Below are 126469 nucleotides of genomic sequence, written 5' to 3'. Positions count from 1 at the left end.
AGAAAAGGAGTGGAGTTGAAGATGCTCTAGTGGCAACTTACAGAACGTTGCTATCAACAAGTTGGTAAGAATTCTTTCTTAGCCGTCATGGGACTTCTTTGTCTGCGTGGATCTATTTTAAACAGTTTTCCCCTTTCAGCACTCCCTGATAATAAGAAACTTATGTAAGCGCTCTTCTTTGAGGAGACTCTTGCTTTGGTCTGCTTATTTTGTCTTGAGAAAACCACAGGGCTCAGAGAACATACAAAAAGAGCTTATATACTCAAAAGGTGCAGCAGGCAGCTGAGACAAACTGCAAGGGCAGGATTAATGGGACTGTGAGCGTCATGGTTCAGCTGCTTGCAGATCAGTAATTGGCATCCTCCACCCAGCAAATTGATCTCTCCCTAAGTAGCACTGTGAAGTACTATGGAGAGCTATATTCATCACGGGGGTAGTTGAAAAAAAGAAAAAAAAAAAACCAACAAACCAAACCTTTCTTCCCTTTTCTTTGTGAGGGCAAGAACAATGTTCTCCCACATTGAGAGAGAGAGGGAATGGTTTGGCCTGCCCCACAAGCTGCTGGGCAGGAGGGTGTATCCCGAAAGGGCGGGTGGATCTGGGGGTGTGTTTGGTGCCCTGGCTGTGATAAAGGCGGCTGGCACACAGCTGGGGCTGCATCCTGTGCTGGGGGTGCTGAGCCTGCAGCACAGCAGGGAGAGGAGGTCTCCTGCTGTGTAACCTTTCTGCTGGTAAATCTGTGCCTGGTCTGTGCTGAAATGCTAGAGAACAGGCTTACTTTTCTTGTTGTTTCTAAAGGCTATATTCCATTTAGGAGTAGGGATAATATGCAGGACTGAATTTCACAGAGTAATTTCATGGCAATTTCCTAGCGTGCAAGGCTGAATCTGGTGTGACTTCCCTGCTAGAAAGGGAGTGTGGTCTGTGAAAGGATCTGGCTCTTGTTTAGAAGTTTGTTTAAGAAGTGTGCAAATAGCAGGTAAGCTGCCATCGGATGGCAACATGTTCAGTAGAGTCCTGCAGTTGTCCAAAATCACTCTAGTGTAATTAAAAGCACATCTAGAACAGCCTCCTGACAGGTTTTATAAGAAAGTCAGCTATCTTACAGTGAAACCAGGCTAACAAATATTATTGTAGAATGACCTCCTGCTTTCTATTATCCTTATAAATAAGCCTACTTAATTCTCATATGAGATAAATGTGTTTTATTCTCTCACTGTTACCATTTATGACAATGTTCTGAATTCAGGCAAATCCTTCTTTAACCAGGTTGGAATTACAGGGGGATGATGGGGGAGGGGAGTTAAGACTTAAAATTATGCAAAGACTCTTAATGTCCAAGTAGCAAGTATATATTTTAACTATTGCTTCTTCAGGAAATCAAGAGGTAGGTGTGCTTCTATATAATCGATCAGCCCAAGAGGGAAAATTTACTTCTGCCTTTTTCTTTCTTTATTTTTGGAACCAAAGTTGCTGCTTTGGATACTGTATCCAATCCACAGTAAGCGATACGTGTCAGCAGGATCCAAAAAGCTGGGTTGAAATGCTGCTGTGTATAGATGCTGAGACAAGGAATCAATAGGAAGAAGTAAATAAAAGTTGGTAGTGAGCCACCAAGGCCTCGCTTGTCAATCTTGATCTGAAAACAAACGCTGTATCCGGCATGGAGGGAGAAGTGCTAACCCTCATAATTGTAAAGTGAGTAAATCAGTGTTTTTCTTATTTCTGCTGATTGTTTTAGTAGTTACTTAGCAGCTTGGTATCATACTGTGATGATTACTGCTATTAAAAAAACTATGAGGATGTGCCAATCATAAGCTTGTTTCTGGACATTATAAATTTCACCCAATTTAGGCAAAATATTCTTTTTAACTTTGTTTCACCTCTTGTCCTAATTATCTAGGTTATGTTCTCATAAAACTTAGGAATTCTCTTGATAAGTAATTTAAAAATGATAACTTTGGGTATCCCACAAAAGATGTCTGGAGGGAAAATGTAGAACTTCACTCCCTTGAATGAGAAGGTAAGAGAGACTGAAGTACCAGTAATGGTGCAAAGCATGCTGCAATATTATTCTTAGAAATGGCAACATGCTGAAGCATTTTTGTGGTAAGTTTCAGTGTTTTGATTAGCTTCCTGTTCTTGTAATATCATGCATTAGAAAAAGTGTGTTCTTAAGGCTGGTCAAGAAACTATGATTAGTTTATCCATCTGAGTATTTGGTATAACCTACGTTCTACCGTGTACCACATACAGCGTTGCCCTCGTTTTGCAAATGCCCTTCCAACCCACTGGAGTGTGGCATGAAGTAAAGAAAAATGTTGCTGTATATGACTGCAAGATCATTCCTCCTTGGCCAAGTCCAAGTCAAAACAGCCATATCTTTAAATATGATGGCATACCTAAGAGAGCCAGTAATATTAATTTGCTACAGAAGTTTCCTCAAGAGCCTCCAGTTGTAATGAAGGCACTTGACTGGGTACATACATAAAGAATGTGAGGAAAAATGGAACTGAAGTATTGTCTGGCCAAAATGACAGGTAGGGTTTTGAGTTGGTCTCCTCTTGTGTAACACTGGCTTATGTGGCAAATGACTTCTTTGCCTTAGTCTTGGCATACTAAATTATGAGAGAAATGCTGGAGAAAAATAGGTTGATCTTAAATCAGTTGAATGAATGCCCTCTCTCAAATATTTTATCTAATAAATTGTTCAAGCTTTAGTGATGCTGCGCTCTATTTTTCCTAGAGCACACTTTCCTGTACAGAGAGTAATACCCATCCTAATGTAAGGCTAAAGTAGAGTGCAGAAGATAAGCTAGTTATTTGTTGGATTGCAGAGATTGAATGCATAGATTGGGTCTACTGATGTTACTTTTTATCCAGATGTGGATTATTTGTTTGTTTCCCTTAAAAGCTAATAATGATTTTTTTGTGTGTCTTGCTTTGTTAATGATGCCTATGGCTGGGCTTGTTATCAATTTTACCTTTGGCCTTGGATGGATTCCAATAATATTTCCCCGTCTTGTGTCCTAATGTTTTCAGCCTGTCTGCATTTAAATAGCTAAACAATGAAATGTAATTGTCCTCTCAAGCATGTGATGTTCTCTCGCTTATTTTACTGGATGCAGACAAGATCATCCCATGATAGAGTGCTCTTGAACAGGGCTGAACTAGGTTATGCTGTTTTGGATCAGGGTTGAGCCTGCAATATTCATGCTTTGTTTCCTCTGTTTGGTGTGGGGTTTTTTCTTTTTTCTTTTTTTTTTCTCCTTTAAACTCCCCCACACACACCCCAGCCTCTATCATTTCATCGCTGCTGGTCTAATGACTTCTCAGAGCAGGGCTGGGGAAGCAGTCGTGAGCTTCCCCAGCACCCAGCCTCTCACACAGGGGCACTGTTTAACATGAATCATTACTATGAGACCAAGGTTAATGTGTCTAGATTTAATAAATGGCTACTAAACAGAAGCATAAAGGTTTTTAAAGCATTTACTGCAGCCTTCAGACATGTTATTAATGAATGTTATCCTTATTGCCTCCTTTTTGTGGAGAAGGTGAACAGCTTTTATGTAACATTCATAAAACAGCTGCTGGAAGAACTAACGCTTCATAATCCTGATCACTACAGTACCATAGTATATTTATGGATATCACATTCTAAAAACTTCATCTTTTAACAGCTGTATTAGTTTTAGTTTTTAATGGCATTTTGGCAAATTATGTAGTTGAAACAGGCTTCATGAATTTATTTTTTCTGAGCCTACTGTAACTGGTGAGGCTTGTCATGCTTTCATGCTTGGCTTTATCCCAAAAGGATAAAGGGAATTCCCCCTCCCCATCCATGATAATCCTCTGTAGGGTTTTCTCTGGGTTTTTTTTTTTCTATCTCTCTTCCCCCTCCCCCCCTCGTGCCCTTTTTTCCTTTCATATCTCAATCCTGTTTGACAGAGTGACAAAAAAAAGTGCATTTTCAAACATAACCCTGCTAACAGTATTTTGCAAAGGAGCTATCTGAAACGATAAAGTTAAAAATGGTTTGTTTATACTGGGGGGAGAGAGCCATTATGGTTGGGGTTTTGTGTCCATCCCTTCTCCCTACTTTTCCACTGGGGAAACAAAAAATAGATCATGTACATCTGCTTTGAGTCAGTCACTTCTGTCTTCTGGTTTTCCAAGAATAGCCAAATGCTGCCATTGGTTCGCTAACTGTTGGGGAGAAAAACACTGTGGAGACTGTGGCATTAACGCAGCCTCTTGAAAACACCAGCCCAAATGCATGCTCATCGTGAGTCATGACTGAGTGCTTGGGTTATTTCATTCCTGCAATTCCTCTGCAGCAGAGACCCAGGCGGTGCTGCTGTTCCCGTCTCCTTTCCGCTGGAGTGGGGCAGTAACTTGGTTTCAGGACAGAACCTACGTGGGATCCTTCTGCCACGGCAGTGATGGTATCGTAGCGTGCCCCCAAAGCTACTGTTCCCCTAATGGGACTGGAGAGTCAGGTAATGTAATGAGGGGTCCTCAGCGTTACTCACTCATAGCATTTGGAGGGAGAGACCTCCCTCCCCTTTCCCCTGCTTGACAGCACCCTCAAAACTTCTCTGCTCTGTCCTCTCCCATCTGACACCTGACTTTTGGGATGTGCTTGTCTAAGGGAAAAGCTTGGACAGCTGGGATGTGATGAGAACTGGTGACTCCCTGTAAAAATAGGTGAATGTGGAAGTTGAGACCTAAATCTGAGAGAGACTCATGGTATACCCATGGCCTGCTCTCGTGTTCTCCTAATAAATCTAGGTGATTCTGGCTTTGTGTGTGCTGAAAGCAACAAACCAAACCCTGCGGTGGGGACAAGACACAAGGGGGTTTGTAAAATCATGTACTGACACTAAATGGAAGGACTCCAAAACCAGCAAGGTTGCTATCTTGCTTTATTTTTAAATAATTAAAGTATGGGATGGGACAATGTCCTCCTGCCCTGCCTCAAGGGGAGGACGCCGCACCTCGCCCCGAGGAAGGGGAAGGAAAAGCCCTTTGCGGTGGTTGTGCCTCCCTCCATTTTCTAGGAGTACCCTGACACGGCATAAGCCCCGACAGCCATCCTGGCCAGGCGGTAGGTGTGAACCCGCCTCGGTGACCGGGACACACATTTACCCTCGGTACTGCGGGCAGCCCTCGGCCTGCCGCCACCCCGCGGGTGGGCTTTGAGCCCCGATGGGGATTAGGGCCCGCGGCGGCAGCTCTCCCGCCCAGCACCGCGCCGCCCTCCTCCGCGCCGCCAGGGGGCGCCGGCGGCGCCTCTGCCCGCCTCGGCAAAGGCGGGGGAAGCGGGGAGGCCGCGCGCAGGCGCAGTAGCAGGCGCCCCCGCAGCGCTGTCCCTCCCTGGCGACAGAGCGCGGGGCGGGCGTCCCCTGCCGCAAGGGCTGCCGGTCTATCGGCGGCGCGGGGGCGGGCGGCCGGCCCGGGGCCCGGACATAAGATGGCGGCGGCGTTGCTGGGGAGGCGGCGGCGGCGGTTGCGGCCGTGCGGGCTATCGCGGAGCGCGGGCGGCGCGCGGCTCTGCCCGGGCTCGCAGGGCGGATAGAGCGGGGCCGGCTCGGCGGAGCGGGGCCGCCATGGGCTCCCAGGTGCTGCAGATCCTGCGCCAGGGCGTGTGGGCGGCGCTGAGCGGCGGCTGGTACCAGGACCCTCACCAGGGCGCTGGGGTCAATGCGCTGCACCTCTACCTGTGGCTCTTCTTGCTCGGCTTCCCCTTCACCCTCTACATGGTGAGCGCAGGCCGGCGCCCGGCGGAGCGGTGTCGGCGTGGGCCTCAGGGCAGGCGGGCCTTGTGGGGGGCCGCCCGCCTCAGCGGCGGCGGCGGGGAGGCCCGGGGGGGGGGGGGGGGGCGGGAAGGGCCGCGGGGCCGGGGCCGTCGCACGGGCGCCCCCTGCCCGCGGCGCTGCCTGCGCGCTGCCGGGCTGCCCCGGGAAGGGGCGCCCCGGGGCCCGCCTGCCCGCGGCTTTCTCCGGTCGAGAACCGCTGGGAGCGGTGGCCCGCGGGAGGCCCGGCAGCTGCGATCCGGGCGGCCTGGAATACGCCTGAGGCTGCGGCGTTTTGGAAGCACGGAGCTGTTACCGGGAAAGATGCGGGTGGGTGCGAGCGGGGCGCGGCAGGGCTTCAGTCGCTGGCACTTTGCCTGCCTTTTTCAGTTTAGTTTCCTTAAAAATTGGGCATGACTCTACTAGTTTCTGCTGCAGATCTACTGGTAGTCGAGGAAAGAACACAGTTTCTGTAGAAGTGGTCAGATCTAGCCAGGATTTCTGGCTGGCAGCTCTGTCATTTTCTCTTTTGACTTTTGAGACTGAGGGAGGGATGTGCTTCAAATAAATCTAGAAATTTATTTGGCCGTAGCGTAGCGTGTGCTGGCTGGTAGCGTACCTAGACTGTGTGTGTTATTGACAAAAAGTTACTTTGGTGTTTTTGTTTCTGTTCAGGCTTTAGTATACTTGGTTTGGGAGAATTCCTACTGAGTATATCTCTGTATCTGACACTTCAGTCAGAGCTGTGAAAATACTAACCTTTAAACCTGGAAACTTCCTTGACATTTGGACTTGGAAACAAATATAGGAGAGGTGTGATCACTTACGAGAGAGAGGAGGCAGTTTCCTGTTGACCAGTGCTTTTCTTTCTGTGTAAGTTGTGTGTTAATTATGAAATACTGATATTTCACTTCAGATTTCTCAGTAGAAAGGTGTGATCATACTGGGTGTGTTGTGACTAGTTTTGAGCTTATGAGGTAGAATGTAATTTTCCAGTCTGCCCTGTCCAGATGCTGTGACAACTTAAAGTAGAAACTGCATTGTGAAAAAGTGTGAGTTAGTGAGTGACACCTTGGAGACTCTACGTGAGTGCAGTTGCAGAGACTGAGTGCTCTGGAGTCAGGCATTTACTTTGTTAAAAAGCAATTTGTAGGATTGCAGTATGAGGCACTTCATACTAAGAAATAACTAATGTGAAAGAGATTACAACCCTGAATGGTTAGGTTTTTAATTTGTATTACCGTGTCTTGGAAAAGGTAGCTCCAAGGCTTTTTTGTTTGAAAACTTTAGACTGCTGGCAAGGAAACTGCAGGCTGAGACAAACTGCTTTTAAAACAAAAGTTAATGTGACAACAGCTAGATAAACTTTCAAATAAGCAGATCCTCTCTGTAAAAACTGTGAAGCTGTATCTATTCAGAGTCTCATTGAATATGGGAAGAGGAGATTCTTTTTTGGTCTCAAACGTAGGTTTTTTTGGGTTTTTTGGTTTTTTTTAAGAAGTACTGCTCTTGTGCTTTGACAGACTAGTCTATTCAATTAGTACTGCCTTGCTGAGAAAGCTGTTCATAAAGGTGTGGTGAGCTATATCCTGCATGTGCAGGGGGGCTGATCTGTATTGTACATAGGTCTTTTGACAACTGGTGAATCTGGACCAGTGTTTGAGTCTCCTGCTGCTCTTAAGGCAGCAGTTTAAGCTTCAGTTGCCCATGCTATGGGGTAAACTTCAGTGTTGATTGAACTTTTTTTTTTCTTTTCCTGTGCAAAGGGAAAAGACAGGCAAAAGCAAGCTGCTTCGGGTTTTGTTGAGGTCAGAGAAATTCTCTTGCTTCATAGCTCTGGACAAGTTAGAGATGCAACAACAAGTGCCAACTTCCCTGAGAATAAGTAGGGAGATTAGTCACAAGTTAAAACAGATTGAATCATATTTGGCTGTTTTCCCTCTTTCCACCCTCCTTAGTTTAAGTGTTGTCTAGACATAAACTAAACAGGCAGAATCATGATGGTCATCTTAGCTCTTTAGCATCTCTTAAGCTCTTTTTCAGAATAAAAAGCAGTAAATGTTACATTGCTGTCGGACATACATAAATAAGCAGAACTTGCTTAAAAAGTCTTAGGTAATTGTAATCTGAATTCTGAACATGGCTCACTGGTGTGTAGGAGGGAGTTTCTAAGCTAGCTTCAAATGACTTGTTGCTGGCAGACAACCCTGTGTGTTTAAAAAACAAGGTATATAGAAAGACCTAGAATGCTGGCAGGTTTTATATTACTTATAAAACTTCCTCACATAAGGAATTCCAAGATCATAGTGTTGCTTTGATGCACTGAGGCAGCAATAACTGTAGTTATTCCTCAGTTGTTTTGTAGCAACAAAGGCAAAAGGATCCCCTAAGAACTTTGCCTGTAGCACGCTCTCGAGGCTGAATGCATTTTACAGTAAGCTAATAACTTTTTTCAAATGTTGTTTAACACCCAACAGGAATGGAACACTTAATCTCTTTTGGATATGGTAATTTAGATGCACTTACTGCTTAAAGACTTGGTTTATTGTAGCCAAGGTTTCTAATCTTTAGTCTGTGTGTTCCTTCTATTGATCCTGTATTTTCAGAATGGAATCTGGTAATGGTTGTGGTCAGCAAGTAATACCATAAATCTGTGTGTTTCTTTGCATGTGCTTGCCAGTGCTGTTAGGGTCGATGAATTTAACGCCTGGTGCAAACCCAACTGAAGAAATCAGCGGTAGAATTCAGCTAGCCTTTCTTCCTTGGTCCCTCATCTGCCTTCTGAGCTTAAGTACAGGAAAGTGAGGCCTGTATCTTGTGTGAAGGAGAAGAGACAGACATATACATAAATGCATCTATATTACAGATCCAGTTACTTTTCTTTTTCTTATGTGTATTTATACGCTTAACCTGTCCTTGTCAGAAACGTGGCAAAAATAAAAGTGCAGATAATGAAGGAATTAGGGTGCAGAGGAAGAGAAATGTCTGCTTGAGTGGATCTGTGGCTTGGCAGCATGCATACAAAAATACTGCTTTCTAGACTAGTTAAATCTATCCTGTTTGGATATTTGTATTCAGTAACAGACTCAACTGTGTTTGTCGATCTGCGCATCTGTCATAAGAGCTGATCCTTGTTTTTCCTCTATTCCAAACCTCAAGTTGAGAGAAGAAAATACGCTACAATATGGAAAACTGTACAACTAGGTTGCACAATATAGTGGTAGAGCTGGAAAAAAATACCCTAAATGCAGAGGCCAATGTTAGGCATCAGTGTTTCAAGGGGGAGGGGAAAAGGGGAGGCTGCCAAAGCACTTCCCCTAGTCGGAATGCTGTTTCAGCCCCACCACCTGCACAGGAGGGGGTGAAGTCTTGGCTCTGGTGCTCAGGGAACTTTGCCAGTGACTGAAGAGAAGCCAGGGCTGTACCTTGCTTGGGGTGATGGGCTAGTATGTACCTACAGAACTTGTCTGTCAAAGTCAAGCTCATTTAGACAACAGTTCACTTAATAGGCACTTGATTTTCTGACTTGTGTACGTAGTTAAAGAAGTAGGTCATAGAAGTGTAGTTTCATGTGAAAGTCTTTTTCCAATGAAGTTTCTGAAATTGGTGCTGTTTCTTAAACTAGGAGTTTAAGTACTTGAAGTTGGATGTATGATGAGAATCTCTGGTATCCCACATGGCTGTAAGACACTTCTAGTTTCCTGGCTTCCCAAGTTTCCTTTGCACACCTTGAGGTTTCAGTCAAAAACTAGGTAACTTGTAACTGAACGTGCTTCCCGATAACAGTGGTTCTTAAGGGCTCTGGCTGTTCATAAACAAAAAGTGGTGACACAACTACATCTGCTGTTTCTTGATCTTTCCTCTTCTGCAGTATGAATGTTTCTATAAAATGCTGGCCTCAAAATGCTTGAACTTGAAAGCATTTTACAAGACAACTATTACTGCTTAATGAATGTTTGATTGATATCACTTTTACGTAAGGACTTGCAATCCAGTTTGGGTTGGGAGACTTTCCTATGAATGTTCTCAACAGGTAACACCTACACATCCCTTTTTGAAAAGAATCTGGAAATGTCATTGCATCTGTAGTGTGTAGCTAAAGCTAAATGTGATTAGGTAAGATCCATATGGTCTTTGTTTCTTCATAAGTGTGCAGCACAGCCTGTGATCAATGAAATTCCCTCTGGTTCCTGCCACTTATGTATTTGAAAAGTTGAATCAAGATACAGTGACCTTTGTAGTTCAAATGGGAATAATTTAGTCCTGTAACTAATGGTCTGAGGCTTCTTTTCTGTTGTAGGTTGACCACTGGAATCTAGGAGTGCTTAAAGCTTTTTCTACCCACTTTTTCACAAAAGGTGTGCTGTGGTACAACTGAGCTGACCTACAGGCAGCACCTTCCAGAAGAGACAGTCCCACTTCTCAGCTGTGCGTTTCTGCACTTCACCTTTGTCTACATGTATAGTATGGATTTCATAAGTTGTCCTGAAAGGTTTAAATTTGAAAAGTTCCTGAGGGAAAGGTGGTAGAAAATCAGTGCTCTCCCCCTCCATCTTAACTTCCCTTTAAGATTTAGGGAAATACTTTCAGCTGGGAGTTTATCTAATCATTGGGTTTGTTCAGCCATTAGATGACTGAAGTTTTCAACAGAATGTAATTAAAGCAGGCAGTTTTTGTATGGTCATGTCTAGCTCTTTCTTCTCTCCTACAAGAGCTTCAGTTGTGACTACTGCTGTTCAGTGTATGTTTTCTTTTGGTGGTAATGGAAGTGACTAGTGATGTGCAGTAAAATGGGATGTTCTCTGAAATGCTGTTGCAGCTACAGACTTGTAGCCAGCTGGTGTCTCCTAACAAGCTCTAACCTGAGGTTTTTAGTCTGTTGTGCCCGATAAAAATGCTTTAGTACTTGCAAAAAGAACTGAAATGAGATCTAGCTGCAAATCTGTAGGACTTAGATTTGTATTCCAATCTTGAAGATGGTATTGTATAGAATGTTCAGTTATGCTGGTGAGAGACTTGTCTTTCCTCAAATGTGTTAAAATGTCAAGCATAGTTTAAAATACTAATCTCACTTTAACTTGCCTTGGCTTGTGGAGAGAAGACCCCAAATGGAAGTTGAAGGCTTCTGAGTGGGGCAAAGAAAAATAGAGAAGGCCCCAGCAGTTTATATTGGGTTGCAGTCACTGTTCCTCTTGAGGCTGGAATGCAGGCGAGTTGCTGGTACCATGGGTAGCACTGCTGTGCCGCAGCATGAGACTTAATGTAAAGTATAATCAGACAGCAGAGGATGCCAGACATGCTAAAATTTCTTCTATTCCCAGACTGTATGCCCTATCCAGAGAGGAATAACCACTAATGAATGCAAAGAGTGAACAGTAGTGAGTTAATTTCTCTTATTTTTAGCTTTCTGCAATCCAGTGGAAACAGGATGTGAGGAAAAAGCACCCTTTCATTCTTTATTGGGTTTGCCGCAAGTTAAGTTACGTGAGGTGTTTTAGTTCTTTTCCCACTTGTTCTTAAAGCTTTCCTTTGCAGAACAGGATGTGTAGATTTTGCATTCCATGAGATAAACTGGATACACTGTGTGGCCTCACTGCTGATGGAGTGGAGGGGAGAAACTGAATAGCTCTCCAAATAGAAAAGCATGCCTTCTGTAGACTTACTCTAGCTTTTGTCACCTGGTAATGGCTTCTGAACACTAGGTGCTTGTAAATGAGAGGACTGTTGAAGTTGTGTTTGTGACTGAGTAGCAGACTACTTAGTAGGTGGAGGAAGCTCATCGGTTTTGCCAAAGTTAACGGGCTTGCCCTTGCCTACAGGAACCTATCTGCCTCTGAAGTTTTTGTAAGCAGAAGCACCAAATTTTTTTGAGGAAACCCTTGTAACATTGCTTCAGGGATTGTATGGATGCCACTAGCAGCATTGTGGCTCCTGGTTGCTTACTGATGCTGTTTTTAAATAGCTTTGTTTCCTCTTTCTCCTCCCAAGGTGGTGCTTGGTAATTGAATCTTCCTATCCATTAGGGTCCAGCTCAGCACGCAAAATATAAGTTAGGATATCTCAGCTTAGGTGTTGATGTGGTTTGGAGGAAAAGGTAGGTTAAACTTGATCTCTATAAGAAAAGAATCCTAATAAGTAACCTGCCTCAATTATTTATACTTGTTTTGCTTTAGAAATGTTGCATTGATTATTTGTTTTGGCTTACTGCCAGAAAGTGAGCAGCCAGATTAAGGATTGGTTTTGTTCTGAAGTCAACGCTCAATACAATATTTAGAAATGTTTATTCTTTTATCCTCTTTATTAATACAATATTTTGTATTTGGAGATCTCTTTAAACAGTGTTTTTGCTAAAGTCATGGCTTAAATTGTGAGACAAGCACTGCTAGTTCTTCTGCGACTAATAAGAGCTTCAATATGTGGAAATATTAATGTTGTAATCAGATCTCTTTTAAATGACTAAAACTAGCTTTATGTGTAGATAGAGGGCTCTCTATCTTATTCTCCAGTCATGTTCCCTTTTTGATTCTGCAAGATGTGCATGGGGCTTTGATCTCCATAAAGACTCTTCTCTTACAGTGGCCTGCATAGGGAGGGAGACTAGGTGTATGAAACAAACTAGAATTCTCCTTAGGCTAGGATGTCTAAAAAGACAGTTCACTTGTTCTTCTCATCTACTTAATTAATGTTCGTGCTGGGTAGCAAATGCTGTTTAATTCTGATTGTCATGTGCATGTGTGTGTATATATATTTATGGCTGTTCAAATTTTATATTGAACTACACCATCAGTGGGGTAAAGGATAGTGATGCAGCAAAATATTTGAGAACACAGACTCTTGTTCATTTTGTAAGGAAAGTGGTGTGTTTGCGGATGAAGACTAAGAGTTAATATCTCATTTTATTTAGTGACTGCCTAGGGAAATGGCAAAATTATAAATATGAATAAAAGGTGAATTAGAAGGGTGAAAGCCTTGAAGTGAAATATGAAGTTTAACTAGTGCTCTGAACACTTCTTTTAAATTAGGCCACACTTAATCAATATCTGTGGTTGAAGTGATTGATCTGTAAAAGCTTTATGGGCCTCAGCAAAAATTGCATGGGAAGTCTTAACTCAGTGGAATTTCAAAAGTTGAGTTCAGGACTGAGGTTTTTCATGTGGCTTCCGGCCACTTTTGACACAGCTGAAAAATTCTCTTCAGAACATCTGCATTGGCTGCTTTGCTGTGGGCATGTAATGGTCCAGCACAAATAATCTTTGCAGCATGTGGTCTTGCAGGTTATTGTGGACTACGGCTCAAATGTGTGAGCTGCAAATGCAAACAGCCTTTTTTTGTATGCAGGTAGGGAAAAATTGGGCTTTTGTAACTGATCAGTATCTTGTCGTGCAAGAGCAGGTGTTGGAAGCTGACAAGTGACATCAAAACATCTATGTTGGGTAGTTGAGCAGGTTTTCTCCCATCCACCATGCTGTGAAACATCAGTTTTTTCAAAATGGACTTGATGCTGTGTACTAGCCCTGAAGTAAGGTCATAGCCTGTGCTTGGTTTAGTTTTCAAGTTGGTTACAATCTTCCCATCTTTATTGATAACTAATCAAAAATATTGGGTGTGACATAAAAAAAATCAGGCTAGCTCTAGGTTTCCTAGTCTAGGTCTTACATTCCAGTAGTCTGGAAAAAGAGAACAAGAGTTTAATTTGGTTCTCAAACTCCAGTGATAGGTCTACTTAGCGTGCTGTAAAGTGCTTTGGTATGTTGTAATCCAACTGTCCCTTTCATCTGTCTTGTTAGACTTCTAACAATATCCATACAAAGTTTGACTGTAGGGGTGTGCGTTTAAACCTTCATCGGTCATTTGGTATGATCAATATTTTCTGTATGAAAGAAACTGTTAAACTTTAGATAGCTTTATGTATTCCTATGAATGTTTGACCTTGTGTTCATTAACTCTTTCTTACTCTCTTTTGAAAGGCCCTTCCTTCTTCCATGATGATAGTGGCTGTGTACTGCCCGGTGATAGCAGCTCTCTTTATCGTTTTGAAGATGGTGAATTACCGTTTGCACAGGGCACTGGATGAGGGAGAAATTGTGGAGAGGAATGCCAGTGAGCATATGGACAGAGGTGCAAAACCAGAACAAAGCAGTCTTTCAGCCAAGAGGAAAGACAGCAATGGGCCCAGGTAAGGTGTCTGCTGATGTTTGGATACTGCTTCAAATGATAGGCAGTCCTGTCTTCATCAGATGTGTAACTGGAATAGTGGTTGAAATAAACACCAAGGAATATGGATGCAGACCTCTGTAGTTCTGAAAGACTGTTTAAGTTTGGTCTTTAAAAGCAGACTTATTTATGTATTAGGTTTGAAATGATGGATTCAAGTTAATTTCCTGGTTTCTCCCCCAAAGGAGTTCTGGAACAATATTGAAAATGCTGGAAGCACTGAAACAATAGCATGGAAAATGTGTGCTGATTAGGCCACTAAATACTTAACCAGTACAAGTAATCTTATTTCAGTAGTAGACTTAGTTCCAAAAAATCTTGCTGTCAAAGACCACATACTACATGTAAAGTATTTTATCACTAAATGTCTGATTGGGTTTTGTTTTGCTTAGTTTTGCAAAAGCAGAAGTTAGCTATAATGCTTGACTCCAGTCAGTGTCTTACTTCAGGAGAACACGGTCCTGTGAACTTGGAAAGTCTGGAATTGCTCAGCTCAGTAATGAAGGTGATGATTCTGAAGTACTGTCAATAGGAGGTGATTCCTTTCCATGGATCTTCTTCTTTGCTGTCACCAACATAAAAAAAAAAAACCACAAGAGGCTTTCCTCCTCTGACTAGACTATTTGGAGAAAGAAGAGCAAAAGATGACTCATCAACAAGGCCAGCCTAACCAGTCTGATCAGACTGTGGATGTGTTACAAGCTCTATTATCAAAGCCTCTGCCTGGCTCCAGATAATTGGGGCCATCTTAAGAATTAGACTGCACTAAATAAATCAACCTTGAGTTGTTAACTTTTAAATAAGACCTTTCTCTTGTCTGTGAGTTTCTGGTACTAGTAGCCATGAATAGTTTTCAAAGTGAGGCAATTAGTGTGCCCATACTGACTCTTCAAAGGTTGTATGTGTTTTATTGAAGAGAAAAAAAAAAAAACCACAAAACCAAACCACCCCCCTGAAACTTTTAAATGGAGACACATGCTATAAGGAAATGCAGTTGAAAGAAGCCTCTTAAGTCTGTTTAATAGGATGCTTAAAGAAAGGAAGTGTTAAAGCCATGCTCTTCAAAATGCTCAGTCTAGAAGTAAAAGGACTTCATTGCACATATGGGGTAGCTTCTCATGAGATGGGTCTTAAATTCTTCTGTGTCTGCTGTCAGCTCAGGGAGTGTATTGTTAGCAAAAATAATGTCTTGGATTCCTTTAAAGTTGATATACAGTAACTTCTTGTATCAATCTTTTATTAACCTGACCCTTTTTCCATGTTGTCTTTGGTAACTGAACCTGCTGATTTTAATTGTGACTCCATTTAGATCACCATATACCTTACTGAAACTGTATTGAGCTATTTTGGCAGAGTGCTTGCCTAAATGTATATTAATGCTTATTCTGCTTAATAAAATTCATGAAAGTAAATAGTGGTCTGTTCTGTTTCAATGCAGCCTTGCTAACACATCTTAGCTGTGATCCTTAGATTTTTTTTTTTTAAGCCATGTAGCTTTTGCTTCCAAAACAGTAGCCAAGACTTGGCAAGCGACTTCTACTAGTATTGTGAATTACTTCTGGATGTTTCAGAAGTTCTGTTTTGTCTAAGCAGCACTTGACGTGGGACAAGTTACTACCTTATAAGCATTTGTGAGCTCAGAAGTAGAGGTTAGTTTGATGCTGTGTGTCCTGCTTGCCAACTAAAGTTTCATTAACTTTTATATGATCCTTGTTCCCACTTTCAGGTCTCTTAACTAGAACTGGGAACAAGGTCAATGCAGAAATTACGGAGTTACTTTTTGGTAAGTGGGATGTACAGTATATACTAATCTTTGCCTGGAAGCTTACAAGAACTCTGGGATAACATTCAAACCAGTAGAGGGGATGTAAAGTGAGTGTTTAATATTAAGCTGTCACCTTTTTAGTAAGTTAAATCAGAAAACTAATAAAAAACCTGTCTCTGAAGAAACTGTATGTAGAGGGGTTTTTTGGTTTGTTTTTTTTTAAACTCTGCTCCCCTAGCATAAGGTGGATGTAGGGAAGATCTAAGCAGATATACTACCTTAAATATTTGCATAATCAGAATATTAGTTTTGATAGCTTAGGCTATCAGCATGTGATACCAAATAAATAGATATATAGTATAGTGTGCAAAGCTGTCCTTGAGTTTTTATTCCCTCTCCCCCCAGGATCATTTTAGATATGAACATTAGTATTTTGGAAGGATTAAGCAATAGTTTGGTTTCTGTTCGAAAGTTATGTTCAGAATTCTGTTTAGCTTCTAAGAACTACTGTTCTTTCTTTCTGAAGATGTTCATTTGCAAAGTGGTACTTTCAGATATCTGACAAAAATTCTGTGCTGTTGTTTGTAGGTTTACATGAACAGCTTGCTTATCTTTGGTTCCCACTGTTTTGTGAATGGCATCAAACTCTGATGGGTTTTAACGGTTTCATAGAACTTTGGCATGCTTAAGCAAAGAACAACTTATTGTTTCCTGGGAAATGCTGTGTTTTTATTTCCTCATCCTCTTTATAAAGCTCAAATTCTCTAGTTAGTATTTTTGAAAGAAGCTAGTCTTAATTTAGAGATAGGAATCGGAATGGTCTTCTGTAGTTTCCAGAGCAGTTGCTGCTTTCATGCGTAAGGAGGTGATGTTAGTAATGCTCCTGTGAGGTTTCATGAAAACAAGTAATGGGGATACAGGCTCCTAATCTCACATAAAAGGTAGAAGGAACAGTGGAAGTGTAATCTTTGTTGGGTATCAGTGAACCCACATAGATACATTGAAACACTGAAGTCAGTTGTGCTTTTGGGGATATGGATACAGCTTGTTTCTTGTGTCACTGACTACCATGGTTCAAAGTACCATAAAGCATTAACCTGGTGACGCTCTTGTCCCCAATCTCTATCAGCATGGGTGAGCTGTAATCATGATGCTACATGAATTTCATATATACTTCTCCTGCAAAATAAAACTGACAATATTGCGTATTTGAGTTATGTACAGTCTACTTAAACAAGTATGAGCAAGAGAAAGGAAAAAAAAACGTAATCACTATAACTCTTGCTCTACCTTTGCAATTTCTTCTACTTGCAGTTTTTTTTTTGTGGCTGGCAGGCCTGTTCTTGGGCTTGGAGTTCTTTTGCCTTTTTGACTCTACAATTAGTGATTCAAGCTTTAAAGAAAGCTTCTCTTATTACTTGAAACTGTTGTGGTCTGGCATTTGCAGTACATGTTGTGGTCCTTCTGTGTTTTGAGAGCAGCCTTCTGACTAGTTATCATGCTATTTTAGTTGGAAATCAAGTACAGAAGGAGGTGTTCAAACAAAAAGAATAAAATTCTTCCTCTGCTTTGTCCTCAAATCAAAATTGCTCATTCCAAATTCTGTCTGGAAGTTCTAGTCCAAATATCAGATTTCTTTAGTCAGTCAGCCCAAGTCAGGTTTAAAACTTCTGAATTTATGTAGACTTAGAGCTTATTCAGACTTTTGGTTAGTCTCCAACATGCTGATGTAATATAGCTGCAGACAGTAATTTTAGATAGAACAGTTACTAATAATTAGAAATACTAGTTTTAATTTTTGTGCAGTCTCTGAATGCCTCTTCCATGGCAGTCTGTGTTGCAGGTACCTGGACATCATTTATTCAGTCTTCTCAATTTGTGTAGTAACTTCAGGTTTTTTGTTTGCAAACTGAAAAGCATAGGGTTTGCTCTAAGGTATGAATGCCACAAACTGTAAGAAAGGGATTGTAGAACTTAATAGCAGAAAGGAATGGCCACAAAAGGAATGGCCGCACCACTAGCAGAAAATTGCTCCTAAAGGATTCTACGTGCTGTTGTAGTCCAAATCCTTATACATACAATGATTAATCCTAAAGATCTGTACTTCCTGCTTGTTCCTGCAGACTTTGTTTGTTACTAGCTTTTGTTAATCCACTAGTTTGTGCAGGCTGTTGCAGAATATAGCAGCTGTGAGCAGAGTGGTGGTGTTGGGTTGTATTGTTGCTTATGCTGATATCTGTTAGTTCACTTGTAGATAAAATCGCCTCCTTCTCCCGCTCTGGCAAACTACCCAGTTCTATGCATGACAGCTTATTCACATTGACTTATTTTTCTACTTCATAGGACGTAATTTAATCATATGCAGTGTTTCTGAATGAACTATTCAGACAGGAAAGGAACTTCATCTTTTTGTGAAAGGTGTTCTTTGTTACGTCTTCAGTTGTCATCATAATGTATGCTGAACTTAAACATTAAGTGGTAATTTTTCAGTTTAGTCTTTAACGTCATGTTATGTCCTTGTGTGTTCTTAAAATGCTTACATAAGGAATACTTTGGCTAAAGCTGGTTGAAATTATTGAAGCTGAATTCTGTATATTTTTTTTTTCCTTCTTCTTTATCTGGTTCTGCCTTAACATAACTGATAATATCGGGTCAGAAGGGACTCTCTAAACGCCCATCAATAAAGCATGCTTATGTCTGGAGTTGGACCGTAATTGTTCTGCTAACTCATGGCTGGTTGTCTCTTAATTCAGCTTATTTTTACTGAAACAATATATTCCGAACTTTAAACCAGCGTTGTTTGGGGTTTTTTGTCATCTTGTTGATGTAGGAAGGTTCAGGGGCCTCTTATATGACCTAGAACGTTTCCGAAGGTTGTACCTTTACACCAGTCTGAGATGACAACAGCTTGAAATGACATGCTGCAGAATGAAGGATGTTTCAGGTCCGTTAGTCCACAGTTTGTAGCATCCTAGATTGATGTCCATATATTACAAAAATTATTAGGTGTTGGTCTTACTGCATGAGACTTTTCTATGAGACTAGCTGTCTATCAAGTAAGTCCTGCAGTGCTTCTGTCCATTTCTGTCCCCTTCTCTGGGAGGGCTTCATCTTCAGTTACTTTAGTCCAGCTGGAGAAGGGTTGTGTCTATGTTCTTTCTCCAGCAAAATGTTGGAGTGGACTTGTCACAGCTCTGAATCATTGTTGGGAAGCAGCTGTTTATCTTTGGGAAGGAGCAGAGAATGTCAGTGTCAAATTGCACTGCAGTTACTTCTGTTCAGAAGTCTCCTGGATCAAGATGGTTGAAGAGAACTGTGTTGGGAGAAGAAAAAAGATGCCTCAATTTCTCCCTCTTTGCAATTAACACACAGTGCTAGGTTGGATCCTTGAGTTGTAGTCCCCAACTCATTTCACACTCTGTTGTCCCAATGAACAGGTCCAACTTACTTTTGTTTCATAAATATCTCCTTCGGACAAGCTGAATTGTGTTGAATTACAATTTGGTGATGTTGATCTACAAAATGCTTTCAAACCAATACTTATTAATCCTGAGAGGGTGAAATCATTAGGACTTAATATATATAGTGTACCTCAAAATATTTCTTGGTAGGGCCTGTAAATTATCTGAAGGGAAGTTATTTTCTGGTAGAAAAAAGTGGCTTGCATCCCTGAGAGAGATACCATGGCCCCTGCCTTTCCTATAACTTTTACTGACAGTGTGTAGCTTTCTTGGTTAACCCATCCTTGCTTTTGCTTCTAGATCCAGTGTAAGGAAATGATCTGGAGTCCTTTCTCTGCTCTCTGAAAGAGTTCTATTTAGTACTTTTCCTATTGATTGACTTCTGGGTATTATAGTTGGACAGATGATCCAACAGTTACATGTGTGTATGTATAGACAGAGAGAATTTCAAATGTCAGCGTTTCAAAGTGTCTCATAGCTCCTAAGTCTTAATGGTGTGTGTTGGCTGGTGACAGTGGACTTTATCAAGGCAGCAGCTTCTGTGCCAGTGTATAGGGTGCTCCAGCTCTGACTGAGCTTCCTGTGTCAAATGGGCAGTATTCATCTGAGATACTGGGATATATTTGAGTCCCTGATATTTGAAAAGGGAAAAATTGTTTTGAATCTGCACTCAGCATAGACAGACCAACTTCTGTTTAACTGGGACGTTACTGTTCTTTTTTTTTTTTTTTTTTTTTTTTTTTTTTTCCTTCTCTTCTCTGTTTCTCTCAGTGACCCTGGTGGAGGGATTGAGATGTCAGAGTTCATACGAGAAGCAACTCCCCCTGTTGGCTGTAGTTCACGCAATTCTTATGCTGGGATAGATCCAAACAACCAGGTAAGAATTAAAGCTACTGCAGTTGTTGCTTTACTACTGATGGTTTTGCAATCTGTAGAGTAATCTTTGCTGACTTTTTTATTATTATTTTATGTTTTTTTCTATTGTATTAGGATAAACAACTTACCTTTCTGTATTTCTTACTGCTTTATTAGGGGGGCATTGCACTCTCCCAGCTGCTTGGCTCTTGCCCATCCCATCTTGTGTTTGTTTTAGGAATGGCTGGATTTTATAAGGCAACCTACTGTCCCATCAGAAAGTTATCCCTTTTGCTCAGTTAGCTTTCTTCTGATTTAGTAAATCAAAATGGCTCAGAGCATGGTCAGATAAGTACCAAGACCCACTGTGGTGGGCTTTTCTCTTCCATTTCGTATCAGTGAGCTGTTAGATAACTTAAGCTGTAACTTCACCCTTATGTTCTACTTTTGTTTTTCTCCCTTAATTTTGTTTGATCTGTTGTTTAGATGCTTAATTGGCAGTTGTGCTGAGTTTGAGGAGGCTTCTGTTAAGTCTTCTTAGAACGTGTCCACTGTTGATTCTCTTGCAATGCTAAATGGCTTTCTGAAAGTTATTTATTATTCCTGATAGTTAAGATTCTGCAGTAAAAAATGTTAATTTGCTGAAGTACAAACCAAGATAAGCTGGTAGAAATGGAAAGATTAAAACTGTTTATTTTTGGATGACCGCTGCAAAATCTTTGCTATTTTGATACTGCAACAGGGGTGAGAAGAAAGCAATAAATGGGGGCTGCTGTGCACCAGATGGAAGTGCTGAAGAACTTGGCTTTATTAGATTTTAATGCAACTTCATTATGCTCTAGTTGCCTTGTAATTTCACTAGGGAAGTTGTTCTATTTCCTTATGTCTGCTAGATTTATGAACTCAACTTCCATAGTGCTGCTTGTGCTGTTCCTTCTATTTGGCTTGTGATGTTTAGCCAGTTGTGGCATCTTTCTTTTAACAACACTTCATGGGAACAAGTAGCTTGACTAGCCAGACTGGAAGGTTATGTTGACAATTAGCAATGCAGCATCATATTAAAGATACAGAAGATATTTCTGAATGATGTGGAAATCCTTGGTGTGGTATTATAGTATCAAGTCCTTCTAATTAGCTTTCTGAGCAAGTAGTATATATTGTAGTGCAATGTTATGCTAATATTGGTGTTTTATCTGAATAATGCTCTGTTATGCAGCATAGGTACTCTAAGAGATTTTTTTTTCCTTTGGAGACAGAAGGTATTTGGTAGTGTTCAAAGGAATAGATAGTGATGGTCCATGTAGAAAGACAGAACTAGGCTGGGGATCATGTTTCTTTGACTGGTCTTTGGGGGGGGGGGAGCTATTCCAAACATAACAGTTTTAATATTAAAGCACGTGAAGAAGCTCTGTGTTCTTTCCTGTGTGCTTTAATGCTGACAATATAACACAGTTAAAGCTACTGTGAAAGGAATTATAGTGTTTAAAATGTGTCTATACTGATAAAATTAGTGGTCAGTAGTCCCCTGTGACTGAATTTGCAGCATGAAAAGGGTATGTGAGCAGTAAGCATCTGAGTTCTGTTCATTTTTTTTTTTTTGTGTGAAATAGCTTTCCCATGCTGATGTGTTTGCATTCAGCAAGGCATGTTACTGAGGTTGAAACATGGCAAAATGACTAACTAAAAGTGTGGGTGACAGCATAGTAAAGAAAATGCATTAAACAAGCTCCAGCTGCTTTTTTGCATTACACGTAGCAAAACCTTTGTTCTTCTGTAGTATGGTTGAATATAATCTGCACACATATTCAGATTACCTTAAATTTGCTGTGCTTACAGAGAAAAAATAGTAGAATTATGCTCTTTCCCCAGAGTAATTTGAACTAGGGATTTTTGAAAAACAGCATCATAATAAGTATATAGTGAAGTCAAATTGCCATCATTTGTGCGTATCTTGGGTTCAGATTTTCCCTTTTAGTGCTTTTCTCCTATCTTATTTCCGAATGGTTTAATTATTTGACACATGCATTTTTGTGTGCTGTTTGGAGTTCTACGAGAGAGGTGATATTGACAATATTCTTGAAGGAAGGAGTAAATTCTCCTTAGCACCTCTGCAAAATAATCTGCTAGAGATTACAGGATGTATGTAGTAAAAGCAGGCTGCAAACCTAAACAGCTAGCTAGTTTTCATAGGAGGAGGTACATGTCTGCTGGTTGGCCGTTGCACATGACTGAAAAGCAGATAGTATAAATTTGAAATATGATTGTAACTAATATCCAAGAATAGATCAAGGAATACTGCACAGTCTTTCACTAACCAGTTTACTTGCTTTGAGGTAACTGTAATCTGTGTACTAGGAAACTGTCTTCAAAAGAAAAATTGCATTTGCAGGAATGGAAGGGAGAAATAAGATACAATAAAATGATTAGGTTAAATTGATTTAAATTTATTCAGCTACCAGCTGGCAGCTGCCATATTCCCTGTTCATGCTGCTGCCACTTTCCGTGTACCAGTGCTTAGGTTCTTGTAGTTACCTGGTCATTGGATCAACTCTGACAGACCTGAAAACTAACCCTGGTAAAAATATGTATCTTTTCCAATGGGAGCAGTTTGATGTTTGCTATGTTGAATGGATAAGTTTTATATTAACATGTTGTTTTCTTTAAGCATTTTAGGCACCTGTGATCACTGTATTAAACATTCAGCTTTACAACAGCAGTTATTAGTGTACTACCACACTAGTAATTTGTTTCCACATTAAATATTTTCAAGGAAAATTCCTAGATTAGAAACTTTAAAATCAGCACAGTAAAATCTCCACGTACATTGGTTATAAAACAGAATAATGCAGTGATAAAGTTGGATGCATAATTAGATGCCTTGTCATCTATGTTTGCAGTAGAAACACTCTGAGTCAGAAAGGATTTTAGAGCACTGTGCTATTGAATGCTTTTGTGCTTTTCAAAATCTCTCTTACCTGTATAGGCAAATGTATGTATTGCAGTAATAGGAAACAACAGTTGGGTAATTTCTGAAAGTTTATAGCGCTTCCCCCCCCGCCCCTCCTGTTTCTAGGTTGGATCTGGGTTATCTCGTCTGGGAACAGCAGCAACCATCAAAGGTGAGATTTTTGACTACTACTTAAAATTACCTTGCAGTAGCACTTTAAATCACTAGTGTTTACTATGTTGTTTCCAAATACTGTCTATCTTGTTCATCTTCAAAACTTTTTTGTGAGCTAGGTAGGTATAGCATTTACTAATTGGAAGAAATCTTCTTTGGAGTTGCAAATTACGTGCCTAAAACACTAGGAGAGAATATCCTGGAATCCGTGCTCTGTTTTCCATGTAACAACAGGGGTTTTCTTTCTTTTGCTTATAAATGCAGAGCCAAGGGGTTGGTTGCTATCTTGTAAATTTATTAAGCCAAAAATAATACAAAAGAAAATGAGATGTGAATATTTGTCACCTTCCTGATCTTTCCTTGCCTTTTTTTATCTTTACAAGTATTTTGTTACAATCTACCCCTCATTTTTATTGGCAGCCATGCAAAAAGGAATATTCAAGTAGATATATCTTTAAGAAAAAAATCTTTATTTCTGTTGGGTTCTGTGTAAGATACTTTTCCAGTTCATCATGGAAGATCTGTGTAGTTGAATAAACTTTCTTATACACAAAACAAAGAAATAGAGTAGACAAGAGAAATCTTGTGTTACTTGTAATTATTATTATTTACCTTCAAATGAAAAAATAAAAGCAACAGTCTCTCATGACAGGTGAGAAATCTGCAGTGTATGTAGATGTATGTGTTAATGCTTTGAGCACTAGTACTCTTCTTTCTTAAAATTCACAGGAGATAGTGACACTGCCAAGACCTCTGATGATATCAGTTTAAGTCTTGGCCAGAGTTCTAGCCTATGTAAAGAAGGGAGTGAAGAACAAGGTAAAATTTCTTCTTCTGCATATTAAACATGGTATTTTGTTACCAAAGACCCTTTGCTTAACATGCTGAATAAATTAATGCAATTTGTTGATAGACTCTAAGAAAGGGTATCTTGAAGCTCTCTGTTTCTTTTCTTAATTACGCTAAGTTCCTGGGATACATAGCTTGAATACTTTTAACTTTATTCTTTGGCTGTGTGTTTCTTGCTCTGGCATCTTCCAGCAGGTAATAAATATTTACTGTCTCCTTACTGCTGAAAGATAGCTAGCTTGCACATATCTGGATGATCTCCCATACTGAAAGTGGCCTGGGATTCGTGGAATTCAATGTAGACTAATTTGCCCTACTTTCCAGTAGAGACAAATATTTTTTTTTTTTTAAAATCAGGCATGCTTTTCTGTACAGTAAATAATCCTGCATTTCTGGAGCTATAGACTGCTTCTAATATGTAAGCTATCGGTTTTGTAATTGTTTTTTCCTACTATGTAAGGAAACTGCTAGTTTGTACTCTTCAGCTGTCCAATTTTGTTTTGGATCTCATTTTTCATTTAGCTTCATTGCCAGGAAAAAATCTGCTCAGACTAAAACAGAGCATAAAACTGTAGGGAAGTCTTTTGTTTGCTGATTTTAAGTACCTGATGATTAGCAGGAAGCTAACCCTGGGAATACTATAGTTCATTTTGGCCCATCTAATCTGACTGATGGGTTCCTTTCAGTTATTACGTTGTGATTTAGTGCAGGAAGTATGTTTAAAATAGAGGATTCCAGGTGGCCATGCTGTTGTAATAGGCAGCAGGGTTCTACTACTTTCAGCTGAGTAACTGAACTGTGTGTGAAGTGTCTTTAAGTTACATGTATGCAAATACACTCTACAAAAATTTAGCAATTGTAGTAACTTGGCCTCCAGATCTTCTATTTTTAGTGGCAATGCCAAAAGGGAAAGTAGCCTGACTTTCAATACTGCCTGCAGGTGGATGTTTTTACGGGGGACTGCTTGTGATGGATAACAGAAGCAATTTTTCTGACCAAGAGCTAACAGCAAATCCTCATGATTTGCTTTAGCAGTACTAGTTTGAGGTAGTAAAACTTGGTAACTTTGTAGGGAGTTTCATTGTAGTACCAATAGACCTCTGCCAGTGCCTGCATCCTTGCTAACTGTGAGCTGGCTTGGAATCTGGTACAAAAGGTGATTTTTTCAAATTTCTTTTTTTTTTGGGGGGGGGGGTGTGACTTCAAAGTTAATGGAGTTTACTCTATTTTCTTTAATAATTTTAAAGGTTGTGAAACAGTTTGCTGCATGTAGGAAATAAAAGGCAGGATACCCTTTTATAATTAAGAAATCTTGGGGTACATAAAAATGTTAAGTCTGAGACACATGAGCAGTAGAGGAGGTGGGGGACTTGTCAGAATTGTGTTGTGTTTTACTAGCTGCTAAGATTAAGCAGGTGTTGATGTTTCTTTTTTATAAAACCTCTGTCAGGTTTTCCCAGATGGTAGGAAATCTTTTAAATGGTAATGTGATGCATAGTACTTGCAAATGGATTTGTCAGTTTACTTTATCTGATATAAACAAGCAGTTGTAAAGCAGATTGTATAACTTACATGAACATTCTACATGAATATCTTTAAATGTGTACTTAAACAGATTTGGCAACTGATCGGAAGCTTTTTCGTCTGGTGTCGAATGACTCGTTTGTCTCCATCCAACCTTCATTATCCTCTGGACAGGATTTGCCAAGAGACAACAGTGACAAAGTGTGCCTCTCGAACAACCAGCTTGTGGACCAGTCTAAAACCAGTGCATGTGACACAGAAGTAGCTTCGCTTGTAACTCTGCATTCTCACTCCTATAGGAAGGATCATAGACCACGAGGTGTACCAAGGACTTCTAGCTCTGCTGTCGCTTTTCCAGATGCTTCACTAAATGACTTCCCTCTCTATCAGCAAAGACGAGGACTAGATCCTGTCAGTGAGTTAGAAGCTTCCAAACCCCCTTCTGGATCCAGAGAGTCCTTGGCTGAGAACTCTTGCATTTCAGGAGTTTTTCAATTAGATGACATTCTGAAAAGTAGCAGCCCTCAACCATTGGCTAAGAGTGGGAAGAGCAAATCCTTGAAAGCAGACAAAAGTGTGGACAGTCTGAGAAGCCTGAGTACAAGAAGCAGTGGTTCAACAGAAAGCTACTGCAGTGGGACTGATCGTGACACTAACAGTACCATCAGTAGCTATAAAAGTGAACATACTAGCTCAACACATATAGAAAGTGTGTTGTCAGAACACGAGGAGGAGTCTCCTAGAGAAGAGAAAAAGGATGGTAAGAAAAGGGACTGCGGTGTTGACTCAGAGGATGACAGTAGTTCTACTACTGACAAAAGGACTAGTAGTGAAAGGACTGCTGTGGAAGTGAGCACTAACAGTGGTGGTCAAGAGGTAAAGGGTTCTAATGCGTCTGAAGAGATGCACAGTCAGAAAGGTCTTGGGGCCTCTGCTTCAGAAGAGGCCAATAAGAACCCGCATGCCAATGAATTGACTACACAAGCTGACAGGCCACCTGGGAAGGCTGCTGAACAAAGAGATGAGCTGAGTGAGAAACTAGCTGTGCTAGTAGATTCAAGATCTTCTAAAGAAACAAGTGGAAAACAAAAAGAAGGAGATGTTCGACCAAAATCTTCTAGTTTAATACATCGAACAGCCTCTACCCACAAGTCCAGCCGTAGAAGGACAGGAAAAAAGCGGGCTAGTAGTTTTGATTCAAGTCGGCACAGGGAATATGTTTCCTTCCGAGCTGTATCTGGTACTAAACCTCACAGTGCTGTGTTTTGTCACGATGAGGACTCCAGTGATCAAAGCGACTTGAGCAGGACATCAAGTATGCAGTCAGCTCACCAGTTCAGCAGTGATAGCTCTTCCAGCACCACCTCCCATTCATGCCAGTCTCCTGAGGGAAAGTACAGTGCTCTAAAGACCAAATATGTTTCTAAAGAACGTGGGGGCACAGACCCTGAAAATGCTCATAAAACTCATGTAAGCTCTGAAGGAATTAGCAAAAAACGGTCTACACGTCGGACTTCTAGCACAAACAGTGCCAAGAATCGTGCCAGAGTATTAAGCCTGGACAGTGGTACTGTAGCTTGTTTAAATGACCCAAATAGTTTAATGGCACCAGGTAACATAAAACAGTTAACCACTTCAAAATCTGATTTGGAAGCCAAAGAAGGAGAGGTGCTAGATGAGCTATCTCTGTTGGGAAGGGCTTCACACTTAGAGTCAGTCACTCGTTCTAGGAATAGCTTACCAAGCCAGGCTACGTTTCCTGAAGGGGAAGAGCAAGAATCAGCAAGTGGAGGTAAGTAAATGACCTGCCAGAAGTACCTTGCTGTATTGTGTTAGTGAGTCTGGTATCTATGACTGAAGTTACAGCTATACCTAAGCGTCTTCCTGTTTCTTCATTCTTGCCTAGTAAAACTGACAAAGCATTTCCTTCATAACATCTTGGAAGATCTACAGAAATGGGAGCTGAATTCAAACAAATGTTATGAAATCTGTGGGTAGAGGTGTTACGGGTTTGTAACTGGCGGTCTTTGTTAAGCAGAGCTGTATCTTAAAAATATTAATCATGATCAAATCAGGCCTGCTTCATTGTATTACTCAAACTTCAAATTATGTGTACTATTTAAAAAGTTAACAATGTAAGAAAGACTATTTTGTTTGAAAGATTGCTCAGTTTAGAAAACTTGGAAAATGGAAGTGATTGTTTGAAGTTACTGCTGCCTCTTAGGTGAACTCTCTGGCATGGCTTGAGGTGGTATCAAAAAAACCAAACAACCCCAACCCCCAAACCCTTACCATGTTGCCTTGAATTGTGCATTCTTAGATGGTCTAGTTACTAAGTTGAATTCTCCTAGGGATTTGATTTTTGCTTAGCCTTGCCATTGTTGGCTAGACAGTGTTGTTTACTTTGGGGATTGTGGGGGTTTTTTCTGTCCTCATAATGAGAACACAATAACTTTTCTGTGCTGGAGAGAGGAATGTAGTTTGCTCTTACTTTCTATAACTACTACTTTGCTGGGTATAATGTGAGTACTAAGCTTACCTGTAGTTGCTGGTATTAATATAGATTAAGAGGGGCATTTAAAAAAATATAATTGGAGCGCTTAATAGTTTTTTATCACTTACAATGATGTTTTAGTCTTTTTTTTTTTTTCTTGGTTAGCCATATTGACTGCCTTAACTAGAAGGCTTTTTGTGTCATGGAAGATAAGTGGGTTTAAAGTACATTTTTCAGAGCAGTATGGGATTGCTAATTACCTCAGTCTGACCTTTGGGATTGTTTGAGGGGAATACCTAACCAGATAATCTAGATCTTGTTAGCTAAGCACACAAATGCTTCATAAAATTGTACTTCAGATAAAGACATATTTTTAAGAAATTGTAACAAATTGACTGTTCTTGTTATTTAGTCTGCCAAAGCAAAGTATGGTGACTCCTCCATCTTAAAAGGTGAGACTTGCAACTCAAAATGAGAGGAGATATGACCAATAGTTCCCCATCCCTCCTGACACTGACATAAGAGCAAACTCTAAAAATCAGTACAATTAATTTTGGGAGGTAGGGAAAGTGTTACTGATTACTGATCAAATTTGACTGATTCACGATTAGTTCAGACATATTTAGATGCATATATATTTGTTACTAGGAATAACAGAAAGACAGGAAGTACCAGTATACGCAGAGCTATGCAGTAGCTTCGATGAAAGAGGTTGCTCTTTTAGTACTAACCCTGCAAGCTGAACACTTGACACACGTTCTTAGTGTGCCTTGTTAAAGTGACAGCTCCTCTTTATGTCTGAGGGTAATTTTACTAATAAAATATCTGCTTTATGTATTTACCATTTGGACTCTGTGCTCTCCTTAGCACAAGATTTAACTTCATTTTGGTTTGCGTTATTACAGCTTAAAACTCTTCTCTCCTTACATGCAAAGGAGAATTAATATACCTTACCTTACAGAACATGCCAGACTTTACATGCACTCACCAGTCATCAGTAGTGCGAAAGAATTGATGTGATGACTGTATATTGCCAAATATCTTTATTGCTCTTTAAAAGGAGTGAAATGGTGGGGAAGACCAACCCTAACACATTTAAAAGCAATCTTAAAGATCCAAATCTGTAGCAGCTAAAGCAGGGAAGTCTTGCTGTCATTCTTGCCAAACTATTTAGTTTCCACTTTCAATTTTGTTTAGATAATGGTAATTTTGAAGTTAGTGTTCTTAATAAATGGTGAGCACCCAAGTATTACTTACCCATGGGTTTCAGGCTGACTTCAAAAGCTATTTGGATTCAGGTTCATCATATGATTAGTAATGCTTGCTGTAGTTTATGGTTCCTATTACCAATAGAATAGGAAATATTCCCTTTATGATTCTAAGAAGTGATTGTCGTAGTAGAACAAAAATGTAACTTTTCTTTAGCATTACTTAAATATTTATACAGTTATGTCTAGCATCAAGCCAGTAACTATTTTGAATTTACCTGTTCATGACCAATCTGAATAATTCCTTCATGTTGTCCTTTGTTTCTACTGGTTTTTCTTTTGTGTGGTTTTTTGTTGGGTTTTTCTTCCCAAATTTATGGCTTATATTATGACTTTTGTAACAGCTGTATCTTTTAATCATTGCTTTCTTATTTCTTACCTGTGACTAATAATAATCAGAGAAAATGTTTTAATTTTTTAGATTCTAAGTTGCTTTATATTCAGTATTTCCCACTATTGAGTTGTCTTCAGCTTTTGGGAGTGTTTTTAAAGACATACATGTGTAATATAAATATGCATCATATGTATGTATTTGTGTAGAAATTATTTGAGAAAATTAAGAAGTTACTTTATATGTAGCAGATGAATTAAAGAATAAACTTGGTTCAGATTTTCATAAGATCCAACCAATGGATGGATGGGATTTCATCCAGACTTTTAGAAGTTGTCTGGTCGAACCTCCTGGTGAAAGGGTTATTTTATAATTTTATATAAATATTTTTAAATTTCTGTGATTGTTTATGATAACTCTTCAGAAACAAGTAATTAACAGATGCATGCTGGATAACCAAAAGACTGGTATTAATACCACATCTTCTTTTTCAGTGAGCAGCTTTCAGTTCATATTTTTCAAATATGTCTTAAATCAGTAATAATAACTTCATTTTATCTTTAGGGAGGGAACTAAAAAAGTACATTCTTGTTTGTGTAACTGCTAAAAAGTGTTTCATAATGGATATGGCCTTTAGTAATCTTTTACTAAGCAGGATGCTGTACAAACTTGTACATATTTTACTTCAGCAAATACAACTTAGCAGTTTCATTTCTATCTTATTATGCCAGGAAGTGGTGAATGACTCATTTCTTACATGATAACTTGTGCATTTGAATAGAAATTGCAGTTCATTAAAATGCAGACAAACAACATTTGAAAATTCTGTAATTAAATACATGTGGTGGATGTATAACAAAAAAGTGGAAGATGTCTTACAATAGTTGCTATCCTTGTTTAACTACTCAGCCTCCAAAAGTAGCTAGTGAATTGATGGGTTTTGGTTAGATGTAGTTGTTTAGATGTGTAAAAGTTTGCCTAGATGTCTAGTGATATTTTGGAAGTACCATCTTTGTTACTCTCCTGGCCTGGTTTCTGTCGGATATGTGATATTTCTGGATTGCTGTTTGCAAAGATTTCAAGAACCAACATGATGCCATGTATGATACAGTGATGTTTTACAAAACTTGAGCTGACCTGAAGTGTTCTCCCCCAGTTCTACATTAACTGTAAAAGATGCACACTTAAAGTCGCTACTCTTTCACAGCTTGCTGTAATTTAAGATTTACTTTAATTTCCTGAGTTGCATACCCTTTTGTAAATAAAACTGCATGCAATGTAATGCATTTTTCCTTCTTTGCGTTGCATAGTGATATTGAAGTAACAGCTCATAGTGTGTTCTTTTGTGTTTTGTGGTCTGCAGTGCATTGCTACAGGCAGGCAAAATAGGATTTTGTGAGCTTGGATTAGAATCTTGCAGTGCATATGGCATGCGGAAACCCATTCATCTTTTCAGTCTGCATGTATTTATACATATATGCTTAGCCTATCTGCCTGTAATCGTTAGACAGTATTCTCTCGAAAGTTAAAAGTACAGTTTGGTTCTCTGCTATGCAGCCAATGGTCATGTCAGCTGTTACCAGTATATCACTTTTTTCCTACTGTGCATATGTTGCATATGGTATACAGTCATTACTTATTTTGCCTGTGTTGTAGGGCTGTTCCATGCTTCTGATAGCTTTAGTTTGTGTTTTCTGCAGGTGGAATCAATACAGTTACAGAAGACGGGGCTTCTGGTCTGTTTTCTGGGAGTCTGTCAGTTCATATTCAAACTGCTAAGCCACACAGTTTTGCATGAGAAATCAAACTCTGAAGGAGTTTAGAAAATTGTAGAAACTGAAAAACATGTAATGTTACTGTAATCTGGTTGTGTGTATGTTAGCTGTCTCTATGCCTGGGTTTGGCAGGACCCTTCCTGTAACTGGATCAGATTAAGCAAATCAGCCAGTAGAAAGGGCTCTCTTCCATAGGAGTTTCTTTATTGGAACCAGAAGACTGTATTCCACTACTTGATTTTTAAACGTCAGCTAGCAGTGTCGTAATGTACACAGCATTTGGTTTAAGCATAACATAGAAATTTTACTGTTAGCCCTTCCCAGTGTCTGACTTTGCAAGTGTAACGTTGTTATGTCACAGCTTTTGTGTGTAAAGGTTGAGTTTTATAGAATTACCTCTGATTTTTTGATATCTTGTCATCTCAGTAGAGGTGAGATGTTGCAGTTAAATGCTTAAAAGATGTAAACAGCATTAGGAGTGGTGTGTGAGGCTGAAATGGAATTCTGCAGTTTTGGAACTTAACAATGAAATAACACGTGGAATGAATCTTACATCTACTAATTGTTAATCACTACCTACTAAAGCAAAACGCGGTTTTAGTATGTTGTGTAGGGACTCCGTCCTGCCTGTTTTGCCCCCTTTCTGATATTTACGGATAACGCAGGGACTGTCATTAGATGACATGACCAAAATAACTACCATCTTTCTAATACTTTGTGGTTCCATAAAGGTGGTGATGGGGAACAAACAAACAAAAACTTCAGGTTTTGTCCAACTCTCAGCAGCGGCTGCTGAGAGCCAGGAATGTCTGTAATTGCTTGGCAAACACCCTGAGTACTATTGGTCAGAGACCTCCTGTTGGTAGAAACATACTCTTTAGCATGTCATCTACAGAGTAGTAGATACTCTACCTAAAGTTCTGCAGGGCTGCATGAGGGAACTTCAGGATACTTGATGAGAAATGCATGCCACAGTATTACAGTATATACCAAAAGTTAAAAATAAAGCAAAATACACCACTTGTAACTGTTTACCTGGGAATATTATTTATAAAATTTGACCCTTGCTAAATTCTTTCAAGCGTCCCAAAGAAACCAGAAGTACTAGTTCTTTTAAAATACTTTGCATTGCTGTGGGAGTCACTTAAATGTCTTAGATTGGTAGTATTTGTGCAACTACTTCTTGCAATAATTTTGAATTGATTTGGAAAGAATGGTTCAATTTTGTTGATAGTAGCATGTGTTCATAAATTTGCCAAGTATTAATCTCAAACAGGAGCTGAATAAGAATTTTTGGTATAAATGAAGCTGTGTCTACTAACAAGTTTATAAGCCAATTTTTTTCATGCTCCTTTGTAGATGCACCTGGATTTATCATTATGCATACAGCCAGGAAAGTTCTGAGAGCTCTCTGAACTTTGTAATGGAAGTGCTCACATTGCTGTCAAATGTAGCTGAGATGTAATTCCAGGATATATCAAAGTTGGCTGCTAATTAACATTTGGTGTTACAGTTTACAGAAGCCCATTCAAAACAAACATTATTTCTGTGTGTGTGATATACTAATATACAATACCACTTATGCTGGAAAGGCTGTGTGTTCTAAAGATTTAAAGCATATTTTCCTTAAGGTGAATAAATCCAAAGTCAGAATTAAGTTTCATAAACATTAATGTAGGTTATGAACATTTGTTTGCTGTATGAACACGCTACTAGCTATTGATACCCAAATTCCTGGATAGAGACACTATATTGGGCAAGAGATCAGATTAGATCATAGCTTTAGCTCTTTGACTCCAAGTTGATCAACATAATATTCAAGAAGTCTGTGTGAGTAACACATAATGTTTTTCAAAGTGGAATAATTCAAGTGAGAAGTACAGTGAAGTAGAATAACTGAGACTCCTAGTTTTATCTTTGGTATTAGTATAGAAATTTGTCTATCAAGCTGGTCTGTGAAAATGATTGGTTCAGAATTCAAAACAGATGGTTTCATTGTCCTGATTATACCCTGCTTGACAGAGTTTTGCTTTTCACATTGTTGTAGTGACTGGTTCGACGTAATTGCAGATATTCCTCTGGCCTAATCTCAAACTTGTGTGTGGTTGGGTTTTTTTGTTGTGGTTTTTTTTTTTCATACATTCAACCACAACACTGAAGTCTTGGGCTTTACTTCCCTTGTTTCTCTTTCAATTTTTTTTTTTTTTGTGACAAGCTTTCCTTCCTAAATTGTGTGGGTGTCTTCCTCTGCCCTATTTTCTAGCAAAAGTTTGTATCTTAGAGATTTCCCTCTTCGTCATCGTTTCTCATTTGCTGCCCACATCTCTATTCTTCAGAAGTTGGCATTAGTGATATTTTTCACTGAATACCTACTGTAAGTTATAATACTATAAGCCAATATTTTGCTTTTTCATCAGAGAAGTATAAGAAATCCTTACAATTGTAGGTCTTTCAATGGTGCATAATCCATGGTGATTAATAACTGTATACTGAAGATATGGACTGAACGGACTCCTTTCTACTTGGGAATCTTACAAGTATGTTTTTTAAAATAGTCTTAGGGCACAAGAGAACAAACTACAAATGCCTCAGCTGCAAGGAAAGTGGTGGTGTTAATCCATGAATGCATGTGAGAAGTATGGCTTTTCTCAGGTTTTGAACACAAACGAGATACAGATACTCCATACAGAAGAGCTAAATTTTAGCTATTTGGTTTGGCAAAGTATGTTCAATGTTAAAAGACAAATTTCATTGCTGATGTGAATGCATGAGCCATAACCTGTTCATTTCAGCTCTCACTGTAGGGTTTGTCGTTATAGTTAGATCACAATTTCCCATTTGATAGGGAGAGAAACGGCATGTCCAGACATCACTCAGGTTCCATGCACACATTTAACCATGCTTAGCCTGACTAATATTCAAAACCATCTAGACTTCGTGATGGTTGTTGGGGTGTTTTTTTTCTTTCCTTACAAGAGTGAGGGGCACTGTGTTTCTGTTGTGTGTGGGCTTTTTGTTTTCTTTCCAGTCAGACTGAAGTTTGCAAGTTTTATCCTGAGAACTCTGTGGCTTTCCATGTGGATGGTTTACTTCTGTGTTACCTTCATACCATATCTTTTCAAGAATCTTCTTACTTGGGAAGAATTTATCTGTATTTCTGAGTTATCTGAGGCCTAGCAAAAATGAAATGAGACTTGTTGATGCAATAAAATTTGGAAATTCTGCTTTTTCATCTCATGCTCCTTCAGTTTCCATCTTCTAAGTTTGAGTTAGAAGCAGTGGTACATACATGCAGGGTGATGTTGTAAATGTTTTGGCTTGTACATGTGATTGTTCCTGTTCGAAAGAAAATATTTGCATTTTGTTTCTTAAACCTAGTTGTACAACAATTGCATAGCTCTAGTGTAAAACTTTGAGGAACTACAGAGGTTTACATCACAACCACTTGTGTACTACAGAAAGAGAAATTTTGGAAAGGCATAACCTGCAGACAGGACAATTCAACCTATGTTCAGATATTCCTAGCTGTTTGGCAAAGGGATGTGGAGTATTTGCTGTTCTAGAATTTTCTCTACAATAATTTTTATTTTATTGGGAAAGTATCATTCCAAATATGTCATGACTTTCTAAGTGTGTAACTGGTAATTCGGCTTTTTTCCAATCAGAAGTATAATGAAAGAAAAAAAAGATGAATTTTAATAAATGTGTTCACATGCACAGTTGCATTAACAAATACAACAGTCAAAATATTTTCTCTTTGAAATTAGACGTATAATAGTTGGAAATAGGTGTGGGAGGGTTAAGTTTGCTACAAAGTTGTCATTAGGGCTCCACCTCTTATTCTATTGATCTCTGGGATGTAGGTTTGTATTTCTAACTTGTGCACTTTGAACTTCAAACCTGATTTATCTCTTCTTGAGAACAGATAATGTTGGGGGCTCAAATTCATGTGACAACATGCAGGAGAAATTCGTATTTAAATTTCTTGATACTAATGAAGTGTAGTGGTTCAACATATAAGTTTAGAATAAAACAAAAATAGAACAGACTTCAACAACAAACACTCTGTAAGCTGAAAGGCTTGTCTTGCTCTACTGATTTACTTAAAGTAAGCAGGAACTGCAAAAGTATAACCTATGTTATCTCTCCCTGTTAGATGCAGATTTTGTACATGAGTGTAGATGTTGGATCTTGCCTTTCTGGAGTCCACAATAAGTGGTTCTAAGTAGCAGCATTAGAGAAGTGTGAGTGTGGTCTAAAGATATATTTTTAAAAGGGGGAAAAAAAAGCTGTCCTACAGCGATACTTCTACTTGTTTAGTTTTGGTTTTAAACATCAAAACAGTATGTTACTTTGTAATTATTGAAGGAAGCTTATTTCTGTTAAACAAAGCTATTTCCCTCATGATTAAACTGCTCTCAGGGCATGACAGAAGATAATTTAGGACTTTTATCTTACATCCTACTGGTGAACTCATGAGCAGCTGTATTGTGCCTTCTCATTAAAGACAAGTAGAAACACAAATAATATGTATTAACATAAATGGTTTTCCATACTGATATATTTTTTTTAATCCTGTGTGTTCTTTAAATGAGGGTGGTTTTTTTTAAAAAAAAAAACACAACACAAAAAACAACAACAACAAAAAAAACCCAAACAAAGAAAAACCAAACCACACAACAGCAACACACAACCAAAACCAAACTTTACTCAGTTTGGCTTTCCACACTTTAAAAAAACTGTAATCCTTTCTGCTTAACCAGTTGGTTGTTGGTTGTTTGGTGTTGGTTTTTTTTTTTTTTTTACTTGGTCATGATTTTAACATGTCTTAAAGTGTTGCATAATGTTAGCAGACTCAGAGCTTGTTATGCTGAAAAGCTCTGCAGTCTTTTCTAAAGAACTTAGAGACTTGCTTATGAATGTCACTACCTATGTTCAGGAAGAGTGTATATAGAAGATGTGTATTGAACAAAAGTTTCAAGATAAATCAAAAATCTCTTGGTAGATTAGATAGAAGGTCAGACCAAAATCTATTTTGATTTTTGAAAGTGAAATAATATAAAGGTTAGCAAATGCCAGAACTATTTGCATGTGCAGCTTTGAATTTAATCCCCAAGTACATACTGAATTTTGATTTTTTTTAAAAATTTTATCTTAAAACATGTTTATATCTCTCTCTTTTCCTCACAGGACACTGCCTCAGTCAGTGCCTGAGGTAGACTTGCTTTAGTGGTAAATTGGAGCTGTGTAGGAAGGACCTCTAGTGTTTCCATAATCTGGGCTTCAGTTACTGCAGAAGGTGATGTTTACTGAATAAAGGATATGAAAAGAAAAGCAGATGTTGTCAGTGTTAAGTATGCTGCCTTGAAGAATTGCACTTGAATGCTGCTTTGGCTAAGTAGTTGCAAATGGTAATTAAGATGTAATGCTGATGTTTACCATCTTAATGGTAATTAAGATGTTTACATTTCAGTTAAGACTAGTCACTGTTCTTTATTTTGTGGTTCTTAACTGTGGCCTGATTAGCAGAAATTGTGTGGAATTGCTTTTGCATCTGAAGTCAGTGGAAGCTGTGTTGTGAGTAGGAGTTTTTATCTGCTGATGTATACACTGGAAGAATTGAGCTTTACAAATTGGCACTCAAAATTAGTGGGCAGTTTTGACCTCTTGTGTGGTAACTTTAATCTACCAGAAAAAATTCAGGATTCATACTATCAGTTCAGTGTGTTTTGCTTTCCCAGTACCTCAAGTATGAGAGCTATAAAGAAATCCTTGAAGACATTAGGCTGTGTATTAAAGTAAAGCATAAAGCTATATATTAAAGCACAAGGCAAATGTATTGAATTCTTGCTGAAATACGCTGAAAAGGAAGTGTTATCTATTCATGCTTAGAATAACAAAAACAGTTGTGGAGGAGTGAGGAGAAAGTGAGCAAAGGACTGAATTAAGGATGTCCTTAACTTTTGATGTTTTGGTAATGAAATGCTTGTAACATTAATGTTAGCCTTAAAGTGTATCTCTCCATGTAGCTTATTTGCTTTTAAAGCAAACGACAGATTGAAGTTTCATATACAGTATTCACTTGATAACCTGTGGTTCAGACTCTTGTTCCATGTAGTCTTTATTGCTTGAGCTATGGCAGTAATACACAGCAGTGGTAGGTTGCTCTTCCCTGTAGACCAGCATTAGAATCTTTGCTGGTAAGTTTTGAAAGCTTAATGACAGGAATGTTGTAACTTGAAATGTGCTTAAGTGAATATGGACTACTCTGCCTGTGACCTCTCTGCCATAAAAAAGCATTACTCCCTTAGTGTTATTTCTTTTTTTATTTTGGCTTGACACAATCATTGGTTTTCTCACTCTAGTAACAGGCTTCTCGGCTACCAAGTTTGTGACTTACCATTCAAAATTATGAATCTCCTCTTGCACTGACTTCATGTCATTTTTTTTTCTACTTCACTTGCCTGCCAAAACCTATTTTCTGACCCATTCATTTGAGCTGTCCAGTGCTCTGCATTCAAATTGGTTAGTAGCTTCCTTGGTTCAGGAGGAAGATTTTGAGATTGTAGACACACCATGAAGCAGTCCAAGTCCAAAGTTGTTCAGATTGTGAAGCTTAGGGAGCACAGGTGGATTTTGGGGGGTAATCTGTGGAAAAATCTTAGACTCCCTTGAGTACATGCAAACTGTTTTTTACAGTGTTGTTTTGTAAGTGGGCTAAACCCTTTTTGTTTGTTTTTTGTTTGTTTGGGGAGTTGAAATAACAAAACCACCAATCCTCACAAAGAAGTTATTGTCTCACTTAATCTCAACCCCCTGCTCCTCCAAATCATAGTGTAACTAGTCTAAAATGAGCAACAGGTATCCCTTGGTACTTACGGGGAAAAAGAAAAACGCAACTCTGTTTTGCCCCCTGAGGAGGTGTGATGAGGTTAAGCTCAACCCTACCTGTTTGGCACAAATCATAACATTGAGAGGAGACTGTCATGATGAGGAGTGGCAGACAACCTTTCTAGGCTGTCCTTTAGGCTTCTCCCTTAATTATCTATTAAATGAGATCAAGGATGAGATCAGTCTTGTCTCTTCCTGCCCTGTGTAAATGGAAGAGATTTGGGATATTCAACTTTTTTTTGCAACCTGGCTATTTGGATCTGGGGGACAAAAAAAAAAAAAAAGCCGTATATTCAAGAACACACACACACACCCCCAACCACCCAAATTTTTGCTAATGTGTGTTGTGATCCTGTCTTGAGGCAGGTTATTTGAACAGTCAGTGCATAAGCTACTGTTGTTGTTGCAAGTCAAGTTCATTAACTTGGGGAGGGTCAGGGGGAAGGAAGGAGGCTTAAGTTACTGTGTACATAACTAGGATGGGTTCTTATTTGACCTAAAGTCTGTCTTGATGCAGCAGCACAAGCCAGCGAGGAGACTGTCACATTTCGTCGTGAACGCAGCACATTTAGGCGTCAGGCAGTACGACGCCGGCACAATGCAGGGAGTAACCCTACCCCTCCTACATTGCTCATCGGATCACCCCTCAGGTAGGGTATCTAAATGTTCCACCATATTTAGCATGCATGCAGCAGACCACTTCTCCCCACACCCACCAGTGTTGCCAGAAAAGCACTTTTTACTTCCTTCCCCACCATAACCTCCTTGAGCTGTCACTGCATGTCACTGTGGGCTTGTTGAATTATGCATGTGTATGTGGCACTATTTTCAAAATGATCAGGATAGCCAGTCTCTAACATGTTACAGCTGATTTCAGATTGATAACAAAATGAACTAATGCTAACAAACTTACTCAATGGTTTTTAATCAAAAACTTTATAGAAACTTTTAAGGAAGGAGAAAATCCCAAGGAAATATTATTCACCACTCCTCATTTTGATTTTCTTTCCTTTAAAAAAGAAAGCATTAGGGACGAGTACTGTAATCATTTTTTTCACATCTATAGATAGTGAGAGATAAGCATAAAAACAAAATGGCAGTACACTATAAAGAGCTAAATCGTATGTGCAAAGGTTCCAAAGCTATAATACAGGTAAACCACTGCAGCTTTTTACAGCAAAAGAGAAACAAAAAGTAATAGCAATGCCTTTGTTATAGAATGCACAGTATTGCTCAGTATTAAACCTAACTGTATGGCAATCTGCATGCCTTGGCGATGTTTGAAATGTACTATATACGCATATCGCAGGAGTCCCCAACCTTCACTGGCCCACTTGTTAACAATACTGAGCCTAGTGATAGGTTAGCTACAGCAACTCCGGCCTGTCCAGCTTGACAGTAGAAGCAGCAACCACAATAAGTTTTTAAACTTGCCTTTTAAATCTTTCAATCCTGTGGTTGCCTGCGGTGTTGGACAATCTGTTGAGCAGAACATTGCCTGTAGAGGAAGGAATACTCCCCCATACATCTCGAAGTAATTTTTCTTCCAGTTAAATGATAAATATGCAGGAATAATTGTATATGTTGTGTATTCTTAGTGATCTTCCTTCACATGCTAAGCTATCTTTTAATAATAGGAGCAGCCTGCTTTTGTGTTTCAGGAATACTTGTGTAATTTTTTTAACTGGAAAAAATATAGAAACCGAGCAAATAAAAAGAAAATGCTTTACAATAGAGGATGAGGGAGGAATCGTGCCATCTTTGTGGCACCACTGAAATAATCAAGAATTAAGTCTCTAAATTTTCCTCAGGCAGGAGGATTGCAAGAATGGTACCTAAAGTCTAACAATTGAAGGATTGACTTATGCCACATCAAGGACTGAAACTGGTTAGATGCGTTTTTACTGGGTAGCGTAGCATGTAGCAGTAATCACATAATTTCAGCTAATTTTTTGTTAAGCTTCTGGTCTTGCTGAACATAGCTTGTTCAACTTTGTTAGTGATTTACTTCATAGTGAGGGATGCTGAAACTTTGCATTCTCTGAAATAATCTCTGTTGCATTCACTTGCTTCTGATAATTTTTGTGTGGTGGTTTTTTTTTTTAGCAGGAGGGCAGTACAGTTTTGTGTATTGGCTCATAAGAAGCTGTGCGGACTAAACAGAGCTCCTTAACTGTACGTTAGCCAGAAAAGAGTGAGTTTTCTTTCTCTTAAAGGAGTAGAAAGTAGGGCAAATAAAGGACTCTGTTGTAAACTCGGCTTTGAATGTGAAAATGAACTGCCTCATTTTCACATGCTAGTGCAGTCATTAAGGTTCCCATGGCTTAAGCTGGACTTCAGTGAGAGATCATGAGAAAACTGAAGTTGGTGGAAGTAACGTTTTAATCAGACAAGATGTTCAAGGATGAAAAAGCAGATCAAATATTCTAGCCTTATATTTCTTCTATGCATCTTCCAGTTACCTAAATTTGTTCCTTTCTAAATTTAAAAACAAAACAAAAAAACCCCAGCAACCCAAAACCTGGAACTCTGTACTTTCTCTGACATAATGATGCACTTTATCAGAAATACTTGTATTATAAACATATGTCCAGAACTGGATACTCAGTGAGGTTACTTTGCTCAAAGCATTGTTTGTGATGCTAAATGACTGTCCCTTGAAGTGGTGTTAAATTGCCTTAGTCCAACCAAACACCATAATGCTTTCAGATTTGTTTGACATAAATTCCATTTGAACTACCAACCGTGGAATGTATCTGAAAGGTTGTATTAATTACTGTTCTGATTTCTAGATGAATAATCTGAAAAAACTTTATACGGGTAGCTTAATTTTAATGTAAATTTTATATGTTGCTGGAAGAAGAAACTGTTAAGAAAGATTAAAAAAAAGTCACTGCAATTGTACTGGCATTACTTGTATATGCTAGTGGTGAACTGCCTCAGTCTAGTTCCTGATATTGCTAATCCATATGACTTCAGATGTTAAACTTCTAACAGTATTAGATTTACTAATCTTTAGTTGCCCTGATGTTACTTCTTTTTTATTCTTGCCAGCAAAACTTTAATCTCCTAATCGTCTAACTCTGGCATAAAATTGGATGTCATGAGGATGTTCCCTTAGAACCTGTTGAGTTCAGCCTGATTTTTTTTTTCTAATTTCCTATCCGTTATCACAATTACTTTTCACTTCCTCTGTGGAATGTTTAGTAAAAGAGACAATGGCATTATGTACGTATGTGTTTGGCAATGGTAGACGCTTAAGTAAAACCTGGTCTAGTAGATTCTGCTGGTTTGATGCTAAATTAGACATGAGAGTACTTTGCCTGGTAACTTCAAAACAAAACAAAAAACCAAACCCACTACAAACGAACCAACCAACCACCCCTGCTTTTGTCCTGCCTAAATGTCAACAGTATTTTAGCCACTTTAAACATAAGTATGCATTGGCATCCTATGTAGTCAATGTTGTATGCATGCATGTCTGATAAGAGAACGTAAGTGACTGTCTGAAGCAGAATTTTTATTTTTATAATTATTAATTAGGTAGACAATAAATGTATCTTTTGCATATCTGTGCAATCTGTTAATGTCAATGTTTTGGGGTTTTTTTAATGTGACAAATACGGATAATCACTGAAAGGTCAACTTTGTATACATTTACCTTTTGATATGTAGCTGCTATTTAAGGGAAAGCAGTATTGTTTAGCATTGTTTTGGTGTTGCTGATAATAAAGGGAGACAATGAAGGCTGGCACATCTGTGAGCTTCCTTAGGGCTTTTGTTGCCATGTAGCTCACTGAAAGCCTTGTGTACAGCAGCAAAACACCGAATTTAAAGTTCAGATTAAAATATATTAGAATATGATAAATAATGAGTTGCAATTTTCTACCTCATGAGCTGTGTGCATGTCTGCTTTATTTTGCATGAGCTTTTCTTAACACCTGTTATTATACTTATATCCATATTTTATTTTCTAGTGGTGCTCTAACAAAAGAATTGAAAAGTAGATGTTCTAGAAAACATTGTTAAAAGCAAGTACATCAGATATAACCCCTCAGCTCTTAGTAAGATCTTGTTTTTTCAGTTGCCTCACTTGCCAACTGTAGCATCACACTGTAAACAGTGAAATGTTAAAAGCAACAGGTGATAAAGATTGTTTTTTCAAAAGAGAGCATTTCAGGTATTTTCTGTAGTCTTTAAAATATAAATGCTTATATCGGTGTAAAAAAATAATTTAATTTCATCACATCCCACAGCTGACCGTGACATGCAGCTTCTTTAAATGCACAAAATGAAGGATAACAAACCCACTAATCTTGCAAAGTAGATTTGATATACAAGTGTAAATGTCATGTATTCTGACACTTTGCCATGTTTAATGTTAAATGAGCTGCTAAAAAAAAATCTAACTTTGTTAAATAGCTTTATAAAATAGTTTTGCAATGAGAAGGCTGTGAAGAGGTGAACTAACATATTCAAACATTGTCTACTCACATGGCTGTAAACTTACAAATCTCTCTGAAGCCCAAGCTGACTTAAAACCTGTTTTTTGGTGCAGGTACGTGTCTGGGTATAGTAGTAATTCTTTGTGGTAGTAATACTGAGTAATAAAGATTTTGCTGTACTGTCAAAATAACATAAAAATAGATTTACAACTTTTGCTGATTAATCATTTTAAATAGTCTTAATATGTTAAAAAAAAAATCCGAATCCAAGCATTTAACTACTATTATCTACAAGGTCTGTGGTAGTGTATGGCTACAACAAAGCTTAAAGACACTTTCTAGTTAGAGTGCTGATTAAATAGCAAGACAGATGATGTTACTGTCACCAAAAAAACCCCAGACAGCCATCTAAACAGTTGATCAAGCCATACCACAATGAGCAGAAAGAACCCTAACTCTCGTGAGAAGACTGGAACAGTCAGTACTGTGTGTAGGTGATACCTCTGGTTAGTCTACAGTTAGACTAGCCACTGGTAATTTGCTTTTTGCACCCACAAATTAAGACTTACAAGAATATATGTGAGGGTGACTTGGGAGATATTAGAACACAGTACTAGTAAGCAGGAGGACAGGAACTGTATCTCTAGATTACCGATGTAAGTAGTGTCCAAATACGCTGTTATACCAAACTCCTGGGTTATCTTAACCGTAATAAGTGGCTTCTTAATGCTCTGCTCTTAAGTTTTCCTCTTTAAACTAAAAAGTCTTGTTTTGCTTCAGTTCTATCTCTTTTTCTCTTCTTCCTGGTAATGTGTCCCCAATCCGTGTTTTCTCGTAGCCTTCAAGATGGTCAGCAAGGCCAGCAGCCCTCCTCCCAGGTCAGAGCGCAGGCCCGCCCCCCTTCCCAGGCAGCTCTGCCCGGCGCTAGCGCCTCCTTGCTGGTGAGAAATGGGAGTGTCCACTTAGAAGCATCACATGCCACTGCATCTGCTGTAGGCGGTAGCAGTTTGCACGATGAACTTGGTATGCAGGCCTTATGTAACCTTGGTGACATGGAAGTTTTAATACGGCAGATGTATCGGTAATAATGCTGTGAAAATCAGCTAACTAACCTTAGCTTTGTTTCCGAATCTTGTAGGTGCATTTCTTAGAAGGCCATGTTGCTCATAAATTCCTTGCCTTTCACAGTCGCCTTTCCAGGCATTTTCTCTAACAAATGCACAATGGGAAACATTCTAAAGATGCATAGATACAAGTAGTGATGGTGTGAGAGCTTTCATGACTTGAACAATGTAATGTGTAACGCATAAGTTTTTTCTTACACTGTCACAGGAAGTTGGGCAGAGATTGATACCAACTTTGAGGAACTTCTGATTCCTGATAAAAATATTTGTTATGGTCCCTAGGAATTCTTGATCGTACTTTTCTAGATGAGTCTTGCTTAGCTGCTGTTTAAAAAAGAAATCTTCATGTAAATTAGAGTGCTTTACTTTTCTTGTACGCTTTAATTTATGAGCTTGAGATTGGAAGAAAATCTGGACTCTTATATATCAAATGCTGTTATTTCATGGAGCCTTACAGTGCCACTTAGTTCTTCATGGTCCATTTTATGTAGTATTCTGAACTGTTTATTAACTTCTACACAGTTAATAAAATTGCTAGGGAGAGAGAAGTTAAGATGGTCATAATAAGTGACTGATCTCTTGTGGCACAGTAGTGCAGGGGCAGATGTGGAAAAATTTCTGGCAGGGATATTTGCAGCTATCTATACATGGCCTGAATTACTTATGACTTCAGCATTAATATGGAATTCTTCCCCAAATTATTAAAGTGGGCATCTTTAGAACTGACAGTATTTTGAGCAGCTGTCAGCTGTAATAACTTAAAAGTACAGGTTAGCTTAGAACACTGACAAAACACTTGTTTCAGATCTTACGCTAACCCAGTACTAAAAGACAAGTTAATTGTCTTCTTATTCCTCTAGTAGGGAAGACTTCAAGAGTTACCAGGCTGTGGTACCCCTTTAAATATGAGTTTGGCTAACAAACTGCCATTCTTCGGCACTATCTAGCTGCAGTATAAGGGAAAAAATGAATATAAGCAAAACTGAAAACAACCCTGATGCTCTCTGAGGTGTTTTGTAAAATTTAACTACAGTTGTCCTAAATGCACAGAGTCTCCTAATCTGATAACTTTTGTTTTAGAGTCTGTGGCTCTACTACTAGTTTCCAGATTAGAAAAAGACAAGACTTCTATCTCAATGCTTGTATGTATCTCTGAACTGTGAAAGCTTATCATGTGAAACTAAAGATTTCTTTAATTTGGACTCTTATTTCTTGTTTGAAAAAATACTGAAATATAACTCTGAAATTCAGTGATACTGCTTAAATCTCTCCAAGGTTAATGTTGAGATTTATTCTTAAAGCCACCATTATTGTATTTGAAGGATTTGGTTCATCTTGCCCAAAATAATACAATAAAATTTTATAGAATTCAGGACTTAATACACAATCTAGTTCTTAAAAAAAACTTACATTGCCACATTGTAGTAGAAATCAAAGTGGATCATTTAGGAAATTCAACGTTGCATTCATGCTCTCTGAAAAGGCATATTCATTGCACTTGGCGTGTATTGGCGTCTTTTGAAATTTATATAGCTAAATTCTTCTGAAATTTTGTGTGTACTGTGCTTACAGTTATATGGAGCAGCACATTGTCTTTGTGAGGCACAAAACCTCCAGGATCTGCTCAGTTAAAAATCTGATGTGTAAAAGGGATTTATTCCTGATTTGAAGCTCTGCGCATCTGTTTAAAAACCTTCCATGCATGAAAGCAACTATTATAGGCAAGATCAGTTTTCATTTTTAGGAAAATAAAATTTTTTAGTTTGTGTGACAGGTACTATCTTTTGTTAGAGTAAAATAGGTGGCAAAATGGTGCAAGCTTTCACATGCACGGTTCATTTATCAGGCCTGACAAGAAGGGAGAGTATCTTTCCTTATAACTGGTACATGGTTTGTTTGGTTTGGGTTTTTTGTTTGTTTTATCCTCAGTCAGGGATGAAGTAACACTACTGCCCTGTTTCCCTTAAGTCTAAGGGACTGTTGGTTTTGCCTTGTTGTCCCAAGATACCTTACAGTGAAAGACGACCCTGTTACTTTACTTTAGATTGTATGTGGTTTGGGGGTAGGAGAGGGGAGTAATTTGTTTTTTCTTTTAAATTTTATTCTGATGCTGATCAACATAATGCATATTATATGACCAAATCTTTGTTACTGTGGAAAAAATATTGAAAATGGAGGCTGGGGAAAAGAGATGGAAACAAAACCTGACTTACAGCAACTGGAAATACAAGTGACAAATGTAGTAGATGAGATTATATATCTCTGTACAACGCATATAATAATTTTTTTTCTTACTGAAATTCTATTAGCATATTCTAGCTCTTCTGGAAGACAAACAGGGCATGTGTTAATTTATGTTAAAAGCCCCCACATTTAGGACTCCTTTTTGTACGCCAATGCAGTATCCGCTTCTACGTTCTTTCCATTTATGTGTTGATGCCAAGCTGCAGCTTTTAACAAGACACAATTTTTTTTGTTTGCTTTAAAGATTCCTGTCTATTAACTTGATTCTGGTGGCTTATTTTACAAAGGATGAACCTTACTGTATTATACCTGGCCTACATCCAGTCTGGTGACTACGCAGTCGTCTTTAACAGGGCATTGTCCTGAGAGTAAGGCAACAGATGCTTTGAGGCATTCATTATCTTTAGTCTTCCAGATTCAAAGTAGAAAGATTTTTCTAAATTATGTTGTTGTTTGTGAGGGGGAAGGAACTCAAAAGGATGGAAAAGGAGCTTAATGTGGAGCAGTCGTAAGAGGAATGCAGGACAGTGGTGGATCAAATGCCATGATTATAGGCAGGGTTAGTATAATATGAATCCAGAAAGCAGCAAAACACATACCATGACTTAGGAGAATACTGTGACTTGGGTCTTCAGAGCACAGTGTGGCAGTACTGATGCCTTTTATTCTCGCTAATATCTGATTCTTGAGGTATGTAGGTGATGGGTGGGATTTTTCAGTTCTTGGAGTGAAGGCTGTGTAGGTGTAACAATTTGTGAAGTAGGTAGGAAATCAAGTACTGAGCTACTAGAACAGATGCCCAGTTTCACTGGGGTGAAATAGCAGCCTCTTGTCCTCAGCTAGATGCCTCTTTTTTTTCTTTTTTTTTTTTTTTTTCTGAGGAATACTGCTTTTGTGATTAAAAAAAACTGTTCATCTGGAGCTTTACAATACAGTTACACTGCTACGTTGGACTTCTGGTTGTATTACATGTATGGAAGTGATAATCTTTCACATTTATTGAAGTATTTTAATTTATGAAGGCAATTAGATGGTTTTGAAGATCAGAACTTTTAATATAATTCACTGATTGCTTATTTGTTCAAAACCAGTTTAGAATCAGTTCCTCAATACCTTTTTATAATTAAGTAGACTTAATTTATTTGGTTATGGATGGCGCAAGTATTTTCAGAGGTACAGGTAGAAAATAAATACTCACTTCCCATTGTTCCTATTGAAAATATCCCTGTTGTAATCTGTGGAATTCCGCATAATAGGTAAGTTGCTCTTCTGACAAACTTCTTATAGAACTAAAAAATGAACCACTCTGAATTGTTCTAACTGAAAACTTACAAGCCTTCATACTGCACCTGAGGGTAAAACTTTGATCTTTGGTAATGATAGCTCCTTGCATGCTACACAGTATTCAAATTCTCATGGCTTTGTTGGTTTCGCTGACTAGGACTTAAAAAATATTATAAGTAGTAGATATATTTATCTTAATGATCTAATGAGGACATAGGCTTCAACATGTCAAAAAGTGTTAGCAATTTTCAGAACTAGTTTATGAGAGGTTTAAAACAAAGTAATATTTATTAGATGGAAAAGTGGGAAGTGTGCTGAAAATAACTTTGCTGAGGAAACCATCAGAGCATCATTTCTGAGCCACTTAAGTCTCCTAGGGTTCATGTGTAAGCTCATCAGCCTGTTGCTTTCATTGATTCCTGTGACATGGGAACGCAGTTTTGTACAGTGTGAATTGTTACATGGTTGTCTCTGGACTTTGGTGATGAGATATTTTTGTCTTTTGAAACAAGGAAACTTGTTTCAAAGGAAGTACATTCATCTTTTCCTCACATCTTTGTTCTGACATGAAGAATCTCGGACCTGTGTGCCTGAGTATCAATGACTTGGTTTTGTTATTTTTGTAACCTGTTCCAACTAGAATATTGTTTGGGCAACTTTTATTTGCAAAGAATTCACAGCTCTCCCTTTGAGCGGTGGTAGTGGGGGAGAAGTTACAAGCATTTCTGTTTAGTAGACTTGCATGCTATTGGCTGTATTTCTGGATTTGAAAAAATAAACTTTTGAGTCTGCCATTTGTTCACAACTTGATAAAACTACAGTCCTTAGAAAGAAAAAAAACTTTCTTAAGCTTCTTCAGTGTGATGCTGTTAAAAATATTTCAGAGGATGCTGTGGGAGAGCTAGGAATGGGAGGGAGAGAAAATTACTAGGGTAACTAAAAATGCTAGGTATATCCATATGTATTGAATCTTGTGAGTATGGGGATCCCTCATTAGAGTGTGAGAGTGCTCAGAGGAAGCTGCTGTTATCTCACACAGGTTAAAAAGTGTTTAATTGATTGGACTTTGGAGCTCAGCAATAGAATCTCCAGTCACACCTTAGGGTTTGTAGGTTTGTATCCTCAACAGCACTGAATAGTCCTGTCATCTTTTCTACTTTGGATGAATTGAGGCTTTTCTGGAGAGCCTTTTGATTTGACTTTTTTTTTAAGAAAAAAATGAGGGGAAGCTGGCAACTTTGTTTTATTGAGAGGCCATAGTTTTCATGTCAGAGAGCTAGCTTTCAATAGGAAGCCAGCATGAGTATAAGGGAAGAATTGCAATTATGGCAAAACCTGAGTCTGTTTTGTAGTTTGTGTGTAAACAGTTGGAATTAAGTGTTTTGTCTGTTTGCTGTGTGTCTATTAACCAGGCTTGTTTTATCCCACCACAGCCATGCAGTATTTATAGCAACAATACAAATGCAAATTTTGACAGATTCAAAGATGAGTTGGATGTGAGGGAACTATAGATATTTTCTAATGTGAAGTGGTTTATGCTAAATTTTTTTCATAGTTTGAGGCCCTTTTCAGGCATTTGACATGTGTAACAGTTCAGTAGACTACTTTGAAACAAATATATCTGATGTATTATCTCAGCCTAAGAGAATAGGAAGTTATATTTTGCAAGGATTGTATTCTAATTTCTGAGACTAGAATTTCATTAACTTTAAAATCAGAAAGTTTAATTTCCAGGCTCTCAAATAAGTAGTTAAAAAACATAAGGAATTTAACTCAAACTTGCTTTGTCTCTTCTGAGGACTGGTTGCTTGGAAGATTTTTCTGTAATAAGTTATACATTATTTTGTCCTGGCTAGAACCTCAAGTGTATTATCTAGTACCCTCATGTTTCCTATTGAATTTTTTTTTTTTCTGATGCAGTTGAGAAATAGTCCTGTGTAACTGAGGTCATTTATTAGTTGTGGGGAGGAAGATTCCTAATGTCTTGCACTGGTTTAAATTTTCAACTTCAGTAACAACCTTTTCTACACTATGCATTAAAAAGTAAAGGATATTTAACTAAAGCATTTTATTAAAATCTTAACTATTGAGGGGAAAAAAAAAACCCCTAGCAAGTGAACTTTCTGTTTGTTTTTCCTTACAAAATGCTTATAGCAGATGTAACTAAATATTGAGAGAGCTGTTGCGTTACTGAGCTGTGACGCATGCTGTATGTGACTCCTGAACTATGTAGGTGACTGTTATCAGAATGGTTGGTCTTAGCATGGCTGCAGTATGTGTCTAGTTGGTCTGAAGTGCCCCCTCTGAAGGTAGAAAGCTTTGTGAAGATATTTTCAATATACCAGTATTTTTCCTTAGTTTCACTGGTTTAAATCATGCAGTTCGAGCGTTTTTAACCTCCTCACTTTTAAACACTTTAAATCGAACTTAATTGTCTGTAGGTCTGAAGAGAAGTTGGAGCAGGATCATAGTGTTTTTAAAAAAAAAAAAAAAACAACCCTATATCAGAAGCAGGTTATGTTCTCACAGAAAGGGGAAAAGATTGGAAGCTCTGATCTTGTTAAGTATTTCTCCTGGGACTGCTTGTTATCCTGTATCAACAGAAGAAGAAAGAGCTGCAAGACACGCAGCTGAGAGGCGTACACAGTTTTTGCTTCATATGCTCCAAAGTGGGATCTTTTTTTGTTTTGTATAAGCAGATCTTAAAATAATGCATGCTTTGCATCATGGCTTCAGAAGGGTTTTGAGCTAGGAAGAGATGGAGAAGTTGGCAGAACACTTCATATGAGATCACAGTTTCAAAATCAGTTTCCTGCATTCGGAGCTGAAATATATTGAACCTGACCTTCAGGGGAAATTACAGTGCTTATCTCTCTGATCAGACTGTTGTGGGAGAAGGGCACTGTAAAAACATCATACTGTGAGTGAGGTAGTTTATCATTTGAGTTACAATCTCTGGCTACTTTTTTGTTAATTATATACTTAGGAATAGCTTGATATTGATCATTCAAAAAGTTTTTAATAAAAACCGTAGGAAGTTATGGTTAATGGAGTTCCAGTAACTCCAAATGGTTTAGCTGCGAAGTTAGTTTGCAGTCTTCTGTTCTTACACTGAAGCGTTTGCTTCTGACTTGTAGAATAAATCTCTGCCTGCCATTCCTTTTTTTTTTTTTTTTTTTAGTTTTTCTAGAGGTAGAACTTATGAAGCATCTCTGGCCACTTATTTCACTCTTTGTGTTTCTTTTCAAATAGACATGTGCCTCTCAAGAATTTTATTCAGGACACTTGAGGAATCTCTGCCTTAGCTAAATGCCATGGTTCTTAAATGCTGATAGTGAATGATTTACTGATTATTCTGCTGGGAGTGGGAGGAGTGGGAGCGGGGGAAGAACTGCAGAAGCTGGTCATTGCAAGTTGTTCACCTGGTTGTTCTCTAAGCGAGGAAAAAAGCTTTCATCGTGCTTCTGTTGTGTAAATACCTAAACTCTCAAAATTTAAATCAGAATTGCAGTTTACTGTATATGTCATGTAAAATGGTATGAAAGAGGACTGAGTAGCTAATGTCTTGTCTGCACTGGTGACACATTAGTATGTAATGACATTTTATATTCTGACACTGATGTAAATTTAAATGTCTAAATTGATCTCAGCAGTAAGTTAATAAGTAGAAACTAGTACCAGTGGGATGAAACATTATGAAATTTTGACCTGCTTTTGACCTTTTCTTTAACAGGTAAGTTCAGTTCTACGCTCTACGAGACAGGGGGCTGCGACATGTCACTTGTGAACTTTGAGCCAGCTGCAAGAAGAGCATCTAACATCTGGTGTGTGTGAAGGCCAGTCGAGAGTGATGATTCTTGTCTTACTGCAACAAAATCTTTGATTTTAATTTTGAAAGGTTACTTAGTATGGACTACAAAAAACCCAATATAAAATATTATCCATATACTTTTACTTTTGAACCCTAAGTGACACTAACTGCATAAATAATCATCTCCACTTAAATAAAGCTTGGAAAATAAAGATTACTGTTAGCTTAAGCAATAAATGTCCAAACTGAGAACTTGACAAATGCATTTTTGATTGGCTTACAGAAAGTATTTCTTAAAGGATTTAACCCAGGTTTTGGGAAAGTAGGTGGCTGTTGACCATAATGGCTATTAACTTACTTACAAATGAACTTCCAATTGTGAAGCAAATGTAAACTGATAAATTTGTTCCTAGATGGCATGAAACAACACATGGAAGTGTTAACATGCCTGAGGTTAAAATTTGACTTACAGTTGAAATAGCCAGCTACATACTGGAAAGTTCATCTGCTGTTGGAAAGATGCCCTTTCTTTCTCTGAAGGGACAGGAGGCAGAAGAAAGAAAACCCAAAACCTCCCCTGCCCACCAATCCACTTCACTACATAGAACTGCTCTGAAGCTACTGCATCATGCTAAATGCTGCAGATTCCCACCACGCGTAGGGTGGAATAGCTATTGGAATTGTGGAGTAATGAATATAAAGGCTCCCTTCTTCAAATCTTTCTTGTGAAACTGTGCAAGTGCCTTTTGTAGAGTTGAACTTTGACAAAAAGTTCTGTATTCCTTGCACAAAGCTGCCAATGCCTGCCTCTACTGCTTGCATGTTCCAGATGCAATGGCTTTGCTGATGGCTGCTGTTATGAAGTTGTATGTGTTAATGGAAGGAACAAACTGGCCACGTCCAAACAATCAGATCTCAGCTTTAGAGAAAATACTTGAGTCTCAGTGAAGTAAAATTGATAACAAAGAATGTTTTTATCTTAAGGCAAGGAACTGAAGGGAAGTTGCATAAATTTGATACAAGTCTTACAGCCATGTGATTTACATGGAAAACAAACATCCAAAAGCTATCCAAAATTGGGGAAAAAAGCAATGGTTGGATATGGACTCTCATACAGTAAGAGAAACTTCTCCTCATCTCTAATGAATGGAAATTGCAAAGTAATTTTGCTCTTCTTACCAGAGGTTTAAGTTTATTTACAGTTAAGTTTTTTTTTCAAAAGCAATTTAAGATTAAGTAGCTCAGTGTACTCATGTTAAGTATGTACTATTTTTGGCAGTTTTGGGACCTTGGTGGAAACAATATATAATTAACAGAAACTCTGTATGTGAACGCATAGCAGATTCTGCACTCCTTTAGAGATGTGATGCGTGTTTACACATCAGTAGCTAGCATATTATAAAACATCTTTGTTCGAGTGGAATAATTATTATCATGATAATCCTTTTTAGAAAATTTAGGGGCTAAGTGTTGATAAAATTATGCCATGGGTAAGGGTAAAGAGTCTCCTGGTTTACTATAGCTACAGAATTTACCACAAGACAAAGTAGATACTTGTATTTAAAATATGCAATCGAAGGAAAAACTTAAAGATCTTTAGCTAAAATTTGCAAGGAGTCAAAATTAATTTGGGACACTAGAAAATTAGAATGGCCTGTTGAAATAAAATGTAGTTTTATAATCTGAAGTCTTTCCCCTGTTCTTATAGTGACACGGACTCTCACGTATCGAGTTCTACCTCAGTTCGCTTTTATCCACATGATCTAGTAAGTTTTTCTTATTTCTTTTTAAAGCATGCAAAAAATCAGAAGACTTTCCAATTTTGTAGCACTGATTAATCATCCTATGTGATAATTCTTTGTTCTTAAGAAGGGTTTAAATGAAGGTAAAATATTTATTTATTGTCGTCTTCATATATACATACAAATTCATCTTTATGCTTAGCACTTTAAAATTTAAAGATAAATGGTCTCCTCTGATCTAAAGCACAGTGATTTTTTTTCTAAATCACATGAAAATTGGATGTTATGCGATATCTTGTAAAGGTTTCCAGAGATGACTGGACAACTTGAACAGAGTTTTCCTTCTGTGTGTTACTAAGATTAGGAGGCAGCAGAAGGAATGAATTTCATGTTCTGATGAAGAGAAACTTCAGTAATTTCCCTGAAAAGAACTTAAAAATCTGCCATTGGAATTTGCTGTACAAAATTTTAATTGACATGCAAGGAGTGACTGGGGGAAAAAGGCAGAGGCTTATGCAGTTTCGTACTGCAGATGGCTTTAGATATCCTTAGTTTTGTGATCTCAAACCTTTTAGATTGTTGTCAAGTCCAGACATATCTGTACTCTGAAGTCTGATATTGCTGTGTCACAAAAACAGTGCAAGTGGTCATGAGTCTTAAGGTCATGATTCTTAAGCTTGGAAACCAAAGTAAAGGATATTGAAGTACCTAATGAGTTAAGAATATGGATATGAAATATCCATATATGATATATCCATATGAAATATGGATTCAGCATTTGGCAGAGGGAGCAAGAGACTTCCATTTACCTGACCGTGCTTTTGATCAAGAATGTCCTCTTCAAACCTGGTGTCTACTAGAGGAACTTTCTTTGCTTTCCACCATCCACCTTGAAGATGTAGCCTTCAAAGAAGGCTGTTAAGAAACCAAGTTTTAAAGAAGTTGTCAAAAAAGCACCTGTCTTCTGACACAGCCTATCTTAGAAAGTATGTTTTGTACTTTTGAAATGCCTTTAGAAAGGGAGTGATCCTACTTGTTCATTAGTATTTTTCTAGGAAGACAAAGCTGGCTGAGCACAGTTACAGTATGCTGATGCTTTAAGGAGTCATGGAAAAAAAATTCAAAAATGAGAAATCAAATGTTAAAGTTTAAGATAATTGTAAAAAAAAAACCCAAAAAAACCCCAAAACAAACCAACCCCAAACCCAACAAAAAACCCACCCTAAACTATAATTTTGACATGTAAAGGTGACATGAGTATTTAAATTTTACTCTTTGCTTTAAAAGATTATGAAGATTTTTCATTAAGTGACATTTTAATGATGATATTCTTTAAGAATAAAGGGCAGTGCATTAAGATGCTTCTTGGCCTGTTAATGAAATTTAAAGTGGGTTAGATGACACATCCATACTGTAGTAACTTTAGTTTTTAACTTTCTGAGTACTCTTCTTAAATGTCCTTTATGGTTGTTAGTATTACTGTGATTTCAAGAGAACTCTACAGTGACAGACTACAAAGCAAGTGAGAAATAATGTCAGTCATAAATAGTAGTAGACTAGTTAGGGCAGAGCTTTTTCTAGTTTGTCTCCGAGTATATGAATTTGACCACTGATGCATGCATATGTTGCTTTGTCATGCAAAAACAACCATTCGGCACGGGTACGCATGCAGATTAGCTAACTACAAGAAATGTGTTGTACTTTATTTAAATTCAGAATTGGATTGTTCTTGTAGGATACTTTATTCCTGTTCACATATCAGTTTACTTGTCTTCAAATTTGAAGTTTTCACAGTAAACGGGATAATGTGTTCGGAAGATGCGTTCACGCTTCATTTGAAATAAGGCATATGCTAAAACGCCAAACAGTTGTGTTGTATGCAAAGTAGTATTGTTGCTGGTGCTATTCATTTGCTGTGATAAGGACAGGAAAAGTAAGTAGAACAGAGTATTTAACATATAACTTATTAAAAGTGAAATTAAATAATTCTAGCATTTTTTTCTGAAGCAGTTTTCAGTAGACTACAGTGATATAATAAAAATGAGCTTCTGTTAATACTGTCTTTCTTTTAGCTTTCTCTTCCTCAGATCAGGTTGAACAGGCTGCTAACCATGGACACAGATCTACTGGAGCAGCAAGATATTGACCTGAGCCCTGACCTTCAGGACCACATGCAACCTCAAGAGGAAGCAGCTCAGAAAGTCAAGCAGTACTATCGCTTTTGGATCCTGCCTAAGCTTTGGATTAGCATCAATTTTGATAGATTAACTCTTCTGGCTTTATTTGATAGGTGAGATCCTCGTATGTTTCTAGACCTCAGAAAGTAAACATTAAAAAATGGAAACTAAACTGAGAGTAATACAGATAAAGCTATCCTTAGACAATTGTACTTATCTACTGTACTCTGAAAGATGAAAGAATAGTACAAAATGCAATTTTTCTAAAACAACGAAGGCTACTCTCCCATTTTTCTGGCAATGCAAAAAAAAAACAAACCCTCACTTTGTATGAGTGGGGCAATATGGTCAAAAAAGAGAGACTTGTTGCTAATTTTAAAGCTAGAAAGTAACCTTCTAAAAAAAAAAAAAAAAAAGAAAGAGTCTAGAGCCTGGCATATGCTTAGATTGTTTCAGTGAGTAGAGAGGATTTACCTGCTGTTTCAAAGCCTTTTTTCCAAAGGGTCATCTAATACTGTAACCTCTTGTCCCTGCTGCATTTACTTAGTGGAATAAAATGGTGATATACACACACCACCCCCACCCCCCCCCCCCCAGTTAACAGCTTATGGCATATATAGAGTATTTACATTTTGGTAATGAACTTCTTGCGATAAACAATATAGTAGTGATTTTGTCCAGGCAGAAAAACTATTAATGCTGTTTGTAATCACCACCTATATCATATGGAATTCTCTTTACTCCACTTGTCATATCTTAGCCAAGTGAGAGTATTTTTGGTTTCTTCATTACGACATTATGAATGACAGATTATATATAGTTAAGCCATCATGCATATATTTTTCACAGGCTTGTAATCATCCCATGTGGGCCTTGAATATAGATTTGTGTTACAGACCGTGCTTCTGGTTGAGCATTTGAATTATTTCTGAAGTTATCTACTGAAGTTATCTTCTGCTGTTTAAAGGTCAATTCCATAAGATACTAATTGCTTTCAGCTATCATTGAAATCCTGTTAGCTCCTAGCTTTGCTAAAAGACAGTGTGCTACTATAGCGTATGCAAGTTCAAATCTATTCTTAACTACTTTGCTACCAGCAGCATAACTCTTGTTAACTTCTGACCCTAACTTCCCTTGCAGCTTTTTCTAGACATAGTTAGCTTTTAATTTTATTTCTTTTTTTTTTTTCTCCCTCTAATACAGGAATCGTGAGATCCTTGAAAACGTGTTAGCTGTCATCCTAGCTATTCTAGTTGCGTTTTTGGGCTCTGTACTTCTTATAGAGGGCTTTTTCAAGGATATTTGGGTCTTCCAGTTCTGCCTGGTAATAGCCAGTTGTCAGTACTCGCTGTTGAAGGTATTTTAATTTCTATCTTCACTTTCTATAAACAATAGAAATAACTTCGGTTAGGTGTTGCAAGTTAGTTAGAGCTTTAAGGAAAAAACCTGCATGTTTATCATTTAAAAACAAATGAGTAAACATCAGCTTCATGGAAAGTTTGATAGATGGTCATACAAGGTCACTTCACTCCAATGGTTCTGCGTATGTTTGTTAAACAACGTTTTATTTGTTGTTCTCATGCACTTGTGTTCCCCAAAGAGGAGCTCATTCTTACTGGCTGAAAACAGCCTACAAACTGAACTTGAAGCTTTAATGGGTTTTTTGTTTGTTTTTTTTTTTTTAGTGGATACACCTCAATACATTAATATTAAGCAGTTATATCTAAGCATATCTTTAATTTGAATGTGTTTTGTGTTTTTAAAAAAAAAAAGTAAAAGCTCTAAAAAAGAGGGTGGGTTTTTTTAAGCTTTGGCAGTAGACATACTGTTTGAGCAGATTTTATGGTTTAATACATTGTGCTGTTTAAAGGCTGTAGAGTGGCTTGACAATTGTAAAATTAATTGTAGATATTATTTTAATAACTTTTATCAAGAAAGCGTGCATGGGGGGGGGTAAATGCACTTATCCGTAGATTGGGTAACTTTCTTCTCATTTTGGTTTCAGAGCGTTCAGCCAGATTCTTCTTCCCCTCGACATGTAAGTCATGGGCACGTGCACTCTACTAACCCTGCAGATGTAGAACTGCCACAGAGAATTGATCTTTTTGGCATTTCTCTTATGTGCCTTCTCATAAGGTGTAAGAGGCTTATGTTGTCTTAGTATGCAAGAAGGAAACTCACACACTGTGTTTTCCCTCCCCAAACACTTTGCTTGTATTTAGCAAATCCTTCCTGTTTTAACCATAGTTTTTACTATAAAGCCATATCATAATAGGATTTTTGATGGATCTTTAGTACTCAAGCAATTATACTGAGAAGTGTTCTTAATGTTGTAACTTGCTATGCTGGTATGAACTGGCAAAGCTTTGATATTCTGTTCTGGTCTTGTAGATCATTCAGTTGTCCTGGTGTGTATGCAGCCTCATTTTTTCAGTCTATTAAGCTGAGTATGCAATGCTCTAGTGAGCATTAACATTTCAGCATGGAAATATTAATGTGCTAGTGTTGTGCAATATGTTTATTGTGCATCTGCTAGATTGCCGAGACAAAATATTTTTGTCATAAATAAGATACGAAAAAGCATTATTCCTCTGCAGCAAGTAATTCATAATACTTTAGATAATAAGTTGTATGTTTTAATGAACACACAAATACAGATTACTTTTTTCCAGCAGGAACAGTATCTGAGTAATAAACTTTAATTGCTTTTTCTTCAAAATTACTGTATTATCTCTTGCTTATGAAGCCTAGTCAGAGTTTCTCTGGCATTTAGTATTGCAAGAAACATACTTTAAAACTTAGTGGACAATAAGGGTAAACATAGCTTAGTCTAACTTAATCTAACTGTTGTGTCTTTGTTATATCAAAGCCACCAAAAAAAGACATCACTGCAAGCCAACACATTAAGGATTTTATGAACAAAACTTAAGCATCAGAGTTGTGGTCAGTTGCTTGATGTCAAAGTGGAGACCAGTGATGAGTGGTATTCCTCAGGGGTCGGTATTGGGACCAGCACTGTTTAACATCTTTGTCAGCGATATGAACAGTGGGATCGAGTGCACCCTCAGCAAGTTTGCTGATGGCCAAGCAGTGTAGTGTGGTCAGTACGGTGGAGGGGAGGGATGCCATCCAGGGGGACCTTGAGAGGTGGGCCTGTGCAAACTGCATAAAGTTCAGCAAGGCCAAGTGCAAGGTCTTGCATATGGGTTGGGGTAATCCCAAGCCCAGCTACAGGCTGGGTGGAGAATGGATTGAGAGCAGCCCTGAGGAGAAGGGCTTGGAGGTGTTGATTGGTGAAAAGCTCAACATCAGCTGGCAATGCACGCTTGCAGCCCAGAAAGCCAATCGTATGCTGGGCCGCATCAAAAGAGGCGTGACCAGCAGGTCGAGGGGGGTGATCCTCCCCATCTACTCCACTCTTGTGAGACCTCACCTGGAGTACCGCATCCAGCTCTGGGGCCCCCAACATAAGAAGGACATGGACCTGTTCGACTGAGTCCAGCAGAGGGTCGTGAAGATGATCAGAGGGCTGGAGCACCTCTCCTATGAAGACAAGCTGAGAGAGTTGGGGTTGTTCAGCCTGGAGAAGAGAAGGCTCTGGGGAGACCTTACAGCAACCTTCCAGTACCTAAAGGAGGCCTACAGGAAAGCTGGAGAGGGACTGTTTGCAGGGGCATGTAGTGATAGGACAAGGGGTAGGTTTAGATTAGATATTAAGAAGAAATTCTTCTCTATGGGGTGGTGAGTCTCTGGGGCAGGTTGTCCAGAGGAACCTCTGGATGCCTCCTCCCTGGAAGTGTTCAGGCCAGGTTGGATGGGGCTTTGGTCATCCTAGTCTAGTGGACGGTGTCCTTGCCCACGACAGGGGAATTGGAACTAGATGATCTTTAAGGTGCCTTCCAACTCAAACCATTCTATGATTCTCTGTGTTGAGGTGACAGCACATTAATTGATGAACAATGATTAACTTTGGTTCTGAAATTATCTGTAACAGAAAAGTAACAATTACTTTTTCTGCTAATAACGAAACAAATGTTCTTTTTCTTTTAAACAGGGTCATAATCGTATCATAGCCTATAGTAGGCCTGTATATTTCTGTTTATGTTGTGGTCTTATTTGGCTGTTGGATTATGGCAGCAGAAACATATCTACAACAAGATTCAGGTTGTATGGAATGGCTTTCACTAACCCATTGCTGCTGCTGTCAGCCAGAGACTTAGTTATAGGTGAGTGGTCCTTTCATGGATTTGAATTGCTTGCTTCACCACAGTAGAAATTGTTTGTTTGGTTTGGGTTTTTTTGTTTTCCACTCTGCATCTTGTAAATGACACAGTTGTGTTATCATGGTCTAAATGCAGTTCATTTAGTTTCCTTTGGAAAGAGTAGTTTTAGCTTTGCTTAAGTTTATGTGAAAATTCCACCCTTCTGTAGCTCTGCTGTAACAAAGTGCAGAGAAGTCAACTAATATGGTGTTATAGGGGGGAAAAAAAAGGCTTTTTAATTATCTAGTATCTTAGTGCTCATCCCTGAACTTTCTGTTCTTTCTTAACTTGGACCTGGATATGCTCCCTTGTGTTTGGACCTGGCTGCTAAGTGGCTAAATATATGTTTAGATTTGGATTCTTTCATGCTCTCTAGAGAGGCTTGTGGCAAATGAGTAGGAGTTCTCTTAAATAAGGTTATTTGTGTTTAGCAATCAGATAGAACAGTAAGGACACAATTTTTTAAAAACATTATAGACAGATTAATCTTATTTAATGTGTCTCAGCACAGGCCTATCAGCAATACCAAAATTATAATTTGGCACTGTTTGAGATACTTCCATTGTATTCTGAGTAGCACAGTGCATTCATAATACTGCTGGCATTTCACACTACCGCCATCTTCTCTCCCCCCCAAAAAAAACCCCAACAACAACAACAAAACTCAAAACAACAAGCCTTTCCTCTGTTTACTTACAAAATTTATCAACATTTATTAAAAGTAGTAATAGCTATGTAATCTCGAGCAGAGCCCATAGAAGTGAGAGAGAGAATGTAAACATTTGAAGACCGTCTTGTCATGGGAACTTTGTGCATATTCTTTAATGGAGCAAAGTTACGTGAGTGATCCTCTCTGGATCATCTCTTTGGAGGGGAAAGAAAACCTGTAAGAATTCATCTAAACTGAACACACTTGCTCTTCTGTTGTACCAAAATATCTGTGCAAGAAAGACTATAGCAGTTGAATGTTATGACTGCATGCCTACAGTTCTTGGACAGTCTTCTGTCCAAGAAAAATTAAAACTTGGTCTTGGTTTTGATTCTTCTTTTTTTAATTTTATTTTTGACTTTTAATTGATCAGTAAGAATTATTGACTCGGGCATTTTGGAAATTAGTTTTTATTACTTGATTTTAGGAACATCCTGAATTGCATACCTCATGCTGTTTCCCCCTTTGACTTTCTGCTAGTAAATCTGTATTTAAATTTAAATGTCCAGAGTGAAAAGGTTTAAACCTCTTATTTATAAACAGAGTGTCCAGGCATTTCCAAAGGTGCTTTTTTACAGATTCTATGGATCTATTAATGCACAGGCATACTTCATTCTGTATTGGTGATGGAAAAAGAAGTTAAGACAGCAGATAGTTTTTGACTCATTCAAGATATAAAACTAACTTAATTTCCCCTTGTTTATGCTCTGTCAATTTTAGTTTTTTCTTCCCTTTCCTATCACCTTGAGCCATTGCCATAATGTATACCCATATACCCATAAGGTAATACATAAACGTATATGTAGGTGGTGTGTTTTATTGTGGCTTACTTTTTACAAGTACTTAAGAGTCTTTTCCAGTTTTAAGTTAAAAGATGTGCTGGCCTCTTTACCAGGCCACGTCCATTTTGGGATCAGCTTTTAGAACTTCTTAGTTCAAGAGTTCTGAATGCTTTTTGATCCTTATGTTTTACTGTTCCTCTTGGGTCTCTTGCACCAGCTTATGTGGTTTATATTTCTTAGTAGTTCTACCAATAAAAAAGCAGATTGACAGAACAACTCTTATTTCTTAACAAACAAATAAAAATAACCCCCCAAAACCAAAACAAACAAAAAACCCCAAACAAACAAAACCAAACCAAAAAACAAAACCAAAAAACCCCATACCCAATCTAAAATAAAAACGTAACCTCTTCCCTCCCATGCACACCCTTGCCTTTGGAGCAACTCTTAGTGTTGCTGAAGCACTGTTTCAGAAAGCTTTGTGTGTATTGCAAAGCAAGCTGGCTGCTAGCAAACATGCTTTGTTAGCACAAAGTAAAAATCTCAGCTGCCTCTTTTCCCATTCCCAGGCATAGCTACTAGAACACCACAGATGCAGGGGCAAGGCAAACTTGGTGTTTAGATAACATATACTTGAGGACTGGTGTAATTTTTTTATTTACTTACTTTGTGTCCACATATTGGACTTGATCAATTGGTCTAAATCTGCTCCACATTTATAACAATTACTTTATGTTTTCACCTAGGTGGTCCTCAATAGAGAGCAATTCTGTTATGGACTTGAAAAGCCATCAAAATGTTGGCTTTTTGCTGGACTACTCTATAAATTGTGTATTCCCACATGTATTTTGTAATTTTGTTTTCAACAGACCCAAGATAGTTCAACTTGCAGGCCTTCACGAAACAACTTTTTAAACTGTCAGTGAGAGAACACTTTGTTTGCCTCTTCTGTAGGCTTCCTTGAGTAATGATTTGAGATAAAGGTTTGACTTGAGAATTCTGAAAAATATTTTCTTTGGGTCCTGAGTAGCAGGTCCTTAGTCTTGTATTTCCTAATTTGTGTCAGTAAAAAGATGCAGAACTGTACCAAGCCCTGTACCTACATGTTTTTAAACATTTAGTTATTTAGCTTTAATAAGGAGTAGGAAAAAAATAATCAGATTCACAGTACCTGTCTCACTGTAGATATTTCTAATGTGATGTCCTTTAGTATCCAACCATTCTATGTATATAAATTTAGAAACTTAAAATTGAGACTTGTGATTCTTAAAATTGGCTTCATCTTTTTGTCACTGAAGCTACAAGTCGATAAGGTTATAGAAAATCCTCCCTAAATTGTCAGATACTGTCTGCTAGGGTTATTTTCATGGTTTGATCCGTCTGTCCCTCAGAACCTAGAACTTATGCTGCTGCTTGTGAATTATATCTGAACTACTTTACAGTTGTACAACAGATTGTTATTTCTGCATCTTTTATTCCTTAAGATGTAAAGTAAATGATATGTACAGGTTGGGATGTACCATTCCTTGTGTTAAAATTATGTGGCATTCATTTATCTTTGCATTCTGAAGTCCTGTAATTTGTAGAGGTTTTAATGGTTCATACAGTTACCTGTTTTTATTAAAAAAAAAAAAGTAATTCAAAATCAGAACTTTCCAGAAGTGATGTGGGAAAATGAGTAAAATTGTCAGGCATTATTAGTGGCAGAAAACCCAGAGGTGAAAAGCTTGGCCTCTCTTATGTCAGTGTGGCTGGTGTTAGTTTGCTCCTGTAACTCCAGACAGGCAGTTTAGTTTGGGTAAGCCTTGTTTGCAGTGAGTGAAAACTTACAAATCTTCTAATCTGTAAACACTCCTGGCTGATTTTTGCTAAATAAAAATGGAAAGCTTGAATTGGCCTGTGCCCATTTCTATGGTGGTTAAAACAGAAGTACAAGAAATCTTCTGACTATTGGTTGATGTAACCTCTATATTCAGTCAGTTCTGAGTCATTGAAGTAGAGATTTACATAATGGCTGTTTTCCTTAGAAATAATAGTATAAATAATTCAGTGATGTTGAGTGAAATGGTGTGTGTGATACCCTAGAACTTAAACTGAAGAGTACATTACTGTGCTAAGTTTTTCATCCTCACCACTTTTTCAACTATTTTTTCCTCCACAGTGTTTACACTATGTTTCCCTATAGTATTCTTCATTGGTCTCCTGCCTCAGGTGAATACATTTGTGATGTATCTCTGTGAACAGCTGGATATTCATGTCTTTGGTGGCAATGGTGAGTGGTGTTTATGTCAGTGGCAAAAGCATTAGATTAGAAGCAGCCATCAGATTAGTAGACTAGTAAAAAAATTTAGTGATTACACGATTTGTATTCCTACTCTCTAAACATAGAATACTAATTGTATTTTTTAAAAAGGCTAAAGGTCTTCTGATTGAGTACTGAGAAATAGAATTACTGTCCTAGTAAGTCTGTCAGAAAGTATACTTTCTTCCTTGACTAGTTTGTTGCAGCTGTTAATCATTCCCATGGTAGTGCTGTTGAATAAATGAGGAGGTAAATAAAGCCACTAAATTGCTCTTTTAAAAAAAAATAATTTGTAGTGGAAAATACAGGTAGGTGCTGGGGGGTTGGATTTTTTTTTTATCAGAGGGATGTTGCATCTAGGAGGCTGATATCTATCTTAAATGAACTGAAGTATTTTGTATTCTAATTACATAACACTGTTTAACTTTTCTTTCTTTTTCTATGACACTCAGCTACCACAAGCCTGCTTGCAGCACTTTACAGTTTTATCTGTAGTATTGTGGCAGTAGCATTGTTGTATGGACTGTGCTATGGTGCCCTGAAGGTGAGCAAAATTTTAGACACAGCATACATCAGTGTTTTGGGGTTTGTTCTCTGCTTCCTTGCATCTTAGATACTTAAATATGCAGAAAGTGAATTAGAAACATTAGTCAGATTTGGTAGGGTTTTGCTCAGCTGTGATGTCAATAAAGGACATGCAGTGCAGGAACAAAGCAGATTTTCTTTTTTTTCCCTTTTAAAAGATGTGTGATATGTACCTGTACTAACAAACTATTTTTTTGGCCAAAAACACATGACACTTACCTTCAGGTCAATTCTGCATTGGTTCTTGGAGAGGGGTGGGGGCAGGGGGAATCACGTAAGTGGCTTGTTTCTGGCACAGTCTTCATGTATTGGCTTGTTAACCTTTAAAAATGGCTCGTGTGAATATTTTTTTCCAATGCTGCAAACCAGAAATAGTCTTTTCAAATTAATTTTTACTTGAAAAGTAAATAGTTTGGAGTGTCAAAGTGAAGATGTGCCTGTTAAAAAGGTAGAGGTAGCTGGCAAAGGGGGAGAACAATAACCCCACACCAACAGCTTTTCCTTGTTTGAAATGTTGTTCTGTTTGAAAACGGTGTGGTGTTGGTTTCAGGTGTGTCAATAATCAAATGCTCTTGGTTCATAATTAATTGTAGCATGTGTGCCTTCCAACTCAGAGTTGACTGGCTTTTTTCCACTCTGTCACAGAGTAAAAAGTTGCTAGAGGAAATATTCCCATGATGCTGTTGCCCGCAAAACATCATTAGCTTTCTGTGAATTTGTACATTTGTCTCATTAGCCTTTTGTAAACAAATCTGTTCAAGATAAACAAGCTTTAGCAAAGAATCACTGTTTCATCTTTGCAGATCCGGTACAGATGATGAAAATAAAAATAAAACCACTGGTTTAATCTGTATTCACATTAGGAAAAAAAAAATCTGATTAAAACATATGTAACTTTCAAAATGAAGAAGTAACTAAATGCAACTCTAAGAACCTGTGGTCTCAAGGATTGCAGGAAACTCTCTTCATGAGGGTTATGATAACTGATGACTGTTTAATGATCAAGATAGTGTAGGCCTAAGGGATGTACGCTATCTTAGAGTTTCTGATCTGTAGTTAGACACAGATAAATATTGAACAATATTTTTTGTACTAAAATTCCTGTTTCATTTTTCTGAAATTTTAGTTAATTTTTCCATTCTCTTAATATGATATACATAATTCTTGTATGTCAGATAAGTGTTATATGCTTTGTCTCCTCTTTATTAACATTTCCTTTCTGATCCCAGGATTCTTGGGATGGGCAGCATATTCCAGTTCTCTTCTCCATATTTTGTGGTTTGTTAGTGGCAATATCGTATCATCTCAGCAGACAAAGTAGTGACCCCTCTGTACTTTTGTAAGTAACTCAGTTTGTGTCCCTTCCCCAAGGAAGAAGCAAGGCACAAAGGAACATTATAAATAATATTAGATATTAGTACTGTTTGAACTGGTAGTCACCAGCATTATAAAAAATAGTATGATATTGGTTAAATAGAGAGAAATTCTCAGATTTTGCACCTAGTTCCTCCTCTAACGACAATGTTTTTTTGTGACTTCTGGCAAATCACTTATATGCTAAAATCTGATTTAACTGCCTGCTAATGTTCTTCAAAATGCCAGTCAGGTGCTGTCTTTCTGCTGACACATTTGTGCTAAACAGCCTGTACCTGTTCTATATTTAAAGAGGTGCTCAACGCAGTAGTTTAAGCTGAAGCTGACGTCGATTTTTTTAAACTGTTTCTCTCACTTAATTTTGTTACTGTGTTTTTAATCTTGAATGTATGCTCAAATTGTTCAGATAATTTCATGTCAGATGCAAAACAATAAGGATTTCTTTTGGTGATGAGTGTTCCTGTCTAGCATGGGCAAACATATATTTGTGTTGCTATTCTGAGTTGGAGTATTGATCTGATGATGAGAATATTTCTGATTCAGTTAATAATTATGTGTGTAAAACAAAATAGTTCCAGTAGGAGAAACCCCTCCCACAGAACAGCCAATAGAGGCTCAGTCACACACCTGGGTTAGGCAGAGCTTGAACTTGGATTTAAATTTAGCCATAATGTTGGATGAATTTGATAAACAGTAGTCTGGGGTAGATAGTGAGGGGCCTCTTCTGTGGACAGGGAGATTAATGATTTGTGAGTGTTCACACAGAAGGAAAATTCTTATCTATGGATTGACAACTAAACCTTGTCCTGTTACTCTTAGTTCAGGTGACTTTACTCAGTTGGTATGAGGTCCTTGTCCCTGGGTACCTGTTCTTTTGGTCTTTCCAAGTGCTATAGCCTGGATGCTTATGTTTGACCTGCAGGTTCATCTCTTTAGCCAGATTTGGCACACTTAAGCACTGCGATATGTAATTGCCTTTGAAGATCCAGGACTCATTCTGTTGTGAGCTTCCTGTCCATAAAACGAAGTAATATATATTTCTGTACAGCATGAGGTATTGTAAGAAAAGTCATATTGAGGGGTTGCGAGACACTTAGGTATGGCTAGCAGTGCTGCATATGGCCTTCTGAAACCTTAGGTGTAAGTTTTTTGGGTTTTAGTTATCGGCAAAGTTTGCTAAGAATTTAGTAGTTTGGTCAGCATGGCTAATTCATTAATTAATCAGGGTAGCGTAGGGGGTTTTTGTTACTGTTGAATTTTGAATTAAACAAAGGAATTCTTGGTTTTCTAATCAGTATTGACAAATAGACCACTTCTGAACTTTGCACCAAGTTACATTTCTGCTCAGTTATTTATGAAGTAAAGTTTTGTTTCATGAGTACTAAGAATTCCATGTAAAATTCAGTATTTGTTCAGTTACTCCTGTTGGTACTGGAGAAACTGCTGTTTGAACAACATCTGGCTACTCATCTTTAATGGTGGTCATTGTGTGCAACCAGAGAACTAATAAACTTTATAAAGTTGAGATCTCATCTTTGTAAACTTGCTCAGCCATGTGAAAGCACTAATATGCCAGGATTATTTTTTCTTGTAATCTACTTGTAATAGAACTTTTGACTTTGTTATTGTTCTAAAACCACCTAGAACAATACATGCTTTTCAGTGGGTTCTTTTTTATTTTTTTTGTCTTTCTTTAAGCTCTTTAGTGCAATCAAAATTTTTTCCTAATTCTGAAGACAAAAACCCTGAGGATCCTCTGTCTGAAGTAAAAGATCCTTTACCTGAAAAGCTTAGAAATTCTGTGGTAAGTAGGCTTTTAAATTATTTTTTTTAATTCAATCTAAGCAGTTACTTTATGTTGGTTTGTATATAGCATCAGTCTGGCTCTTAGCTCACAATACTCATTAATTTACTATGGTGTTAATTAGAATGGATATTAGAGCATTTCCTTTAAATCTGCAGATGAACCAATGTACTACACTACGAGTATAATGCTTATATTGTAATTAAGTTATTTAAAAGGAAGCATGTGAGAGAATCTGAATTCCCTACTGTGTATTCAGTGAAGTATTGTTAAGGATTTTCTTGTAGCTTATATTGATAATAATAAATGATACCTTCCCACTAACGCCTGCACAAAAGCAGGAGTTAGCGCTGGTAAAACTATACTAACTCAGTATTTCTAGTAATTGTGAACAAGAGCTTTGTGTGCACTGTTCCAGAAGCAGAAAATAAAATTGGTGGAAAGTGGTTTGTGTGGGGGGGTGGGGTGTGTTTTGGTTTTGTTTTTAAAAAGCAGATGTAACCTGTTCCATTTACTTTAGCACATACTCTGATTTTTTAGTAAAAATTCATTCTGCTCCACTGTGTGAAAAAGAATGTTTAAATATTACTACTTTGAAAAATATTTAGAAGGTAAAAGACTTAAGAAGCTTAGTACGTTTAACTTGTACAAAAGAAGGCCGAACGTTCATTTAACCTTGTGTAGGGCTTGGCTGTAGGGGAATAACGGTATAGATGGGTTTCTCCTAGTATAGCAGGCACAAGTGTGACAAGGTGCAGTGTGTGGAAACTCAAGGAAATACTTAGAGCAGAGAAACTGCAGTTCTTTTAACACTTAACAGGAGAGGATGACCATAGGAGCTGCAAGCTCCTCTTTAGCTCTCAAACCGTGGTGCTAGTCGACAAGGGGGCAGGGAAGCTGAGGATTATGATACATTCTTTCTTTCAGTGTTTTTTAAAATCAGGACTTACTGATTTTTTTAAAAAAAGAGTTGTATCCCAAGAAGTTAAGACCTTGCAGCAATAATTGCTGTGTGTAATTAATTGGTCGATTTAGGAGTAGTTAATCCTTTAATGATTTTCTGGGCTGAAAATATTAATACTGTATTTACAGAGTGGGAACGGGTCTAAACTTGGGAGATGCTGAGTTGTAGTGTCCCTAAGTATGTATTGCCCCCTTGTGACCGAGTCCGGCATTCCTAGTTTTGTTATTTTTTGGCCTTTTATCAACAGCTCGCCTTTTTTAGGGGTAATAGAAAGTTCAAACTCATTCTTCGGGGTCATTCCAAAGCTATCCTTTACCCTTCTGCAAAGGAAGGGGAAAAAGAGTTAAAGAGCCTGGTTGTTCTACCTGTTTGTTAGCCCTGCCTAAGCAGCTGTCTTCCAAAGCTTAATTGCCCCAGGGTCTAAGCAATTCTTAGATCATAAATGGGAAATTTGGTTAGCCCTTCCAGCTTTTTCATCAGTGCTCTAGGGGAGTCCTTTACCCCCTCACAGTCCAGAATCAGAGAGAGAATATATTGGGTATATTAATTTCTCCTGCCCCACTTTGGGTATGCATCTGTCCACATAACTTTTTTGAACTAATGCTTTTAGCCATAAGATTTATCTTGTGAAATTTCTGATAACTTCAATGGAAGTAATTAACACTGGCATAATTTGAAAATCTTTAATCAGTTTCAGTGTTACTGCTGATGAGGAGAACCAAAGCTAGTATTTTCTAAAATTATTTTGTTTTGACTCCCCAGAGTGAACGATTGCAGTCTGACCTGATTGTGTGTATAGTCATTGGTGTACTCTATTTTGCAATTCACGTCAGTACAGTATTTACAGTTTTACAGGTAAGGTGTTCCATCATGTCTGCCATTTGTCTTTATATACAAATACTGTAATGTGATATAATGCTTATTCTGGTAGTGCTTATTTTCCTGACTAGTTTTTGATAGTCTTCAAATATATAGTGTGACAAGTACGTGACTGAAGATCTTCATGTTCCAGTTTTATGTGCTCAAGACCTCTTCTTCCCTTTCTCTTTCCTAGTTTCTTCTTACATTCTGGATTTTTATTTTAGTCTCTGACACAAAATGCCTTCTTTCACTTCATCTGTCTCAGTTACATAGTGTCAGCATCATTTTGGAGTAAGGAAACATGAAAAAAAAAGTTTAAAAGGTTTGATTCTTAAGGATGGAGGGGCTGAACCTTGATTCGACAATTGCATGCTAGTGTGGCTGTAGACTATAGTATAGGGGAGTACCCCTTTACTGGAATGGTTATTTACAGGACTTCAAAGAGCCTTTGAGTTTCAAGTTTTTTACTTGTCAGTCTAGCTAATATTATTGCTTTGGATACTTTAATGTGTATATATGACTCCTACTTGATGATGATGACATAAGACCAGATCCTGTGCTTGAATTTGTTTGAGTAAAGGCATTTGCCTTAAGAGTTGCAGTTACTGAATTTCTTATTTTGGCATTCCTGTAATGGAACCATTGGTTAGCTTATCAACAGCCTTATATCAGGCAAATGAAAGTTTCTTGCACATATTTTAGAAAGATTTTACCCTTCTGTTGCTACCTACTGTTAAAGAAAGAAATTAATTTTAAAAAGCCTATGTTTTTAGGTAGCTTCAGATTTTCAGGTGAAGTGTCCTACTTACATAAAAGTAGTACATCTGCTTAAGGGAAATATCTCTTCTATTGTATGGCTGGACTTGAGCACTCCTCTTGACTGTTGCTTTCTCTCACATTTGAGAAACTTGGCTGTATGCTCTTCACCAGTTGCATCGTTCAGTAGGCTTAGGCTTAACAGAATTTCTGAATCACTACTTTATAACAAGGTAATGCAATCCTAATTTTGCTGTGACATATCTAAAAATTTAGAGAAAACTTTCTGTAAAGTCTTACTGTGAAATCCAGTCTTCATACCATCTTAATATAGTAGTATTTTGTCTAGAGTTTGGTCTTGATAGGAGGCTTCTTATTCACCTTCTTCTCAAGAGAATGTAAGATTAATGATTTGTTATTCCTTATGCTTATACCTTATTTTATCCAGCAGATGAAAATGTAAATTGGGTTCAGCCTTTAGAGGATAATAGCTTTATCATTTATAAAATGAAATGCAGATGGGTCAGAAGCAATGTACTATGAAGGAAAATTGGTGTACTATTTTTACTTTAAAATACTTCTGAACTTAGTGAAAACTTGTTAGAAATAGACTCACAGGCATTTCTTGTTTGATCTTAAAGCTGGTAGTACAGCTTCTCATGAAGAAATACATTCCCAACTTACTATTACAGGAGCACCTGCCTAGATGACGGAAAAGGTGTTACATTATTATTGTATTATTTTATTCATAAAACACAAACCTTAATTTCTTCAATTCTTCTTTTTAGCCTATTTTAAGTTATGTTCTCTATGCATTGGTGGGTACGGTAGGCTTTGTGACCCATTATGTTCTGCCTCAACTCCGAAAGCAACTTCCTTGGCATTGCTTTTCTCACCCGCTGCTGAAAACCAAGGAATACTATCAGTTTGAAGTCCGAAGTAAGTATCATTCATGACACTTTCAAACTTGCTGTAGTTGCTGACTAACTTGTGTTACCTATTGATACACTTAGTCTCTTTTCTTTATTTTTCTCACCACTGGAGTATTTAATGACATCTAAACTAGAAATGTCTTAGTTTCTCATGGAATCAAAGCATGAGGAACTGACATTTTATATATTTCTTAACTGATGATGATGATATATTACATGTGCTAACATTATCTCAGAGCAGTTCCTTTGAAGCTCAGTCTTCAAAATCTTAAGTTGCGAAGTTTGTGCTAATGATTGCCTTAATTTTTTTATAAAGGTAGAGTGTGTTTCACTAGGTATTTCTTTAAGATAGTAAATTTTCAAATGTTTTAGAGGATTAGGTGAATGTTGGAGATTACGTCTTGGCATGGATTTAATTCTTAATGGTATTGTTGACCTGTTTAACAACAGAAAGTAGTGCAAGTGGCCCTACTAATCGAAAAACATGCTAAGGGACCAGTCTTGCTAGTTGATCTGCATAGACACACACCACTTGCACCTTGTGTTAAAGTCTATGTTTCTGTGAAATCTTTCCCTGGAGACTGCAGAAAATATGAAGTTAGTTAGCCTGCTGATCAGATTTCCAGTATGGATAAATGTAGTCGTAGATTGTGGGGTCTCCACTATTGGAACAGTTTTATTGTTAACAGCAGACTTCAGCCATTTTTGATAGAAATTTTTTAGAAACAACTGAAGCTATTTTGGTTTTTTCTCTTCAGTTAGTTTCCAAAGTAAGACCATAATGAAAAGAAAGCGAACATTCTGCTGCTTTCAGGAGCAGAGAATTATCAGTATTGATTCGCAAACTCCCTACCTTTGCAGTAGCTACGCAGTGTGATCTTTTCACTGCTGTCTAAATTGTGGGCTTTTTTCAGTAATTGGGTATAAAGATGGATAAATATGAATAGTAATATGATGCCAAACTCCATTAGGAGGAAGAAGTGAAAAGTGCAATTTTATGCCTTAGACTTTTAATCTATGAAACTAAAACTACAGTTTGTGCCTTTTTGCTGATACCTGACCCCAGTATTTCCATATGTAATAGTGTTTTTGGGAAAGATGAAATATCCAGTAATGTTAAATACAAGTTTGTAGCATCTTCCAGTTTGGTCCCTATGACTTAAAGCAAAGTTGTGCTGTGTTGCTGACTAGTTGTCCTTGTGGCTTCTGTTGTAGAAAAGGAACTTCAGTTTTTGCTGGGGCTCATCTAGGCATGTGCGATTATTCACAGCAGTGAAGAGGGGCCAGCCTTTTTCTAGCATTTTTCAAGTATACCTTTAACCCTTTATGTATGCAGCAATGTTAATATTAAACTTTTGACGTAGGCTCTTCCAGCCTATATTTGCACTGCCTTGTAAAATAAATTTTCTCATTATCTTCATTTGCATTAATTTGAAATAATCCTGTTGTATATTTTGCAATTATTGTACAAGTTTAAAAGAAGTTTTTAAGTCTCAAACATTTGTGTGGCAGGTTACGTATGCTCTTCTACATTGTAGGGTCATAAACCAGAAATCCTGCGGTTTGATTATGTTGGAAAACATCATTTTGCATGAGATAAAACACGTAATGTCAAACAGCTTCATCAGTATTGATGCTGAAATTATTGAGGAGGTGGCAACCCAGTTTGTTTCCTGCCATGTGCAATAAGCAAGTTGCTTGCAAGCTGTTAGATTGGAATACATTTTGTATAGATGTGTAACAATGCACAAACTCTACTGGGGCTACTTGACAGTAGCTTAGAAGGAGCTTCTCTTTATCTTGGTTAGATAAAACTATGAAAGTCTAATATGAGACTACAGCTAGTGTTTGGCTCCACGAATTACTTGCATTAAGAATCTTTATTCTGTTAGCTGAGTTTGATTTGACAGTACTATCTGACTTCTGTTTAATATATCTTGATAGATGCTGCACATGTTATGTGGTTTGAGAAACTTCACATTTGGCTCCTTTTCGTAGAGAAGAATGTTATCTATCCACTGATAGTCCTCAATGAGCTTAGTAGCAGCGCTAAGAATATTGCTAGTCCAAAGAAACTGGATACTGAGTAAGTAGAAAAGGCTATCAAGTAATCTGAGTATGTCTACTGTGGTGGGAATTAAATAGTGAGTTCTGGACTTAATGGGAAGACAGTTGCCTTAAATACTAAGGCAATACTATTGCCTTAAAACTAAGGCAAGGAATAAAGTTTTTCTTTATTTGAAAGCTCTTACAGAACCAAGTCACCTTGCTGAATTAAACTGAATGGAGTATTACACTGTTAAACCAGGAACCCACACAAAGCTAAATCATTCAGTTCATGGCATATCTTTTAAAGATTGCAGGCTGCAGACTTATCTAGTAGTGTGATATCAGAATTTCCTTGTTGATCTTCAGAGTCTATAATATGATTATCCGGACTTCAAGATAGTGACAATACGTTCTGGTATTTTGTCAGGTGTAAACTTGTGTAGTGTTCCCTGAGTTGGAAAGCCAGCTTGCAGCCCCTCTACAGCTTTCTGATCTCATCAAGGAATTCCCCAGGCCTTCCAGCCCTTAAGTATCATCTGTATCCAGATGGAACTGCACACTACCTCTTAAACTGAGCCTTAGTTACACTGCTCAAGGGATTATATTTGAGTGTCTCAGCAAATGAAAGTTCAATAATAGGCCTTGCATTTTTTTGTCTCCAAGAACAGTGACCAAGTGGCTTTTTTGGATTTGAAGTTCTATTGATTTAGAACAGAAGTGTTGTAGAGAAGATAAATCTTGGGGGGGGGGAGGGGAGGAGGAGAAGGAACATGTATTGGGAGGGTGGGGGGGAATGTTGATTTTTTTGGATCTGGGTTTGTTTTTTGTTGTGGTGTTTGATGGGGTTTGTGTTTTGTAGTTTGTTTGGGGGTTTTTATTTGTGGGGTTTTTATTTGTTTGGTGTTTTTTAATCCCTGGATCCAGTAAGTTCTTACTTTGGGTTGATTACTCTTGTCACTACAAGTTTTTTGGGAGACACATTGCCATTACGTTACTTGAATGTTATTTTTATAACCCTATAATCTGTGATTTACTATCTCTGAAAAAGAATATCACTAAGTTTATCATTAAGTTGCAGTTCCCCCAATATAAGCTATATATAGAGCAGTATAGTCATGCAGGATATAATGATAATCCAGTGTTCATTAACATCATCTTGCTAGTAGAGCACTAGCATTTTTGCATCTCAATATTCATAACCTAAATTAAAGACCAGGTTTCAGTTCAGAGTACAAGGATATTTCACCACTGATTTTTTTTTTTATTTATTTTTATTTAGTGAGACTCTTACAAATAATGCTAATCCTTGAATATTGATTGGCTTGAGAATACTGATAGAAAGACATGGATAGTAACCTTCAAAAAAACCAAAAAAACAACTGAAGTTGTCTTTAAAAAAAACTCCAATAAATCAAACCACTCCCCCCACAAAATACCTCCAAAAGCAAACCCAAATCTAAACCTTGAGTTTGAAGAGGTTGGCATTGCACGACAGCAACAATTTAGGTGGTCTTTAAACCCCTTTTGGACAGCAGATAAGTAACTGGTTTTTGTGTGAATTTCTTACACAGGTTGGGTGCTTTAATGATCACGATAGCTGGCTTGAAGTTACTGCGTTCATCATTCAGTAGCCCAACGTGCCAGTATGTCACTGTAATTTTCACAGTGCTCTTCTTTACTTTTGATTACAAAAGTTTTACTGAGACCATGCTGCTAGATCTCTTCTTCATGTCCATACTCTTCAGCAAGGTAACTTCAGCTCTCTATTTCTAGGTATTTCAGATCATCCAAAAGAGAAAACAGATAGTCCTGACTCATAGATAATCTTCCAGATCATCAATCCTGTTGGTACTGTTAGCTGTCTTATAGCATATGGGTTAGACTTCTTCCCAAAGCACTTATGTTTGCTTGAGAAAGCATATGTAACTTTCTAAACATGTCATGAGTTTCTGTAGAAGAATGAAGTGCATATTATGTTGCTTGCTTCATTATTACATCCGTTTTGTAAGTCTCAAGGCTTCTGGTAGACCAGTAAGAACTCTAGCGTGACCAGGAAATTCCTCAGGATATTTGTGTACTGCAAAGCATGTTGATTCTCGGACACATTACTAAATTTTTCTTCTCTTTTTTTTCTTTTTCTTTTCTGTAGCTTTGGGAACTCTTTTATAAATTGAGATTTGTATATACCTACATTGCTCCCTGGCAGATCACATGGGGATCTGCCTTCCACGCTTTTGCCCAGCCCTTTGCTGTGCCACGTATCCTTTGAAAATGCAGACTTTTCCCTGAAGTCATGTATTTATAACTTCTGAATGCTCATTATAATGGATTCTGTATTATGGGCTAAATCTACTGAACGAGCAGGCTTGTCTAGTGAGTATTAATGAAAAACCATGCACACTTTCTGCCTTGCCGCAATGCTGTGAATTATACAGTAGCAGATAGACTAGGAGTAGAATTCTGACATGAAAGAAACATGGAGTGGGAGTTACTTCATTCTGAAAATGACACAGCTTTTCTTCTGACAGTCATTCCCTTCTTCAAGAGTCACTAACTATGGTTTTAGTTCTTGAGTTTTGCATTTTAAGCTTCTGTAGACTGGTTTGAGTAGTGTGGAGTTAGTATTCTCTGGAATTTTGAGAAAGAGTGTGACCACCATGTCTAGTGCTGAATTTTTATCCATTTCTGTTTTTAAAAACAATCCCCTTCCTGTTGGAGATACTGTAAAGGTAGTTGGCTGCGTAAAAATTTTTAGAGATCTTGTTCAGAGTTTTTTTTTCTTAATTGGTGGTGGTGTCTATTTTGAGTACTATTGCTGAAGCTTGAAAAAAAAGTAGTTGCTTCGCTTTCCTTAATTCTGTTATCCTACAGATTCTGCAATGTTGTTTGTCCAAGCAGCTGTGTCAGCTTTCTTCTCTACTCCACTGAATCCTTTTCTGGGAAGTGCAATATTCATCACTTCATATGCCAGGCCTGTCAAGTTCTGGGAAAGAGACTACAAGTAAGTGAAATAAGACCTTTAAAGTTTGTGTCCTTTTGTTTTAATGATGTAACTATGGCTAAATGTTTTGGTGTTGCTGGATTTTTTCCTCCAAGTGCTGCTATTTTTTCCCAGAGAAAATTAGTTTATAGCACTGAAAGTTTTCAATGAACTTGTTTCTGTAATACTGTAGCAGCTGTTTTTAATACTCGTAACATTTGCTTTAGATTGCTATGTAATTTCTACTGGAGATTTTTTAAACATAAAAATTACAGTGTTGTGAAGAGCAAATTTAACCAGACAGTGAATTTATGTACAAAAAGGTTTTGGGGGGCAGTTCATAACTGTATTTGACAAATAATGTGGGATCAGTGGCAAAAGATTCTTTATGTCAGACTATACCTCCATGTGTTTTATTTCTCCAAAGTCCACTGTTGTTCATGGACTATCAGACCAGTGAAATGTTAGATAAACAGCATACGCAAGATGAGCGGGTAGTTCTGGTATTTATGGAGAACTAATTTTTCATTTCACTGCTTCTTCGTTGGTTTTTTCCTTCTAACACTAGAACAGTTTAAATACAATATTTCAAATCTTATGTTAAAAAGTTTTTAAGGTTGTTACTTCAGCCAAATAGAATAATAACCTCATGAAAACTGCCCTTTCAGTAAAGTCCAATCAAATGTTAGGTGTGCTGATTTAATTGTTTTTAAGTGTATTTGTCACATCTAAAGCTTTATAATATCTAAGAATATATATACTGAGATCTAAAGCTAAAGATTAATCTATGGCTACCTGTGGACAAACTTTATTAGGTATTGGATCATAATACTATTATAGGCAGAAAACACTTTAACATATGAGAAGAGCAACAAATTTGCCTATAAACTTATTTTAAAATAACTTTTTAAAACTATTTCAGTAGGAATACTTTTTAAACAATTTTTATTCTGTTAATTTCTTCCCTTAGATTTTCTTACAGTAATAAATTTTGTGTGAGCATGCTTTATTTTATCTTTTTTCAGCACAAAGCGTGTGGATCATTCAAATACAAGACTGGCTTCACAGCTTGATCGAAATCCAGGTAGCTTTTTCCTAGTCTGATTTTTTTCTGGTGTGGTGGTTTTTGGTTTATGGGGTATTTTGTTTTGGGGGTGTTTTTTGCTGGTGGCTTTGGAATTTTTTTGGGGTGGCAGTCATTTGTGGGTTTTTTTTTTTTAATAGGGGTATATTTTTCAAATAAATTACTCTGATCATGAATCCTGTACGAATCCTCTAAGTTTGCTCTCAGATCTTTTCCAGCCCTGCCCAACCTTTCCGTTGTTCTGTCTACTGTTATTTTGTCCTCTGTCATCTCTCTTGCTCTATTCTTTAGGCTCTCTTAAAAGTTTTTCTTGTTTTTCCCTCTTACCTTTATGTGTATTTGCTTTACTACTTTTTTATAATCATAGTATGCATTAAGCTGTTCTGACTTTTATTCTTATGTAATTAAAAAGCGCCAAACATTATTTGAGGGTGTCTCAATGTTATTGTGATGAGACCAATACAGCAGTCATTACTGGGATACTTCTGTGCTCATTTGCTTTTGCACTTTATTATCTGGAATAGATTGATGGTAGATGCATGAGTGGAACTGAAGGGATAATTTGGAAAATAGAGGAGTGACTAAGAAGGGAGAAAATTTGGTCAAAAATACTAAATGTCACTTAGCATTCATTTGGAGTAGTTGTCCCTTTAAAAAAAGGGGAAGTGGGCTGTGGAGAACGACCTCGAAACAAGGTTGCTGTTAAGAAAACTGTAGGATTCAATGTGAACTGATTAATTGACATTCATGCTTGATGTTTTTCTGCAGATTCAGGTAATAACCCAAATCCAATCTTCCTGCAGGTTCAGATGATAACAACCTGAATTCAATCTTCTACGAACATTTAACCCGTTCCCTTCAGCACAGCCTATGCGGAGACTTGTTGTTGGGTCGATGGGGAAACTACAGTACCGGGGACTGCTTCATCCTAGCCTCTGACTACCTCAATGCACTAGTACACCTTATAGAGATAGGAAATGGCTTGGTCACCTTCCAGCTGAGGGGGCTTGAATTCAGAGGTGAGCGTATAACACTTCTGTAACTGTCTATACTAAAAAGTGGATTTCTGCTTTGGAAACTTTTAATTCTTTTTCAGTTCCATCCTGTAAATTAATGGCTTTGAAAGTGGGCTGCAGGGCCTCTTTATGCCCCTGTCACCTGTGAGGAAAACTAACTTGCTCTAGCAGAGTTGATGCTAAATCTCTTTCCGTTGTAGTGCAACATGGCTGCCATAATTGATTCTTAGAGACACCTAACTAAAATGTGATCCCAGAATGATAAATTAAGCTATCCAAACCTTTTGTGTTCATTGGCACTGTTCACTTGGTGTTACAGAAATGTAGTTGGAGATTGGTTGGATTCTAAACACTTTTAAACACAAGTCAGTATTAAAACAATCATATAAAAGTGTTCAACTCTTTCTTCTTTTCTCTTTTTTCTCTTAAGGAACTTACTGCCAGCAACGAGAAGTAGAGGCCATCACTGAAGGTGTAGAGGAAGATGAAGGGTTTTGTTGTTGTGAACCAGGCCACCTTCCTCACATGCTTTCCTTTAATGCTGCCTTTGGGCAGCGTTGGCTGGCTTGGGAAGTGCTTGTGACAAAGTATGTTCTGGAGGGTTATAGCATCACTGACAACAGTGCGGCTTCCATGCTTCAAGTCTTTGATCTCCGGAAAATTCTCACTACTTACTATGTGAAGGTATGATTCAGATCAGTACAACCCCCGAGGGGGAGGTGAGCTGGATTACATCAGGGAACTGCTTAATGTCTTCAGTGTCTAATGTCTTTCATATGAGGATCATAGAATGTGATACAAATTATCGATGTATGGACACTTTCGTCAAAGGAGGACAGAGTTTGCTGTACTGATGATTACTTGATACTCTAGTGCATGAGCAGGACAATGACTCTGTAGTCTGGAACAGAGAGAAGATGCTTTCTAGCTGAAGCTGGAGTAGAAACTTGAAAGCTGTTATCCAAATGTAAGAGCTGTGTTGTAAATGAAGAGTTAAATAGTGTGTTTCTCTTGGAGAAAGCCAAGCTGCTTCGGTGTTTAAAAGCTGTCCAAAACTGTCTTTTAAAAAAAAACCAAAAACCAAACCAAACAAAAAAAACCCCCCAAAACCCCCCAACAACAAACAAAAAAATCCCCACAAACAAAAAAAAAACCCACCAAAAAAGCCCTGCAGTTGTAAGAGGACTCAAGGCCTCAGATCCCTCAGATCATCAGTTTACTAATCAACGTCTTTCATAAGCTACCCTCTTTCAGAGAGCTGAAAAATTTCAGGTTGAAATATTTCCAAGATACTTATACACACACAGATATTGTTGGGTTCCCCCTCCAAAAAAAAAACCCATAAGGGTGTTAAACTGTCTTGTCTTTTATTTAGCATTTGAATTCTTTAGAATTTCAATATCTAACACTCCATGTTAACTAGATAAAAATTACTATGTATTTGTGTTCCTGCAAAATTAGAGTGAGTCCCGTCCTTTTTTCCTTTCCTTATTCCTTCAGTGCATGCTTCAGAAATCTTGACAGTCTCTGAAAAATATACCTGTATACAAAACTGCATTGTATTTTCAGTGCAAGTCTGTTGCATCTGTGAGCTAAATAAATGCTACTGTATATCAGTTTCGTTCATTACCAGGAAAATAATGCAAATGAATTGGAACAATTGAGATTGCTGACTTTGTTTTATTGCAATACTGACTCATATGTTTAACTACTACTGTTTCAGGGAATCATCTATTATGTCACAACATCCCCCAAGCTAGAGGAATGGTTAGCTAATGAGACAATGCAGGAAGGACTGCGGTTGTGCACAGACCGCAATTACGTTGATGTAGATCCAACATTTAACCCCAATATTGATGAGGATTATGACCACCGTCTAGCGGGGATCTCGAGAGAGAGTTTCTGTATGATATATTTGAACTGGATAGAATATTGCTGCTCTCGAAGAGAAAAGGTAAATATGAACATGTGAGGAAAGCCATTCACTATACTAGGATGGCCTCAATTTTTTTCCCTTGTTGGTTTGACCTACGGGCTGGTTTGATGTTGATTTTTAAAATAAAGATTTATAATTGAAATATTAATTTATAGTTTACTGGTTTTGATCTTCCACTCCTGAGACGTGAATTTAAATAAGTTCTGTAAGTAGTGTATGATTTAACCTGATCATTAATGAATTTTCATTTACCAGCTCAAATAAATCAGTTGAATCTGTCAGGCATTTTTCTACATACAAAAGGGTATGTTTATAGAACTGATGTTTTGTGCTTAAATGTCAGTGTTTTCAAATCAACCCTAACTTAAACAAAAAAACCCCAAACCAAAACCCCCAAAAAACCAAATACCTGTTGCCAGCTTACAAGACTGACTGCATCTTTCTTAGTGGTTATACTATACTGCTTCTTTGGACCACTGGAATTGTTGGCTCGTGAAAATGATCATCCCATATTCAAGCCTCTTTCTCTCTCCGCATCCTTCTATCTTTTAAATAGAAATATTAGTTTGTTTGTAGAGGAATGCCTTGAATTCTTACTGTTTAGAACAACCTGTGTGTTGTCTAGTCAAAGTAGTGTTGCCTTTGAGAATAAGCAGAAATTGATTGAGATTAAAGGGACAAGGAATATAATTGGAATTTCTGTTTAATGAAGGATCTGAGACTTCAGAGTTCAGCTTTACTTTAGAAGTAGAAGATTAATTAGAAGCCTATTTTAACAAGTGTAAGATTTAAAGCATTCTGCAGTCAAATGACAAGCAACAGCCAAAGAGAATTGTTTCTCTCCAAGTCATGATCTTGTGAAATATTTTGTGTAGATATTGAAAATCAGGTTTAATCACTTGAATGAATGATACTATTATCTAGGGCATTATATGCCCTTTATAGCTACTACTGACTTGGAGCTTAGACTGAGTTTCCCCTGAATAAAGCTGTAGTCCAGGGAAGTTTTCAGTTACCTTCGAGTTATATACTCCTCACCAGTGAGAATCCACTTTATTCACTAAAAATATTTTTGTCATAACCCCATAATTTTGCTAATCAACAGTTTGCAGACAAGATAAACAGTATCCATGAGGAATGTTGCATGCATCTGTTCAGCCTAGTTTGTCTTATTTCAAATATAGTATGTGTGTGTCTGCCTTTACAAGTACCCTACATACTTGCAAAACTTTTAAAAAACAATTTCTGTTGAAAGTCTGAGCAGAAGCAACTGGTGTGGTAGGTACATATGCACACTTGAGTTTGTGTGTACCTTTGTATGTGTTTGGGTCTCTTTACTCCTTCTGGCAGAATGTTTTTCTGTGACAGTTTCTTTACTCCATTCACCTGACTTTCCTTTTTTCTGTTGTTACTACAAGCCACTGGATTCAAGTAAAGACTCGCCCCTGGTGACACTGTGTTACGGACTGTGTGTTCTAGGGCGGAGAGCATTGGGAACAGCTTCACATCATATGTCTAGGTAATAAAATATTGTTGTTATAAGCTTCCCTTCCTCAAAATCCCTCAGGGTTCTTAGGTTAGGTATTAGATGAGTACCTCTTCATAAAAGGATCAGATATTTAACGTGATCTTTCCTTAAACTGGACAAATATGCTATGTAACCTGTCTTTATTACAACAGCCACTGAAATGTAACCAAAGAACAGCAAATGAGGGAGAACTTGAATTTGAGCATTTTGTTTTATTGAACTAATGCAAGGTGAGAATTGTAGTGTGGGTAAGCACCAGTGATAACATGACAAAAACAAGAACCACTTGAGTTCTAAAAGTAAGCTCCATTTTCTGCTCCAAGTATGTGCCTTATCTGGAAATATGGGGAAGAAGAGAACAGGTTCTTAAGATGAAGAGGATGAAATTTAGGTCAGACCGTAGTGATAAGTTTCACAGTTTAGCTGGCTCTGTGGCAAGCAGTTGTTTTGTACAAATCTCCTTTGGCTCAACTCTGTCATCATATGGCAACCTCTTTCTTGCAGACTGACAGCCTCAACTTACTTTAGAAAGCCAGTGTACAATGCAGTTGCATGTTTTGGGAAATCACAAGGTTTAAAAAGAAAATAGAGAGGCATAATCAGACATGGAAGCTATTGGTCAGCTAGGTGCCAAATATTGTACTTCACTTTCATGGAAACTGTTGACTAATTCTGCTAAGTACCAATCAGTTGGTACCCCCTGCCCCAAAGGTCTTGCAGATATGTAGTCATAAGAGTGGCCAGAGCATATTTGATTTTTCACTCTTAAGTTAGCTTAGGAAATGATATTTGTAAGCATGAGAAAGATGTCAAGGTTTTTATTCTGTACATGCATTCACAACTGAAGCAACATGTCCTCCTTAACTGGTCCACTGTGGTATTACATTCCTTGAAAAATCTTCTCTTTAAAAATCTTCAGAATAAAGTCAGGCATTCCTCACAGTGTTTCTATTTACTTTAGTCTGTGTAAATAGTCTGTTACACATATGGTTTATTCATTACCTGTTCAGTGCACATAGACATTTAGTGTCCAAGCTTGGCTTACACACACATCCTTACTCATGTTCTCTTCTCCCTGTCTTATCCTGTAAGTTATCTTCATAGAGAAGAATTGTGTGCCTTTCTGTACAGCTCAGTATTTTCTGCTCTTGCCAGTGATGATAATTGTGGATATTGTATTTCTGTTAATATTTGGGCTGTTTTCTTCCTTTTTTTTCCCCTCAACAGTAATCTGGAATCCTTCTTGTATGGCCTGCATGCCCTATTTAAGGGTGACTTCCGTATATCTTCAATTAGAGATGAATGGATCTTTGCTGACATGGAATTGCTGAGGAAAGTAGTGGTTCCTGGAATACGGATGTCACTTAAGCTGCATCAGGTGAGAGATTACACAGGAAGTTCTTTTTATTTCTGTGTGTTTGCTCTTTTAAAAATAAGCAGCTGGGAGAGAGAACAAAGAGGAAGGAAATTAAAGTGCATGTAATAGAGATAGACAACTGAAAATGAGGGAGTATCATGTCCTGTTCTTTGTTTTATTATAGTTCATCTGGAAGGTGATAGGAACAGGGAATGCAATTTATGCTCAGAGCTTGAAAATGACATCAAATGTACATCAGAGAAGACGTCAAGCCCTGTTTCATATCCATCTAGAAATAATTCCCTTACGACCAGCCTCTCTGATTTTTTCCCTCGCTCCTCCCCTCCCCACATATACGTAATGGGCTTAAAAGGTTATCATGCCATTCAAAGCTGCACGGCCCTCTCCAGCTGTCCAATGGGAGTTTTCTTGTTCTCTGTTCTTTCTTCTTTGAAGTGTTAGTCATTGATCCCATCAGTAAGGTTTCAGGTGAGAATGAGAAGGTTGCTTTTCAGTAAGCTGAAATTGGGGTCGATCTTTATAGTGAGGGTGAAGATGAACAATCTCAAATCCATCCAGTGCATCTCTTAACTAAGCTCAGCAGGTACAAGAAAGCACATACTGAGTCGTAAGTACTCTCTGAGGGGTGGGGAAAGTGTTGGTACTGTTGAAGAGCAGTAAGTAGGCAAATCTTAGTTGTGCTTTTTAAATAATAAAGTTGCATTTTTGCCTTTATTGCAGAGTCTAGAAGTCCCCCAAAGCTCCCAGTGATTGAATCCACTCCCTAATATAACGCAAACTCCCTGCATTTAGCAGAATATGTATAAGTGTTCAGAGTACACGTAACAAAGTAGAATAATTACAAAATCATTGTTGAAACCAGCAGAAGTACCACTTCAACGTTTCTGAAGTGTTCTCAGTGTATTTGGGTTACTGTGCAGAATGGGCTTGAAACAAGACAGAGACTGAAAAGTGAGAAAAATAAAAATGTCTGTAACAATAGAAGAAGGTTTTTTTCTGAACGTTATTGTATTAATCTATAAAGGGTGATTTTATTCACTTGCAGTGCAATAGCATATTGAGGCTTCAGCCAGTGCTGGGAATTCAGCTATTAACCACTACCCTTTTTAAACAGAAAGTAATGTGACCTAATACTGAATTGAACTTGCAAATTTTGTTTTTATTTGATTGGCACTAATGTAAGTTGTGTGTTAGTAACTGATGCTGAAATAGTCTGGCATCATGTTTTAATGTGAACTTTATTAATAGAAAATACAGATGAACCTTAATTTTTTTCTTAGTATTGCTATTTTCATATAATATGGTCTCAGTGAATAATCAGGGCTTTACTTAAGTATATTTTACAGTTGGAGATCTGTGAATAAGCAAAGAAGCTAAAACTAAAATGCTTCTGCAGGCAATATAAATAGATATAAATCTATTGTAACATTCAACTAGAAATTTACTTGAATCAATGACAGGCAGGTCCTTCCAATCACTTTAGTTTTAAGTTAAAAGGAAGCAAACACAAGTCAACAGTAATAATCTGTTGGAAAAGAGGTCATCTTTAACAATGTTCTTTAGCAGATATCTGATATTTTTATGTCTAGCTTTGTGCAATGCACTGAGCCTTTCAAGAGTTTGAGGTGTGGATATGTTTGATTTTTATACATAGTTACGTCTGAAATGTTAATCATATCTTACTGAATGTGTGTTCTGGGAAATAGGATCACTTCACTTCTCCAGATGAGTATGATGATCCTTCTGTCCTTTATGAAGCCATAACAACCCATGAAGAAAATCTAGTTATAGCACATGAAGGGGACCCTGCTTGGCGAAGTGCAGTTCTTTCCAATTCTCCCTCCCTCCTCGCTCTGCGTCACGTGATGGATGATGGCACCAATGAATATAAAATCATTATGCTGAATAAGCGCTATCTCAGTTTCAGGGTCATTAAGGTAAGCGTTGCACATTCTACAAGGTCACAGTATGTTGTGGTATATTTTAATATAACTATACTAAACTGCTACTTCAACTCAAACCATTACTTTTTTGTTACTGATCTGTCATTGCTAGGGCTTCTTCTCATACAGTGGAAGTGTTTAATTAGAAAATCAGATAATTACTTCAAATATTTTATTTCTGATCCTATTCTTAGATTTGCTTTATTCTCACTGTTGCAGCCGGTGTCTGTCAGTTCAGCCTTTTTAAAGTGAATATGAATGCTTGTAGTTCTGCAGTGCAGTATTACATACACTTGTGAAGGTCTAGGTATAGCAAAGCAGTCTTCACACGCTCTCATTGTTTGACTTTTTGACACTGCCTTTCTGCTTGGCTTCTGCCTGTTGTCTTCTGCAGGTGAATAAGGAGTGTGTGCGTGGCCTGTGGGCAGGACAACAACAGGAGCTTGTCTTCCTGCGTAATCGTAATCCAGAAAGGGGAAGTATCCAAAATGCAAAACAAGCTCTGAGGAACATGATCAACTCCTCTTGCGACCAACCAATTGGATACCCCATCTACGTCTCGCCTTTGACTACTTCCTATTCAGATAGTCATGAACAGCTTAAGGAGATCCTCGGGGGAGCTATCAGCTTAGGAAACATCAGAAACTTCATAGTGTCTACGTGGCACAGGTGAGCTGAGGAAATGAGTTCTCATTAATATGTGTTCATGCTCTCATATTCCATTAACTAGTATCATACATGCCCAACATGGCATAGTTCATAATATTCAGTCGCACAAAAATAAATAAGCCTTGGCTTTTATTTCAGGCACATCTGTACCATATGACCACTGCTTTGGTACAGGATTTATCTTCAAGGCATGTAAGTAATAAGCCACAAACTACATAAACGACAGCTTAGAAAAAACAAGACAAAAAAGTCTAGATGCAAGAACTACAGCTTCAGTTCTGATGATGATAGACAATGCAACTTCTGTATTTTTTTCAGTACCATCACTTTTGCAGTCTATAATACCATCCTTACAGAATCAGGGCTATTTGATACGGTTCCTGTCTGGCAAACGTTTAGCATGTATGTTGTTACTGTATGCTCATATGTAGGGAATTCTGAACAACAGCTAAAGCTTGAGTTACTAAGTGCTTATAAATACACTGTATGTCAGAGCCAGAACAACTGGAGTGATAATCCTCCTTCCACATGACCCCTCAGTAACCCAGTACAAACTCTTGCTGTGCTATGTTTTATAGGCCATGAGAACTTTTACTATGCTTCTGGCCCCTTATGTCTGCGCCTCCAAAAGTAACAGTGGCAGCTGTGTGTGGCATTCAGAAATGTGTGTCCCAGTTCTTACCATTTCCAAGAGCTGGTGCCATAGTTGGAACAGTCCTGTAGCTGTTCTAAGTGTAAATGTGACCATCAGGCATCTACAGCACATCAAAGCAGAACGTGCTGCTTCACCCCAGAATATGCCACGCTTACTACAGTCGATGATGCTTGTCTTCTGTTGCCATCTGCTTGTCTGACACATAATAGAATAACAGGTGAAAGTATGACACAGAACAGTATTTGGATCCAAGCTGTGTATGCTTTGGGATTCTAGATCCCAGGGGTAAATAAAATTGGAGAGGAGCGCTCAGTGTATTTGAGCGTGACAGAAAGAAAAGAATAATAAAAATAGGAATTGAAGCGAGGAGGAATGTGCTGTGTTTTTTGTGTTCATCTGAAGTTCATTAATGCAAACAATGTGGTGTAAATCTTGTATATGCACTGGAAAAGGCTGGGCTAGCCTAGTGTCTGAATGCTCAAAATTCATGTGAGAACTTGTGATTCAATTCCAATATGCGCTTCAAACAACCGTGAGTACATTACTGAAGGTAACAAGAAGCCAAATACATTAAAAAGAAAAAAACAACCTACAAACATTCTTTTCCTGCTCATCTGAATAGACAAAGATTTTGCAGTATAAGGATACATGGCTGGTGTGTTAAGGAGCATAAAATTTACTAAACTGTTACAAAATAACCACAATGTTCTACCAGAATTTTATATTTAGAATTTTATCACTTTATTGTACTTCAGAGGTGGCTTGATTTTTTCAAAAGCTATTTATACAAGCATTTGGCTTCTCATAAATAACTGTTACTTGAATAGGTGTCATAAAGAAAACTGCAGTCTCCTAGAAAGCAGTATTTATACTTGCAAAGCGTATTCTGAGACAGGCAAGTTTTATCTGATCTTGAGGAATGCTGTGGATTGTGCAGAGTAAAGCCTTTTGCTTGTCATTATAAGGCATTTCTTAGAATCCCGACGATTAGGAGGCCTGACTTCATGTGTCAATTGCATTATGCTTTCAGACTAAGGAAAGGTTGTGGAGCTGGCTGCAATAGCGGTGGAAATATTGAAGATTCAGATGCTGGAGGTGGAGCTTCTTGCACAAGTAACAATGCAACTATCAATGAGTCGCAGAGCAGCATGTCACAAGGAGGAGGGAGTGCAACTACAGGGCAGGGACCTGGAGCAGTACAGCACCCTCCTGTTGCAGCTCATCCCACAGCTCTTCCTGCAGCTCATCCACCAACTCATCCCTCCACTCTGGGTAAAGTTAAAATAAAGTAACAATTTTATACAAGTACAGTCCTATAGCCGGAACTGGCCTTTCAGCTCTTTGGAGCAGGCCTATGTTAAAAGAAAAAGCAAACAAAAGTAACTTGATTATGTAGTGTTAACGCCTGCTGGATTCATCTCAAACTACAGTGCTGTTTTATGCAATACAAGGCTCCCAAACAGAGATTTGAGCAATAGGGCTATACTTGTGCTGGCAAAACAGGTTCAATAACTTTATATAACACATCTCTACAGATCGGATCTGTTTTGTTGTATTGTCTGCAAATGCTAAACTTGTCATTTTTTGTGAATGTCTTTATATTTCTTATTTATACAGTGGAATGGATTCTCTGTTTTGATATTATTTTAGCTGAATCCTATCCAAGAGTTCGTAGTGATCTGTAGTTAGGGAGGTGATAAACAGTAAAGCTGAGAAAAAGCTTTCCAAACACTACCTTTACTTACAAAGAAATTAAAAGTGTGTATGTAGTTGACTGAACTCTTTTACACAATTGAAGTAGGTCTATCAGCTGTGGAGGGGTATCTACAAGTACTTAGTAATACTTAGTAACAATGACACCAATCCTCATAAAGTCAAAACCAGGAATTGCAGTTTAAGTGCATTAAATCTTTCTGAATTTGTTTAAAACCAGCTTTTGCTCTAACAAATTTTCTGACTCAATTTTTGAACGTCCTGCCAACCATATTAAGAAAGAATATTTAGTATTTTGAAGCATGGACATCTCTACCTGCTTTAATGCCTTAAGTATGGGAAACTTTAGTGTCAATATTAAGAAACAAATTGTTAATGTGGTAAGAGCAAGGCTGAAGCACTTTTCAAGCTGCTTGTCTTGCAGGATTGTGAATTGAACAGAATATGAAATTCTAAAATAAGATTAATGTATTGATATGCTCTGCTATATGAAATGCAACAGAGATTTTCTGCAATACAGCTGTTTCAGAAGTTGTTGACTAGACCCATCAGTTTTGTATCTAAGCACTAAAACATTTGTATGTCAGAAATCTAATGTGTGTGGGAGGCTTTATCAAACTCTCCTGATTCTGTATCTTTTACTTTTAGGCACCAGTCACAGCTCTCACTCTGTGCAGTCAAGCCTTGTCAGACATTCCCCTGCCCGTGCCTCAGTAGCTAGCCATTCATCTTATTGCTACGGCAGTCGTCATTCATCTCTTCGCACATCCACAACAGGCTTTGTGCCTTGTCGGCGCTCTTCCACCAGTCAGATATCCCTTCGTAACCTCCCATCATCCATCCAGTCCCGCCTATCTATGGTGAACCAAATGGAACCTACTGGCCAGACTGGGGTCAGCGCGCAGCATGGACTGCCCTCTTCTAGCAGCTCCAGCCAAAGCATCCCAGCCTGTAAACAGCATGCCCTTGTGGGCTTTCTAGGGACAGAAGGAGGGAGTAATGCAACTGAAACTCAGTCAGGTGGTAATGCAAGCCCTGCAAATCAAATGCAAGCCAAAAAGGATGACGTTATTTACAGAATCCAGGTGAATAGTCCAGAAGAACAAGTTAACCTATGCTTCCATGTGATTTTGTTAGTGTTACCTTGTATGTTGTTGAAATCACTACTTTTAAACATGCACAGAGTCTGGAATGTCTCAGTATACAACTATTGTGCAGTTATATTTGGAGAACTAATATGAGGAAAAGGTTTTCTGGACAACCAGCCTTCCTGCATGCTTAGGCATCCCTGTTTATGTTATTTATATGTTTTGCTGTAGTGCGACTTTGAGAATGTCAGCTGAACTTCGTTCCACTTCGTACTTAGTTTGCATTTATTCATTACAACATGTAAAGCTAAACTGCTTCATTTGCAGGGCAGAAAGCAACTAGCTTTTTTCTTTTAAACCAAGTATGTTTTTCCACAAAAGTAAGTGTAACAATATTCACTTTCATATTTATTTATTCATTTTCATATGTATTTATTCTTTGGTTATTGCCACAAGTCTGGGTTTACTAAGCAGCAAACAGCACACCATCGATTAAGTTAATCATGGCAGCCTTACTCATTTTGTGAAAATACAGAAATTTGTGTTCTTGCTCTTCTAGCTTTTATTAGCCCCACATACATGTCTTTGGCAGGATATTAGTGGGAAACATCAAGAAGTGTATTTAATAGGATAGATCATAACAAATGTGATGTCATTGCTGGTATCACCTCATTTTAGAGTAATCCTTAGTAAACTGCATCATAGTGGGCAAAGTAAAATTAATTTTGTAGGTCTGTGCTTAGTAGCTTTTGTTTGCAGGCAAGGGCCCTTTTATGAAACTGCTTATTTCCTCCGTGTCAGGAGGATACAGGCAAAATTGGCGTGTGCCCTTGGATAGTGGACATTATATGGTTCTCTCTGTCCTTAAATAGGAAGAAGTTTTCAGGAGTTTTTTCCTGCTGCCCCTGTGGAAAGGCCAGTTTACTTCAAAACACGGGGTGGGTCTCAACTAACCATGCTGGTAGATAAGTAGTTCTTCAGCCTAACAGTAAATTCTCCAAGACCATGTTTATTAAGATATTCTGTAAGAAGTGATGAGCCAGTTTTAACAGCTCATCATCGTTTAACTCTTCCCTGCTACTGGAACACATGCTGCCAATGCCTGTGTTATGCCAGCTCATCAGACCCTGCCATCAGCCAGTGTGAGAACTGAAAAGGAGGAGTGGGAAAGGGAACCGGAGGTGCTGCTTCAGACAGCAGTGAACTGGTATATTGTCAGCTGTGTCTGAAACCACAGCCTGATTTCCAAATTGTGCTGCTCAGGCTTTTTCCTAGCCTGGAGCTTGAGTTTCCACCATTGAAATTGGTCAGAAATTGATTTCTGTGGGTTTAAGTCAGTTCTCTAGAAGTATGCAAAAGGTTACAGTTTATCTGTTTCTTTTAAATTTTGGCTGAACTAACAGTCAAAACTCAATTCCTGCTTATAGTTAATGGATCCCAGTCAAGTACTGGAAGGGATCAACGTGTCAAAAAGGAAAGAGCTGCAGTGGCCAGATGAGGTGATACGGCTAAAAGCTGGAAGAAACAGCTGGAAAGACTGGAGTCCTCAGGAAGGCATGGAAGGCCATGTAAGTTTTGCTTAGAAGTTGACAAGCTAATTTAAAAAAAGGCAGTGTCTTGATTCTATGGCAGTCTGCCTGGAGGTTGAGGCCAAAGATACGTGTAAGTTGCATCAGCAGCTGTCCTCCAAGTCACTGTTGCTGGAAGAGCAGGTCTAGAATCCTAATTTCAAGTAGAGGGATATTTCTGCAACTGTATCCAAAAGATGCAGGATGACGATTCGAATGTTGTCAACCACGTCTCCTTCCTTGCCTTCTTCCAGCTCTTGTTATGAACTCTCAGGCATTGTGCTCACTCATCCAACCTTCATTTTCCTTTCCTTAAACTGTCAATCCTTGAGCAAATATGGAAGGTCAATTTACCAACAAGTCCTTAATTGAATGGTTAACAATATTTGTTTTTAAATTACTCTGAAAATAGAGCCAAGTAAGATTGTCTTTTAGATGTCCCTTTTGTTATATAATAGGTACGTGATAGGTGTTTACTTTCCTTTAAAAAGGAAACCTGCTGTAACTAAAACTTGTGAAAGCCTATGATTTGAAAGTCCACCTCCCTTTTCCCTAGGGGTGTTATATTTGCATTTTATAAAAAAATCACTGCATTAGTTAGAAAATTTATCTCCCAGTTTAGTCTCTCTTTAGAAGGAAAAAACCCCAGCTTTTTGGTTTTTACTGAGGTATACATTTTTTAGACCTTTGTGTCTATAAAGATTATAGAATCATAGAATGGTTTGGTTGGAAGGGACCTCAAAGACCATCTAGTTCCAACCCCCCCTGCTGCAGGCAGGGACACCCTCCACTAGACCACGTTGCCCAAAGCCCCATCCAGCCTGGCCTTAAACACTTCCAGGGAGGGGGCATCCACAGCTTCTCTGGGCAATCTGTTCCAGTGCCTCACCACTCTTGTAGTAAAGATGCTCCACGGAGTATTCTTTCAGTGAGAAATAGTAAAAGGGAAGAGTCACTGACATTGTGTCTGCATTGTTGCATCAATCCAACTGTATTTTCATTTGGAATATGTCAGTTCTGACAGTTTATAAGAATTTGCTTTGACTATTTATCTCAGTTAGAGATGTTATTTATAAATTGGATTCAGGGGCTGGATTTTGCTGCCTGAAAGTCTACATCACTGCGGAAGTATGTGCAAACTTCAGTTAAGAAGTGGCAATATGTTGATAACACAGCGTATGCCAACTCTACCTTGAAGTTATATGTATGTGAAGGAAGGGCCCTGGAATTAAATTCCTTCCACAAATAATTTTATCATAGTTGATGGTCTGCTCTTAAGATAGCAGGGTTACCTTGTAGGTAACACCTCGGAGTAGAATGCTGATGTAAACGTTCATAGCTGTGTTGGGTTTAGATGTTACACTTTTGAAATTTTCTTGTTAGCTATTGCAGATCAAGAATGTTGTAACGATGGTGAATGTAAAGGGTTATATCGAAATACGTCCTGTTGCCTGGTATCATTGGACAATTTTTTGGGGGAGTTCATGAGCGTGTTTTGCAAATTGCAGTATACTGACATGTACAGTGATTGATGTTACTGAAAGATTAAAACAAGCAGATTTGAAGGTCAGAGTAAGCTACTATTCTGAATGCATCTCATCTATTTTTGGTGCAGCATACTGGCAGGTTTTTTTAGAAGAGCATCTTTTAACCGAAGAAGAAAGGGGAAAAGCATCAGATTATCCTACGTGTGATCAGGAGAAGAGGATTTAACTTGATGACATAGTTTCCACTGCCTGCTTCAGCTGCCTGTGGTTAAACATACTAGTAGCAGTAAAGCCATTAGCTCTTAGGACAGTCGTCCCTTTGTGATCCCGTGACTGTGGTCCTTTCTGCAAACAGGCAGAAATGATTCTTACCCGCTTCAGAAAAATGCGTGTCCTGGTACTACCTATATATCAATAATTATGGCCATATTCTGAGTGGCATATAGATTTTCCTGTGCATATTGAGGGGAAAGAAGCACTAGTCAAAAGCAGAAGGAAGCAAAGGAAGGATTGGAAGAGAATGGTGAAAGACAAAGAGAAAAGAGATGAAAAGAGACAACCACGTTTTTCCTGGGTTTTATGCGTGGGGATATAGAGATTCAGGATTTGAATTATGACAAAAGTTTGGGAGTCATTGCACTAGGGGGTGTGTGTGTTCTGTATCTGGTTTCTTGAATTGTATGAAGTATCAAAATGTATTTTACTGTTGTGATGAGTGAAGAGTAGGTTGTGTTAGACCCAATGATGATGATATGACCCTTAGTTAATACTCATCTAAGGGTGATATTGCAGGTGACATCTAAGGGTGAATTTCTGAGAACTACCTCTCAGTTGTTTAAAACTTCTACCACATAGAAAAAAAGCGTTTTCCCTAACTTTGCATTTTATTTTGCTGAGCGTACAGTATATATAATACACAAAGACATAGGGTTTCTTCAAGGAAATGAAATTTAGTAATCCTCTTTCTGTTGTAGCTACTTTTTCCCCAGGGCTTTGAGATTAACGTATATTCTGCATTATCTTTCTGTGATACCTGACACTGGCGTGCAGAACACTTTTTCACCCAGGAGATTCTTACTACCTCTTGACTATCTAGTGATGTCATTTTACATGTTATCAGTTGTTTATGGGCATCAAATAAATGCCAGTCATAATAGAACAGATGGTAAAACTGAGTGTGGGGGGACAGCTGCAGTGAGTTATAATCTGTGTACAACTTGCGCATATACACAGTTTTTAAGGAGCCACAATATTGGTGCCTTTGGAGTCAGCCCTTAGCTATCTCAAAGGCACCAGTTTTAAATTGAACAAGGATGTAGTACGTGCACTTTATTGGGAAATGTTTTATGTGTCTGGGGATAGAATATTCCTGGCCTCACTCCATACAGCCAGAGTAAAAAGTTTATTTGGACAGACTTTGAAGTCAGACTTGAACGGACTGCTTAAGTATCATGCTGGTTGCATCAAAGAAAGGGGAACTAAAGATGCCATGCTTCCCTGGCTGAAATGCTCTCCCCATGGATGCAGTGTAGGTCTCATGCAGTGGTCAAAGCTGAATCTCCTTCACTCAGCGTTAGAGAAATTGGCATCTGTCAGCTGGGTATAGTGAGGATTAAGGGGGGTCTCTTGGATTTGGTCTTGGAAGATGTAGATTACTTGTCTTCTGTCCTTTTCCCCCCACTTGTATCTTTAGAACTTTTGAAAACTGTACTGTCCTGGATGCTGTAAAAATTAATTTTATTTGCTTTGTATCTACCTTGTCTTGAATTTAGGGTTGTTTTCCCACAAGTAGCAAATTGGAGATAATTCTATTTCTGTAGATCTGGCAATATGTAAAACTGTGTTACTGGAGCATTGTTGTGGTTCCTTGGGGGCACCCAGAAGTTAAAGGTGCATTTTTACGGAGGCAGCTGAGCAGAGTGTTGGTCATACAATGACCTGTATGGAAAAGGGACCTTCTGGTGGTCAATATCAGGCAGGATCCTTGGAAGTGGAAGATCAAAGTACCTGAATTCTATAGATCCAAGGGAGTATGGGACAGTAGTTTGTGGCACTGTTTCTGAAAACCTTCCTCATTGTAATATTTTTTCACTTTAAATGATCTTTGAATAATTTAATTTAAAAGATCAACCTTAAATTCACAGCAAGTAGGAAACAAAATTAGGGCAAGGGATTTGACTTAGAGACAGTAGTTTACACCTAACCCCTGATAAACTACGGTTCTGTGCTATTATGTGCTGCACAACAGTGAGGTATTTTAAGACTATTACAGCTAGAGCATCATAATGTTCCAAATCTGTATGTTTACACTTTTTTCAATTGTTACTCACTTTGCATGACTGTTTGGTTCTGATTTGAGTTGTTTGTTCCTGCTGAAATTCAAATCAAAGGCTGGCTGTTGTTGGGTAAGCTGCAGATTTCCAGCAAGACGTCGATGAGTACCTTATCTGTGGGTATGCTGTCACTGAAAAATGAGCAACAAAGTCAGTATAGCACTTCTATTATTGCTCCTGTTGCCCTGTAAGGGTCTAGGATTATCAGCCGCAACTTTGATATCGCAGCTCTCCCTATGGAACTTAGGTTTTATTGTTCTTTTTTTTCCCCCCAGGTGATTCACCGCTGGGTGCCTTGCAGCAGAGATCCAAGTAGTCGGTCCCATATAGATAAAACCATCCTGCTGGTTCAAATCGAAGATAAATACGTTGCTGTTGTTGAAACTGGAGTCCTTGAACTTGGGGCTGAAGTGTAAATCTCTTTGAGACTGAAACTTCCCCTTCTCCAACGGTTCAGAAGAGAGAAGGGTCCAGAAGCAGCAGCTCCCAGGACGTGAAACTTCGGTCCAGTTGTAGGAAAGGACTTGAAACACAGATTTGTCTAAGTTCCTTTCCCCAAATAAACAAGTGTAAGAAATTTTTTTTAAGTTGTTAGCTGCTGAAGAAACATTTGCATGAAGGATAGATTTGTTGAGACATATCTTTTTGTTTATAAATTTTGTTTATGCATTGCGTAATGCTTTAAATCAACAAACTTTTCAGTTCTAAGATCAGAGCACCTCATATTTTTCTAATTGTTTTGCCAAAAATTGCCATGTCTTGTCACAGAGTGCGTGGAATTCATCCACCTTATTTTAAAGAAATTGACTACAAACCTTCAGTTTGGTGAAACAGTGTAAAGGTTTCAGGTGTGGCAAGAAGAGACTGAACAGATGTATAGATTCTTATTCCTTATGAGCTAAACATTAATGAGAACTGCACTAATTTTTTTACAGCAATGCACTAAAAACAACCCTGAGATTGCTGAGAACATTTATTTATATATATAAATATAAGTATATAAAATACCATTATTTAAATTGCCTTTGGGATTAATCCCCTCCCTCTCCATATACATGTTGATGGTAAGGGCTGTGCCATGGGTTTGGTTCTATGTTCTGTATTTCGTACAAGTGCATTTGCTGCATCCTCTTCACAATAAATGGTAAAATAACAAATATATAGAAAAGCACCTGAGTATCCCTGTACTACATCAGACTCTATTGTGGTGGCAGTGGTACCCCAAATCTGTACAACACATCTAGCTTTAAAGTGGACCCCAATATACTACCTTTCGTCTGTCCTCCCTCAGCTAGCCATGGCTACTTTGCTGCTTTACACCCAGAGCTGGCTATGTTGTTTCGTTGGCTCTTCTCTGGCAGACATAGTTGTTCAAGTTTTCGAGGGGGAGGTGCAGCTCCATGATTACTTGATGGGTGCTTGAAGGTTTTTTTTTATTCCATCCAGTTTAATAAGAAAAAACAGCAACAACAAAACACCCCCAAAACCAAACCAAACCAAAAAACCCCAACAAAAACTTGACTTCAGCTTTTAAAGAGCTTTTATAGAAGGCACAGCCCTAAAATTGTATCACTTTTACCACCTTGCCTTTTCTTTCCCTTTAGTCTTCATTCTTTTCTATGACTTGAATTTTATTTTCTGTGATTATATATTCTATGTAAGTGTAATTTGAGTATTTATAACTGTGAAGTTGAATTATTCATGTGTTACATATCCTAGGTTTTATTGTATTTTTTTAAAAGTGTGTATTCAGGGAAACAAGTAACTCAGAACTATCATGGGAGTGTGAGAGGGAAACTGGTTTGTTCTTGACTTGCAGTTCCTATGACTCGCTTCTCTTAATCCGTAAGAAAAAAAATGTACCTGTTGTGATTTGTTTCCTGTTTCTGACCTGTAATTACGTAGGACTCTGTGGGGGAAACTGCACACGGTCCTAGCTTTTGGGAGCAGCCATCTTCTTCCCAGTCACCTCTGCTTCTTTATATGTAACATAACCAGAAGAGACTTCTCATATACCGCAGAGGTTATTGTAATTATTTCTCTGACATCAGAGAAACCTTGTCCATTATGTACCTAATGTAAGAGTGAAATTATATGGGATGAGAAAAAACAAAGGAAGAAACAGCTACCTAAGGAATATTGGTATTCCGACTCAAGTCACTGTATGCCATCCAGCCATGAAAGGGTAAGTCTGTGTGCCTGGTAGCTAGTCAATTCTCGATACCGTTCCCGGTGAATTATACTGGGACCTTGCTTACAACATATACTATGCAAACTTGTACTCGAAGTACTGTGCATCTTACAGTTGCATATTACTATTTGGTTTACGCATATGCAGTCCCATTTAATCTTGGTATAAACGCACAGTTCCGGATCTGCCACCATTGAAATAATTTTGCTGTTTCACACACAGTTTGTAATATGTGCACATTATAGTGTAGTTGAATTCATCTCCTGCCTATCTGAAAATGTAGTACAGTAGATGAACCTTCTTCAGCAGCCTGGTAATGTTGCTGTGAGGGACGAAGAAAATGTGTAAGTTCTGAATTGAAAGTGTTTTAGTTATGGTTTTATTCTGTGTCCTTCAGGTAATTACAGAGTTTCCTGTATCACTAGGAATATTGCTTCATTTTAGAAAGAAGAATTTGTTTGAAAATAGGCCCCCTTTTGATATTAGTTGCGCTAGGTTTTTTGTTGTACTGAAGCCTTGAGGTAAACAAATGACTGAAAAACAAAATACATAGGGTTTTTTGGTTGGGTTTTTGTTTGTTTGTTCTTAAACTTGACTGAAGCAACTTTTAGTATGTTAACCATGGCTCTCAGTAATCTTTCTCACTCTCTTCAGGGCAAGATAATGACAATGTCTATTGCTGCTAATAGACATGATAGGAATTAATGGCTTGTTAACATAAAAATTCTGGAGAATATGTAACTGCCTGGAATGAGATCAGCAAACAGCAGATGGGGAGAAAGAAAGGCTTTTTTTAAGGGGCAAAGAGACTTGGTGGATCTTTCTATTTATTTTTTTAATCTTAAGACTTTGGTGTGTTGCTTTCAGGAGATGGATTTTAACGTGGCCGGTTAACAACAGGTTAATACCTTCTTTCAGATACTCAGCAAACACCTGTTTGACGCTATTCACATACAGTGCTCATACCTATTCCAGATCTGTTCAATAGATGCCACCTGGTTGGAATTTCACTCTTCCATAAGGCTTTGGAAAAAGTTTTCCTGCATTCTGAACTCTTAATATTCCTATCTGATTGTATGTTGCTTTGTGCAAAGTTTGTGTCTTGGTTTCCACTGTGCAAGTGACAAAACCGTGTTTGGTTTTCTTCGAAGTCCCCTCAGGATTTATCTGTCCATGGAAACCTCTGTTCTAGATGGAGATAACTTCATTTCTTGTTTTCTTTTGCCCTTGTCTTGATGTGTAATATTTTTTTTTTCCTGTTGGGAGTATGGAAAAGATGAGTATTTTCAAATTAGTCCTGTCAGTCCACATTGAACTCTGCATAGAGCAGATTTTTTTTTTTCTCTAAGCTTTCATGAAAACCCCGTATAGATGAGTTCTTGAGCTCTGTCCACTTGCATTGTGTGATACTCTCTTGCCATAAGAACATTCCAGTTAAGTCCTATTGTTTTAGCTTCCAGGTAGATCCCAATCTATTTTGTTTCTCTCAGATTTTTTAAAGGTGGTATCTATGTGTACATACGTAAGGACTTACTGCTCCTTAAATAATTACAGCAAAATGCTTGAAAACCTCACTAATCAGATGATGTTTGTTGGTAAAAAAGGCTGCTACTTAATTTCTTAAAACCTCTTCCCATTTTACCTCCCTGTGAAATCTCTTAAAATGTTCTGATTAAACAAAACCCTATGTGACACCACTGATGTGTATGTGACACCACTGATGACACCTAGACTTCTGTGCCACTTGCACTGTGTGATACTTGTGATGAATTCTGAGGATCTCTCTCATGATTCAGCAATTCTGAAATGATTTTGGAGTTGAGGGGAGAGCAAGGGGGAAGATGGTGGTGATGATTATTTTTTAAGGTAATTCCATGTAGATTGAATGGTCCTACAGCCACTTTGCTTGGGACATTTGGCACGTTTCTGAGTGATGATCTCAATTTTCCAGTCAGATGTGTCATTAGTTCATCACCAGGCATTCCTTACCCCCATGTTCACCCTCCCTTTGGGAACTGGAGGACTCTTTGAGAAGCCTGGATGACTGGTGAGGTGAAAGACGAAGACTTGTCGCACAGGTCTGTGCCTTTGGCTGTTTGGCAAGCAGCTGTGAAGCTTTGTCTGGACTTGGGCGAGGGGGGAGAAGAGATGCCTTACAATTGGATTCAACTTCAGATTGTTTCTCTCATCACGCACACACCACCATACAACCTAGGAGTGTAGATCCAAAGACACGGCTTTGAAGATCTTTCTCAATTACAGACCTCTCCATTCACAAAATGGAGCAGGATAGATTGCACTTCTTACCATTAACAATATTATTCAAATATTATTCAACTTATATTGGATTTGGGGTTATACCACCACAGGTTTTATGTACTTGATTTTATTAAGGATTTTTATACCTATTATATAGGCAACTATTCGTTTCTTGTCTGGCTTGCTCTTTGATAATCTAATGCAGTACAGTCAGTGATGCTGGACTCTCAGAAATTATACTGGTAATTACTGGTGCCTTAGTAAAAAAGTGGGTACATAACACCTTGGTGGAAAGTAAAGCATGTGGCTTGTTTCACCCCAGCATGATACACATATTTCCAAAAAGGTGATTAAGATGGCTGCTCCAAAAGATTTCAGGAGTATACCTACATCACTCGGTCACAAATGGCTGAACAGAGCAATTTTGATGACTTCTGGTCTGTACGGTTTGAATAGATAATTGCAGTCCACCGAGTCCACAACTCAAAGATGGCGATCAAAAGCTGGATACGGTAACTTGTTACACAGACGTCCCCAAAAGCTGCTGGCCAGGAAGTGGAGGGAGAGGGGAGTAGAGCAGAAATGGGAGGTTGGCTTTGGTTTTCAATGGACAATGAGAATACATGTTGCCTCTACCAGCAAACGGCTACCTTGCCAGGGATAGGGATATATGTACCTGCGTGTCTGTGAGTGTGTATGTGTCTGCGTGTGTTACTGGAAACAGCCTGTAAATATTGTAGCTGTTTAAAATGGAAAAGGCAGAGACGTTTTTTGCAACATGTTGCAGCAAAAGGACAGTATTGACAGTGGAGAAACACTGAGAAATAAAAAACCTTTTTTCACTTGTTGTCATTTATTGCACTATTACATTCTCTTCACGTGTCATTCTCACAAATTCCCTGTAACTGCTATTTTAAGTTTACTCAAATTACCCTTTAATGAAGGATTCTCTTAATTTACAATTATTTCTTATGTAGCTGTAGTAGTAGAAAGGAGATCCTTGCTATTCCTGTTTTACTGCCAGCATCATCTCTCTTTTTAGGCTTCTACATAGTGCCCTGTGCCCTCTCTTCTACAGTTAAAATGTTTTTTCTCTTGCCTTTGTCGAAGCAGGTTTTGTATTTGAAAAAGAGAGAAGGGAAATCTATGATAAAGCCCGGAACAGTATTGTGTGGTCTTTATGCTCAGTAATTTTCCATTCTTCATACTTCCCAGGGAAATATTTTACCTAGTGTGGTTTAATCAGTGATTTCTAACTTTCTGTTGTCCTTGATCTGAGATCCAAGTGCTGCATTGTGTGAAGTCCTGAGGAATGCTACGCTTGCGTGAAGCACTTGTTGATACAGTGATACCAATGTAAAAATACTCAGCTGCTGTCTGTCCGCTGTCTCATATTTCTTCACGGTAGTACAGAGAATTACAATGTCGTCCCTCCGCGTTAGAAGTGAGTTTTTCAAACATGCAAATGATGGTGACATTCATTGGACAGCTCTAGGTGTTTCAAAATAAAGATTGGATTTTTTTTTTTTTTAAATCAAACCAAACCATCATCTTCCACCTCCTGGAACTTGCTTCTGTTTGCCTGCACTAGACAAGGTGACTTGACCAAGAGCTTCTTCAGGCCTTAATGTATGAATGAAAGAGGAGAGTACAAATATAACAAGTGGTCTTCAGGGAGAAAACCCAGTCCTTTTTAATAAAAGCTAGAGAGTTCCATTGAAAAGTTCAAAAAGTCTGTAACTGAAGTGCTTACAGAAAGCAGCTGAGGTTCCAGCTGTATTTTTAACAGTGACAGTATCAAAAAAGGACATGAGCAGCACTTCTTCCTTTCCAAGGCACATCCCAGCAGGATTTAGGGGTGGCAAAGGAAAAGATGGAAGGCAAAGGATTTATGCTGTAGTCCACTGTTTCTTGCTGTCGGTGTCAGCCAAAGGACTGGAACCCTGATTAGTGGTTGGCATCTATTTACTGGTTTAGTTTTTGCCTGAGAGAAACGTAATTCCCATGCTCCAAGCCTGCATAGCGACCTGAGCCGATGTCTGGGAACAGGAGCGTGCTTGTTTCAAAACCATACACCTGGTCAGAGCGTAATGGCTATCACATGGCTTCCCTGTAATGCCAAAGATGATGTTTTTCATCGGCCGCCTTCTGAAAAATAATTCTGGTGTAGAAAGGAGCAGCCAGGGACAAAGCAGGTCACCCTTGCGTTCCAGCAGAACAGGGCCATGCTTACCTCTGAGCATCTCTTAGGAGAGTTTTCCCATCTTTCTTGGATCAGCTTGAATGGATTTTGCTCTGACTCATCAGAAAGTGGTTTGGGTTTTTTCCCTGGATAGTGGTGCGGAACACCTTGTCATATCACAGCGCTAACAGCGTATGGTGTTGATGATGCAGGGTGCGGAAGTGCTTTTGGTGGAAACTCAAGAAATGGCTCACGCAGTTGAACTGCTTATGCAAGAGCTCTGTTTTACCTTTTTCCTGGTGGTTCAGCTGCTGGGCCTTGCTACGTGAACAGAAAGAGCAGCAGGTTGTGCTGTGCCTGTAAACAGGGGAGAGGGTGGGGTTTGGCTGAGCATTCTGGTTCCTTTTCCGCTCCCTTTTCTGCCTTTATACTTTTGTAACTGAAAAGTTATTTTGGGCCTTCATCAAAAATGTGTTAAGAGATTAGCTGTGTCGGAAACAAGTCTTTGCAACTCTACTCTTTATGAGCTGCAGCTCTCGGTGCTAACTTTTAGGTTTATTGAGCAAATAAGCACATCCCGTGCTGTAGGACTGTGAAACCGAGATGATGTTTAGGAGAAAAAGACCTGCAAGCTTTGATTCCTGGAGTGTTACACAAGGGAAGGGGTCCCAGCCCCGGCGGTGGGCCCGGCTCCGCGGTGGCCGCAGGCTTGCTGAACCGCAGCACAAGCTCTGCGGACCGGACGCGACGAGCGGGGAAGGCGGGCGATGCCCAGGGCGCCCGGGCCCCGCTGCTGCCGCTGCTGCTGCTGCTCGGAGCCCGGCGCACGGGTGCCGTTCCCGGGCGGCCCGGCCCGGCCCCGCCGCTCTCCCCCGCCGCCGCGCCGGGTGCGGAGGTGCCGCGGGAGGGTGGGGGCGCCCCGCGGCCGGCAGGGGGCGGCAGTGCCCGCGGAACGCCCGGTGCCGCCAGCCCCGGCGGTGGGGGGGGCTCGGGGGGGTCGGGCTGCGCCGCACAGCCCCGCTCCGGGCCCGGCCCCCGTGCTTAGCGAGTCGGTGGCGAAGGGTGGTCTTCGTGGGAGGAAGCGGACAAGCCGGGGGGGGGGCTCGGGGCGGCCTTTTTGATGTTCGCCAGCCCCAGCGCTTGCAAACCTCTGCCGGAGAGGACGCGGCGAAAGACAATGCCTGTGATTGCAGAGAGCTGGTTTTTAAATCCCCACCTGGCTTTCTGCTTGCTCATCTGTTCCGGCGAGCCTTTGGGTTGGTTTTTTCAATGATGCCATTTTAATCTCTACCCCCACCAAAGCAACCAGATGTTTCTGCTAAGCTAAGCGACAAAGCCGGTAGCAGCGTTCACACGCGATGGGTTAGCGCTGAGCTGCCCCGTTAGTCCTGCGTGGGGAGGATGCTGCAGGGCTGCGGGGGCTCCGGCTGGAGCGCCTGGGGCAGAAAGCCCCTGCTAGTTCGTGCCCTTGTGCTGGGGCTGCCCCCTCCAGATGGGAACCCCAACCCTAACCCCAGCAGCCCGGCAACAGGAACGTGCCGAGGGGCAGGGCTCCAATCCCTCCAGCCAGTGCAGAGGCTCAGCACTTCAGTTAGGGATCCCACGGTCTAAAACAAGGTACCCGGGACCTTGCTGGGCCGCCACGTATTAATATTGATGAGCCTCTCACACCCATCAGTGAAAACCACTGAGAAATTCTTCACGTGGCGTGGGAGCGGAGTAGCCCACATCCCCACGGCAGCGCAGGCAGCGTTGCCCGCTGGTTCTGGAACGATGCATCGCTGCCCTCCGGCCTGCACCTCCGAGACACTGAGGTACAGAGGTGGCTGGGGCTGGCTCCAGACCTGCGCCGGGCAGGCACGCCAAGAGCGACAGCAGCGTGTGCCCGGCCGCTGCCGCAGCCCTGGCGTGAGGTCGGGGAGGTTTTCTAGGAGCCCTTCGCCCCCATCAGCTCTGCTGCCGGCTGGCTTTGCTCGGGTCTCTGTCCTTCTATCCATGGACCAGGGCAGGGGTGAATGAGATTGTTTGATTTGGGGGTCTTTTTGGCATTGTTTTATAACGTCCTTTCAGATGTCAAAAAGAAAGGAAGACATGCAACCAACTGGTAATTTTCTTTGACTGTCAATGATCCCGTGGCCAGGGAAGTAAAAAGAAGAGAGGAGTAAACAGCAAGAAAAGGGAAGACAAAGATATTGGTGAAAGGACATGTGAGCAAAGAGAAAGACCGCCTTCATCTTTCTGGACGCTGGAAGACATGAAGTGGGCAGCTCCAATATCATTTTTCAGCCTCTTCCCAGTACTTCCCTGTGTTTAAGTGAACCAGAGGTTAACTCCTCAAGCGTGCAAATTAATTTTGAATACAATTCTGATTTAGCAAACACCAGTCTTGAAAACTACTAAAAAGCTTGTAATAGACCACTTTCTTCGCTGCGATGTTTTGTATATATTATGATGTATTATCATTGCTATGTAAAATTGCAGATTAAACCTTGGTTTAAGAGCACAGTGTCCCTGCTCCTCTGTGACGCTGGGAATGAAATGGCTGCTGTTTCCACACGCCGTTCTTGCGAATGCATGGCTAACTCCTACAACCCAAACACATATCTGTACTGTGCTTGCTCAAAATGTTGGCTGATGAGGAGCTCAGCAGCTTCTGCTGCCTGTTCAGACCCTGCATCCCTTCCACCGGGGTGGCAGGTTTCACAGGATGGCTGGGAGGGGTGTACCATGAACCTGCTCAGAGTTCAATAACTTTCACTCCTGCAGTGCCCTTGTGAATCTCTCTTGCAAGCCTACCTGCTCCATCTGATGCAGGTGCCAGAAAATGCAGGCTGGAGATTGTCACTGGTAAGTCAATGCTGTCTTTGTAGAAAAAAATTTTCTCCTTTGTCAGTGGAGCATGTTTTACATGTCCTGGCAGTGGCGGCCAGGGATGGAGAGGCCATAGTGATGTTCCCCAGCAACAGGAACCGTTCCAGCCCTCCTCCTTTTTCACTGTGGGAACATCAAGGGTTGGAGCAAACCATCTCTCCCTCCCCTGCAAGGTAACTGCCGCGGTACATGAACTTTTCCTCTCTTACGTGCTTCGTATTTACCAGCACTTTGAGCAATCAGCTCTTGGTGTTCCTTGACAGCCGCTGAGAGAGGAAGCCAACGCCGTTCACAATGTCCCTCCTTGCTGGTGCAATCGCAAGCACCGCCATTAAGGTCCGCGGAGAGCAAAACTGGTAGCAGCTCGTCCCTCTGCAGGTGACAAGACGGCAGCTTTCTCTGGAAGAAGCAGTGCTCTGATATATTAGGAGCAATTACAAACTACAGCTTCCCTTCTTCTCGTTATTCTTGTTGTTTGCTATTAATTGAGCGGTTTGTTCCATCGATGTACATTATGTACATCGACGACACTGGGGCTGTTTCCTCCCCTGGAGCTGCAAAGAAGTGAGCCCAGTGGGGCTGGCGACAGCCGCTTGCCCAGCCCCTGCCAGGCTCAGAGCCCAGCAGCTTGTATTTCTTGCCTTCTCAGGATCTTTTCTATGAGTAGCAAGGTAACCTGCTTGCTGCACCCTGGGTTTAATGCTCTTTGCTCACCTTTGCACGAGGCTTGGAAACCTCTGGGCTGTAGCTTCCTGCAGCAGTCTTGTCTTTTGTCACTGAATCTGTCAGGATGATCCCTGAAAATGACTCCTGGCTGTGACCTGGGTGAGGTCTGAGAGGTGATTTGCTTTCCCCACCTCTTTTTCCCCATTCAGCATCATGCAGAGTGTGTAAGGACCGAGGAAGCCAGCGCCCGTGAGATGAGACAGCCCTGACAGCATATGGAAGTGCTACTGCTTGGAGTCTCCAAGTCAAGTGGGCAACATGCGTATGGGGAGGTCCCTCATCTGCTGTGCAGCTCCTGCAGCCTGGATAAGGATTAGCTGCCGCCTGGGAGCTTGTGTCTGGATAACGTGCGTGCTGGATGGGTACCTGTGTGGGGTAGCATCACAGCATGGTTTGGGTTGGAAGGGAGCTCAAAGATCATATAGTCCAACCCCCTGCCATGGGAAGGGACATTTTTCACTGGACCAGGTTGCCCAAAGCCCCATCCAACCTGGCCTTGAACACTTCCAGGGATGGGGCATCCACAGCTTCTCCGGGCAACCTGTTCCAGTGCCTCACCACCCTCACAGTAAAGAATTTCTTCCTAATCCAAATCTACCCTCCTTCAGTTTAAAGCCATCACCCCTCGGCCTGTCACTACAGGCCCTGGTAAAAAAGTCTCTCTCCATCTTTCTTATAAGCCCCCTTTATGTACTGGAAGGCAAGGTACCTGCTGGGTGTGAGCAGCTGGGAACTCCAGACACCAGAAACAGCGTCACCCACTGCAAAGCTAATAAACAACTAAGACTGGTGTTAAACAGTCAAGCGGGACCAACCCAAGCAGCGACCAGATGAAAGCCCTACACGTTTCTGCCGGGGCCCCGCCGCCGCCACGGCTTCGCTGTTGCGGCAGAGGTTGGAGGCCGCCGGAGCCCTGCACGCGTGCCAGGGGATTGCTGCAAGCGACCGGCCGCTCCCCTCCCTCGCCTTCTGCTGTAAATCCCCCTCGTGGATAATAATGAATGGAAGTGACCTGTGTAATGAATAATTGGCTCGAAGCGCGGTGCTGGCCGGGATTACGAGTTCAGCTGTACGTGATGTTACGCTGCACGGCTCTCTAACTATTTTCGACACAATTGGTTTCCATTATGGAAAACGCATTCCCTGAAGGAGAACGGCAGCGGTGCTGGCGGTGCTGCGCGGCGGCGCGGCGGAGCTGGGCTTCGTGACAGGCACGAAACGCACCGCGTAAACATGAATAAATGTCACAGCAAGTCTGGGGGAAGCGGTGCTTTTCCCACTCCCGTGCCAAGACCAAAAATGCGTCCTCACCCTTCCCCGTGGCCAAGGAGCTGTCAGCACCGGGGGGGTGGGGGTGGAGGGAGGAGAGCACCCCCTTGCCTCTCTCAGCCCTGGCCACTGCAGCTTCTCTGGGGAGGGAGCAGGTGGGGCCCCCCGAACTCCCCGTCACCCCTCGCCAGGCCTGGTCCCCCGCTGCAGGGAGGGGGCGAGCCCCACGGCGCTGCCCCCGGGAGGCCTTGGCATGGGCACGGCTGGAAAACTGCACGGGGACCATCCTCCGGCTGCCAGGTTGGGGGTTAGAGGCATGCCACGACTTACTGCTAAGTTATTCTCTGTTTTATTAAATATTTAGCAGCGACTGTTCTAGAGATTAGTGGTGAATGATAGGAAAAAACCCCAAACTGCACAGATGACTTTTACAGTCGGGTTTGGTGTACCAGTACTCCTACGCCTGCGTTTCTCTCCCAACAGGAGCCAAATTGCACAGCTTTATGTAACCAGCTATATAAAGAGCGCCTTGAAGGAAGGTGAAAACGCTGCCCACGCCCCCGCCCTCGCCCCCCCCCAGCACCCCCTGCCCTCCCCCAGGTGTGCGGGATGCTCATGGCCCGGCTGCCCCCCCATCGGCACCGGCGGCCCGAGCGCTGTTGCTCAAAGATGCCCAAATGCCAGCTACGTGCCCCGTGTGCGCCCAAATGCCCGAGGTGCATCGGTCCCCGTCTGCGCTGCGGGAAGCCGCTTCTAGCTCTGGCGTGTCACTGCCCGAGGTGGCTTTTGCGGTCAGGGGTGGGGGGGGACTAACTTCTGAGATGACGGCTGCCTTACAGAGCCGTGTCCTGGGATGGCTGCAGCAAAGCAGGCACGGCGCCGAGGATTTAGGCAGAAAGCACGCGGGTCGCGTGAGCTGGAAGCTCAGAGAAAATTGTAGCTGTAGCTGTTGCCTGTGCCCAGCTCGGGGATTTGCTACGGGGCACTCGCATCTGTGGCTGCAATTGCGTTTTCATTTTCATCCTGCAAACAATTTATATAAACAACGCCTGGGGACAAGCATGGCTTTACCGGCTCTCTCTTTCATTCACAAGCATGCAGATGCTCACCTTTCCTAACTCTTCCCTAAACGTTTTCCTCGCCTGGTTTTAAATGATGCCTGGGAGGATGCGAAGGGTGGCAGTGAAGGGAACTGTGCCTCCGTTGTGCACATAATTACAAAACAGTCATGTAAAATACATAATTGCTTGAGCGAGAACTGCTTAAAATACAAATTCTGACTCAGCTGGCAGCTGCTGCAGCAGGGGCCAAGGATGCCGTGGGAGAAGGTGTCTGTGCAGAGGTTAAAGCTGAGCAGCAAGGCACGGGGGGCGGGGGGGGGGAGTCTGGATTGCAGTCACAACTCTGCTGCTATGGTGACTTTTGGATCATTTTAATTCTTTTCACCTCCCTTTTCATACCTTTCTCATAGGTGAAAACAGTTTGATCCACCTCATGGGAGAGAAGTGTTGTGGGAAGCAATTTCTATATATATATGTCATGCTATAAAGGTTTTCATAATACTGATGTAGATGCAAGCTTCAGATTTTCTCATTTTTAGGGGGGAGGCAGGGTTTCTGAATCAACTGACACGGCACAGAGCTAGAAGCCAGCCGAGAAAGCAGCCTGGCTCCACGTGCACTGCCGGGCTCAGGGGTGTTGGAAATCCGAACTCATAGCCTTGAATTTTGCAGTCGTAGCCCCTTCCCCTGCAACAGCCGGAGCCTCAGCCCTTGGCGGGGGGCAGTTCTCTGCAGCCAATGCACTTTGGGGGGGGGGGGGTCAGGAGAAAAGCCTTCGCAGTGACGTACGCACGCCATGCACCGGCGTAAGTCCGGTTGCCCGTGACAGGGCTGAAGGCTGGAAAAGGGGTTTCTGTGAGAAGTACCTGCCCAGGGGAGGGGGATCTGCTTGGGCTGGTTTCACCGTGGGAGTGGCGCGTCTGAGGAACTCTTTGCTCTGGGCCTCCCTCCGTGTGTCACTGCTGCTCATTTTCCCCTTCACCTCCCTTGTTGTACCTTGCCACAAGCTAGATTCAGCGCACAGAGCTGGTCTTTCATGTTTGTACAGCTCCTTAGACAGTACGGCCTTTGAGCGCTTCTCATACCACGATTATTTTAGGGCATCGGCAGCTGTTCAGATTTCCTGGGCATGGTTATAATATTGTTCAGATCCTTTTTCTTCAAATGTGAAAGTATCGGTAATGCAGGCTGTGCTGGCAACGCAGACTAAAGCCAGTTTATTTCAATATGTATGAGATTTCTTCCTATGCAATACAGGAACCTTCCCGAAGCTGAACACGAAATGAGTCATTACCCCCTTTCAAACCCACCGCAGACAGTCCCCTCCGGCGGCGCTAGCTCCGTGCCATCTCCTCGTCATGCCACTTGCGGAGGGATGGCTCTGGGTGCATGGCTGTGCCTTTCTCCCTCTGCCCCACTGCCCCTGGCTTTCCCTGGTAATTGCCATTCTCCTCCGTTCCCACAAGTACAGGGAGATCTACAGGAAATTATATTGCTAATTAAGCTATGGAAGAGAGTACAAAAGCCCTAAACTATAAATACTCCATCTGTGTTAAAAACCAGTGACATGTATTGTCACCGCTGGTTGGAAGCCAGCGCAGCCAAGGAGGTAGACAGAAACTTTGGGGAGCAGGCAGCGCAGGCAGCGCAGGCAGCACAGGCAGAGCGCTCTCGGAGGGTCTCTGACCGCTGCCCCCAGACTCAAGTCACAGCATCGCTGCAGCAAGAAATCAGGATCGCAAGGAAAACCACGATTCCTCAGTTATCCAGTTTTTCTAAAAACCAACTGCGTCAAATTACAGATGATGTCCATGAGAGGTTCATATAGTGTCACGCTTAAAGCAGCTTTCTAGCAGCAGTGCAGGACGTGGGGATGGGATGAAGCCGAAACGCCGCTCGCAGCCGCCGCAGCAGCATCCCTGGCGAAGGCGTGTGCCGGTGCATTAGTTCGCCCCAGACGCCCCCCTGCTGTACCCCAGTTACAGACCCGCTGCAGCTGCGTGGAGCATCGATCCGGGGCAAAACCTGCGGCCAGCAACTGCCCATAGCAGCTGTTTGGTGCCCAGCTCCTCCGCACCCAGCACCAGCTGGTGGGGCTGCGGGGGCCTTTCAGAAGGACGGTCCTCAGGGCGCGGGTGTGGGACTGGTGCCTTGCTGCGCCCGTTTGTGTCACCGGACCACTCGCCGGCTGACCGTTCCCCCTGAACACCCACCTTCTGCCCGACGCTGTCATGCCACGACGTGCCTGCTCCAATCTGTACTTCACGTCATCGTCCGAGTTCCTGCCTGTAAATTCTTGAATTGCGTGCAGAGGCGTCAAAACCACTTCTTGTTATTTTGTACGGAGGCAAGCGGCTGAAGAGGGAGAGCGGGCGCTGGGAATGACGCCTGCAGCTGAGCAGCCCCGGCGAGGTTTCCCTTCTGCTGCTGCACCTGCAGGTGCACCTGGGCTGTGAGTTTCTCTTTGCAACCAGAATAATCAAAACTTTTGACGGAATTTAAGACGTTTGCGTTCTTCACAGGCAAGAGATTTAAGAAATATACCAAATATTCAGAGGGACACAATAAGCCTTGAGACTCAGCGATGCTGTGTATGCAGAAAAAGTATCTTTTTCTAGGGCATGGAAATAGGCTAATTCAGCACTTACAGGAGCTGAAATCTGGCCCACAAAGGTATTTAGACAGAAAATGCTACTGCTCACTACAGGTGTGTCAGTTCAAAGTTTCGATCAAGACCTGGGCCAAGATGCTGAGATGACGAATGTGACCAAGTTCAGGCCCATTAATCAGAGCTACAGGAGACGCCAGCAGCATTCCTTCCCCCTAAAATGGTCCAAGCAGCACGAGATCAATTAGCTAAACGACCTGGCTGTTTCTTACGACAGAGAGGGCCACGGCGATGCGCTCTCAAATAAGCTCGTGCAGAGCTGGGCATTCCTTCGGTTTGGTACAGTTTCTTTATCAAAAAAAAAAAAGATGCTAAGAGCTACATGTAAAAGGACACATTACCCAGTGGAAGCATTCCGAATTAAGGCATTTACAGAAATAAAGTTGTGCTTGCCCCCTTATCTTTGTCATTCAGTGCCCATTTGTTACAATGCTGCTTCATTACTTAATGATACGTCTCTTTGGCATATGTTTCTTGCCTAACGTGCTGGATGTTGTGCGGTGAATGAAACGGAGTATTGGACGGCCCACCCTGCCTAGTGAATGAGGCAGGTGTCCTGCAGGAAAATAATGCTATAATCAGCTTCTACTGTTATTTGTGTAAGCCGAGAAGCCAGATCGATGTGTTTCAAGCAGATTTCATCTCACCCCTGTTTAGCACCAAAGGGGAATTTGCACCTTGCAGCCGATGTGATCTAACAGCTCTCTGCTCCCTTCCCTCTGCCCCGGCTCCCGGGCAAGGGGACCTCCCGCTCACGGTTTCTGCTCCCCCGGGACTTGGGGAGGGTGCCTCTGCCAGCTCCGGGAGCAAACTCAGAGGGCTGCCAGGGCTGGTGTCAGTGCAGGGAGGGAGAAGCGGGACTTGGACTTTTCCTTTGCTTGGCAGCAAGCTGTTAGATCACTTCATGCCATAAATCATACCAACCGCCCTCTCTCAGGAAGGTCTTTATCCAACAAGCACATTGCCCCAGGAAAACTGCTCTCAGTTCTTAACCGCCCAAGCTACGACACACAAACTCGCTTCTGTACAAAATAAAGTCCCTGCAAAATGAACTCCCCTGCTCACCACATCCTATCCTGGGTGAGAGAACTGTTTGCCCGCAGGGTTTCTGTGCGCAGCGCCGGTGCAGCAGGGTAAGCACACACCAGACGCTGCTGAAGAGCAGCAAACCCGCTCACCGGGGGGGTTGTTGCTCACTGGACACCCTCTCCCTCCCCAAGGAAGGGACAGCTACAGATGGCTTTCAAAACCCAAACCTTTGGAGGGAAGCCTGAGACTGCGTTGAATAGTGCAGGCTCTGCCTTTTTCCCCCAGTCGCACGAGAAGGACGCATGGTCCCATGCCCCCCTGCACACCACAGGTGTTAGCAGTAGCTGGTTATCCGGTTACCCGGCGAGGCTCAAAGCTCGGTGTGAGCTGAGTGAGCTGCAGTAAGCAGATTGCTGCAGTGAGCGGTGATCATAGTCCTGCAGGATCCCTCTACAGACAGCGGATAAGCAGAGCAGAGTCATGGAATCATGGAATCATGGAATCATAGAATCATAGAATCATAGAATAGTTTGGGTCAGAAGGGACCTTTAAAGGCCACCTAGTCCAACCCCTCCTGCAATGAGTAGGAACGTCTCCAACTAGATCAGGTTGCTCAGAGCCCTGTCCAGTCTGACCTTGAATGTTTCCAGGGATGGGGCATCTACCACCTCTCTGGGCAACCTGTTCCAGTGTTTCACCACCCTCATCATAAAAAAAATCTTCCTTATATCTAGTCTAAATCTACCCCTTTTTAGTTTAAAACCATTACCCCTTGTCCTATCACAACAGGCCCTCCTAAAAGGTTTGTCCACAATAAGGTCTCCCCGGAGCCTTCTCTTCTCCAGGCTGAACAACCCCAGCTCCCTCAGCCTGTCCTCATTGGAGAGGTGCTCCAGCCCTCTGATCATTTTTGTGGCCCTCCTCTGAACCCACTGCAACAGCTCCATGTCCTTCTTATGTTGGGGGTTCCCAGAGCTGGACGCAGTCTCACGAGAGCAGAGTAGAGGAGCAGAATCCCCTCCCTTGCCCTGCTGGCCAGCCTTCTTTTGATGCAGCCCAGGATATGGTTGGCTTCCTGGGCTGTAAGAGCACATCGCCAGCTCATAGAAGCATAGAATCATTTAGGTTGGAAAAGACCTTTAAGATCACTGAGTCCAATCATAAACCTAACGCTGCCAAGTCCCACTAAACCATGTCCCTAAATGCCATATCTACATGTCTTTTAAATACCTCCAGGGATGGTGACTCAACCGCTTCCCTGGGCAGCCTGTTCCAGTGCTTGATAACTCTTTCAGTGAAGAATTTTTTTCCTAATATCCAATCTAAACCTCCCCTAGAGTATCTTGAGGCCATTTCATCTCATCCTATCACTTGTGACTTGGGAAAAGAGACCAACACTCACCTGGCTACAAGCTCCTTTCAGGAACTTGTAGAGAGCGTCCTTTTCTCCAGGCTAAACAACCCCAGTTGCCTCAGCTGCTCCTCATAACCCTTGTTCACCAAACCCTTCACCAGCTTCCTTGCTCTTCTTTGGACATGCTCCAGCACCTCAATGTCTTTCTTGTAGTGAGGGGCCCAAAACTGAGCACAGTATTCGCGGTGTTGCCTGACCAATGCCAAGTACAGGGGGACAATCACTTCCCTAGTCCTGCTGGCCACACTATTGTCCATCACGTCCAGCTTTGTGTCCACCAGTACCCCTAAGTCCTTCTCTGCAGGGCTGCCCTCAATCCCTTCACCCGCAGCCTGTACTGATACCGGGGGTTGCCCAGACCCAGGTGCAGGACCTTGCACTTGGCCTTGTTGAACCTCATGAAGTTCACATGGGCCCGCTTCTCGAGCTTGTCCAGGTCCCTCTGGATGGCATCCTGTCCCTCAGGTATCACTCTGCTTACCTTCCACGGGTGCAGGTTAGATGGATCTGTGCCTGCTGAACCCCATGTACTTCGCTGCCACGACCTTTTAGCACTTCTGGAATAAGCCAAATATTTCCTTAGCACGGTGCTGTAACATACTTTCACCTCTTTATCTGATGGCTTGCAAATAAGCTTTTACAAAGCTGAATATAAAAGGATGGGTGCTCAGTCTCATAGCAGCCTCTATGCTTAGGGAGCCTTCACTTTCGGTACAAACCTTTCTTGTGATTTTTCTCTTTGAGAAGCTCCCAGCTGTGCTGTGGAAGGATGAACAAGCCCTCACCTGCCCCACGCAATTCCGCTTTGGTAGACTGAGCTTCTTAACTATTTCCCTGCTTTTCTTTGCATAACGTAGAGAAATTATGTTCTCCTACAAAACCAATAACCAGATGTGCTTCCTGAAGGTAGGGAAACATCCTCCCTAAAGCAAATGCTGCACGTGCTGGCAGGGAAAAACTGGGGGCTTCCTAATGCAATTGTTAAAGCTTTCTCCTCTCACTGGACCAGAAGAGCACTAGTAGCTCAAACCCCAACCCACCATGAGCTCAATGCTGAACACAAAGTGTTTCAAGATGAGCAACTTCATCGGTCACAGCCCTGCTCAGCAGTCTCCTGTGAGCCAATTCAAGGGACCCACCTGCATCCCGACAGCCATCAGCAGGTGGGGATGAGGATGGTTCCCACAACCATCCTCCAACAGCTCCTTCTCTCAGAGAGAACTGCTTTTGGCTGTTGGGTAACACAGCTGGTCTTACAAGGCACGCGGTGTTAGTCCAGGCTGAATAGCTGATAGGACTGGATTCGACATGTGTGTGCACCGAGACATCACCTTTTTAATGACACAGTTACAGACATTTTTTTTTTTTTTCTCTGCTTCATTAAGAGTTCACGGGACACACACTAGGAGAAAGAATTATGGCAACACAGAAAACTGTCAATTAGTCCCTGCGCAATTTTCAGATGCATGCGCCCTCTGTAAACTAACTTGTATCAGCTATGCTGCAACATGGCGCATGTGCGTACATATTGCATAAGGTGCTTATATGGCAAGGCAAAGATTGGAAAAAATGTTCTTGTGTTTGAGACTACTCCTATCATTCTGCTAATGGAGAAAGTAATTTTGCATGAGTTTGGACATGTGCATGTTGTCAACAATTTAAACTAAATACTTTCTCAAATACCTTATAGTTGAAGTCATTAGGCTTTATAAGGCTAACTCAAACACGATGTAAGCATAATGCAAGCTGTACAACAAAAGAACAAGGACTCCTGTTCCCTCAAATTGGGCTGTAAGTGGGACTCATGCGAGCATGCATTTGTTTCACCTGATGGAAGGATTTAAGCCTGTTCCAATGGCTTTGGTCCAGGTACGAGGGGGGAAAAAGGTCTTTAATCCTTGTTCTCGTACTTTGTAATAAAACCAAATATCAATGGGTAAGAAAAACAGAGGCCATTTTTCCATGTCGGGCATCAATACCTTTAATGAGTAAGTCCGTATGTCTGTTAGTCTGGGTGTGAGAGTGTTTGCTTTCCCTTGCTCCAAGGTGACGGCTAGTTTGGAAAGCTGGGCTAATGTCTTCCTTGTGGATAAATGCTGAAGGTGGCATTTCACAGCTGTTCTCTCCTGAGAGCTGAGGTCAGAAAGGGATGATTTATTACCACCTGTGAAATTCCTGGGTTTGCTACCTGAGATTGCTTTTTCTCACCAATACCTGAAGTAGTTATCATAGAATCATAGAATCTTGAATGGTTTAGGTTGAAGGGACCTCAAAGATCATCTAGTTCCCACACCCCTGCCATGGGCAAGGACACCCTCCACTAGACCAGGTTGCTCAAAGTCCCATCCAACCTGGCCTTGAACGAAGTTCAAGGGAGCAGGCATCCACAGCTTCTCTGGGCAACCTGTTCCAGTGGCTCACCACCCTCACAGTAAAGAATTTCTTTCTAACATCTAATCTAAATCTACCCTCCTGTCACTCCATTCCCTTGTAACCAGTCCCTCACCAGCTTTCTTGTAGGCGCCTTCAGGTACTGGAAGGCTGCTCTAAGGCCTCCCTGGAGCCTTCTCTTCTCCAGGCTGAACAACCCCAACTCTCTGTCTTCACAGGAGAGGTGCTCCAGCCCTCTGATCATCTTTGTGGCCCTCCTCTGGACTCGCTCCAACAGCTCCATGTCTCTCCTGTACTGGGGCCCCAGAGCTGGATGCAGTGCTCCAGGTGGGGTCTCACCGGAGTGGAGCAGAGGGGCAGGATCACCTCCCTTGACCTGCTGGTCACGCTTCTTTTGATGCAGCCCAGGACACGGTTGGCTTTCTGGGCTGCAAGCACACACTGCCGGCTCATGTTGAGCTTCTCGTCCACCAACAGCCCCAAGCCCTTCTCCTCAGGGCTGCTCTCAATCCATTTTCTGCCCAGCCTGCAGTTGCGCTTGGGATTGCCCCTACTCATGTGCAGGGCCTTGCACTTGGCCTTGTCAAACTTGTTATGCCAATTGTGGGTGAGATAGATAATGTTGAAACCACAGCTACCTGTGGGGTTTATATCTAGAATCATGCAAAAATCCTTTCAAATCCCCGAATAAATAACTTGTCAGACTGAATATTCAGTCCACGTCTTTTGAAGAGGCCCTGCCATGAAGGCCAGGATGGTAATGGCGAGCATGAGGTTGGCTCGAATGCCATTGCCACTTTCTGAGAAACGGGTGTTTATAGCATGTTAATACTAAGAGAAGAGGAAAGCCTCGGGCAATAAATCTTTCTGGAAAGGACATGGCATGGCTAGATAGGGAGGGGTGGTAACACGCTGGCACAATTTATGCCACAAAGTGCGGTTTGAAGCGCAAGACCACAACCTATATATTCATTGCCCAGATGGCCAACGGGCCCACATGCTGGAGCTGCAGAGATGAGCTGGAGCTGCACTAGCACAGCCTGGGACGAGGCACCCCAAGGGCTGCGGGGCACCAGGTGAGAGCAGCAGCGTACGGCTGCCCTGCTGCAGGGCTAGCTTCGCCCCAGGCATTATTTTGTGCAGGAATGACAGAAAATGCTCTGTTCTCCTTGCAAAGGGCAATGCTTTTCTTGGTGAGGGTAGGGTCTAATGAGTTTTTGTCATAAGCTTCTCATCTAGCCTCCCACCCGATTTCAGGTTCTCCCACAGAATGACAAATTTGTGAATGGGCGGGGATGCTAGCCTGAGTTTTTCCAAATTGCTCAAATTTGGAAACTGTTCATTCTCTGGCCAGGATGACATTATTAAAATGTGTTGACCTCCATGAAAATCTTGCTGATGAACTGAAATGGACAGAAAGCAGGCAGAGGTGCAGCAGTCCCAGTGTTGCTGGCCAGTTTTTGTGTCAGATATACTTCCTTTATTGCTCTAAACTGGTGCAAGGAAATTGATTTTTTTTTTTCTTAACGCTTTAGATATCCATCCATCACCTGAATTTTTCTTGATATCATTGCACCGCTCAGGGGGGCATCCGGCATCTGTTTACTCGTGCGCTGAGAGCTTGCTAAAAGAACTGCTGATGGAAGCATTCGGCATTTCTCTGCTCATCAGAGCTGTTTTATTTGTTTAATCAGCAACTCTGTGCTCTTGGTTGTCTGTACCCTGTTAGGCAGTGACCGTGCCTCCGTGTCAGTATTAGATGAGGATTACATTGCAATTCAGCTCGATCCTTCCATTCAACATGCAGCTATGCTTACTTTTTTATTTGCATTAGGCCAGACCATCACGTTGCAACTGAACTACATCAGTTTATGCCTGGTGAAGGGCCCTGCAAATGCAGCAATCTCCGAAACGCTGCAAAAAGCAGACACCGATAGATTAATTGCCTACAGCACTAGCAATGATGAAAGCAATCACTCTCAGGTGAGGCTGTGATGAGACACAGGGGGAAGCCGTGATGATCACACCATTGCTTGCAGGAATAACGTGTGTATGCCTCTCCCTGTGCCTCTCTGAACTCTTTGGCGTAAGCACTCATCCCTGGACACTTATGGTTGTAATGGCAGAAAGTTGGGTGAGAGGTGTGAGATTTATTGTCTGCCTTTCCTTGCCTGCTTGTATTTTTCAGCAGTCATAGCAGGAGATGATGATGAAGAGGAGTGTTAAGATAGATGATGAGAGGTCTGTTACTGTCAGTGAGGGTGTGGGTTTTAATGGGTCTTGTAGCAGGTATATTAAAATACATACATACATACATATATATATATATATATATATACAAAAACCCAAACCAAAACCCCGGTACCTGGAGTTTTCTCATTGCAGAAGAAACGGGAAGAAAATTGCTTAAATGCAGAGTTTGTAAAAGTCCAGAGAGGGTATTTCAGACAGGACCAGTAATGCCATGTAACCATAACAGATACACCCTTCTAGACAAAAAGAAATTCTTTGCGCCTCATTATCAAGTCTCCCATAGATATCTGATGTCTGATCGTCTGTGCTGATATTTTACTAATTCTTTTTACACCTAATTGAGGCTTGCTATTATCCTAGAGGAAGGCTAGGGGACATGACATGACTAACAGACTGATCCACTGGGTTTTCTGTATTCATGAGGCTCCACTTCCATAAAGAGGAACTGGAAATCCTTTTCGCCAGGGAATAATGTACGAGGCTCAGAGTGGATGAAGTTTGTGTGCTCTTTTTAATAAGCACTGCTTTTCTTTCTATAGACACTCGAGCTCCCTGAATTAGAGCGCTGCCTGAAGGGACAGGTATTATGAAAAGAGCTGCCAAAGCCTGTGTGTGTCAGTGGGAAGCCCCTGATTATCACAAGAGGATCTAAATGGAAAGGTGACATTCAAAAGACCATTAAGATAAAAGCCAGGATGAATTTCTTTCCAACCTCACTTAATAGAAACTTTTGTTTAAAATCACCTTTCCTGAGAGAAGGAAGGAAAATCCGACCTATGTGATTTGATATATACAGCTTACCCCTTAATTGGGCACAGTCAGCTGCTTAAGAAAGCAATAGCTTAGCCAGGAGAAGTAATGAGATTAATGGCAGAGGTAATAAGAATGTCAATATATGTGACAAATAAGTATTTCTAATCTTTCAGCCATGAAAGCCCAATGGAGAACATAGTACCAGCTGCTTCCGAATGGTCTTCCAGGACAACAGGCACGGATATGGGACAGACAAAATTGCCTCTACCAGGAAAGGCAGGTTTCCTCGTGCATGGTTTTAGGAAACTGAAATCGGGGGGTGGGGTGGTGGGGTGCGTTTAGGGGTAATTTTTGAGTTTCTATTTGCTTGTCCTCTGGACTCTCCGCAGGATTGTTGCCTACAGCAGACTCTCCAATGCTCTTGGTAGCCTAGTTTTGAATGAAGTATGAGACTGGGCTGTGTCCTCTCTGCCTGAAAACTGTCCCACAGTTTAACAGTTCTCTCTGCTTGGCCAGGACTTGTAGCCAAGAAACGTTTCAGTTTTGTCCCATTTTTCTTGTTATAACCTTGTGACTTTTCCCAGAAAAATACACAGGGGTGTGCGTGCGTGACTGGTTCTCCTTTCTGAGCGTTAACCAGATTGCAAAGTGAGCCCGAGACTTGAAAGCGCGTATTGAGGAAAAAGCGGTCACAATCGCTATTAACGTGACGTTTGCCAAGCGTAGAATATATTGGGCCTGATTTCCATCTGGCCGGTCCTTCCCCTGCGCAGCCGGCAATGCTATCAGCCTAGCTGGTCCCCGAGAGCTGCTGCTGATTGAAGTTATCCCGCAGCTTCAAGGTGACTCCGGCCAAGAGCTCAAGACCCAGACTAGTACCTAAGCAATGCTCCTCTCTGCTGTGCTAACAGACATTGGCAGCAGCACAAATCTAACTCGCTGGGTCTTTGCTCTCCCCTCGTATACTACCCGCGTGCGAATCTCAGTAGCAGCAGAAATAGGCAGTAAACGGATTGCTTAATTTGCTAAAGTCAGATCTATAGGTATCCACTTGGCTGTACAACGATGTGTTGCGCTGCACAGCTGGGCCTTATAGTTCCCAGCTATTGTTGAAGGAAATGCATTAAATGAGAAGGTCGTTTTTATTATGTAGGATCCGTGCCAGTTTAAAGCTGCCTGCTGCCTTCATGAGTTATAGCAGGCTTTTTCCACAATGATTTCCTTTTTTCCAAAGTGTTGTCTCTCGCTCTCTCTTGCAATGCTGGATCAGAGGTCCTAGAGCCTCTCCACCAAACCTGCAAACAGGTGCAGAGCCGGATCTGCGGTGTATTACACTGTGCCTTAAATCGGATGCTGCAGAGAGCTGCCCTCGACCCCCGCCTCCCACCCAGCTTCTTGGCTCAGCACCACGTTAAGGCTGCCTGCAACTCAGCACCTGGCTCAGCTGCTTCGCAAGGGACCTGTTTCAACCTTTGCGAGTTTAAATACTCGTATTAAATTCTCACCGTGGTAGGCTGTGATTTTCGCTAACCGCACTTCACTGAAGTCCCTGTTCATGTGCATGACTCTAATATTTAGTTACAGCTGGGAGAGTTTTGCCTTCAGAAGGATTTGAGCATGAGATGTAAGATGAAGCACACTTGGCAAACAGTCCCACCCACTGCCATGTTGTCAGGGTTACCCCTGGGGAAGGTGGAGGAAGCGATTTCAGGTCGTGCAGGAAATCAGTGGTAGAACCCAGCCCAGCCCCAATGCCCCCGTTGCCACAAAAATGTACAAAACGCCTAATCTCTACATCTCCTGTACGAAATGCCTATTTAGACTGGGAGCAGAGAATATTGATGACACATTTCTTTTACATGGCACACTAGGGGAGTATCATCAATAGTCCAGAGGCATAAATTCTAGTTAGGATGCTATAATGACTGTCTATTATGTAGTAAACTGATTAGATCATTATATAAGTATATATAGCCTACTGTTTTTTCCATCTACTTCGAAATTTCTCTCTCACACACTATTTATTTTAGAATTTTGGTTTGTGTTGGATTTTTCTTGATTTAGCAGAGTTGAAAAGCAGTCTCAGCCCTCATGGTTTTACCTGTTCTTCGTAGATCTGTCTGGCAAAATGTCTTAAAATTGCAGAGCTAGTAGTAGGTACAGGCGTAGCTCTCTGTTACCTGCTATTGGGTGAACACCTTTAGTTTCCTGTTCAGAAACGATCATGCTAACAGCCAGCTCCAAGGAGCTGAAGATGATAATAACTTGAGCTCGTCTTCCTGTTGAAGCAGAATTGTTATCTTGCATTCACTCACTATCGCTTTGTCCAACTTAATTTTAAACGTACCAAGCAGTGGAGCTTCTGCCACTTTACTCTTGGGAGATAATTCCCCATATCTCACTGCCACGAAGTCCTTCCTGATACTTCACATTTCCCTTTCCTATCTTTACCCTTGAATGCTAATTCTATCCTGGTCCATTCTGCTAATTGGCTCCTTGCTCTTCATAGTATTTAAACGCTCTCAGGTCTTCCCTGTCATCACTTGACTGTACTACAAGCATTAACTCTTCGAGCCTTGGTCTTTTTCTGCTTGCAGGCAACTGAAGTTTTGCCATTGACTTAGGAGGCAACACTGCAAATCTTCAAACCTGCCTCATAGGCAGAGTGGCGGAAATTATTCTTTGATTCACTGTCTGGTAAAAAAAAAAAAAAAAGGAGAAAAATAATGTCAGCATGAATAGAGCAATTTGCTTCCTTTTGAGGAATAATATATTTAACACATACATAAATTTCTAATCAAAATGTTGGTTTTAATTGAAAAATAAAACTCCTTTGCTTTTAGTAGTCCACTTAGATCTCCTTTGCAGTCATTCATTGCATTCTGTTTAGTTTGTTCATATCTCTCCACTAACTTCCAGCTGCATGAGCTAATGAAAGGGTGCTTACCCAGGCAGATCTTTAAATGTTTGCAGTATCCACAAGTAAGAGGGTTAATAGCCCAGATGATCCAGCGTTCACATTTGCCTAAGCACAAAAGCTTTCTTTTGCATTTTTATTGTTTGAGGATCCACAATCGATCACTGTAAATACTGCGAGGAGATGCATTTGGCACGTGTTGAAGGACACGTCCCTGCTGTGGTGAATGTGGCTTGTTTCTTGGGGCAGGTACGAAGCACACCGGGGTGCGGAGACCAGAGCCGTCCTATTAACCACGCAGCGAAGCAGCTGGCTCAGAGACTTGGTCTCTACCTACAAAGTAGCTTATTCAAACAGAAGCCCCCAAACTGCTGTAGGGGAAGAGCAGACAGAGGACTTGGGGGGATTTAAAAGGTAATCTTCCACGACTGATTGCGGCACGTCCAAATCGCTGTCTGCGCGGTGGCAGATTCCTTTTGTCGCTAATTGCTCGCCCTTACTGTGTTCAGGGTCTGAGTATTTTGTGATCTGCTTTTCTCTACCAACAAAACGTCTTCCCTTCTGCAATCCTCTGCGTCTTTCCATCACTTCCCGACGAGGATATCTGCATGCCTGACAAACCATGAGCTTGCTGGGTACAAAGATAGCGGCTTCACGAAAATCCGTAAATGTGGATACTGGCGCACGGATTAAGTTCCAAGGATCAGGGACCAAATGCAATGGTATCACTTGGGAAGCGCATGGCAAACACATCCCTCTCTCCTCACAGGGTGTGCAGCTGCCACTTCAACACGCAGGTGCCCACGGCCAGCGGGCCAGCAAGCCCAGGGCTAGGACCTGTCACGTGTTTCAGTAACGTGGCTCTTTGTAGCCAAAGCCACACATTATTCCTCTCTACTCTGGTATTTCTTTCATAGTTCTTCACACCTGGAGAGGTTTTTTAATTGGGCTGCTCCCTGAATAACAGAGCTATCTTCAGCAATGCTGAATAATTCATATTTTGTACATATTTACAGACAGTCCAAAGCTTTTTCCTGACGTCCCAAGCGCTTAAAGAAAAGGATGCGTGACCTCTCTGGCATCAGCTAAATATGTTAGTAAACCACCCATGTAAAGCTTTAGCCTAGTCTTTACTCCCCAAGGCAGGTCCTCTGGATGCTGCCCATCTGCCTGTCCTGAGCTGCCGTGAGCTCCACAGCAATCACCAGGGCCAGGGAGAAATCAGATATTCCTGCAGGACCCTGGCAAGGGGAGGATCAGGGTTTGGAGCTTGCAACCACAATTGATCACATAAAATGAGCAGAAGACAGGAGGGTCTAACAAGCTTGTGACCCATCAGAAGGCAGCATGAAGTTTGCAGCCAGATGAAAACTCTTTTAATGAGTGAACCACCGCAGGGGCTGGATGGGAACTAAACCCTTTTGGGCTTTGGTCTTTAGACTTCCCAGCAATAGAAGCTTGCCTGAAAGGCAGTTTCCTCAGAACATGGGATAAGCAGTCTAACAAATCTACATATGTCCCAGCAAAATGAATTTTAAATGAATCTACCAGCTAGAATTACAAGCTTAGTAGATTCAGGGGGCTTGTGATAAGGTGGAATATATTTGGTCTCAGTCAAACGTTTAAAAAGAGTTCCTCAAAAATCATTCAAATTGCCTTGGCTCTGACAAAGACTTGGCAATTTTAAAAACTGCCCAAAGTGCTGCTAATAAAGGATAGCTGGCGGCAAGGTATCGGTGGAGAGCACAAGAGAATCGTGGGGTGGTACTGAGATACGCAACGTTAACTAGTCTGCAATCTGTAGCCAGAAATATCCCCATGCAGGAGCCAGGTGGAGGAATAAGCATTACCTGGCTGCTGTTCCTGGAGAGTCCTGGACAGGGAGGAGCTGTGGGCTCAGTGAAAGGAAAAATGGCTGGAAACGATATGGTGAAATTTGTGGAAAATGCAATGTGATCCCAAAATATAGCTACTCACTGGGGCAAGCCAGGGGGCAGAAACCCTGAAAGAGGTTTAAGCTTGGTAACATTGAATAATACGTAAAGCTGCAACGCAACAGGCTCGCCAAGATAATATCCTTCACTGATTTCCATGGTATCTGAGTGCTGCAGAGGTTATATAAATAGACATTTTCTGGAGAAACTCTTCTCCCTACTAGGATGTGTTAGTAATTTCATTTACCAGCTTTTGTATTTTTGCAGTGAAGGGGTGGGCTAAATTGAGAAGACAGGGGCTCGTATTCAGGCTTGGTTACAGTAAGATCATCCCATTCCTGCGAAAGAGAAGCGAAGGCCGTACTGACAGCATGGCTGGTAGCGCTCCTTTGTCCTGAACTCACGCAGGCTTCACCCTGGCGCAGAGAGGACCACTGCCCCCGGTAAAGGCTGCTGATGTGAGCGCTTGTCTCTGAAGCCCGCTCCTGCTCAGGAGCCAGAGCCTGAATCTAATCTGCTACCGAAGGAGCAGCCAGAGGACTGCCCAGAGCACCGGCGGGGTGCCTTCGCAGCAGCGTGTGTGGGAGAACACGTGGGCGCCTGAATCTTCAGGCAGATGACATGATATTTTATTTCACTCTATTTCTAGAAACCCCAAACCTTCATTCTTAAGTGGCGTACGGTGCATTAGTGACGGTGGGAGGTGGCAAACGCATGATTCAGCGCTGCCTAGGTCTTTACCCTTCAGTACAGGCCCATCATACATGGAGAAAAGATCTTTTAACTGAGGGTGGGAATGGGCTATTTGGCTGTGAGGGAGGTCGAGAAGGATGCTCCTGGCAGAGGGCTCTGTCCTGTAAATCTGCCCCTCCTCCTAACATGTCACAGTCCTTCACCTAGTTTTAGGTGTGGTTTAGACCTGTTTCCTCTGGAAGGAAGTTTCATGTGATCTCATGGGCTACCCATTTTGTCCTTTATGTTCGAGCCTGTTAGCCAATGATGTCAACCAAATTTGACTAAGGGAGCCTCAAAAATAGCAAGGGTCCTGTAAGTTTTGCCAGAAAAGTGTTGCGCGCAGGAGAGAGGAGGCATCGTTCCCAGGTTTGCCTCCCAGAGTCCCCAGTGCCGCAGCACATGCCAGCCTGCACGTTCTCACCAAAGTACTCTTCCAGGGCAGAGCTGTAAGGCAAAAAGAAGCCATATTTTATGGGGATGGGAGGAGATAAGACCGAACTGTACTATGATTCAGTTCAAAAGCCAGAGGCACAAACCCCAGGAGAGCACGCCTGGTCATTTCTGTTGCTCGCCGGGCTGCTCCATCCTGCTCTGGACTCGGCCGAGCCCCCGGCAGCTGGACGGTGCTGGCTGCGCAGGGTCAGGGACTGAGGTCGGGAACAGCTGAACAAACCCCGTGTCTCGGCACAAAGAGATCTTAACGGAGGGAGGAGGAGGAGGCGGCAGTGTCCAGGATGTCCCCAGACAGTACACTGATGTCCATGAATCATACGCTGCTCTGCAATCACAAGGCTGAGTCCCGTCCTTTTCCCCCAGTATAATCCTATTAAAGATCACAGGGTTGCAGCTCGTTATGTGAGAAGAATTTGACCTACGCTTCCCCCCAAGCTGCCGTAATGAGGGCTCCTCTGCGGCGGGGGCTGTTGCTATGCTGAGAGGAAGGCAAATGAGGCAGATGTTTGGGGAAGACATTGTGTTTTCTTAGTTTTTAACTGCTAATAAGGCAGCGGAGGAGAACAGCGCATTGACTGATTCAGTGTGTCTTGGGACTGGAAACACCCTCCATTTGCAGCTGCAGGAGCTGCTCAGCTCTGTTAGCCGTCCACCCCGGAAAAAACAGGACAGCAGCTGGAGAAGTGCAGCTTCTGCACGTTTCCTTTCACGTAAAACTACAGTAGTGGGCTGACTCCGTGCTGCCTTAGTCTACCTACAGCTTAAGTGCATTAGAGCCTCATCCTGGAAGAGGTTGAAGTGGAGCTGAAGCATTAACATTAAGTAGCACAGTGATAAAATTACACTCTTATGTGTTGCTGGCCCATCGGTGGCACAGGCTCCTCTCAGAAGCAGCACGGTCTTCAAGCAGAGACGTAGGCAGAGAGAGTTGCCATCGGGGAGGACCATGAAAATCACAGCACATCAGTCCGTGAACATTAGAGGTCAATTAATATCGAGAGTTGTTTTATCCCCAAAGGTGCTCGAGCCTCCTGCCTTGCAGTAAGTCGGATGCCTGCAAGGGTGTCATGCTTCACGGACACTGCCATCTGCCAAACAGCAAAAAAAGAGAAATCAGCCAAATGATTTGCAACCACAGTAATCTAGAGATGATAAATGATGAACAACAGCAGAGTCGGCAGCTCTATCCAAACCGAGCATTAACTGTTCCTGTGAGTGCCAATAAAGGAAAAAAAGATAATATTTTATGCTGCCCTGGGACGTTCTGCTTGTACTTTATAAACATTGAATTTCACCCAACTTCCCTGTGTGAGGCGGCTTGTGCTATTGCTAATACACTGCCCGAGAGCCTGGCAGGGCAGCAGCAAAGCGCTTTGGGCAAGGTTGTGCAGCAAACCTCCGTCAGAAGGGCCCCCAGCACAGGGGCTGTGCCCTGGCCCCGCAGCAGCCACCGGTCCCCTCCCGGCTGCTCGGACAGGCCCCCAGCGCACGGCATTCCCAGGGGATTTTCAACAGGTATGGAGCACTTTAAAACATACTTCAACCCGCTAAAGCAGCACAACTCGCTGCTACTGGGGAAACAAAGCTGTGCTCGTGGAAAGCCACCGCTGCGGCTAGTCCTGGCAGCTTTGCTTTAAGTGCCTCACAAAAAGCCATTAAAAATATTTAATTTTTACCCTTTCTGCCTACCTGCCACACCCCTCAAGAAGTGTTGGTGTTTCAGCTGGATTGAGAAGACCCCCCCAGCCTGGCTGTGCAGGGGGCATCAAGCGTGGCAGGGAACATGCATGTGCAAAGGGTTGTTCGAAACTTGGGGTTTACTGTTTGCATGAAGCCCTCATTCTTGATTTTGTTCCAATGCTTAAATGAAAATACTCTTTTCAGAATTGCCAAGGAAACAGAAATCACAGGAAATTCATACTGCAGACGTAGCTACTTTCCCCCCCGCCCCCCCTTTGGTGAAACGCACTTCACAGACCTGGGGCAGCTGCTGCTTCAAAGTGACATGGTCTCTGCAATTACAGTGGAGAGACCTGAGTGCAGATATTCAGCTATAAAGAGTGGTGGAGATGACAAGGACCATGCCAGTTTTAGTCAGCAGTTGTCAAGGGCTTCCCGAGTCCGTATCTCCCAGGAAACACTTTATCAGGGAGTGTAAAAGCCCTGCATTCCCAGCTATTGCATCTCTTTCAGGGAAGGGCGGGGAAAGTGTGGCAAATATTGGTGGGTTCCTGAGGAGCAAGGAAACTTGCAGGAAAATCCATGCGTGGTACTGATGCAATGCTGCTTGCCAAGCAACTTTGGAAACCTTCCTTCATGTTGTTTGAAAATTCATCGAAAATAATTTGTTTCTGAGAGATATTAGCAACTTAGGATTTTCCCACTGGGAAACATTTTCTTGCAAAATTTACTGCTGTTTCTCCTCATGCCTGTAGGGCCTTTATTTGGCAGAAAATGCATCTTGGCCAGTGTTATTTTCAAGTGCAGAGAAATAAAGCACGCAGGTGACTTCTTCACATGAGCTGAGGTTGAAACTCTGGGTTGCTGTGGATGCAGATAATTCCCGTTCAGGATGGACCCTTGCACATGGCAGCATTTGCAGACGGAGCAGATGCAGGCTCTCAAGCCAGACATCAGCATAGAGGCGAGAGTTATCCTTCTGCTTTGCTACCCAACTTGCTGTCTTACTGCATAACTTGGCTGCAGCTAAACTTGGCTCTGCTATCCAGACTTCTTTTAATAAACTTAAGTCTCCGTCAGAGTGCTCCAGAAGGTTTGATACGGCATCACTGCTGAATAAACAGAAACCAATATCGAGTGGATTTGCTGGAGAGTGCATTCAAGATCTCAGTTATAATGCCAAAGTTCAGAGTGATTCAAAATACCATAGATCCCTTGTGATTTATAACCATCTAATCAGTGCTCTAAAGCAGTTATGGACAGGCAGAGAAAGCCAGGGTGACCTACCACAAGTAATACTTGCCCGTGAGAAAAGAAAGAAAACAAAATGAGATAGCACCATTCGGGAAGCAGTCTGAAGCCCTGATGTGCCTCTAGATACCTATCTGAAAAGAGATGCCCCATAGCCCCAGACTCGTGAGGCGTGTACATGTGGCACTTTGGGACACGGTGGTGTTGGGTTGATGGTTGGTCTTGATGATCTTAGAGGTCTTTTCCAACCTTAATGATTCTATGATACCTGTATTCATTTCAACAGGGTGGGCTTCAAAGCGAACACCCTCCTGTGTAGCCCTTCCTGCGGCACAGAGCGAAGGCGGCACGGAAACTCACCCAGAACTGGGACAAGTCATCGGTAGTTCACTGCATCGCTGTCTCTCCTCTCCACCCCTCCACCACCACCATATGCCAGTAAATTCTTACTGACCTTTACCATTCCTCCAACTCGGGGTGATGTGGGCAATCTGCATTTGTGTG

The 126469-nt window shown here is 40.5% G+C and overlaps 1 protein-coding gene across 11 annotated transcripts; it reads left to right on the top strand.

Moving 5' to 3' along the window:
* The first annotated feature begins 5430 nt into the window (after nt 1-5430).
* Nucleotides 5431-99220, top strand: PCNX1 (pecanex 1). Of its 11 annotated transcripts, none has more exons than XM_054828944.1 (37): nt 5431-5762; nt 13763-13971; nt 20007-20112; nt 23164-23209; nt 23941-24030; nt 25676-27376; nt 38864-38993; nt 43627-43811; nt 51174-51264; nt 52960-53017; nt 55066-55283; nt 56374-56527; nt 57176-57208; nt 59225-59396; nt 63085-63195; nt 63678-63769; nt 65040-65149; nt 66883-66988; nt 68715-68807; nt 70358-70508; nt 72446-72587; nt 74122-74299; nt 74700-74808; nt 75422-75551; nt 76556-76614; nt 77418-77633; nt 78061-78314; nt 79354-79584; nt 80985-81085; nt 82322-82472; nt 84179-84409; nt 84810-85084; nt 86770-87011; nt 88101-88537; nt 89413-89478; nt 89968-90108; nt 94204-99220. In XM_054828944.1, exons 1-37 carry the CDS (start codon nt 5610-5612, stop codon nt 94342-94344), a joined length of 7113 nt encoding a protein of 2370 aa, XP_054684919.1. In that variant the 5' UTR covers nt 5431-5609; the 3' UTR covers nt 94345-99220. The 11 variants fall into 11 exon arrangements, with proteins under 11 accessions (XP_054684919.1, XP_054684918.1, XP_054684921.1 ...); XM_054828943.1 differs by having other exon boundaries at nt 38861-38993; XM_054828947.1 differs by lacking the exon at nt 5431-5762 and adding an exon at nt 5965-6125 and having other exon boundaries at nt 38861-38993.
* The last annotated feature ends 27249 nt before the right edge of the window (nt 99221-126469 follow it).

This window comes from Grus americana, chromosome 5, assembly GCF_028858705.1.
Source record: "Grus americana isolate bGruAme1 chromosome 5, bGruAme1.mat, whole genome shotgun sequence".
Classification (NCBI taxonomy): Eukaryota; Metazoa; Chordata; class Aves; order Gruiformes; family Gruidae; genus Grus; species Grus americana.
Note: the sequence above shows the minus strand (reverse complement) of the source record. Positions and strands in the feature narration are given on the sequence as shown.

Bases quoted from the DNA above. Each gene is read 5' to 3' on its own strand.
- PCNX1 (XM_054828943.1), top strand. From the start codon at position 5,610: ATGGGCTCCCAGGTGCTGCAGATCCTGCGCCAGGGCGTGTGGGCGGCG. The intron at 77,634-78,060 runs GTGAGCGTATAA...TTTTCTCTTAAG, and splicing joins GAGGGGGCTTGAATTCAGAG to GAACTTACTGCCAGCAACGA. The intron at 85,085-86,769 runs GTGAGCTGAGGA...TTATGCTTTCAG, and splicing joins ATAGTGTCTACGTGGCACAG to ACTAAGGAAAGGTTGTGGAG.